This window comes from Coffea arabica, chromosome 4e, assembly GCF_036785885.1.
Source record: "Coffea arabica cultivar ET-39 chromosome 4e, Coffea Arabica ET-39 HiFi, whole genome shotgun sequence".
NCBI lineage: Eukaryota > Viridiplantae > Streptophyta > Magnoliopsida > Gentianales > Rubiaceae > Coffea > Coffea arabica.
Genome location: NC_092317.1, coordinates 45,014,418 through 45,129,141, shown reverse-complemented (window position 1 = coordinate 45,129,141; position 114,724 = coordinate 45,014,418). Strand labels below are relative to the sequence as shown.

At 36.4% G+C, this 114,724-nt stretch overlaps 3 protein-coding genes, 2 long non-coding RNA genes and 1 other non-coding gene across 6 annotated transcripts; 1 reads left to right on the top strand and 5 right to left on the bottom strand.

Moving 5' to 3' along the window:
• Positions 1 to 12,389: 12,389 nt before the first annotated feature.
• On the bottom strand, positions 12,390 to 19,386 carry LOC140005799 (uncharacterized). Its single transcript, XM_072046758.1, has 5 exons — positions 19,239 to 19,386; positions 13,554 to 14,525; positions 13,275 to 13,445; positions 13,118 to 13,172; positions 12,390 to 12,663 (listed from the first exon to the last, which is right to left on the bottom strand). The coding sequence occupies exons 2-4, from the start codon at positions 13,752 to 13,754 to the stop codon at positions 13,146 to 13,148; spliced, it is 399 nt and encodes a 132-aa protein (XP_071902859.1). The 5' UTR covers positions 13,755 to 14,525; positions 19,239 to 19,386; the 3' UTR covers positions 12,390 to 12,663; positions 13,118 to 13,145.
• Positions 19,387 to 46,689: 27,303 nt separating this feature from the next.
• On the bottom strand, positions 46,690 to 46,796 carry LOC113702565 (small nucleolar RNA R71). The gene has a single exon (XR_003451203.1). It is a non-coding gene; the product is annotated as a small nucleolar RNA R71 (small nucleolar RNA).
• A 16,765-nt stretch (positions 46,797 to 63,561) lies between these two features.
• Positions 63,562 to 72,319, top strand: LOC113741056 (uncharacterized). The gene is made up of 5 exons (XM_072046657.1): positions 63,562 to 63,606; positions 63,716 to 63,827; positions 65,684 to 65,752; positions 67,412 to 68,154; positions 68,510 to 72,319. Exons 1-5 carry the CDS (start codon positions 63,562 to 63,564, stop codon positions 72,317 to 72,319), a joined length of 4,779 nt encoding a protein of 1,592 aa, XP_071902758.1.
• A 6,430-nt stretch (positions 72,320 to 78,749) lies between these two features.
• Positions 78,750 to 81,877, bottom strand: LOC113741441 (uncharacterized). The gene is made up of 3 exons (XR_003460624.2): positions 81,671 to 81,877; positions 79,614 to 79,671; positions 78,750 to 79,060 (listed from the first exon to the last, which is right to left on the bottom strand). It is a non-coding gene; the product is annotated as an uncharacterized lncRNA (long non-coding RNA).
• A 4,996-nt stretch (positions 81,878 to 86,873) lies between these two features.
• LOC113741438 (uncharacterized) lies at positions 86,874 to 89,899 on the bottom strand. The gene is made up of 3 exons (XR_003460622.2): positions 89,704 to 89,899; positions 87,647 to 87,704; positions 86,874 to 87,093 (listed from the first exon to the last, which is right to left on the bottom strand). It is a non-coding gene; the product is annotated as an uncharacterized lncRNA (long non-coding RNA).
• A 20,410-nt stretch (positions 89,900 to 110,309) lies between these two features.
• Positions 110,310 to 111,701, bottom strand: LOC113741055 (uncharacterized). Its single transcript, XM_027268542.1, has one exon. The coding sequence runs from the start codon at positions 111,699 to 111,701 to the stop codon at positions 110,310 to 110,312; it is 1,392 nt and encodes a 463-aa protein (XP_027124343.1).
• Positions 111,702 to 114,724: the final 3,023 nt, after the last annotated feature.

The following is a 114,724-nucleotide window of genomic DNA, read 5'->3' as shown; positions in this document are numbered from 1 at the left end:
TTCACGTTGCTTGCTGTAAACCAAAAAAAACCTTCTATAGCCAGCAAAGTAGTATTTATGATTCCAATACAGTGAATTAATGGCGTGCAAATAGTGAAGGACTGAAAGGTTGAAATTAAGAATAAACCATCTAATAGTGACCATGCTCAACACAAAAGCAAGATAAAAAAAAATTAAAAAAAGGACTACATTTTTAACTTACAAAGTTTGTTATTCCATGAACTGGTTTCAAAGTGACTGCATCTTCAATCATTTGCACCTTAACATGAACAAAGTAAATCAATAACATAAAAGAATAAAAAAAATTAATAACATAACCAAAAGTAAAATAAAAAGAAGATGACTTAAGAAAATAGGATCTAAATGCAAAGTAATCCTAACATCTTTTTGTTATTTTAGCTGCAAAAAATTCTCTTTACCTTTTCAAGGAATATAAAGAAACTGGAAAGACCAACATATTACCACACAAAACTTTTAATTGCCCATAAACATTGAAATCATTTTCACGAAAGGTAAAGTCTAAATAAGCAAGAAACATGTAGTAAACCACTTAAATGGCAGTAGATGGTAAGAAATTTCTCTGCAATAACAGGCTAATACTCAATCTGCCATATTTACTCTATATTCACTTTATATTCTCAAAATGTTATCCCTAGTAGATGAACTCAAACCAATCTTCTAGGAACAAAATAAACAAAAATTTAACCAAAAAATGGTATTCTTGTAAACCTAAAATAAAAGGTACTCATTTAAAAGAAGAAGGGCAGGCAAGATTCATGCATATACAAATATATAGGGAACATGTACTTAAAACGAGAATCTCAACTAATGGCTCCTTGATCAGTTTCAGTGTTTTATCAGCAACTAAGAAAACACAAAAGCCTTTTTTTCTTTTGATTAAAAGAATCCATATACACTCTCCGGAAGATGAGAACCAAAACTTCACAAGGGAAAAAAAAGAAAAATAATTTTATCAAAAATAAAGACACGAAAAAAATAACTAAAGTTTTCAACAGTCATTGACATGAAATTTGATCTCCACAAATGGAGACTTTGGGTTGGTTACCATATGGATCGTCTTTTTGTGAGTCAATAATTGAACGCACCCCTACACATAACAAACCAAAAAAAAAAAAAAAAAAGAAGCCATCAGATGAGCCATGAAAACTCAATTTTTCAGAGTTTCTCGACAACCTTTTCCTTCAGTTTCTCTACCAAGTAATTTTTTCATCTATAACAAATATCATACAAGTTTGTATAGGGGGCTCTAGAGACCCAAAAGAAAGAAATAAGTAACATAGAAACTACTTAAAAAAGAGTACAAAAGTTAAAAAATGAAAAAAAATAGAGAAAACTTGAGATGAAGAAGGACGAACCCCAAAGAAGCAAAATTGCACGCAATGTTTCTCGGTGATGATCTTCTCTTGGCTGCATCTGTCTTGTGAGAAAGCATAGATAAAGAAATAAGGAACAATATAGGCGAAATTTAGATATTAACCAGGTGAAAATTTTTGGGGAATAAAACCAATAAATATAGAAAGGAAATAAAGATTAAGAGGCAACAAAGAACCTGATAGTCTGGAGATAGATTCTGCAAATTTCCTTGCTTCTGGAGCTGAAGACGATCAAGCAGAGAGAGAAGATCTGGAGCAACCCTATTATCCTACAAAGAAAAAGAAACCACAACAAGCCACAATGTTAAGACAACTAAACCGGAGAACAAAAAGGAAAAAAAGGCTAGAGAAGTTTAGGCAGTGGAGGAAAGAACAAACCCTTTAAGCAAAAATATCGAACCCTTTTGGAGAAAATATGAAGAAAGAGGAAGAGAGGATGAGGGCTTTCTGAATAAAGAAGCAGAGGATGGGTGAGAGATAGAGAGAGGGGAAAGGACGGTTCTGTGAAGCATTGAACCCAACGCAAGTCTCATCAACTCTGAGTCTCTGACAGTATGTCAATCTACCCACATGGGTAATGGGTTTCGTCACCTAAAAAATAATCAAATCTGTGGTTAAATAAAATAAAAAAAAAAGTTCCCCGCAGAGAGCACGTGGTTAAGCTGGAGGGTTATTAATTCACATGAGCAACTGCACCAAGAAAGAAATTTGCAAATTCACACAAGCAAGACAATCCCTTCAATTAACAACGGGAATTCACATGAGCAAACGACCATCAATTGGCCAATGACAGCGCACCACGTCAGCAATCGGAACCCAATTGAAAACTCTCCCATTCCCCGATAGACTAGATATGTTAATGAAATGAAATTGGTAGTAATAGCTTTCCATGTGATGTCGCACTTGATGTTTGGAACCCCAGGCGGAAGCCCTATTTGGAGCTTTGTTTCAACTTTATGTCGCGTTGAGTGTGACTTTGAAAGTCCATATATGTTGTCCAATTCAGCTCAGTCATATATTAGCTTATTTTAGTGCTACTCATGGTCGAACTGTGCAAAATTGACAATAGCTATGACGTGAAAAGATCATTTACCTGAATAAACCCCATCCGCCAGTTCAACTGGTCTGAATGCGCCTTTTTTAATGTAAAGGGAAAAAAAATAAAAAAGCTTCTTGTGGTAAATTTAATATACAAAAAAGCTTTCTATGATTTTAAAATGGACTAAACGATACCTCACATGTTGAACTAAATTGTAAAGGTGACAAAGTTTGTTAAAATTAATGGAAATGACTTATTGGTGCTTAAAAATAATTTTTTATATCTAATTTTTAACGAATATACCTGTTTCACTCCTTAGTCCCTAATTCTCTCTCTTTAGAGAATGAAACAAATGATTTTGTTGAACTGTCTTTTATTTAGTTGTATTAGGATATTTTTATCATTTCATCCGTTCTTGTAAAATTTAATGAATTTCATCGCATTTATAATTTAGTTTAAAGTATGAGGCGTTGTGTGATACGTTTTAAAATCATGGAAGACTTTTTGTATATTAGATTTATCGCAGGAATTTTTTTTTTTTTTTGTTTTTTACCCTGGCATAAACTAGTTCCATGCCCGCGAGCAATTGCCTGAGGACGCCCTGTTCGAGTCTTTTATTCGACTGCCAATGTCAAAAGTATAATGTAAGAGATGACAACTGATGTGTAGAGCACTGAAATATTGCCTCTGAAGCTTCATCCTTTACTTCTGTTGCATGGAAAGCATTACTACCCACAGACTTGCCTCAATCATAATGTTTCATTTGTTCTATCGACGGTTGGACCAAAAAGAAACTCCGCGAGTCCATTGTCCAATTCAAATTTCACCAAAAGAATAAACCTCACCTACTTTTTTTTTTTTTCCAATTTGACCAATTGATCCATTTTTTGCTTCAGTTTGTTGGGGGTTTTTTTTTTTTTTTTTTTTTAAAGTTTCTTCATGTCAATTCTGTCGATTAGACAAGGGAGGTTGGGTAATGTGGCATGCATGATGGTGTAGATCCAATTAGTCCACCTAATGGATAGTGCAAGACAATGCGACTGATGATACCACAATCAAAACCGGCCTCAATGATCTAATGAATTCTCCGTGTCAAGTGAAGCGAACTTTATGAGTACTGCGATACATGGGGTTGCTTTTCGGCTGGCTTTAGGATTGAAGAGGGCAGCAGAGAATGTGCTAATATTGAACGAGAAGATGATGACTTTGATGATGATGATGAATAAATAAATAAATAAATAAAAGATGATGGTAGATGCTAAAACAATGATGATGCAGGATAAACCAAGGTTACGTGGTTCTAGTGGGTCTGGGGATATGGAGTGAATATAAAGTTTTAAGAGCAATTTTGGAATCAAAATCATATACCAATTATTTGGTCAGTAAACTATGCCAATTGAATAAATCAAGGACTTCATGACCACATCTGCGAGGCCTCGAAATTAGTATACCTAATAATAAACGGAATCAAGAAAAGGTTAATTTACTAGTTTTCATGATTAGTTTCTTTCTTTAAATATCATTGTTTAAAATAAATTATTTTAATAATAATAATAATAACAACAATAATAATATATTGATCGTGTTGATACGAAATTGTGAAGTGAAAATTGCACCTCATTTGAAAAGCTACAAAAACTGTTCGTCGTCATTCTTTCTTATAGAAATAAATGTAAACTTTAGCAGCGAAAATTGAGGCATGTTGGGAAACTTTTTGCCCGTTTAGCACGTATATATATATATATATATATATATATATATATATATATATATATATATATATATAACTGAGTGTTTAATTTTATGAAGGTATGAAAACTATATATGACTAGAGCATTGGACACCATTAACACATTAAGTAGTTAGGTGTCAAAGAAGAGACACATGAGAAAAGTAAGAAACAAAAGAAACATAATGAACTCGGTTTGCTATTTTCTTGGACAAATTTACATTTAATAGACAAAATAATTGTTATGGTATCTGAGATGCAGAAAAATAGCCATGAAGTTGCCCACAAATTATCTCAACAGTCAACACCACCATAGCATGAACATAGGAAAATAAGAGAGAAATAGGAAGGTGGAGATTAGAGGAGTTATTATAGTATGAGAGAGTATATGTGGGTGGGTGTATGAGGGAGAGAGGCTAAAAAAGAAAAAAAAATGGAAGAGATCACGGGCCTTTGTAGGGGTTGGCGGTGGTTATGGAGGAAACAAGCAGTAGCAGTAGTAGTACTAGTTTGAGACGTGACGTTGAAGAAGAAGAAAAGGAAAAAAAAAAAAAAAGAGTTATAAATTGCCGCTCAATTTTTGTGAAATTATGAACTTGCCCCAAAAGTTGCTTAAACTATAATGTAAAGTGGGTATGTTTCCATGATCAATTTTCCCTACTTTAAATTTCATCCTTACTTAACTAGCTTGGTCTTAAGCTCTAAACTTAGTGCTTTATTTGATACTAATTATTTGGTATATGATAATGACAAATGCTAATTGGTTAAGAAATTTTGACAAAAAAATGTATATGTTACTATATTTCCTTTCATAGAATTCAGCATTAAGAAATTATTTGACATACCTAGAAACTAGAAGTTGATTCCTATGACTCTTAGTATTTGATGTGGAGTTTAATAACCCATTATCATATAATGTTGTAAAAATGACTAATTGCTATGCAAAATTTGAATTTGAAATTCAAATTTTGCACACATGTCATGAATTCAACGATGATAGTGTATACACCGTCAGTGTAAGAAAGATTTACTCTTTCTTTTATGAAAGTATAACTTATAAGTTATAAAGAATTAAATAAAATCATATGCATTATTTGTTCATTGCATGTTGTACTTGAGAAATTGAATTGTATTACATTGTGAACCCAAGAAAATAATTTTTTCCCTTTGGGGAGGTCGTGAACCCGATTTTATTGGGGAGGTTTTGGACCTAAGTCGTGTTGCTTAGTGATAGTTGGGAAAGTATTGGGTTGACAATTATATTCAGACCAGTCTGACGCACCCCTTTGTCAAGTTAAGGAGATTTAGGGTCTGTTTGATAACATAAAAAAAGTGCTGAATCTGAACTTTTTCAGACATTCAGATGTTTTGAGTGTTTGATAAATGAAAATTCATTTGCTGAACTTGTTATGTAGTGCTAAACTTGTGTGTATTTTTTTCAGCACAAGAAACCTAACTGAATGCTTAATTCTAATAAAAATTAATAGAATTACTTCAACGACCTTATCTTATCTACCAAATCTATCATTGTTTATTAATTATGTTCAAAATTCTTATATAATTAAACTATCTAATATTATCTATCTAATGATTTTCTATTTCTATTTTCTGCCTTTTGAATGACTTTCACTTCTTCTCGGTTCTCCTCATATAATATAATTCATCTTTTATATTAATTTGATTTAAAAATAAATATTATCATTTTCATACCTTACATTTAGTTAATTAAATTATAGGTTCTATTTCTTTTTTGGATGAAAAGATATAAGGGCAAAATTATCAAATTTAACTTATTAAGCATTCAATTATAAATGTTTATCAAACAGTACAAATAGGTTTAACATTAAAAATTAGACATTCATATAATTCTTTTCAGTGCTTAAAATTCAGCAAATTAATTGTTTCAGTATTCAAATTTCAAAATTCAGATTCAGTTTTATCAAACGGAACCTCAATCTTGTTCGAAAGTGAATAATTTGGCGATATACCAAATAACTTGCTTTCTGTGCCTTATTAGTAATCGGTGTGATGAAGTAATTTCAGAGTCATGCATGCAATGAAATCAAGGGATATAAGGATGGTTTTGATTATTCGGTAACATTTATCCCTTATGTTTGATCTTGATAAATGTTATGTGAATATTGCTAGATTTTGTTATTTCCGTAGATGATTGATACTTGTGGCTTATTTCATGTAAAAATAATTTTTTAATGTTTCAAATTTAGAATATATTAGTCATAATTAAAAATTTTGAAAGCTTATCAAACATAAATTAAGTAAATACATAAATAAAATGGTTTCTTACCGAGCTTAAAAGCTCATTATATGATTTCAAAAATTTTTCAATTGCATAGGAAGCTTGACTGGAGGATGAGATAGAAGTCTGTGAAGCTCGCTTGGTGGCTATTAACTGTTGCTATTTATATTTTGATAATAACTACCAGATTTTTATTTAGTGGATAAACTTTTGAGAATGGCTGTACTATCATGGTTTGTTATAAAACAATAATGAATTTATCTTTTAAAGTCAATCAACTTTTAAAGTTTAATATGCACTTGAATTATTTATGTTATAATAAATGACATCTTTATCGTATTGATTGTTTATATATTTATATTTATATAATAGAGCCCTTAGAGTAACCCTAATCAATGAAATTATAAGAATTATGATGATGAAATTCATGCAATCATAGATAAGGATTATTTTTAAACTTCTCTAGTCTAAATATTAATAAGATAAGGCATAGTTAAGCTTTTTCTCAGATAACTTTTTGCTTGCGCAGGAGTTGCTATCTAGTATGGGTAGAACCTCTAAAAATGCTGATGTTGCTCTTAAGCTAGATATGTCAAAGGCTTACGATCGTGTCTCTTGGGTATTTTTGACTATGGTCTTGCGTAGATTTGGGTTTGGGGAGCAATGGATTGACAGGGTTTGGAGATTGGTGTCGAATAGCTGGTTTCCAGTTTTGGTTAATGGAGCGAGTGTGGGGTTTTTTAAATCTACGCGAGGGATTCGGCAAGGCGATCCATTGTCCCCAGGTCTATTTATCATTGGTGCGGAGGTGATGTCTCGCTCTCTAAATAAGCTTTTGGAGAATCGGGAGTTCAAGTGCTTTTCAGTTCCTAGAGGATGCCCTAAGATCACTCATCTTAGTTATGCTGACGATGTCCTGGTTTTTTCTAGTGCTTGTTCCTCTTCTTTGAGGTGTGTCATGCAGACGATTGGCGGGTATGAGGCAATATCGGGGCAGAAGATTAATGTTCAGAAGTGTGGTTTCTTGGCTCATGATAAGTTGCCTAACTATTGTATGGCGAGGGTTCGGCGGGCAACGGGTTTTGGCCTCAAATCTTTTCCTGTGCGATACTTGGGTTGCCCGCTTTTCACAGGGCGTCGAAAGAGTGTGTATTTCATGGAGATGGTGCAGTCAGTCATTAATAAAATTTCTTCATGGAGATCCAGATTTCTATCCAGTGGGGGGCGTCTCATACTCATAAGGCATGTTCTCTCTGCGATTCCGACTCACTTGCTTGCGGCAGCTTGTCCCCCAAGAGGAGTCCTTGCCTTGGCTGAACGGGCCATGGCCAATTTTCTTTGGGGGGAGCGGGAGGGTGGTTTCCGGCATCACTGGATCAAATGGGATGATGTGTGTGCCGGCTTGTCTCAGGGGGGAATAGATATTCGTTCGTTACTGGAGGTCCAGTCAGCATTCTCAATCAAACTGTGGTGGCGGTTCCGTACAAGTGATTGTTTATGGTCGACATTTATGCAGGCAAAATACTGTCGGCGGAGTCATCCATGCATGGTGGGGGCGGTGCAGGGTAGCTCATATGTGTGGCGCCGCATGCTTCAAGTGCGTGAGGTGGCGGAGCAAAATCTTTGGTGGCTGGTCCGGTTTGGTCAGTGTAACTTTTGGTTTGATAATTGGCTGGATCTGGACCTCTTTGTCAGCGACTACAAAGTGTCTCTGATCATCCAGTAGGTGATTTCGTGTTGAATGGACGATGGAATCAACAGTTGTTGCGGCGCTGGGTTCCGGATGATATAGTGTCAGAAATTGTTACCAAATCTCCCCCAGTGGGGGTCGCGGATGATTGTGCGGTGTGGGCGTTGACGGAGTCAGGGGATTTCTCGATTGCTTCTTCCTATGTGCTCCTGGGCAGGCAGAGTCCTTCCTCATTCATGTTTAGCAGGGTATGGCATTCTTTGATACCAATAAAGGTATCTTTTTTCATGGTGCGGTTGTTGCGGGATCGATTGCCTTTGGCGTCTGCGCTAGGACGATTGCATGTGTATGGTCCTTCCAAGTGTTTTTGTTGTTCGGCCCCGCAATCCGAATCTTTGGACCATATATTTGGGGAAGGTGATGTAGCTCAGTTTTTGTGGACATTCTTTGGGAACGGTGCGGGGGTGACGTACCGAGGGAGTGACATGGATCTTGTGGGGCTTTTTTGCGGGAAGTATGCAGGGGAGGCTATGGGACATGGATCTTGGATGGCATTTTATTCCAATATTTATGGATGGAGGCCTCGTTATTGCCATAGTCTGGTTCATTGGGTGCTTCCAACCCAGGGGGCTTTCAAGCTAAATACGGATGGATGCTCGTTGAGCAACCCGGGCGCTAGTGGTGGGGGTGGTGTGCTCCGGGATTCATCTGGTGTAGTGGTGTTTGGGTTTTCGACTCCGCTTGCGGAGCTGACTTGCCTTCAAGCGGAGATTAGGTCCTTGTTGGTTGGAGTGCAGCAATGTCTCCTTAGGGGATTCTTGCGGATTCAGGTGGAGGTGGATTCTCTTGTGTTAGTCAACATACTGCTCAAGAAATCAAGGTGTCCGTGGGTAATTCAGCCGGAGATAGCTGCTTTAGAGGCGATTCAGGGTGTGGAATGGTCTGTGGGGCATTGTTATCGTGTGGCGAATCAGTGGCGGATGCGTTGGCCAAGGTGGGGGCACGGTCAGAGGATTTTGTCCTGTATTCTTCACAGCAAGACTTTCCCAGAATGGCAAGGGGGGCCTTGGGCTTAGATAGATCTCAGACTCCCGCTATTCATGTTAGAGTGGCTCGCAAGTGAACTCGTTGTAATTTTTGATGGTTTTTATAATAAATAAAATAAATGTGTGTTGAGACCAAAAAAAAAATGGTAGTACCTTTAGACTTAGTGCCCTCTTTTTTAGAGGCAATCGTGACCCGCATGATTAATATTTTAATTAATTGATTAACATTTTATTGAAAAAAAAAAAGATAAGGCATAGTTAACACGGTCAAACTAGCATATATTATATCACTTCTATATAAGAAGCAATAGATGTCATCTACTATAGTCTATGATATAATTAAATTAGTATATGGGTGTTTGATAAGATGATCAAATTTACTAAATCTACATAGAGACATCCTTTGACTGCCAAAGAATTAATGTCTAAGTGACTTTGTATAATTAAGTGATGCTTAAATTTAAGGTTATCATAATAATATGGATAGTTATATTTTATTTGCTGTATGATTGTTGCAGTAGCATGGAATGATAACATCATTAGCATATGGATATACTTGAAGTAAGGAAAGATGGTGAAAAATCTATAAGGATTTACCACCTCCTATGAAAGATGAATTATCTCATGTTTGACCACTAGAAGTATAACTTGGAATTCTTAGTATTAAGTGGAAGAGTCCTAGAAAGTATATCTAAGTACTTCTTTATTGGAGTTATATTTTGGTATAACAAATTAGCATTAATCACACAATGAAATAGTCACAACTTATTCCAAAATTAATGTGAGATAAGTGTGATAAAATGATATTAATTACATGGTAAATGCTCACTAAAAGATGAAATCATCTACTTGATTTTTCTTAAGTGGGTGGTCATGATGCATTGTTAGATACCAATTTTAATCTATAAGAATGAGTTGATTCATTAGTGGAATAAATAATAAATTAAAAGGAGTTTTAATTCATCTAATTCTTATTTATTAAGAATTATAACTCATGCTTATTGTTAACATGTATGAGAATCTTATGAGTCACATACATTAAGAATTTTTTTAGTTGGATAAAAAGAATTTTAAGTTTGAAAGATAAGTTTTTATAACTTAAAGTTTAATTAGTGAGTGACTTATGGTGCAAATAAGTTTAAGTCTTGCAAATATAAGAGTTATATTAGAATAAGGAAATTAAATCCTAAAAACTAGTTTTAGGTTTCCATAAGGATATAGACAACTTATTTGTCTATAAATACTCATTAAATTTTTATTAGTAAGACTAATTGACACATAAATTAATTTGTGAGATTTTTGTAAAAAATCTCGAGAGAAAAATATCCAAAAATTCGTCCAAGAAAATAAGGAAGAAATCACATCTCTTATTTCTTTCAGGGTTTTTGTTATACAATTTGTGTAAAGTGTTTTGGCAATAACTAGCGCTAATATAATTTAAAGTAATTTAACGTAGGAGGTTCTAATTAAGGAGGTTCGTGAGGATCAACGTTATAGACCAGAAATGAGTGCGGCTATTTGGATCTCTTAGCCATCATCTATATCAAATCTCCACCGATTTATATAGTATTAATCAAACAACGATCTGCTAAAGCAATCAAAAGTTCTAAATTTTCTATTGTGCATGTTCCTATGATTCCTTACACTTAGTTCTATAATTTTGCATTCATTAACTAACATTCTCAATTAACAATTTTAGTCTTCTTCTTAGAATGAGAAACGCAATGATTAGATTTTCCTTCTACATCATGTTCACATACAATGATTTAGAAAACCTTGTAAGACTTTCATCGACAAAAATTTGCTTAATAAAATGATAAAATATATATAACTAATACTGTTTATATTTGGCAGCTGCTACCGGGAAATGTGCAGTTGCAGCAAAACAATCTGGAGATGTCTACTTGAGGTGGAGAAGAGACAGTAATCCTTTCCCGCTGCCCATCATGATTTTCTCTCGTTACCTCTCCCAAAGCTACCACCGCCATGTCCTCCTCATTCAAGTCTCGTCGGAACTACCGCCTTCCTCCTCTTCTTTCCCCTCTCTTTTGGCTTTATTTCTCCCGGTTTGGTCTGATTCTACAACAACTGCGCTCACCTCAATCCTCCCTTGAATCCCTCTCTCACACTCACAGGGCGCAGTGTGCAATACGTGCCTACATCATATACTGTCAGCATTAAATTATAAGATGTTTTTTAATTTTGGGTTTGTTTATCTACTTTGATGCATGGAAAATGAAGCTTTATTGCTGAAATTTTTCTCTGCTGAATTTTGTGTTTTGGACGGTGTGGCTTATGAGTTCAATAAAGCCAGAAGGTTGAAGCTTGTATTTGAATTAGCATAGGCCATACTACGTACGTCTATAGTACTAATAAGATCCTATTTGATAATCAAATTCAACACTTAAATTTATGGGTCAAGATCCTAATATATTCAAATATGTTTGATAACCAAAAAATAGAATATCTTAGTTAATTAAATGGGTCCAAATTTGTAGACAAAATGTACTTCAAAAAATAATGGATAACCTATTCATATAATGCAAAATGTGTTCAAATGTTAAGATTTCAATATTTACATTTCAATAATTTAATGGATTCATGATAAGTTATTCACACAATAACTTAATGGATTCACAATAAACTATTTATTTATCATTTAATGCTGAATGTGCTCAAATATTAGAATTTCAATATTTACAATTTAATAACTTAATGAATTTAAATTTTAGTTTTATCAAGTGCACCCTAAATATGCTTGTCTAGATTTCACCAGAAAAGCTACTGAGGACTTTGTCAAACGCTGAACCAACCATCAATAAATACAACAACCATTCAACCATTCTAACAAAAGCTGAGAAGAGTAGATTTCGTAAAAATGGTGAACATCATTCTTGTAAGGGAAAAAATCCAATGTTGTAGAAAAATTTCAAAAACTGTTCACATTACCACGTGACTGATTTACTTAGGGAAAAAATTCTTATAGCAGTACATGTAAACTTGCCCTTTTTACAGACAGGTTATGAATGAGCTGTTTGATAATCTAATCAACATCAACTGTTTGACGGATCTTTTCACACATTTTGCCTGCTGCTGTATTGTTTTGCTGCTTTGGTTCTTATGATATTGGGCTATCATATCAGCATTATAGACTATAGACTGACAATTATTACGCAAAATTTTTACAAGTTTACTTAGTAAGTGTTTTATCAAGTGTTTGTCCTAAGGTCCAGATACCAGCTTTTGGGTTTTCCGTAGTGATAAATATATACCCATAAGTACCAACCAAACATCAAACTGTTTACACAAATTGGGAAGAAATTTGGGCAACCTCATGCCAAGCGTGAGGCCCCAATTAACTAGTAACACTAATAGTTTCAAAGTGAGCCAGCAGTAGAACCAATTGAAGCGTCCAAAGGAAGAGATATATGACAGAAAACGCAATTAAAGCACCAAATTGCTGCCATCTTTCTACACAAGACATTGGCGGATGCATGCTCGAAAGTACCTGGAAGCAAATAATTGTTAAGAAAAGAAGGTAAACCCTTGAACAAATCCAAAAAACTGAGTTAATCCAGCCAGTCAAAGGGAGAAGTTAATCATGCATTAAGGGCTCCTGATCTCAGCCTGAAACTAATAATAAAGCGTGCTTCCCCTTTTTGCTTCCCGTTGTAAGGTTAAGAGTCTCCTTAAATCCAAAAAAAAAAAAAAAAAAAATTGTGCCCAAGACTTCTAGCTAATATTTTCTCGATGGCTGTTAAATTATACATTGAGTTCGATTAAGCTTGATCACCAAGATCATTCCAGATCTTGATCACCAGTTTTGATGCATTTATTCTCTATGAATTTTAGGTTAATTCCATAAAAAAGAAACCAAGTAAGTTGCTACCAATTTAGTAGCAATAATTCACAGGGGTGAAAATCCAAGACAAAATAAAATAGTAGCAATATAAAGCAATCACCTTAAGGTAGGAAGCGCCACAAGCAGAGCTATTTTTTGCACCACCACTGCACTGTCTGGTAACGCACAAAGACAAACACCATCATGCCATGAACTCATTTAGACAGTTTGATTAATTCCATTAAAGAAAAAAACATAAACAAGGTGTGTAAATATACCAAGAAAACAGCAAAAGTGCTGGCCATGATGACGGGGAAGCCAGGAGCTTGGGGTTCTAGAGCTTCGTTCAGCGACTCAATATCTTGCTTAGTCTTGTCAATTAGATGGCATATCTCCCCCAGGTGGTCCACAACTTTCTTCTTACTGCTAATATTAACCGTGTCTTTTTTCTGCCAATAGCACAGGCATATGGGAAACAACAATAAAGAGTTGCTATGGTGAAGGAGACAAGTAACAATTTATGGAGACAAGTAACAATTTATGGAGACAAAACTAACCGTTGCAGCTCTAGGAGGAGTAGGCGGAGGGGGACAAGTCTCCACAGCAGAGGTGTCGCAGGGACTTGACATCCGCACCATCACCGTGGGGGATCGATGAGGCAAATAGATACAAGAAACATGGTGGACGGACTTCTTCCTCCTCCCGGTCACGGTCAGAGATGGTGGAGAAGCGGGACGGAGATCCAACAGGGTCGACATAAAGGAAGAAGTTTTCTTTTGTTCTCAGACTCTAGGTTTTGTGTGGGAAAAACGAGGGTTTCGATGTCGACCTGGAAAACTCATAGCACTATAAATTTCCGAAGAGTGCTGGTTTGATTTCTTTTGCTGTTCTAATTAGGAGTGTTTTCCACTTCTACTTGCAGCTTAGTTGTCCTTATTTTCATTTTTCTTTTCTAAAAAAACATTAAGAGGATACGTATTACTAAGAGTTTTTTTTTTTTTTTTGTATTACTAAAAGCTTGTTCACTCATTTTCGTTTTAATTTAGAGTACTTATTACACATTATTTTCTTCTATTCTTCACATTCCAACCCAAAATCTAAATGAAATACTATGATGTAATGAGTTTATCTCTATTAAGACAAAAGAAAAAAAAACTTTCCCCTTTAATATATCTTTTTGTCTCTTAAGTTTTTTTCCTCAAGTTTCTTTTAGAATATGGGGAAATTCTATCATATTAGTAACGGAAGTTTTATTACTTTTAAATGGGGTATACATTTGGCATATTTCATAAAGAGGAATATTGAGACTGTATTATTCCATCATGGGTTCATCATCTTTGATGTTTCTTTTCTTGCCAAAATCTAATTTCCCAAATTTCTTCCTTTCTTTGTCTCTTCATTCTTCAATTTCTTTTCTTTTTCCATGATGAAATATAGGAACGATGTGACACTATTTCCACTACCATTTTTCATCAACGTCATTCCAGCTAGTTTGGATCTGTCAGAATTTCTCCAGCTGATTTGATAACCTGAATTTAGATTTGAAACTCAAATTTTACATATATATCATATATCCAACTATGATCGTGTATACATTGTCAATATATAACAAATCTACTCTTTAATAAAAGTGTTACATTTGTCTAAGAAAAACAACAATCTAAAAAAGTGACATGTTATGGTAATAAAAAAATCTTGTTCCCAATTTATTTGACTAATATGTAAAAAAATGAACCCAAAAGGCTGACATCGACAAAACTTTGCATTAATTATCATAAAATGTGTTTTGTGATTTAAATGAAAATCATTTTTACCAACTCCACCTCCCTTGTTTTCCCAACTAGTCCTACCTTCATGAGGACACATAATTTTATCTAGCATAAAACCTTTCAAAATGGTTTGTTTTTTATTCTTATTAATAAACGTGAACAATCAATACAATGGTTTTATAATTTTTGATCTATTATTTCGGAAATTGAAAAGAACTAACCGACTCGATGGTCACAGTTGCTTTTAATATTAGGAAGACTTATGATGTTAATGTAGCAGCAATGGCGAGTCTGTGTTGGAGGGTTAAGAGGAACCGTGAACAACCTTGGGCCAAAATGCTAACTCATAAATATGTGGATAAAGAAGCTTCTTTTAGTAAATAGAAACTTAATTTTGAACAAAGGCCATGGTTCTATTAACAAACAGTGCCTTAAGATGGGAGTGGATCTTTTTAATAGAGGTATTGGATGGGTTATTAGAAATGGGAATTATGTAATAGTTTGGTTTGAGGATTGGACTGGTCTTGGACCTTTGAGTTCTCTTATCAGTGGACCATTACAGCCTGGGGAAGAAAATTTGGTAGTTGCTAACTTATTTGGGAAGGTGTGTTGGCACACAAAAATCTGTGTACACAGCGGAAGTAATTTCGACACATAAAAATATGTGGGAAGATAATGAGAACAAATACTCAATAATTCAATTAAGTCAAAACTCAACAATAATAAATATCGAGTCGTAACTTTTCGCTCATGACAACTCACAAATCTCAACTATGAGATTTTCTCTCAAACCTACTCTCAAACTCAACTCAACTCTTCAATTAATAATTTGTTAGACTGGTAGTATTTATAGATTCTAAAGCTTCCTAAAACAAATATAATTATAAACCAAAACTTACTTGAAAACTAATTAAGCTTTCCTAATCTAATGTGGACACTAAACAAATAAGATACCAAAACGAATTAGGAAACTAATACTAGAATAGCTTGGCTTAATTTCCCTCATTGCCTCCCTTAAACCAAACTCTTGATGTTGTTATCTCCAATGCTATCATTAGCTTGAATCTCCATGAAAAATTCAGTCACAGTATAAATGACATGGAACTCTAACTTGCAATTGACCTTCAATTTCATCTTCGCGCGTGGTAGTTGACGAATTTATACTTCTCAAACAACTTCTTGGCTTGATCACTCTTGTCAAAAAATTCAAACATATTCACCCATACTCCATTAGATACTCCATCATTCAGTTCATCCATATCACTAATAAAATCTCCCAAAATCACAAAATTATAGTTACCACTACCAATATTTTTAACATCACCATATTTTTGTGTTGATTGATTCACGTTGACAACTGCATCAATCTAAACAGTGTTACAATCTTCAACTAATTTGTCCACTCCACAATTGATTCCAACCAATTTCATCACTTGATTTTTCTCTTCAAAAAATTCATCAACGTCGATAAAGTCAACAATTTCTCTATCATCATGATCTTCAATCACATCTTTAATTTGATCAATGATTTCACTTTCTGTCTCAACCACTTGCGAAATTTCTTCTTCAATCACAATTCCTTCATCTTCCTGTGTATACCTCATCAAAAACTTATTTTTCTTCTTCCTCGTCACAAATTTCTTCTCCACCATGACCATAGGAATTTATTAAAAATTTCCAAACCTCCTTTGCTGTCTTTACATGTATGAGATAGTAGAGTGTCTTACAATTCAATTGTCTATTCCTCTCTAATTGTTTAATTGCGTCGATTGATAATTCTATACCTGTTAGAGGTTCCGTGAACCCCTTTTGGATAATATTCCAAACTCCAATATCTTTGAAAAAATCCTTCATCATCGACCTCCAAGTCTCAAAATTACTTTTACCATCAAAGATAAAAGCAAGACAATGGTGTAAATAATGCGGATCCATACTTTAATTTCACGAACAAGCTCCAAGCCCCAATTTTGCGGACATGCCTCGGGATCAAAATCTAGAGCTCTGAAACCACTTGTTAGCACACAAAAAATCCTCGCGCACAGCGAAAGCAATTTTGACACATATAAAAATATGTGGGAAGAAGAGGAGAACAAATACTCAATAATTCAATTAACTCAAAACTCAACAATAACAAATATCGAGTTGTAGCTTTTCGCTCACGACAACTCACAAATCTCAACTATGAGATTTTCTCTCAAACCTACTCTCAAACTCAACTCAACTCTTCAATTAATAACTTGCTAGACTAGTAGTATTTATAGACTTTAAAGCTTCCTAAAACAAATATAATTATAAACCAAAACTTACTTGAAAAGTAACTTAAGATTTCCTAATCTAATGTGGAAACTAAACAAATAAGATACCAAAATGAATTAGGAAACTAATACTAGAATAGCTTGGTTTAATTTCCTTCAAGGTGAATCTTGGAATCCCCAATACATTTCCTTTCGGTTCCCTAACCTTGTTGTTGAGACAATTAAAGCTATTCCAAGACAACATTTTATGTGTTGGAATGAAACTTTTAATTGGAAAGCAGACCCTATGGGAGAATTTTCCTTGAAGTCTAGTGTGAATCTGTTGGGGAAGGACAGCAAAATAGCTGTGAGGAATAGACCCTACGGGTCTGGAGAGTTGCTGCTAACAATAGAGTGTTGCATTTTCTATGGATTGCTTGCCAGGACAAACTTCCCACAAAAAACAACCTCTTGGTCAGGAAAATTGTAAAAGAGGAAAGCTATAGTTTCTGTGATTGGTTGAAGGAGGACTCTCTTCATGTTTTATGGGATTGTCCCCGTGCTAGACATCTTTGGCAAGGGCTATCCTTACCTTAGTTTCTACATCCCCAACCAGGACAGTCCACTAACACTTGGCTTAAGACTGCTTGTCTCAACTCTTCTGAGTGTCAATTCTAAAAAATCCCCTGGGGTCTTTAATTGCCTTTGGTTGCTGGATCCATTGGAACCAAAGAAATAGAAGCTTGTTTGAATCTCAGCTTCACAGAAGCAATTTAATTCAAGCTTCTATAGCTACTGCTGCTGAATTCCTTAAAGTGGGACCAACAAATAGAGAATTTGTTTCTGTTAAACATCAAATTCAGGTGAGCTAGACTTCCCGACCCCCAAATGTTTTCAAACTCAATACGGATGGGGCCTCTCTTGCCAAAGCAGGGAAAGTTGGGGCTGGAGGCCTTATTAGAAATCACCTAAGAGAATGGACTGGTGGCTTTTGCAGAAACATTGGCTAGGCTACAAATACTGTAGCTGAACTGTGGGCATTAAAGGATGGATTGCAGTTAGCTAAGCAACTTAGTATTTCTAAACTCATTGTAGAGTTGGATGCAAAAGTTCTGGTGGATTTGTTGAATTCTAAGGTTGATCTAATGCATTCTACTGCTCCAATTGTTTGTGATTGTAGGTCTATTATGCAGACATTCCAGGTAATTACCTTTAAGCACGTCTATAGGGAGGCAAACCAGTGTGCGGACTTTTGGACCAAAATGGATGTAGAGGAAAAAATTGACTTTATTTTATTTGATTGTTATCCCTTGGCAATTTCAAAATTGTTAGAACTTGACTGCAGAGGCTTTGCCCTACCTCGATTTGTAAACTTTTGTTAACTTATTATTATTAATGATGACTTTTCTTAACCAAAAAAAAAAGAGGCTACTTAAGCCTCATTAGGACAGCAACGGGCATAGAGAGGCAGGCAATCTCGGTCAAACTTTCCAAAAAATTCCTTATAGTGTATTAGCTTTGAATTAAACATCTATCACTTTGTGCCCCCTCTTCCCGAGAAAAAACAGTTTATCGGTAGTTAATTTTGTATCCTTTAACTTTCTCCTTGAAAAAATCAACTCCAGTTTCCTTATAATATACAATTATTTTAACTCTATATCATATCCAAGTTACTACTCTCACATTTATTGCACCTCTCGTTATAACACTTTCCCAAATTAACTAAACTAATACCAAAGACTCTTTTTAGCGAGTGCCTCAATAGACACTGTAGTTTTAAATATAACCTTAGAAAATACTCTTCATGTAAATTTCCTAAAAACAAACTCTTAGTTTCGTATATTAGCTAAATTTAGAATAACATCATACAAATGAGTACATTTTATATACACTAATAGTATATATACTATCACCGTTGAATTCATGATATATGTGCAAAAGTTGAATTTTAAATTTAAATTTTGCATATTTGTCATTCATCCAATACTAACAGTATACAGTCAGTGTAGGAAAGAATAATCCTATAACAAATGATGAATTAAAGGCAATTCAAAAATTGCTAGAACTCTATTTATATGGACCTAAATTTAAAAAAACAGAAAGATAGAAGTATTACTCAAACGCCATGATTCTTAATGAAAAAGACAAACGGCAGAAGATTACATTAATCCTGTGCATCTAATCTAACTGCAATTTATGTTTGTCCAATGCTGAAATGATAAAGTTTAGGGTGTTTAACCTGATTTTTTTGGGGGTTCCAGGAAGCCCAAGAAGAAGAAAGACCGGGATGGTAGAGCAAGGAAGAAGAATTGCGTTCCATTAGTGGCATTTGAAGGGAGGAGGAAACAGCTGTAGAAGGAAAGGAGGTGAGAGAGAACCCATGAATGATGAATTGGGTTTAACACATGGCCCTCCACGTGGTGCTTTGCTAGATTAGGTGTAGGCTAGTATCTGCAGGCCAAATGACAAAAACGTCCATCATTCCATCCAAAATCACTGCTGACCACTACTAAAATACCAATATAACTGGTTATTTTATTTTCCCAAACAATTCCAGCTTTAATAAACATGGAAATTTCCCTTCCACAGCCACTTCAGCATGCCTTTTTTCTTTTTTAATTTTTTTCCAATAGGGAAGGTGGGATTTAAAAAGTGGGTTTAAATCCAAGAGCTCTACGTCTTCAGGTTCAACTTTAGCCCATAAATCAATGCTTCCACAGCCACCTCAATATGCTTGTCCAAGTGTAAATCATAAATATTTATTATTTTTGTACCACTTTTCATCTATTTATAAGTTGAGGAAAAAGTACCCCTGCTGTTAGCACATAAAAATCAACAAATTAAGATGAAAAAGCTTGAGCTTTGGACCACATTGAGTTCAGATGGGTATAACATGTGCATGTGTCTGTGTATGTTTGCGCGCGCGTGCGAGTGTAAGTGTGCGTAACACAAGGACAAGCAGGATAGATGCCATTGGTTGTGGAATTTAAATTATTGGAGCTTAGATAGGTACTACATGAGGAGGTGGTGGAAAAGTAGTAGTGACAGGTTGAAGAGAAATTCCAGCAAATACTCAAGACTAGTCTGATTAATATCAGTCTACACATGAAACTTGAAATGAAAATCTCCTTATCTATTTCCAATATCGCCACAAGAGCTATAAAAAAACTAAAAGGCCTTATTGAAACATTCACAATAGGGCAGCAGAAGAATCTCAAATGCATTACATGGGGAACTGCATTCCCAAATATGATGCAATTCACGTACAACATGAGAATAGTTAGCTCAGAATATGAAATTGCTTCAATTTTGACATTTAGCAAAAACATGGATTGTAGGTAGAACTTTTACCTTACTTGTGTCAATTAGGAAACACAATAAGTATGGAATAGGGGCGGGAACGGTCATCAGATTGACCGTTCCCGAGCGGTCTCCTCACAAGCAAAAATTAAAGGCGAGAAATGAACCACGTCAAAAGCCTTCAGCAAACCCCCAAAACGACATTGTTTTATTAAGTGAGAAGGAAAAAAATAGAAGAAGTGTTGACCGTAACGGACCCGTTACGGAACGTCAGTACTATTAGTAAGCAAAGTCCCACCCAAAATGAAAGGTTGAAAATGAAGAGCCACACTTAGACTCCCTCCCAAATGAAGCAGTTGCTAAAATTCACAACTGTCAAAAAATAGGCTTGTGAGGAAAGGAGAAAATAATAGAGAAAAATAAGAGATTGGCAACATACGTGCGACATTGCGAAAAACTATGGAATTGCGGCATTATTGAAGGAAAATCACAGCAAGGAGAAGCAAGAAGTGGTGGCAGAAGGACAAATTTTTTGTGATTATGGTTTATTAAAAGAAGAAGAAAAATGAACCCAAATTACAAAGTGGAAGCTCGTGAGATCTGGAGTAGTGAACGACCACAAATCAGTCGGGTAAAACATGAAGAACCCTAGGATGATATAGTAATGTGTGTAATTTGACAAAAAAGTGGAAGGATGATGTGAAACCCCGATCTAGACAACCAAAACACCATGGCTTAGGCAGCGGAAATTTGACCCAACTAATCCCTAGAAGTCACGAACAATTTTGATATTATCTCAACCCGTAACTATTCGAATTAACGAACCAAATTGGAGGTAGTAGAACGCCACAATCAAGGAGATACTCGATTGATAAGTTCGGGTGAATAACTTAAGAAGATTCTCAAGTATTCAAAGGCAACTCTCTTGTCAAAGAAAAAGTGAAAACTCACTAATTGTATTTAATAGTCAAAAACTGATCCCAAAATAAAGAGGAAGTGGGGCTATTTATAGCCCTTACAAGCATTAACCCTAATCCAAAAGTTGACCAAACTACCCTACATACTTAAGAAAGATTTTGGGCCTTACTTACTAACAAATGGGCCGCAATTAAACTATCTTAATTACCTAGACTTTTTAAAACGAGAAATAACCAAAATCAACGAGGAAAATCAAATAATCCTACTAAACTCAAGCATTCGTGCAATCAACTAGTCTTCACTTGAATCTTCCAATTCCCCATGTGCTTGAATGGGCCTTGGTCTTTATATTCTCATCATTCCCCTACTCTTAAAAGCAATTTGCCCACAAATTGAAGCACGAATGGTGACAAGACGAGTTACATGCCTTCGACTCAATCTTGTTATGATGGCTACAGATGGCATCCAATGCAAAGCCCATGTGCTAAGTTGGAAAATAACCCTCGTCGAACCTTGAATCTCACAAACCATCTTCAATGTATGCTCAACTTTATTGTTTGTGGTCATGAGGTAAGGGTCCTCAAAGTGGTATGAAGTGTATCCCGTGAAATCGAACTCCGGCTTGAACACACTTGCAAGGCACCAAGGCGGATTTGGTGATGTTGGAGCTGCATGTGGACTAAGAGCAAGACGAAAATCATAATGGTCATTGAGGTACTTGTTCTTTAAACGAAACCTTGGTACACAACCATCCCTAAAATATGGAGTGTTCCCTTCAAGATGAGCTCGAATCAACTCCCCTTTGGTGTGGACTGATTTGAGTTGACATTGTTCCATGAATGGATACCAAGGGAGTTTAACTCTTGGAGTACCAACTCCATGGAGGCTTGCAACGTCTACAATTGATTTTGGAATGGAACACACCAAGATCAGCTCAACTTGCCTTTGCTTGATCTGTATAAAAGAAGAAACACTAAACAAAGCAAAGGTAAGTTTGTTAAGAAAATAATAGGCCTTCACCGGGTTGCTCAAGATCAGCCCACTTTCTCTTCTTTCTTCCTTTTTACCACCCATCTCATTAGATTTTTCCATCTCTTTTTCTAGTTCAACAGCTGACCCTTTTATCTCATTACTTTCAACTTCCTCGGGTTTTACCTCTGCAGGCACAATTCCCTCATCTAGCTTTTTCTCCATTCTATAACGCTCAAACTCACTTTTCATGCATGCTAGATCAATACAAAGTTGGTCATAAGTAAGTGATACAAGTGCAAGACGACGACTATTAAATAAGAAGGAATACTTATTAGTATGTCCATCAATTTTAACTTCTCGCCTCGACATCCATGCTTTGCCCAACAACACATGTGTCACTTGAATTGGGACTACATCACACAACACCTCATCCACATATTTGCCGATTTGAATAGGTACAAGTGTGTGCTTAGTAACCCAAACATCCCCATGAGTGCTCGTCAACTTGTACGGTTGAAGATGATCAATGGTTGGAAGATTTAATTTCTCAACCATGATAGCACTTGCAAGATTGACTTCACAACTACCATCAATGGCCAAGCTACAAATTTTATCTTTGACACCGCAACGAGTATAAAACCAACCAAGCAACTGAGATTTGACGAAATCCAATTGCTCATCTACACCACGTAATGCTACTTCTTTGATTCCCTTAGGATCAGGAAGACAATGTTGTGAGCTAGCTTTTATGCGTCTTATACTCGCCATGACGTATGAGGGAACCTGCAAAAAGTTAGCAACGAAACCGAAGATATTGCCTTTCACGCTCCCTTACGTGTATCCACTCGCACTCGTGTATATGGATGTCACTCTAATGGACTTACCAAATACCTTTACCTGTTAGGTTAGGTAGTTGAGAAATGCTGCTCAAGTCCAACAACCGTTACCAACCTTTCCACAAGTGTAATCACAAGAATGTAGGAGAAAATGTAGGAAAGTGTTCCTAGAATCTAGGAAGAGAATATAGGAGAGTTTCCTAAAGTGGATGAGAGAATATAGGAAAGGTCCTAAACATGGATGAGAGAATTTTTGGAGAGTTTCCTAAAAAATGGATGAGAGAGTTTAGGAAAATTTCCTAAAAATGGATGAGAGAATATAGGAAAATTTCCAAAAAAATGGATGAGAGAGTTTAGGAAAGTTTCCTAAAAATGGATGAGAGAATATAGGAAAGTTTCCAAAAAATGGATGAGAGAGTTTAGGAAAGTTTCATAAAAAGGTAGGAGAGAGAGTGTCCAAGTGAGTACAAAGAGTTATCCAAGTGCTTTACTTAGTTTCCTAATTGATTTTGGAAACAAGTTAGTTTTTGGAAACCTTTTGAAAATCCTCTTCCTCTTGAACAACTTTTGGTAACCTTCTTGAAACAACCTTTGGTAATCTTCTTGAAACAATTTTTGGTAACTTCCAAATTCTACTCCAAGAAAGATTGCACAAATCAGATTTGGTTCTCTATTCAAAACAATTCGGTTGCCCCTTTCTTTCCTTTCCTTTTTTTTTTTCTCTTGCCAACCAATTCCTCTTTTCTTTATTCTTTTTTTTTTTGTCTTTTTTTTTTACTACAACTATCAACCACGACACAAAACAAGGAAGTCCACAAATAATAACAACCAAGAACTCCAAGATCTTTCAAGAACGTTCAAGGAAGTTGTCAGGAACTTCAGAAATTTCAAGATTGTGGTCAAGAATTCAAGAAACTCAAGATTATTGTAAGTTCTCTTCAAGATTCACAAAATTCCAACAAGTTTTGCCAAAATTCAGATTTGAAAATCAAGTAAACAAGTTGGATAACACAAACAACAAGGCTGGACAGATTTGTATTCGGATGAACAGTAACTATGAACAGTGTCTATGAACAGTAACGATGAACAGTGTTGGATGAACAGTACGATGAGCAGTAAATTTTTTTTTTTGTTCTAAACAAACGAACAGATTGGGATAAACATATATGACTCGAAATAAACGAAAAATAAAAAAAAGATATAACCTGGTGGTTGTCAACTAGCTCTGGTACCAACTGATGTGAAACCCCGATCTAGACAACCAAAACACCATGGCTTAGGCAGCGGAAATTTGACCCAACTAATCCCTAGAAGTCACGAACAATTTTGATATTATCTCAACCCGAAACTACTCGAATTAATGAACCAAATTGGAGGTAGTAGAACGCCACAATTAAGGAGAAACTCGATTGATAATTTCGGGTGAATAACTTAAGAAGATTCTCAAGTATTCAAAGGCAACTCTCTTGTCAAAGAGAAAGTGAAAACTCACTAATTGTATTTAATAGTCAAAAACTGATCCCAAAACAAAGAGGAAGTGGGGCTATTTATAGCCCTTACAAGCATTAACTCTAATCCAAAAGTTGACCAAACTACCCTACATATTTAAGAAAGATTTTGGGCCTTAGTTACTAACAAATGGGCCGCAATTAAACTATCTTAATTACCTAGACTTTTTAAAACGAGAAATAACAAAAATCAACGAGGAAAATCAAATAATCCTACTAAACTCAAGCATTCGTGCAATCAACTAGTTTTCACTTGAATCTTCCAATTCCCCATGTGCTTGAATGGGTCTTGGTCTTTATATTCTCATCATTCCCCTCCTCTTAAAAGCAATTTGCCCACAAATTGAAGCACGAATGGTGACAAGACGAGTTACATGCCTTCGACTCAATCTTGTTATGATGGCTACAGATGGCATCCAATGCAAAGCCCATGTGCTAAGTTGGAAAATAACCCTCGTCGAACCTTGAATCTCACAAATCATCTTCAATGTATGCTCAACTTTATTGTTTGTGGTCATGAGGTAAGGGTCCTCAAAGTGGTATGAAGTGTATCCCGTGAAATCGAACTCCAGCTTGAACACACTTGCAAGGCACCAAGGCGGATTTGGTGATGTTGGAGCTGCATGTGGACTAAGAGCAAGACGAAAATCATAATGGTCATTGAGGTACTTGTTCTTTAAACGAACCCTTGGTACACAACCATCCCTAAAATATGGAGTGTTCCCTTCAAGATGAGCTCGAATCAACTCCCCTTTGGTGTGGACTGATTTGAGTTGACATTGTTCCATGAATGGATACCAAGGGAGTTTAACTCTTGGAGTACCAACTCCATGGAGGCTTGCAACGTCTACAATTGATTTTGGAATGGAACACACCAAGATCAGCTCAACTTGCCTTTGCTTGATCTGTATAAAAGAAGAAACACTAAACAAAGCAAAGGTAAGTTTGTTAAGAAAATAATAGGCCTTCACCGGGTTGCTCAAGATCAGCCCACTTTCTCTTCTTTCTTCCTTTTTACCACCCATCTCATTAGATTTTTCCATCTCTTTTTCTAGTTCAACAGCTGACCCTTTTATCTCATTACTTTCAACTTCCTCGGGTTTTACCTCTGCAGGCACAATTCCCTCATCTAGCTTTTTCTCCATTCTATAACGCTCAAACTCACTTTTCATGCATGCTAGATCAATACAAAGTTGGTCATAAGTAAGTGATACAAGTGCAAGACGACGACTATTAAATAAGAAGGAATACTTATTAGTATGTCCATCAATTTTAACTTCTCGCCTCGACATCCATGCTTTGCCCAACAACACATGTGTCACTTGAATTGGGACTACATCACACAACACCTCATCCACATATTTGCCGATTTGAATAGGTACAAGTGTGTGCTTAGTAACCCAAACATCCCCATGAGTGCTCGTCAACTTGTACGGTTGAAGATGATCAATGGTTGGAAGATTTAATTTCTCAACCATGATAGCACTTGTAAGATTGACTTCACAACTACCATCAATGGCCAAGCTACAAATTTTATCTTTGACACCGCAACGAGTATAAAACCAACCAAGCAACTGAGATTTGACGAAATCCAATTGCTCATCTACACCACGTAATGCCACTTCTTTGACTCCCTTAGGATCAGGAAGACAATGTTGTGATCTAGCTTTTATGCGTCTTATACTCGCCATGACGTATGAGGGAACCTGCAAAAAGTTAGCAACGAAACCGAAGATATTGCCTTTCACGCTCCCTTACGTGTATCCACTCGCACTCGTGTATATGGATGTCACTCTAATGGACTTACCAAATACCTTTACCTGTTAGGTTAGGTAGTTGAGAAATGCTGCTCAAGTCCAACAACCGTTACCAACCTTTCCACAAGTGTAATCACAAGAATGTAGGAGAAAATGTAGGAAAGTGTTCCTAGAATCTAGGAAGAGAATATAGGAGAGTTTCCTAAAGTGGATGAGAGAATATAGGAAAGGTCCTAAACATGGATGAGAGAATTTTAGGAGAGTTTTCTAAAAAATGGATAAGAGAGTTTAGGAAAATTTCCAAAAAATGGATGAGAGAATATAGGAAAATTTCCAAAAAAATGGATGAGAGAGTTTAGGAAAGTTTCCTAAAAATGGATGAGAGAATATAGGAAAGTTTCTAAAAAATGGATGAGAGAGTTTAGGAAAGTTTCCTAAAAAGGTAGGAGAGAGTGTGTCCAAGTGAGTACAAAGAGTTATCCAAGTGCTTTACTTAGTTTCCTAATTGATTTTGGAAACAAGTTAGTTTTTGGAAACCTTTTGAAAATCCTCTTCCTCTTGAACAACTTTTGGTAACCTTCTTGAAACAACTTTTGATAACCTTCTTGAAACAACCTTTGGTAATCTCCTTGAAACAACTTTTGGTAACTTCCAAATTCTACTCCAAGAAAGATTGCACAAATCAGATTTGGTTCTCTATTCAAAACAATTCGGTTGCCCCTTTCTTTCCTTTCCTTTTTTTTTCTCTTGCCAACCAATTCCTCTTTTCTTTCTTCTTTTTTTTTTGTCTTTTTTTTTTGACTACAACTATCAACCACGACACAAAATAAGAAAGTCCACAAATAATAACAACCAAGAACTCCAAGATCTTTCAAGAACGTTCAAGGAAGTTGTCAGGAACTTCAGAAATTTCAAGATTGTGGTCAAGAATTCAAGAAACTCAAGATTATTGTAAGTTCTCTTCAAGATTCACAAAATTCCAACAAGTTTTGCCAAAATTCAGATTTGAAAATCAAGTAAATAAGTTGGATAACACAAACAACAAGGCTGGTCAGATTTGAATTCGGATGAACAGTAACTATGAACAGTGTCTATGAACAGTAACGATGAACAGTGTTGGGTGAACAGTAACGAAGAACAGTAATTTTTTTTTTTGTTGTTCTAAACAAACGAACAGATTGGGATAAACATATATGACTCGAAATAAACGAAAAATAAAAAAAAAGATATAACCTGGTGGTTGTCAACTAGCTCTGGTACCAACTGATGTGAAACCCCGATCTAGACAACCAAACCACCATGGCTTAGGCAGCGGAAATTTGACCCAACTAATCCCTAGAAGTCACGAACAATTTTGATATTATCTCAACCCGTAACTACTCGAATTAACGAACCAAATTGGAGGTAGTAGAACGCCACAATCAAGGAGATACTTGATTGATAAGTTCGGGTGAATAACTTGAGAAGATTCTCAAGTATTCAAAGGCAACTCTCTTGTCAAAGAGAAAGTGAAAACTCACTAATTGTATTTAATAGTCAAAAACTGATCCCAAAACAAAGAGGAAGTGGGGCTATTTATAGCCCTTACAAGCATTAACCCTAATCCAAAAGTTGACCAAACTACCCTACATACTTAAGAAAGATTTTGGGCCTTAGTTACTAACAAATGGGCCGCAATTAAACTATCTTAATTACCTAGACTTTTTAAAACGAGAAATAACCAAAATCAACGAGAAAAATCAAATAATCCTACTAAACTCAAGCATTCGTGCAATCAACTAGTTTTCACTTGAATCTTCCAATTCCCCATGTGCTTGAATGGGCCTTGGTTTTTATATTCTCATCAAAGGACTTTACTTGTGAATGTTTTTTGTGTACACTATGATGATTGCATAGAGGGATGTCACATGAGCACGATTTTGTGTATAGTAATTGATAAGTGCAGCGTGATAGGAGTATTATGTGTTAGTCTTTGAGCGTCGAAACAGGAGAGTGGGAATGAAGGGGAAAATCTTGCGGCACAACTGCTTGAGAAAATGTGTGCATGAGTTTGGGAGTTCGTAGGTGTAAAAAATGGGTGTAGATTATAATTACTATGTGCTAAGTAGATAGTACAACGTGTTGAGTATATCATACACTGCGAAACCAAATAGTCAAAAGATAATTCAGTGAAGGATGGCTCATACAGTATGTTGGCTTAAAATTATGTTATGTAGAAAAAATGTGACATTGAGAAAAAATGTTACGGTGTGTTAAAGTGTAAATCATTATCATAACAAAGTCAAAACATGGTGTATGTAGTACATAGTATAAGGAAAATGACTAAAAAATAACAAAGGCTAGAGGCGAAGAACATATTATATGGTATTGTGAAAGTATTACCTCCCTATATGTGACTTGGAGCCCATTTGAAAAATAAAGCCATAAAAGATGAAATGGATTGCATGGAATTTGATGATAGGAGAGTTGGCAGTAATATAAATACGTTAGACAAAATAACAGACTGTTGTATGTGTCATACTCAGCGTACAAAAAATGTTACAAGCTTTGTTAGTTTATGGGCCACGAAATAATGTTGGATAGGTCTTACATGCAGTGGATGAATAGGTACAGAACAGAATAGAATAGAAATGTTAGTCTGAAATTGGTATGTTGTATTTGGAACTTCAGTGGGGAATGTCTAGTATATGAGTTCATGTGCATGAACACAATATTGGATAAGTCTTACATATTGTGGATTAACAGGCACAAAGAAGAAATGTTAGTGTAAAATTGGTATGTCGTATTTGGATCTTCATTAGTGTATATCTATTGTATTAGTTCATGTGCATGAACACAATGTTGGATAAGTCTTACATGTTGTTGGATAAGTCTTGCATGTTGTGGATAAGTCTTGCATGTTGTGGATTAATAGGTACAAGACAGAAACAGAATAGAAATGTTAGTTTGAAATTGGAATGTCGTATTTGCGACTGCATTGATGTATGCGTATTGTATTAGTTCGTGTGCATGAACACAATATTGGATAAGTCTTACATGTTATGGATTAACAAGCACAAAGAAGAAACAGAGTAGAAATGTTAGTGTGTAATTGGTATGTCATATTTGAGATTTCGTTGGTGTATGTTTATTGTATTCGTTGTTATGCATAAACACAATATTGGATAACTGTTACATGTTGTGGATTAACAGGAATAGGATAGAAATAGAATAGAAATGTGTCTTTGAAATTGGGATGTTGTATTTGGGTCTTTATTGGTGTATGTTTATTGTATTAGTTCGTGTGCATGAACACAGTATTGGATAAGTGTTACATGTTGTAGATTAACAGGTACAGAGAAGAAACAGAATAGAAGTGTTAGTGTGCAATTGGTATATCGTATTCGGACTTCATTGGTGCATATTTATTGTTTTCGTTGTTCTGCATAAACACAATGTTGGATAACTGTTACATGTTATGGATTAACAGGTATACCACAGAAACAGAATAGAAATGTTATTGTACTCAGATTGGTAGGTCATATTTACAACTGCATTGGTGTATGTTTATCGTATTATTTGCATAAAGATGTCATTTATTGTAGCAAAGTTAATAGGTTTGTGAAATGAAGGCAATTGAAAAAAGTTAGAGTAAAAAGTTGCCCACTTGCTTGTTGAAGGATAGAACAAAATATCGGTACCTTCTCGTAGTTAGTTGTTGTAGAGAATGTGTTATGTAGATTTGGTGGTAGTATATCATGCGTAGCTGTACTTCATACTGTATTTCATTGTTAAAATCTTAGGAATTGAAAAGCAGAAAATTTGTAATAAATTTTTGTGACTAATTGTTGTAAATGGCATGAAAAAGATCAAGAAGATCACCTAAGAAAACGAGCAAAAAAGAAGAAGAAAGGGGAATACGCTGTGAAAGGGAAGGGCAGGCACCATCAAATGCATCGAACAAGTAAGTGGGCAGCATCTATCTCTAAATATGGGCAGTAGGAGGTGACATGCATAAATTTGATTACAATATGAATGAGCAGAGGTAGGATGGTACGGATAAGAATCGAATGACGGAACAAGAGTTTAGGCGAAAATGAAGAAATAGAGGCAGCGAGAACAAGTGAAGTCAGACAACCAGTTCCACCGTTGAATCCGTGGATGAAGTTTGGGTAATATTGATGTTCATAAAAAATAATAATCATGAGTAGAATGCATTGTTAATTGGTTAATATTTAATGTATATAGGAAGCAGTATCAAAACACCGTTCCAGCGAAAGGCATTAAGATAATAGAGGTATGCATGGAAAGCTAAATAAATCATTAATCAACAAAAAATGGCCTGGTAAATGTAAAAAACACAATTAGAACATGCTGAGTTGCATATAACATTATTCACGATTATATGCATCCAATACAGTATAATAAAATGACCAAAGCAGCATATGATAAACTGAGCGAGGAAAATGTACAGAAGCGAAAAGAGAACTATCGGAAAGAGAAAGAGAAGGACAATACAGAACTGGTGCCGCTTGGAAAGGCTATTCCGCCAAAACAGCGGATTAAGATAAACACAAAGTATGGCTGGATGAAATGGGTAGTTTTGTGATAATTTGTGGAAGGCTAACTAGTTTTTTTGTTGAATTTGATTATAGAATCAGAAGTACACCATTCGTTGTTCACTAAATCAGATGTTTTGGTTAGGATCAAACATCGATGAAACAAAAGAACAGCAGATCAGAGATATGGGATTTGGAGGGCTGTTGGAAATAAAGTGTCGGTCCATTCCGAGTGGCATAGGAACCTGGCTGATCGACAATTTTAATCCGACAATAAGCAGCTTTCAGCTACATAGAGACGGTCTGCTACCCTTAACAGCAAAAGATATCAGTTTAATCCTTGGAATCCCGAATGATGGCCCCCGTACCGATTGAAGATACTGATAGCAGTGAAGGTGGAGATTCTGGGCCAAGTCAACGAACATACAAATGGAAAGAGCTGTAAAAGGAATTAGTATCCATGAACGGTGGGAACGAGTTTAAGCGACTATTTGTTGCATTTGCTTGTGGATGTCTATTGGCTCCAACTATTAGGGTTGAGTATAAAATCCGGCTATGGGGTTGCACGAAGGTAGTTAATGAGGTGGCTTCATTAAACTGGGTAGAGTACGTTAGAAATGTACTATGTAGGTATTAAAAGTTCAGAAGAAAAGAGGAAAGTAGCACCAATATGTTGGGGGCTGCCTCTTTGTCCTACTGGTAAATTTAGTTACGTTATATAAAAAGTTATTAAATGATCTAACTAGTTGGTGATGCAACGAAAACAAATTCCAACTAGCCGGATGATAAATTTTTTTATGCATAGTACTTGAAATGATAAGTGAGTGTGAAGGATGGGAAAGAGTTTGTTCGAACAAATCCGACATTAGAAATGTAAAAAAAATTTACTGTCGTAATACATATTTTTGCAGCTGATATAATTCATGAGTCACTTTCCAATTTAATTGCAGGTGCATTAACTTGATCGGATGACAATACTAAAGTATAAAGTGGCTCGAGCTATACCAAGAACAAAGGCATGGACAGATGCTTTAATTTCAGAGTGGGATGCATTAGAAATCGATAATCTCGGAGGTTATGGAAAAGGAAAACTGGTGAGAGCGATGGTTTTGTTGATGAATTGTAACTTACTAATTTGTATATATAGACAACACATACCATGTACTTGTGAAATGATTGTTTGATTTTGTTTTCGTAGATTGGCCCGCATGAATAGGAAGATGCTGAATCTAGTGCACAGATAAGTGAACTACCCCCTAAGCTAGTTGGAATAATGATGGACAGCGGGCATCATGATATTGCTGTAAGATGCCTAACTTTGAAAATTGATGCAAATTATGTCCTATTCTTGCGTAATTAAAAGTTATACATTGTTGATGATGTAAATAACCATATGTAAGCAGCCAAACCTAGCCTCATTTAGGAAAGTTATTTTGTGAAATAAAATCATTACCGTAGTCTGCGCATAAACCTTACAAAACATTTGCATTTGCTATGCATGACATTGAAACTCAAATAAGTGAACAATAAATGGAGTATGAGACAAGGAAGTGCACAGACATGTGTGTTAAGTTTCTGATGACCAGAGTTGGCAAGATTTTTCATACGCCGAGCACAGAGAATACTACTGCTCAACAAACAAGTATACAATTGAAACATAGTGAAACCACGTGACGAATATTAGTTGCTAAAAATGTAAAGGTAACTCTATACTTCATTCGATTCGAATGGAAAAATACACCTTAAGGCATTTTCACGTATATGATGTACATAATTTAGTGATGCAAAAAATTTCACTAATTCATTGTGTAAAAGGCAGATTTAGTGAGGAGAGCCATGCAAAAGTGCAAACAGCAGAAGTGCATACTATAAATTGATAAGTTTTGAATTAAATCGAAACGGGCTATTCTGTGACGACCCCACCGTACCCAAAGGCGTACCAAAGGGTTTAACGGATCGCCTACCTAACTTGCGCCAGGACTCGATATTCTAAAACGAGAAAATAGATTTCACGCTACAAGAAAAGTTCTATATACACTATTACATCTTCAAAAATTGTATAAACTATTACATCAAGTCATACATACCATTAGTACCAGAAAGTAAACCCTAAAAAATCTACTAACTATAACCACTACAACAAATGTATACATCTTATTAGTCAACTTATAACAAGTATTAGGGCAAAATCAACTATTTTATAAACCAAAAGTCTATACACCTTCCCGAACTTTCCCCGCGTCAGCCCCTGCTAAGGAAAACAAATGGAATGGGGTAAGCTATATACTTAGTGAATAATCGGGGGTAAAAACGTGAAATCACATCCAAATAAACATGTAAATCAGGATATTTGACATCAATAATAGAAAAATAACATCATAATGGTAGGATACGGGTGGCTTCAAAACCAGTTTAATTCCCCGAGTTTGACCACCTGTTGACACTCCGTCAACCAAAATACTCATAGTCCGTAGACTCCACTTCACTTTCCCCGTTCACCTTATCAACCCCCCACTTGCCAGTCAATAGCACATAGCAGTTCGAGCAAAACAAAATCACTTAGTTTTAATCAAAACTTTAACAAAGAACGAAATCCCAAGGTTAGCATGGAACTAACTTTGACCAAACCCCGACTGGCTCGAATAGTTCATCTACTCTTGGAATCGGGTTAGAACCAAATCCTGAGATATCCAGTCTCTCAATAGAGGATATCTCTCAACAAAGTACTCGTGTCATTTAATTACCCCAACAGCACACAGTACAAGGGGTTCAACTCAAGTCATGTAATCACCCCAACAGCACACAGTAAAAGGGATACTCAACACAAGACATGTATTCTCACATATTAAATCAAGAACAACGAATGAGTTTAGGACGAGTGAGATAAAGTACACCCTCGTCTAAGTACACGTTTAACATATACAAAGTACTTTGACAATTTCTCACATAAACAAATCCAATTACTCACTCAAAATAGTTAGCACGTAAATCAAGGCACTTTATACGGGTCCACTGACTCCGTCTGGTTCGTCACTGCCTGTGACAGAAGATTATACTCAAATACCAATCAATCAACCATCACAAATGGAAATAAGGGCTAAAACGGCCAAAACGGCAGAAACGGCAAAGAAATGCATGTGCACGTGCGCGGAAATGAAAATGGTATAAAAATGGGTTACACGGTTTTGATCATAACCAGAGCTGTGGTTATCGGATCAAGGTGTTTTAGGTAGCGTCTCGAAACTAAGACAAAGGGTTACAACTTTCATGAAGACAACCCAATTCAGTTTTCAGTGGATCTAGGTCGAATTTGCAGATTACAGAACCAGAACTCCAAAGGCTGGTTTATACCTCTAGTGAAAATTTGGGCGGCATGCCTCTTGTGTTTACCTATTTTTCAGCCATTTATGGCTTCATTATTTTCCTCAAATCAACTCCAATGTCACACATAGACAATGTTACTACAATAGCCCTTCAACTAGGCTCAAAATAATCCAATTACAACACAAGTCTTAATAAGGCAACCGGAAATCAAGTTTAAAGGCAAATAGCTAAATGGCAGATTTGACGTCTCTTGGCGTTTCGGTCACAACTAAATCTACGCCTATCAGTTTGGGGTGACCTTTATACCATTTTGAAGCTAAGACAGAGAACTACAAGTCTTATGAAGACATCAACATCCAATTCATGCATTTTCAATATCAAAATGTGACATCTCAGAGGAAAACATAAAACTGTCCGCAAAGCAGTACATTTGGTAGTTAAGGGTATTTTGGTTCATTTCACATGATACAGTACTTAGATTGAGTTGAAATTTTACATGTAACTATATAACACTATTTCCTACAACTTTCATGTTTTGACCTAAGCCTGATTCATCTCCTAACATGGACAAATGAAGCTAATCAGAGCAGGACAGATCGGATTCATAGTTCTGGAATTGATGATTCAATGTTTGAAATTCACATTTATGTCTTAAATCACTACAGTAAGTCCCTATCAAAGCTTATCAACATCATATGCTTTAGAAACAATACTAAACACAACTGAACAACTCAACCCTAGTTCAACAATCCACCATATCAATAAAAACTAACCAATTAACCGTTATAAGGCAAGATTAAAAGTTTCTAACTAAACTTTAACAAGATTAAATGCAAGAAAAGGATAGAAAACCACAATACCTCACCAAGGCTGCTTGCAAGAGAGAATCACAACCTTTCCCTCCAAAACTTTGCCACACAAATCTTTCTAGGTTCCTAAGTAAGTGTTTAATCGGTTTGATTTTTGGATTTTTACTCAAACTAAGCTAAAACTCAAGATTGAAATTGAATGGCTTTCTTCCCTCTTTTCTCTCTCAACTCACGGCTAGCCAAGGAGAAAATGAAGAAGAAATGAAGCTCAAGGAAGGATAAGAAGGTTGGAATTAGTTTGGTCAAACAACCCTTGGATGATTGCCAAGTGTCACCTCAAGATCAAATTTCAAATTTTCTTCTTTACCTTTGTTTTTTTTTGTCAAATATTTCGGCTGCATTGAGAAGATATTTAAGGCTGATTTTTTTCAATTAATAACAAGAAAATTAAGGTAATAAAGTAGTGTTCAAGTGGTGCACTCAATCGATAACGAACGGTATACATCGATTCGGGCCGTTTTTCGTTATTTCGCACGTACTAGGGTTTTAACTTATGATCCACTCACTTATTATTATCACTTCTAATCACACACTTTTTCTTATATAAAACTCACTCTTAACCACCAAATCTAGTACATACACCTCACCAAGTGATCACACGGCCAAAATACGCAAAAATCCTAATTTATCCGAACTAGGAACCTAAAGGAAAAATCCTTGATTCTATGGTTGATTGTAACTACTAAGAGAGTGAATGAGTAGTAAAGCTATTCTAAAGGAATAAATGCCAAATATGAATTTTAAGAAAAATAAAAAGGATTTTACCACTCCATAGATCATCAACTTAATGTAATCCAACAATCCCTCGAGCTTAATTACACCTCACGAGTGGATTGTCATACATAGACTCAATTAAACAACAATTTGGTTGTCACAAATATAACTAGGGTTTTTAATTAAAATTTAGGGTTTCTAATCTTTTAAAACAAAACAAGATTTTAAATCAAAACCAAAGAAATAAACCTTAGTATCTTTTCTAAAAACAATCTCCTAAAATTCGGTGTATCACATATTCATTATGGTTTGTTAATATAAAAGTAGGCTGAACTTTCAGAGGTGAATAGTATGAACGTGAGTTGCCAAAGAAGGATATTAAACATTGCAGAAATGCTGTGTTCTCATCCTAGGGCCAAATCAGCAACAACAGAAGTCGTAGCAAAGGAGAAGCAAAAACATGGGTTGTGTGATTCAGATCAAATACATCATGATATGGAAAATGAGGACCATTCCGAATACGAATCGATAGGAGACAGAAAATCTGACGAAGATGAAGAAGACGGTGATAGTGAAAAAAAACAAGATGTTGACGATAATGATGATCACATTGAGACCCCTAGCAGATCAATAGATGCGGCTGATATAGCAAACCGATATTCGATGGGGCAGGAGACAATTGATAAAGAGCAAACTGGGAGAACAACTGATAACCAGGGGGCAGAAAATATAGGCAACACAAGTGATGGGAAGGACGTATCCGACAGGGTGTACACGTCAATAGATACCCCAACAATCGCGCAACGCGATTCAGGAGCCGTGATAGCCCATGGGGATCAAATGATAAGCACAGCAGGCTGCATTGGGAATGAAGCCACGCAACATATGCAGTATTTGAGTTCATCAAGTCCCATTGGAATTGAGCATCGTTTGGATGGGCCACACACAACGAGAAGGGCAAGGTCTTGTAGCCGCAAAAGGAAAGGTTAGTGAACTTGGTGGCTATCATCTATTTGATGTACAAGTGTCAGTAAATAGAGTAGTTATGTTATGTCGAGTGTAAAGCTTGATACTATTGAGGCTGCAGTGTGCTCAATATATTTGAGTATTGCATATTAATTCAAAAACTACGGTCGACAAGAATTCTCGACCGCAATAACATAAATGTATTTTACTAGTCAACACTTCATCGCAGGGAACGAATGCATAGTTGGTTGATCAGTTAAATGTTGTTGCCATGCTCTTACCTTGTTACCTTTTTGTATAACACACATACATAATCATTAATGTGAAAATCTGAAATACATACTGAATTATAATTTGTGATCTGTTCATCTCTGCAGCAATTGTTGATGATGAGAATGAGCACAGGCCTACTCGGGCAACCAAGAAAAGCAGCATGTTGCGATCAGCGGAGTATCTTCTGCCTTCACACGTGACAATCAGCAAATACGACAAAAGGATTGCTGCATTTGCGTGGGAGACAGAAAAGAATCCCAAGTAAGGTTCCTACCTATTTATAATACGATTATGAGGCTATGGTACAATCGGTTAAGGATTTATTTACGCCTCTATTTGTTGGCTAAAAATGAATGTAACTTTATGACAACGCATTTACATTTTTCTAGTAAGTAGCTGTTAACAGCTTCCAATTCTAAATGCCAAATTTGTCTCGCGTAATGGCAGGGAGACACTTATTCAAATGTTCCAACTTTATCTCACACGAGATGACCTCAAGACTCTTAGTAATGGCATGCATGTCTCGACTCGGGTTAGTTAAATTTTTCAGCCCAATAATTAATACATTATGTTAGATCCCAAGTAAGGTCAAGTTTTATTGTCTTTGCAATGTTAGTAACTAGACCAATCATGTTACTATGCTGTGAATACGCAGGTCATGGACATGTTTGCCCGGCATATAAACTGGGGTGGGGAGACTAGCACAACCAGTAGAGTTAAACGCTATATTATCAAGTCTATAGCAGTTGTAAGTATTAAAATTGTTGTTAGATAATGGCTAATATTCAATAAAATATTGTGGAAGCTTGGCATAACTGCATGTACCAATCTGTTACCAATGCATTTATATTCTAAACATCTACATCCCCTTGTACTGATTGTTAACAGGATGGCATTTTGAATCTTCGAAAATTCGAATCACAGTCTGATGACATTCTAACTGCTAAGCTTATAAAGTTGTTCAAGATTCTCGACCCTGATAAGGGGGCTGATCCATGTAAGTGCCAGTTGGTATGCTCATATCCTTATTGTATGTGGTTTGATGAATTTATATATATTGGCAAGTTCTTAGTCAACTAATCTATTATGCTAGTGCTCACGAAAATGATTTGTTATGCGCCAGATTCTTGCTCCTGTGTGCGTAGACAGGTACTAGTTTGTGTACTCCTTCCATGTCTCACATCGCGTAGTCCATCTGCTAGACCCTGACCCAGAAAAAGCAAAGAGCAAAGATATTAGTGTTCAGAAGCGCTTGGTATAATTGTTTGTGGGATTTGTTCATTAATTTTTATCATATGCTGTTGTAACCCGTGTTTCATGAAGCAACATGCCCTCAGACTGATAATGGCAACTAAATTTGGGATGCAAATTGACTTTGCAACTTTCAAATTTGAACTTGCTGATGTCCCTCATCAGTCATCCGATAGCATGTAAAATTTATTTTCTTTCATGACGACCTCGATACCTTATCACTGCAATGTCGACTACTATCACTTTAGTACCAGTCCATATTACTGAGTCAAATTATGTTGATTTGAACATGTTCGATAGTGGAGTTTCACGATGACCTTTCTTGAACACTGGAATGGAAGACTAGCTGTGCGCATTACCAAGGTTGGTCATATTTTATAAATATCTGTTTGTATACTCGTGGAAATAAAACGGTTAATAAATACTTTTATCGTGGTGCTGATGACCAGAGGTGAAATTTTGCAGGAAAATGTTGCTAAGTATCGAGTGATGTACATTGCGCAGCTTTGTAGTTCGGAGCATAATACAAAGTTTCGGAACACGATTGCCGCCTTGCTTGGGAGTAAACAATAAATAATAGTTAGATCATCTCCAAGGATGTAAATTGTTGATACTGATATGCATAATAGGGAAGGATTTTTTTGAAACAGTAGTTTTTTTGATATGGCCATATTTGCGACTAAATTTGCGTATATTTGTATCATACTAGTTATTTATCTCTTGTGGCGATAAAATGTGATTTTAAGTCATGTTTTGAGTTCTTACTATAGTTGTCAGTAATAACCTTAGCCGAACATGTATATTTATTTAAATTTGACGTAACTCTATGCCAACTACTTGTAATACCGGTACTATGAAGAGTCTAGACAATGAAAACCAAGGGCACCATTGATCGAACGATATTTAACCGTTTTGAACGCTGTAACATTTTATTAAAATAATGTGTAATTGTACGTAAATTACTTGAAAAACCTACCAACACAGAGGCATTAATCACATGTACTTTTATGAGGCATAGTGTTACACATCAAATTGTCTAGATGTTTGGTGAATGTTTCAAATTGGTGGTAACTCCGCTCAAAATTTATCTTTAGCTTTTCATCACCTACTCTTTTAATATATTACATAGGAGTCTTTACATAATATTTGCTTCTAAATATTACTTTTAGTTCTAATTCATACCCTCTTTTTGTTGACATTGGACCAAATCTGGACCTCTAATCGACAGAAACAAATACCAGTAGGGTGCTTTTTCGAACAAATTGAATCGGGCACGATTTATTGTCAGTAACTACTTGACGATTGATGCATCACTTCTTTAAACCATGAAGTGTTTTGCCAGGTCAAGTACTTGTGTAGACAACAAATATTAAATACTAAAGCAGATCCACCTTCAATTTTTTTTTTATAAAAGCTAGAGTAACCCTAAACCAAAGCACATGACCGTAACTGTTGTTAAGTTCCTTTCACAATAACAACTGCAATTTTCCGTAATTGGTTAGTAACTCCACGTAACACTATTTGAATGTCTGGTACTGCCGCTTTCATGCTTTGTACGTAAAGACTTAAGCAAGTTTCACTCCATGGTTGCTAGTTTATATCTGAGAGGAGCCACATATTAACTGCCACCTATGTGAACCATCCCGATCAACACATAAATTTTGCTTCATCCTCTTACCCCATATCCTCTTACCATATGCCCCAAAGTAGTTTTACATCATTCAGATGTCTTCATCTAGCAATCTTGGTGATGGATCTAGTGAGTTAAGGTACCAATATCACTACTGTCATTGTAGAAAAAGGGCTAGCCTGAAGATCGTAAAGTCACAGAAACCAACAAAAGGGTTGTTGTACTTCATCTGTGAAGGAAAAGCTTGTACTTTTTTCGTTTGGTGTCATCCAATAGGGAGGAATCATGAGCAAGTTCAAACTAACTATTGCCCTCCCTCACCTAATCAACAAGCAATAAGCAAAGAAAGCTCCTTCGACAGTCCCGGAACAATGCTCCATGAATCAAACTCTTTCCCGCATCCTGTTCACCGCATGGAACAAGACATTCGACAAATGTAAACCTTCATGATAATATCGGTAGTGGCCGCCCTTCTGTTGCTACTAATAGCAATTTTTCGCTGACACCACTTTTTTTTTCGACTCATATGATGTGGACTTCGCCTGTAGTTTGTCATAGATGTATCCTCATACGCAAAGTATCTGACATCCTTGTACTATTGACTTTTCATTTGCCAGTTGATCGGCAAGATAGAGTAAACGGTTGATGTAGTTTTTTAGTTGAATGAAGCTGGTGGAGTCACATTGCATATTTGATTTGAAGTATTATGCTGCTCTTACATCTGAAATCACATGTGTTGTTGAGTTGTTCTTATCGTTAATGACTCCAAAAGCCTGCCACTATTAATTATATAATGATGCACGAATGGTTACCCTAATATACAAACTTCTACGAATAATATTCGATTTTATCTCATACTATTATTGACTCAAGGGTGAAATGTACTTGTGTGCCAAGAATCAAACGCAGCAACACTCTTTTTTTTGCTATATATTTTGTACTTGTATACTAGTTTCGGTTGTGGGTAGAATATAGTCCATAAAATTTTCGCTATGATTCACAAACTGTTTATAAATAGTTACAATTCGTACATTGTTACTTACAGTTTTGTTCGTTCTTAGTTACAACATTCATAAAATTAAAGATCGAACACAACCCTCACAAATATTACTAGAGCATTGGACCAGAAGGAGTTATGAATGGTTCAGAGAGGTCCATAAATTTGGGTCATACACTGACCAAGGGCAGAGTGTTACACATTTGACTTTGGGCCAAGAAACTGTTGGAGAAGGTATTGTGCAAATCGTGTAGAGTGTTTGTTGTGTATGCACATAGTGAAACATAACTTCAACGATGTGTAACTCTGTACGCACGTGACCCTAAATGTTGGTACAGGTCCTTTCATGATAAAAGCTACAAAATTTATTTTATTGTCTGTAACTGATTAGCAACATGACGTAACATTTATCAAGGGTGTCGGTATTAAAAGTTTCACGCTTTTGTACGTAAGGCTTCTGAATTGACATAGTTCAGGAGCTACAAGTGACTCTACAATGTCTGGTACTGCCGTGAAGGAATTGTTGGCCTGGTATACATTGGCCCCTAATATTTTAGCACATTAGAAGGTACTACGGACTATAAAAATCGAGCAATATGTACAAAGTAGGTGCAATTATTAAAGTCTTCTATGCGAATGAATGTAAACGTTCTTAGTCCATACTGTCTAATACTTAAATTTGTTTGCAGATGTTGTATGTGTGCAACTAGTTACCAAAATTCAATTTATACCTAAACTCAATATTAGTGTTGATCTCGTATTATCACAGGGTCAAGGTTGATAATGCACCTTTGTAACAAAAACAATAACACCGCAAAAGTCAATTTTTGTACTATATAATATATAGAGCAAAGACACTATTATTGCTCATGAGGAGGATATACGCCAAAACGAACTCCCTACAATTTCATAAATTGTTCATATCTAATTACAATTCATACGTTCTTAGTTACAACTTTGCACGTTCTTAGCTACAACGTTCAAAATTTGAACTCCAATACAACGCTTACACTCAATGGACAACAGCATGAAATGATACAGCTAAATTGTTAAACTTGCCAACAGAAACCATTTACTATGCATGGTAGGAACATCCAATACAAATCAATTTTATAGTTTTGTCATAAACATTCATATATTTATATACATACATACATAAATATTCTACCCACCATCTGCCCATAAATCTATACCTCTTTGTTATCTCCTCCCCAAATCATTTTGGCAATATATCCTTTATTTCATTTGTCCAAAAAGCAGTAGGAGTTACCATAGTCATGCACCCCACTCTCAAAGGCTCTCATACAAGCTCACCATCAAAGGTTCGGCAAAAAAGACGCAAAGAATTGTCGGGTCCAAGAAATGGCCTAAGGAGGTATGAAACACCAGACGGGAGGATTTTATATGGTGTCAAACGTGCTTTCAAGAACGCTCCACTTAACACCAATAACTCTTTGGGACTAGCTGGTCACATTTTCAAAGATAGGGTTACCGATCACCTACCCTCTGGTTATTCCGTTCTGGATCATGAACCCATATGAGAGCCTACTCGCGAGCGAAGAATGGAATTAGAGATATTTTGTCGCTGGCATAGCCTCCGCGTCCCGAAAACACGCTCGACGGAGCTTGTTATAAGACCAGAAATGAATGATGCAAGCGTATTACATAGGCTAGAGCGGAAAGTTATGCAGATGGAGCGTAGACTTCACATGTTTCACAAGGTTGAGGCCGCAAAAAGACATGCTATTGCAAAAGAATTTGATGTCCAACATATTTTAGCAAATCCCATGCTTATATCCAACCCTGACCTATCTGATTTTACTGAATCAAGCGACGATGACTTTCAAAAGTACATACCCGATTGTCTAATGCATGATGGCGTTCCCAGGTATTGTATGGGATACGAATGAATAAAAGGGATGTAATCGGATGTTTGAAGGTACCAATAAAAGTTTAATCATTATAATCTCTACTTTAATAATTTGCCTCCTATTTGGATATTAATGATGCCTGTTAAAGATCCATCACTAGTTGTAATATACACCTAATTTGTTGTAACTCATTCTGTACTTTTCGTTATCAATATTTGTTGCATTATAAAACCAACATTACAAATTAGTTGTCCCCTTGTACTATCATTTTCTTCCCCGAAACTATTAGCACATGTGGTCATGTGGTTACTTGATCATAATGGAAGATCACTAAACTTGGAATACTTATTGACGTGCCTGTAATATATCATGTCATTTTGTGCTATAAGTTCGTCAAGAAGATGTAACCCATCTATACTCAATGATAAATTTTTTGGGTGAGGATATCAAAATAATAGATCGAATTTAGCATCGTAACAAAATATTACTAGAGCATTGGAGCAAAAGGACGTACGAATAGCTCACAGAGGTAGTAAATTTGGGTCATAAACCATCCAAGGGCATACAGTGTGACACATCTGACTTTGGGCCAAGAAACTGCTGCAGAAGCTTTTATGCAAAATGTGCAGAGTGTTACTGTGTATGGACATAGTGAAACATCCCCTTGAACGATATGTAACTCTGTATGCACGTGACCCTAAATGTTGGTGTATAGGTCATTTCATGATAAAAGCTGCAAATTTTGTTTTATTGTCTGTAACTAAATAGAAACACGACGTAACACTTATCAACAGTGTCGGTACTAAAAATTTCATTCTGTGTACGTAAGGATTCTGAATTGACATAGTTCAGTGGCTGCATGTGACTCTACAATGTCTGGTACTGTCGTGAAAAAATTATTGGCCTATTATGCGTTGGCACCTGATATTTTAGCACATTAGAAGGTCCTGCAGACTATAAAAGGGCGCGGTTGCAGTTGTATATCCCTTAACAACAAAAGTTTTTCGCCCCCTTTCATTGTTGTTAACACTTTCCATTTTATTCTACTTCACACTTCCCATTTCATTCTACTGAATGATGGTAATGGACTCGTGTATGAAATTTATCTTTAGTAATTTTCAACTCCCCTCCAACTTCAACTGCAGTCTCATCAATAGAGTGTTTACACAGAAATCAAGGTCTTGAGAGCCAAATAGCAACCAATGGGTTGCATGATGTTCGAGAAGATTTCGCTAATTTAATGAGATGTTCGAGAAGGTCTCGCTACATCAAATATTTTGGGGCTCGAAATGATCATCTCTATATTCTCGTTAGACACTTAATTAACTGTCTAAGAAATTCAATGTGTCGGGGGGAGAAATTATTGTTTGGGCCAAGTGCAATGGCACAAACAAGAGAATGGCAAAGGTTCATCGTATTTTAACTAGTTGTTATATCACTAGTTGTAACATATTGTAATATCACTAGCTGTAGTATCACTAGTTGTAATATCACTAGTTTTAAGAAGAGAAGACGAAAAGCTGCCTAACAATATCACTAGTTGTAACATACACCTAACAGGTTGTAACTCATTCTGTACTCTTTGTTATGACTATTTGTTGCAGCATTGATAAGTGAATATTTAACGTACATTTTGTATGAATTTGGCATGAATTTTTGGTATGTTTTGAGAAGATTAAAGCCATATTTAAACTCTTTTGGTGATAATTGCTTAAATATTGTTTAAGAGTTAAGAAATTGATAAATGAGTGATTAATGCGTAATTTTGTGAAATTGTGAAGGTAATTGATGTATGAAATTCATGCACAAGTTGAAAGAAATGTCAGGGTCATCCAGAGGACAAAGTACACAAGAAAGTGGGAGCAAAAATGTAGAAAAAGGGAAGAAGTGAAAAACTGGAAAAATGTTCAACACGGATCCGAGCTCGGATCCGTGTGTACAAGAGGGATCCGACCCCTCGTCTGTACTTCTGGCGGAGTATATCCGAGGTCAGGACGATCCGACCTCGGATCCATCATGGGAAGGCCTCGGATCCTATAATCCGAGCTCGGATCCATTATCACTCCTCGGATCCGAGGCTCGGATCTGTCTCTCTCCTCAGCAAGTGGCACAGCCGTTTTTCTTTACCTTTCTCACAACTTTTACAGCTATTTTGAGGGACAGAAATCGGTGGCACATGCTTCTGCAATAAAAGAGAAGACCAAATGAGTGTGGACAAAAGGAACATCATATCTTTGACTTCTTTTTACAAAATCTAAGTGGAGGAAATTATGAAGTGAGAGGAATGGAATTTCTACCACCTTTTATGCAGAAACACAAGGGAGAAGCAAGGATAACCATACGTAGCTAGTTTTCCTTCTTGCAACAAGTTTTCTCTCTAGTTAGGAGTACTTGGAGAAGCATTTTTTGGAGAGTTTTCACTTGTAATCATATTGTGCAAGAACATAGCAGGAATTGGAGAGCTTCACCTTCAATTGGCTAAGCTTTCTTTTATCTTTCTTATACTTGTACTTTATGATGTTTTGTATTAATAAACTTGTGAATTTGATTGTTAAATCATTCATGAGTAGCTAAACTCCTTCATCTAGGGAGTAGATGAAACTTATGGCTAAATAATACTAATTGAATGTGATTTACACTTGTTATATCTTGAGTTAACTTGTCTACTTGTGTAGCTGTGATTTCTTGTTATTGTTTGATCACCAATAACTTGTTTACAGTTGTTATTGTTCAATGAGAATTGGTAATAACAATGGAAACACATGAGTAGAGCTTGAGTTGTATGTTCATGAAAATAGAAATACACTTAAGTGGATTACTTAGTATTTCATGAACTAAAACAGAGTTGTAGTAGTATTTCACCATGGAAATAGGGAAATCTATATTGCTCTAAGCCATTTCATCATGGAAATGAGACTTGGTAATCTTGGAAATAAATCTCTGGTTAAGCAAGAATAATAGCAATAAGTAAATCCATTTATTTGTGTAGTTTATGCCATAAGTGGAATCTACATCCCTAGAATCTTCATTAAGTGAAATTTCTCTATTTGCATTCAGCATTTGTTAAACTAGATTTGTACATCAGATTTGTAGATTACAGCATTAGATTTTCTCTGCTCAAAATTAATGGTAAGTCTAAATAATAGAGAGAACAGGGGCTTAGTAATTGTTTAAATTGCTCCTCGTGGGATCGACCCGATACACATCTTGTACTAAAATTTCGACCTGTATACTTGCAGTCCAACGGGTGTAAAATCGGAATTAAACTTGCATTGATACAATAAGAACCCGTCAAGTTTTTGGCGCCGTTGCCGGGGAGCGGCAATATTAGGGCCTAGTCATCTCTATTAATTTAGACATTTTCATTTGTTTTTATCCAAGTTGTTGAATTAAAACTACAAAAATTTCTCTTATTTTTATTTGTAGTGCATGCACCGATCAAATAGAGAAGTTGCACATTTTGATCCTGAAATTGAAAGAACATTGCGGAGACAAAGGAGGAATACACTGCATCAAGAGGAACAAGAGGTTTGGCAGCCAATAGAAGATATCTTGATAGAATTACCATTTGAAGAAGAAATGGCGGAAAATGACCTAAATAGGCGAGTTCTGCGAGATTTTACTATACCGGGAACACAAGGTTCACAAACGAGCATAGCAAGGCCTGCGGTAAATGCTAACAACTTTGAGATTAAACCTTCACTTATCCAAATGGTTCAACAATCTCAATTTGGAGGTAATGCAGTAGAAGATCCTAATACACACTTAGCTACATTCTTGGAAATTTGTGATACAATTAAAATGAATGGAGTTAGTGATGATGCTATAAGGCTAAGATTGTTCCCATTTTCATTGAGAGATAAGGCCAAACTTTGGCTACACTCTCATGCTCCCAATACTTTCACTGGATGGGATGAATTATCAAGAGCATTCTTAAATAAGTACTTTCCACCAGGTAAGACTGCTAAGCTTAGAATGGATATCACTAGTTTTAGCCAATTAGAAGGTGAATCATTATATGAGGCATGGGAAAGGTTTAGAGATCTGCTTCGGAAATGTCCACATCATGGACTGCCGGAGTGGTTAATCATACAAACCTTCTATAATGGTTTAGTTTTTTCTACTAAAACTATGATCGATGCAGCTGCAGGTGGAGCTTTAATGGGTAAAACACCCCAAGAAGCTCATAATTTGATAGAAGAAATGGCAGCAAATAACTACCAATGGGCCAATGAGAGAGGTAATGCAAGACGTCACGCAGGTATGATAGAAATGGACACTCTTAATATGCTGAGTGCTCAAATGAATAATGTGATGAAATTGCTAAGTAGACAAGGTCCAAGCTCATCTAATGCACATGTAGCATGCTGTTCTGTATGTGGAGGTGAACATGATACTAATGAGTGTGTTGATTCTGAACAGGTACAATTCGTCAATAATTACAATCGTAATGCTCAAAATAACCCCTACTCGAATACTTACAATCCGGGGTGGAGAAATCATCCAAACTTTGGATGGAAGGATCAAGGAAATCAACCAAGGCCAACCAATCCACCGGGATTTCAATCAAGGCAACAACAAGCTGAAACTAAATCTGGTTGGGAGATGGCAGTGGAAAAGCTTGCAAAAGTTACCTCGGACAGATTTGAGCGAGTAGAAGGAAGGTTGGACCAACTCACTACAATGTACAGGAATGTAGAGGTCCAAATTGGTCAAATTGCTAGTTCTTTGAATAATCGAAATCAAGGAGAATTACCTAGCAAAACAGAGGTCAATCCTAAGGAGCATGTGAAAGCCATTACTCTTCGTAGTGGTAGACAATTAGAAGATCCTCCAGTGAAGGAAGTTGAGAAGGATGAGAATGAAAAACAAGAAGAAAAGCAGTGGAACCAAGAGGCGATTGTGGAGGAAAATAGTCGGGAGAATCCAAGAGAAAAGCAACCATCATCTTCCACTACCATTCCAATACCCCCTGCGGTTCCATTCCCACAAAGATTAAAGCAAAATAAGTTTGATAAAGATTTTGAAAAATTTGTTAAACTTTTCAAACAATTGCACATTAACATTCCTTTTGCCGATGCTATTTTGCAGATTCCGTCTTATGCGAAATTTCTCAAGGAAATCATGACTAGAAAAAGAAAGTTGGAAGACTGCGAAACAATAGCATTAACGGAGGAATGTAGTGCAATTATTCAAAATAAGCTACCACCGAAGTTGAAGGATCCAGGGAGTTTTTCTATACCTTGCACCATAGGTAACGTTGATTTTTCTAAAGCATTGTGTGATCTTGGTGCTAGTGTATCATTAATACCTTTAACGGTGGCTAGACAATTGGGTTTGCATGAGCTTAAACGCACAAATATTACTTTGCAACTAGCGGATCGGTCTATTAGATATCCAGTGGGAGTGTTGGAGAATGTATTGATAAAAGTTCAAAAATTTATCATTCCAGTGGATTTTGTGGTATTAGATATGGAAGAAGATATATCTATGCCAATTATTCTAGGTAGACCATTTCTAGCTACTGCAGGTACTATTATTGATGTAAAAAATGGCAAGCTTAAGTTTCAAGTAGGTGAAGAAGAAGTAGAATTTAATTTGAATGAAATGGAAAAATACCCTTCTTTTACCGATCATGCTTATTCTATTGGCACAATTGATAAACTAACCCAAGAGATGAGTCAAGTCAACCTTGACTTAGATCCTCTTGAGCATTGTTTAATGAGTTTAGGTAAGCAAGAAGATGTTTGTGAAGAAATTGAAGAATTGGCCAAGTACTTGGATTTTCAAGCACCTTATAAAAGGGGTAATTTGTATGAAAGTCTTGGCCAAGGAAAAGGGTTTTCACAACCTTCAGAAATTGAACCTCCAAGGTTAGAGCTCAAGCCACTTCCGACTCATCTAAGGTATGAATTTCTTGGAGAAAATAAAACTTTACCTGTAATTGTTAGTGCTGACCTTGATGATGAACAGTGTGCAAAGTTGCTAAGAGTTCTAAGAAGGTGTAAGAAGGCAATTGGATGGACAATTTCAGACATTAAAGGTATAAGTCCTTCTATATGCATGCATCGAATTTTATTGGAGGACAATTGCAAACCAGTGGTGGAAACACAAAGAAGACTCAATCCAAACATGAAAGAGGTGGTAAGAAATGAAATTCTTAAATGGCTTGACGCAGGTATAGTTTTTCCTATCTCCGATAGTGTTTGGATTAGTCCAATTCATGTGGTACCAAAGAAGGGTGGAATGACTACAATCGTGGGTAAAAATGATGAATTAATTCCATCTAGACTTGTGGTAGGGTGGAGAGTGTGTATTGATTATCGTAAGTTAAATACGGTAACAAGAAAAGATCATTTTCCCCTACCATTTCTTGATCAATTATTGGAGCGAATAGCTGGATATGAATTTTACTGTTTTCTTGATGGTTTTTCAGGATATAATCAAATAGCTATAGCTCCAGAGGATCAAGAAAAGACCACATTTACATGTCCTTATGGCACTTTTGCCTTTAGAAGAATGCCATTTGGTTTATGCAATGCTCCTGCAACTTTTCAACGATGCATGATGGCTATTTTTTCTGATTATATTGAGAAAATTATGGAGATATTTATGGATGATTTTTCTGTGTATGGTTCATCTTTTGATCAGTGTCTTCATAATTTGGAATTAATTTTGCAGAGATGCGAGGAAACAAATCTTGTACTGAATTGGGAGAAATGTCATTTTATGGTAAAAGAAGGAATTGTCTTAGGACACAAGATTTCCTCCAAGGGAATTGAGGTGGATCAAGCCAAAATAGAAGTCATCGAAAAATTGCCACCCCCAAGCAATGTCAAGGGGATAAGGAGTTTTTTAGGACATGCTGGCTTTTATAGACGTTTTATTAAAGATTTTTCTAAAATAGTAAAGCCATTATGTGATTTATTATGTAAAGATTCTCCTTTTCAATTTGATGACAATTGTTTGGTTGCATTTGAAAGGTTGAAGAAGGAATTGATTTCTGCCCCAATTATAACTTCACCAGATTGGTCAATACCATTTGAATTGATGTGTGATGCAAGTGATTATGCAGTTGGAGCAGTTTTGGGACAAAAGAAAGAAGGACGATTGCACGTCATTTACTATGCTAGCAAGTTGCTAAATGAGGCTCAACTCAATTATGCAACGACAGAAAAAGAGCTATTGGCAGTGATATTTGCTTTGGACAAATTTAGATCCTATTTAGTAGGATCTAAAGTCATTATATATACGGACCATTCAGCTCTTAAATATTTGCTGCATAAGAAGGATGCAAAACCTAGACTAATTCGGTGGATTCTTTTATTGCAGGAATTTGATGTGGAGATAAAAGACAAAAAGGGATCGGAGAATCTAGTTGCAGATCATTTATCACGTTTGGAATATATCCCAATCAAAGATCAGGTTCCAATTCAAGAGAATTTTCCGGATGAGTTTGTCCTAGCACTTAGAAATTCTCCATGGTATGCAGATTTTGCTAACTACTTGGTCAGTGGAGAGATTCAAAAGGGATTTAATTATCATCAAAAGAAGAAATTCTTACATGACGTAAAAAGTTACTTTTGGGAGGAACCATTGCTATACAGACATTGTGCCGATGGTATGATACGTAGATGTATTCCTGAAGATGAGGTACATAATGTTTTATATCATTGTCATAACCTTGAAACAGGTGGTCATTTCAGTACTTCAAAGACTGTGGCAAAGGTATGGCAATCAGGATTTTATTGGCCAACTATGTACCAAGATGCTAGGGAATATGTTAAAAATTGTGATGCATGCCAAAGAACTGGAAATATATCTCGAAAGAATGAAATGCCCCTGACTACGTTCTTGGAAGTTGAGTTATTTGATGTATGGGGTATTGATTTTATGGGACCATTTCCTAGTTCTTTTAATAATAAGTACATCTTAGTAGCAGTGGATTATGTTTCTAAATGGGTTGAAGCAATCGCTTCACCTACTAATGACTCTAAAATTGTACTTAGATTCCTTAAAAAGAATATTTTCAGTAGATTTGGTATACCCAAGGCCATAGTAAGTGATGAAGGGAAACATTTTTGTAACAGACAATTGGATTCCTTATTGTTTAAATATGGTTGTAGGCACAAGACATCACTTCCATATCATCCTCAAGCCAATGGACAAGCAGAGCTAGCTAATAGAGAGATAAAGCTCATTTTGGAGAAAACTGTGAATAAATCACGCAAGAATTGGGCTACAAAGCTAGATGATACACTATGGGCTTACCGAACGGCATTTAAGACACCCCTAGGGATGTCACCGTATCGTTTAGTCTATGGGAAAGCTTGTCACCTACCTGTGGAGATTGAGCACAAAGCTTATTGGGCAATTAAATCTATTAACATGGATTGTAATTTTGCAGGAGAAAAGCGATTACTTGAGCTAAGTGAATTGGAGGAACACCGACTACATGCATATGAAAATGCCAAAATTTATAAAGAAAAGATCAAATATTGGCATGACAAGCATATTATTCCTAAAAAATTTCTGGTAGGGCAAAAGGTACTCTTGTTCAATTCACGCCTGAGGTTATTTCCAGGAAAATTGAAGTCAAGGTGGTCGGGACCATTTGAAGTAACTCAAGTATTTCCTTATGGAGCAGTGGAAATAAAAGGAGAAAATGGTTCTCCATTTAAAGTAAATGGGCAAAGATTGAAGCCCTATTTGGCCGGAGAAAAGGTTCCTAAAGGAGTAAATTACTCCTTAGGAAATGCAATGGAGAATTAAAGAAGTTATAGGAAAGTCGAGCCAACGACTATAAACAAAAGCGCTTGTTGGGAGGCAACCTAATAATAATAATTAATATTAGGATAACTTGGGAGTCATGTGTAGTTAACTTGAGTGTTAACAAATGTTATGAATTGGATTGATGATATTCTCAAGTGTTTGAATGTTTATTTTTGCAAATAGATATAATTTAAAATTGTTTGCACTTAATATGCATGAAATAATTTCTTTACTGCTAATATCCTTTCTAAGTGTAGGAATTGGATTTGAGAAGTGTTAGGAAGCTTATTTGTTTAAATTTGGGGACATTTTGGCAGGGAGTTTAGCCCTTTTTCAAAGGGAAACTCTGCCGAAATTTTCTTAAATTCCTATTTTAATATGAATGAGCGAGTTTCTATCTTTTCTAATACATACTCATCTTGTTTATAGGTGCTATGGCTCGTACAAGGAGGGCTCGTATTCGTACTCCTACACCATCGTCAAGTGAAGAACATACACCTTCTGTGCATGAGGAGTCGCCTGAGGAAGAATCTCCTTCGCCTGAGTCACCACCTCGATCTCGCCGGAAGACTGCATCCACTAGCCGTGATGAGCCACCGCCAGATTACGATACCACACGATTCACATCGCTCGAAAACCAAGAGTGGTATGAAGCCGGCCTAGCCAAGGAGATCATCATTGAGAAACACTTGGCTCCAGAGGTGGATGCGCACTACCATATTTCGACAGCATTCAAGCGACTTGGATGGGAGAACATCCTTCAATTGCCCAAGTACTACTACCCCAACTTGGTCCGGGAGTTCTACGCCAATGTGGAGAACAAGCAGAGCCACAGTGGCAACCTCATCGTCTCGTGGGTTCGAGGCAGGAAAGTGGTTCTCAATCGAGAGGCACTGCGACGTTTCGTTCAACTCATAGACGAAGGCGAAAATGTCAAACTGACTAAGGAATTCAAGGCTCGAGACCCTTGGCAAGTGGGAGAAGCCGTGGAGCGTCTAAAGGGTCAGTACCGTGAGCGAGGAACTTCGAAAAAACTCACGGTATATGCCGACTCCTTTGAGCATCGATACCACCTGATCTTCTATCTTTTTGCATTTAATGTGGTGCCGAAAAAGAGTGGTAAACGGGAGATCCGAAATAGCGATCTCTATTTTCTGGATAAGATGATACATGGATTGGGTAGGCAGTTGACTGGCATTCCTCTACCCAGCATTATCATCAGCTATATGCGGACCACAGCTCGCATGAGGGCCGGCGAGACTTGCTTCGGATTCCCTCGACTGCTATCCCTCGTGTTTGAGAAGCTCAAGGTTCCTCGTGGAACCGAGAGAGCGGTGGTAACTAGGTCTGTCGAGGAGGTAAATGCTTCTATACTCAACGCTTTGGGTATTTCTACTGATTTTGGAGCTGCTTTGGTCCGGGACACAGGAGAAGCATCGACTTCCACTCAGCCTCCGCCTCACACTGAACCACAAGCGGCAACCCAAGAGACGGAGGCACAGCAGACTCTTCCTCCTCCGATTCCGCGACCACCTCCTCAACCGCGCTCCAAGTGGCAAGAGCTTCTCAATGCTATTTGTTGTATGGAGACGCGAGTCGTCGAGCGCATTGACCAGACGGAGCGGATGATGACTGAGCGCCTCGACCGACATGATCGCCGCCTTCGTGCGATCGAGGATCATTTTCATATCCGACGGTCTCCTACTCCGACACCTCATCAGGAGGAGGGCCATATTGGTACTTCACAGGGTTATCATGGAGCCGAGGAGGCAGTAGACCCTCGTTCCGAGCAACCATGATACTTTTTAGCGGATTAGATCTTTTATTTCTTTATTTTTCTTTTCTTTTGTTAAAACAAACTTTGTGATTTCAGTTTTCTTTTATTTGAATCATCTTGTGCTACTTATGGTGTTTGGTACCCTTGTTGTCTCAATTTGGGCAGAATTTGGATGATCGTGATGATTAAGGGTTTCAAATTGCATCACCACCTATTTGAGGGAAGTTTCAGTTCTTTTACCTTCCTCTACAATGAGGACATTGTAGATTTTAAGTGTGGGGGAGGGATCACTTTATCGTATGGGTGATTGTGTCTTGAAATGCAACTTTATCGTATGGGTGATTGTGTCTTGAAATGCATGACTTTAGTTGTTTAGAGCTTAAAAATGTTGGAATTATATTTGGAGATATTGTCATGAGGATAATTTTTTGTGAAAATGAGGTTGTTGGCAGGGAGTTTCATCCATTTTTATGGGGAAATTCTGTCAAAATTTTTCTAAAATATCTTCCATTTGGATAACAAGCTATGTGTATTTTGGAAAAGTTTAATTCTTATTTGGCTTGAAATGAATTATTATGCAAGTAATATTTTTACATTTTAGAAAGTATATATTTGCTTAAATAAGAAAGGTTATGCTTAGAGTTTTGCAAGATTAATGATATTTATCATTTTTACTTAATTTTATAAGTAAGTGATTGATATAGTAAAAGAAAGGCCAAATTCTTCCTTTAATTATACTTAGAGAAAAAAAGAAATTGAATTTGATTGTTAAAAAAAAAAAAAAAAAAAAAAAAAAAGAGAAAAATATTATTAGTAATTTTCTACTCCAATGATTCACATACTGAGTAACCGGGGGTTGGCATTTACAAATGTCGACATTCGCGTAAAAAAGTATTGGAATTAAGAGTATGATTGGCAATTTAAATGAGTGAAATGTTGAGTAACCGGGAATTTTCACCTAAAAGTGTTGATTTTCGCGTAAAAAGACGTTTTCACTATTTAAATAAAATGAATTGTGAATAAATCCCTCTAAATTGTTAAGTTTTGGGATGAGGAAGGCCATAAAATTGACTATGTGATTTACTTATTTGTGGAATTAGGATAGAATGAGAGAATTGATTTGAATTTGTCAAAATTTAGGCATAATTATTTTTATTTAATTGAATATTATGAGTATTTAGTGTAATCTGAGAAATGGCATAATAATTGGTTTCTAGGTTTTTGAGGAATTAAATTTGACAAGAGTACGCATACTGTTTTCTCTATTGAATATTTGAAGTAAGTTTTGTGTAAAATTGCTTGAGGACAAGCAATGATTCAAGTATGGGGGAATTTGATAAGTGAATATTTAACGTACATTTTGTATGAATTTGGCATGAATTTTTGGTATGTTTTGAGAAGATTAAAGCCATATTTAAACTCTTTTGGTGATAATTGCTTAAATATTGTTTAAGAGTTAAGAAATTGATAAATGAGTGATTAATGCGTAATTTTGTGAAATTGTGAAGGTAATTGATGTATGAAATTCATGCACAAGTTGAAAGAAATGTCAGGGTCATCCAGAGGACAAAGTACACAAGAAAGTGGGAGCAAAAATGTAGAAAAAGGGAAGAAGTGAAAAACTGGAAAAATGTTCAACACGGATCCGAGCTCGGATCCGTGTGTACAAGAGGGATCCGACCCCTCGTCTGTACTTCTGGCGGAGTATATCCGAGGTCAGGACGATCCGACCTCGGATCCATCATGGGAAGGCCTCGGATCCTATAATCCGAGCTCGGATCCATTATCACTCCTCGGATCCGAGGCTCGGATCTGTCTCTCTCCTCAGCAAGTGGCACAGCCGTTTTTCTTTACCTTTCTCACAACTTTTACAGCTATTTTGAGGGACAGAAATCGGTGGCACATGCTTCTGCAATAAAAGAGAAGACCAAATGAGTGTGGACAAAAGGAACATCATATCTTTGACTTCTTTTTACAAAATCTAAGTGGAGGAAATTATGAAGTGAGAGGAATGGAATTTCTACCACCTTTTATGCAGAAACACAAGGGAGAAGCAAGGATAACCATACGTAGCTAGTTTTCCTTCTTGCAACAAGTTTTCTCTCTAGTTAGGAGTACTTGGAGAAGCATTTTTTGGAGAGTTTTCACTTGTAATCATATTGTGCAAGAACATAGCAGGAATTGGAGAGCTTCACCTTCAATTGGCTAAGCTTTCTTTTATCTTTCTTATACTTGTACTTTATGATGTTTTGTATTAATAAACTTGTGAATTTGATTGTTAAATCATTCATGAGTAGCTAAACTCCTTCATCTAGGGAGTAGATGAAACTTATGGCTAAATAATACTAATTGAATGTGATTTACACTTGTTATATCTTGAGTTAACTTGTCTACTTGTGTAGCTGTGATTTCTTGTTATTGTTTGATCACCAATAACTTGTTTACAGTTGTTATTGTTCAATGAGAATTGGTAATAACAATGGAAACACATGAGTAGAGCTTGAGTTGTATGTTCATGAAAATAGAAATACACTTAAGTGGATTACTTAGTATTTCATGAACTAAAACAGAGTTGTAGTAGTATTTCACCATGGAAATAGGGAAATCTATATTGCTCTAAGCCATTTCATCATGGAAATGAGACTTGGTAATCTTGGAAATAAATCTCTGGTTAAGCAAGAATAATAGCAATAAGTAAATCCATTTATTTGTGTAGTTTATGCCATAAGTGGAATCTACATCCCTAGAATCTTCATTAAGTGAAATTTCTCTATTTGCATTCAGCATTTGTTAAACTAGATTTGTACATCAGATTTGTAGATTACAGCATTAGATTTTCTCTGCTCAAAATTAATGGTAAGTCTAAATAATAGAGAGAACAGGGGCTTAGTAATTGTTTAAATTGCTCCTCGTGGGATCGACCCGATACACATCTTGTACTAAAATTTCGACCTGTATACTTGCAGTCCAACGGGTGTAAAATCGGAATTAAACTTGCATTGATACAATAAGAACCCGTCAAGCATAAAACTTACATTTAACATTACAAATTAGTTGTCCACTTGTACTATCATTTCCATCTGCGAAACGAAATTACCAACATGTGGCCGTATGGTTAAAAGACACCATAATTCAATTGTACTAAACTTGTAATACCTATTGAAGTGCCTCTATTTGCCAATTGTAATACCTATCGTTAATACAATTGTAACCCACTTGTCTAAATTTGAACAGAGTGAAACATCGAAGGTACCTGTACAAGCACATGAATAAGTTGTAACAGCTTATTAATATTTTTGTAACGTACATATACGGCATTCCCAAGCAAGACGACATGGAAGTCCAATAACAAATGTTCATCCAAAAACACCTCAAATCTCGTTCAAGACAACTAATACGACATAATTGACCCAACTTTTAGAGTTACAGTCAACAAGCACTAATATATTTGAAGATTGTAGATTAAAACAATCTGACAATACGAAACCGATTGAAACTGAGTAATATCTTCAACAGAGAAGTACTAACATCACTAAATGAGATTAACTGAATTGTTTACGGATAATCGGTATTCAATTGTTTGGTCAACCACTTATTGTGTCGTTAAAATATTATAAGTACACATCATTCATCAACCTGCATTTGAGAGGATGCGACGTCAACAGTTAGTTGCAATCCATGGGTGTTATTTCTTTCTTGAAATGCGTAACAATGGCAAATCAGCTAATACAGTTAATGAAACATATGGTTAATGATATATGATGTCCAAGTATCCAATTCAAAAATAACACATAAATATGTGATGTAGTGATAAAAGTTTGTCACCTGGGGTAATGTTGAAAATACATGATATGCATCAATATCATAGTGTGTTAAAATTTCGCACGCTCATTATATAATATAACTATTTAACTGTCAACAAATCATTAGCAGTGCTTATATTGCTCAATTACAAAACTAAATTGGACTAGACACTATAAAAGAACGATATATCAGACAATTAAGATATCTCTAAAGGAGTTATGTTTGAAAAAAATAGAAAAATTGGGGTGCATCCATTCTTTAGGGACAATTCCAGGAGGCCCTTCATTAGTCAAACGGTGGACCTTCGGATAATACAAAACAATATGTTATTAAAGCGATCATACATTAACTACATAATATGCATGCTTTAAGAGCGTTCAAGTGCCCACCATTACAATTAAAGAAAAGTAGTTGTACGATACGAATAACAAAGTCTTTATTTTTTCTACTAAATGTAAGCATACCATTTCACTTTTCTCGATTTCGAGAGCAACAGCGTTTGGAGGGCCGTTAACTGATTGGCTCATTGAATGAGTTTACGAGATTTGAAGGGCCAAATAATTTGTATAAGATAGACAAAATAAATATATCAGGAAGGATGATACCCGTAACAAAAATATCACACAATGTAACATCAATGTAACTAATTATGCTGTTAGAAACATCTAAATAAAAGCTAAAATCATGCCCATTTTATACTAATCGAAACTGAGTCAGTTGATGAACGGCATCCAATAAACATGTGTTCATCAAATGAAACCGATGTCGGCTCCGATTCTGAGACCTGTATTATTGACACGACAATAATGTTATTTCATAGTGAATGGTACCTAAACTTTAGTTAGCATGACAACGATAACATTGTTTTAGCATAAATGTTTACCATCATAAAAATTTGATCCTTACCGTAATATGTGTAGTTCTTGACAATCTAGATTTTCTTTTTACTCTGTCAAATTTATCGACCCAACTTCGCATCACTCTACTTCTCTTCTCACCGGCTCGTTTTTTAATGTCTTTTGTGACTACTGCCTCTCCCATTTCATTTACAATTTCAATTTTATCATGTTCCTCCACATTCAGATTTTTATGATTTTTCAAAGGTTACTCTTCGTTTTCTGAGAGGAGAAGCTCAACTTTCTTTGCCAAATCGGATATGACGGTAATTACTACTTTGCTGGTGTCCTCCGACATTGCTGATCAAGTTGCGACCTTAATCATGATTGGAGCGAGTTCCCGATAACGAGTTGAAATGATTACTTTTGGATCAGCCACAATTTCCCGTCCTCGCCGATCAAAATAGTCTCCAATCCGAACTCTTTTTGTCCATCTCCTCTTAACGTGTTTAGGAGGAATTGTCTTTATGCCCACGGTATCAAACACCTTCAACGCGTGCCCACACAAAATTACTTCATTCTTGTATTTTTTTGCAACTACAGCATACACTTAGATCATTCCAATTGAATACCACTATTCTTTCAGGTCCTCCATCATACCTCATTACTACAAACTCCACAAACATCCTTGCATCTTGCTGTCTCAATATAACCATAGCTGTTTATTCGCCATATTCATTTTGGAATGCAACAAATATAGTTGGTGAAAACGTCTCTGCTACATGCACAAGCATAGGTGTTTGCCTTAACCCTACCATGGGGAGCTTTTGCCTCATTTCATATTCTGCGATGAGTTCATTATATCTCTTTTCATCAATCACCCGATTGAAATGTCTAAAGAACTGCACAAGATCGTGATCTAGTTTCAAATGATTTTTAATTGCTGCATTTAGCTTTTCGCTAAATTGGGTGTTTCGCATTCCCGCGGTCCATCTTTCTTTCATCATGTACCTTACTTATTTATCACGAATTCGATACAGTCCGGAAAGCCATTCATTATTTTCAAGATTGTATTTCTTCACCATCGCCTCCCATACCCTATTGAATTGTTTCACTTCTTCAATCTCATACATGCAGGCACCAAACATGTATAGAAGGTCACTATTTTCCTTGTAGTGATTGCCAAGATGTTTCATAAAATTACACCTTATGTGAAACATACATAAATCGTGAAACGTTTGGGGCATGGCAAGTAAAAGAGCGGCTACCATGGCGTGATCTTGGTCGGTTAGTATGGTACTTGGACGCTTTCCACACATTGCTTCTAGAAATGTACCAAACACCCATTTGAAAGAATCTATCGTCTCATCATACATAAGAGCAGCACCGAATATCAAAATTTACCTATGTTGGTAAAAACCCACAAATACTTTAAGTGGCCGGTATTCTTTATTTGTTTTGTAGTTTGTGTCGAATGTGACTACGTCTCTAAAAAAGTTGTAGTCAATTAACATTCCTGCATTAGCCCAAAAGATATTCGTTATGTGTTCTTTACAGTCCAACTGTATGTTACATACTTTTCCATATTTTAAACTCCTTTCTCGTCTCATTCGAAGATATCGTTTAAGATCATTCCGAGTATATCCCACATTACCCACTCCATCTGCCTCCTTTCCCATCAGCTCATGACTCTGTTTCAATGAAAGCACAGCATCCTCGCTTATTTCAGTTTGGAATTCTTGAGTCTCACTCACTTTTCTTTATGATGGCATCATGTGCGAACATTGAGCAATGTGCAACTCATGGTTTTACTGTGAGACAAGGTCATGGATATGGTGCTTCATTGTCCCTCTAAGCAACACGATAACCATTTTAGCTCCATGATAACCTTGTTTTCGTCGGCACTTGTGTCCTCTTTGGCATCACATCACCTTCGTACTTGTGCTTCACACCTTTCTTGCAGCAATTATATCTCCCAGACGTGGTCACGCCATTTTTGTCTTTATTTAGATAGTTTTTATATACACTAAAACCCATTTCAAAGGCATATTTATTGTAAAACTTGTATACATCCTTTTCATTGTTGAACTCCATTCCTAACTCAGGGGTTCCATCTTCTGCCAATTTGTTGCAATTCATTACTTCTGCTCCTACCAATTATGCATTAAATACCCTAATTTGTAACATTTCATGAATAGTATGTACATAAACGACAGCATAAATGTATATTACCATTCACAATATGTTATGAATCACACATTACTCGTATACAAAATCTTATTGTTGCGCTTATCAATATGATTAATGATTCACATCACTTTACTTTTACTCTAAGACAACGGCATTATCTATGTACAAATACAACTCCATGTACACTAAGTTATATGGATTGTAATGTGTTGATCACACGATGTAAGTCTGTTTTAACTGTATGTACATCCACTCTGGTGATTATATTTACGTTCTAGGTTCCTTAGCTCACTGGACCTTATGTCATTCGTTAATGACAACCGCCTAAGCCAACTCCGCATTTTCTACTATTTCTACATTTTGAGGGCCAAACAAACATTTTCTACTCATTGTAATATATTTCTTATATCATGTAATTTATTTATAACACCAAGTACACCCATTTATTATTCACATCTATTTGCCTCTTTTCCTCTGCTTCACCTCATTCAACTTTACACCTCCATTTTATACACACTGCATGGTCAGGAAAGGGGCAAACTAAGATTGCGTGATGAGCATGGACCAACTACTAGATGCACAATGATTCATACCAATTGTAATGTGGTGGCTATAACCTGTAACTTATAGACAACAGGATTTACATTCATTCACTTGTTAAATGTGACTTTGTTTCTCTCATCTTTCTCTAATTTCGCTCGACGCTTTACTTCAATACATACCCCTAGGTCTTCGGATAACTACTATCCTATTATAGTCCATCATTAAAAAGCTGAATGCTCAACACACACACATACGGTACAACTTCACTATTCTTCACAACCAATATTATGTTTTTAGTGACTCTAATTTCATCATTCATTTAACCGATGTGCATTGGGTGACAAATGATTGGTCACCGTTGCTGATATGGTTCAATCACGTTACCTTGGTCTGCTAATACGCTTTATGTTTCACCGAACTCGGAGAGCGCAGTTGCTTCTGCTATTAAGTTGCACGACTGAACCAAGTTCATCAGATTCCTCTGTTTGCTTCTACCTTGCCACCTGCCTTGCACACATTCAAAATGGATACAACACTCTCATACCCAGTTTCAAAATGTATACAACACTCTCACTGCACTATTTGCTTCTTTTTTTGGAACGCCATCTTTTTTTACCTCTACTTAAGGCTTCCTGATGTGGGTCATTTCTCGCCTCACGTTTGTGCTTGTGAGGAGACCGTTCAGGAGCGCGGTCTGATGACCGCTCCTGCCCCTAATCCCAATAAGACCGCTCCTGCCCCTAATCCCAATAAGTACAGGCTATCTTTGTAAGTTCAGATCCATCTGAGTAATAGCTGCAACAAATCTGTTTGGATCCTTCAATTTTTCAAAAATTAGTTTTTCAAATATTATAAAATTTTTTTAAAAATACTCTCAAAGATACTCTAAAAAGTAGGATAAATTTTTTTAGTGTTTAAAAACTAATCCTAAAATATATTTTAAAAACTCTACTACTCTTAAATAGTCCAAAATATTTTCTAAAAATATTCCAAAATATATTTTAAAAACTTTGTTACAATAAAAATTTTCAAAAACACTCCAAAAAATAACTAATTCAAATGGTAAATAAAAGTTGTACTCACTTACCAAAAGATATTGTATCTCAAGCTTTTCCAAGGGTTTTGGCATTAGATCTTAAAAGTTTAAGCAAATGGAATAGGCATCCGCCATCGGTGCCTATAGAATTACATCAGTAATATTTCAATTCTGATCATAGAAAATAATAGATTGCTTGCAAATGCATCTAAAGATCAGAAATAAAAAATTTAGAGGTAGTCACATAACAGATCAAGATATTACAAATGGATGTAACTAAATTGGAAGCAAGTATAAGAAGATCAAAGACAATTCAACATGAGTTAAGAAAATATTAGAGCTAGGAATACACATGATAAGGAAAAGATATTTTTCTAAAATTCTCAAGCTAAAATGTTGACATAAATGGTCAGAAGCATTCATGGAAAGGCAAGAGAGGAGGTGAAGTATAATATGATAAGAGAGAAGAGCGTACCCACTTATTGCACGACATAAATAACAAAATCCATTCGTCAACATTGTTCAGGATTCCTCGTAGCAGAGGGAAAGGTAGACAACAAAAAGTAAGGGGTGGTGGGTTAGAGCATTAGCAAGTAAACTTCAAAACAAAGACCAGTAGTCAGAACAGACAAGTTAGAACGTTAGCAATCAGAACAGCAGCAACAAATAAAAGGCCAATAAAAGTATAATTGTCCATTATGCATACAGATCATTGTCTCTATCAATAAGGATACACTTATTCTCTTGCAATCACGTACAGATACAACTATACAAATTAAACAAAAAGAACAATCAAGGTATGACTATTAGCTATAACAAAGCTTTTTTCCTAAAACTTTTTCAGCCATTTAACATGTTCATGACTACTGGTCTCCCATGCATTCCTCTTTATAATAATTCGACTCCAATTCAGTAAACCTAAGCCTTTCCTTTTCTTCTTCCTGCTCGTATCTTGAACAAGAGTAGTTCACCAAAGCAGTGACAAATGCAGACAACCGAATCACATATTCCAAATCAAATAATCGGCACTTATATTTTTACTGCTTTATACGAAATTCATCTTGGAATAACAAACTTATTACCGTTGTATCAAGAATAAATTCCAAAGCGATTGGAAGTTTGTTCAAAATTAATTTGAGTAAGCCCTTCCCAACCTCAGTGCCACTACCAACCACAATGTTACCGCCAACCTCACTACCAACACGTTTAGTGTTACCGCCAACCTTGCCACCAACAAGCTTAGTGTTACCGCCAACCATTACCCACATCCCTAAAACTTTTTGTCCCAGCCTTTACAAAACAAACAAAACTAATTAATTTGAATTTAATAAATTTTCTACACTACAATAATCTTAGATACCAACCAAAAGAACATTGAGTCCAAGCAGGATAACTAGCACCCCACCATTGAATGAGTGAAAGCCTTATCCTTAAGTTTAGAATGTCTGATCTTTGCTAAGATATAATCATGTTCAAGCTTCTTCCACTTCAAATCTCTTCTCATCCCCTTGTTGCCCACAATGCCCAGAGCTATACAGTCAAAAACGAAAACAAAAACGAAATTAAGCTATTGATTTCCAAAATAGGTAGTGCACAAAATATTACAAAAAAGTTAAATTTTAACTAACTAACCACAAATTGGTTCTAAAGTGGAACACATGCCAATAGTTGATTGACAAGAAGACCTCAGAAATCCTACAAACAAAATATCAACAACAAAAGCCAAATAAAATTTGATTGCAAAGCATTTGGCTCTCAATATAGTAGAGCACAAAAAAAAACCGACCAAGATTGATACCAGAGTCCATCCTCTTGGGGAAGAGGTGATTAGATGAAAGACCCTTGCATATGGACCCCCAGAAAATGAAGGCGATTGTAGAATGGACGGCACCGACATCGCCCACGGAACTACGGTCGTTTCTTGGGTTAGTTAATTATTATCGACGGTTCATTGCGGGACATTTGGCCATCGCTGCTTTGTTAACCGACTTGCTCTGCAAGGGCAAGACGTGAACGTGGACGATAGATTGTCAGGCAGTGTTTGAGGCACTAAAGGATGCGGTGACGAAAGAGCCGGGCTTGCCACTGGACGATTTTGCTAAGCCATTTGAGGTGTACGTCAATGCATCCGACATAGTTGTTGGAGGTGTTTTAATGCAAGACGACCATCCGATTGCTTTGGCCAATATGGCCATTGTACAAATTACATTTTGATCAATAAAAGATGAGTGTTTGCTAAAAAAAAACAATTCTTTCTTTCACATTAATTTTTTCTCCATTTGGTTGCAATGGGATTGTTTGAAATTTTTCTCCAATTGGCTATAATAGAGTTGTTTCTTCTCTATGACTTCATTTCCTCTTGATCTTTTTGTTCAATTTGTGATTTAAGAAGAGAGTAATGGTGGCTAAAATTTTCTTAGTTTGTTTAAAGAAAAGGAGAAAGTGAATTAAAATATGATCTTATATTTTTTTCTTACTAATGAGCATGTTCTGGTCAAGTGATGATGTTCCATTCAAATTGCTTGATAACCCATCATTGTCCTCAATTAGTCAAATTTATGAAAATATGAGGATGAAACGTGTTTGCATTAAACTCTAGGGACAAAATTGTTCGAAATTATAAAATTAAGAGGATGAAATGTGTTTTGACTAAAATTTTAGGGACAAAATTGTCCCACATACTAAACAATGGGGATGAAAAGTGTATTTTTCCCTTTTCAAAAATTTGGTGGAGTCAAAGAATGGAGGCTTGAGAGGAAACTAAGGGGAGGAAAGAATATGAGACTAGGGCTTATATATCTATATATATATATATATATATATATATATTAGTATCTTTTCAGCAAGGGAAGATAGCAGAGTGGGATTTGAACTTAGAACTGTTGATTCTTGGAGCTCAATTTTAATCACTAGATCAAGGCATTCTTGGCAAGAATAGCGCTAATATCTTTCGGAAAGAAATTTAAGTAATTTGCTTCTAACAGGCTTGTTATATTTACTGAGAGAATAAACCTAAGTGCAATAAAAAAATTAGTATTTTTTTCCTTATATCTTGCTTTATAACCCTTGAACTTCATTATCAAATAGCAAGTTACAGGTGATATTCATTGGGTCAAGAGCATCCCCTCCAGTAAAAGCTTCCACAACCGGTTGATCAAAATGAGGATCCCAAATTGCATGAGCAATAGATCTTACATGTAAAGGAACTTGTACCCATGGCTCAAGATTTCTTTATCAAGTTACATGAAATAAATTTTCTGAAGTCCATAGAAAAATTATTGCTAATTGACCAAAGTGAGAAGCAAAAATATTCTAATAAAAACATTCTTCAGTAATCATGATGACTCTCGAAGTCATATGCGGTAGCAATACCAAACCAAATAAGACAAGTAGTGGGGTCCTGAGCTAAGCTTTGGCTAAAGTTTGGAAATCTTAATGCCATAATGCCTTCCAAATCCCCCTAGCCATTATCCTACTAAAATAATTCTTGCTAAGAAGACTGCCCATTTTGTGGCAATTCCAACCTGAAGATAATGGGTTACTCCTATAGCACATCCTTGTACAATGCTCAAGGCTCTCAGCTGAGATTTGGAGTTCATTTATCAACAGATTTTTTCTTCCATTTGAACTCGTTTCAATAATTTTTTTTAGATGCTTTAATAGGTGCAATTGCTATAGCTCATCAATAATCAATAATAAAAAATTCAAGTATGAAATATTTGTTAAATGTGATTCAATCAAATCGATTGCATTGTTGTTTAGATTGAAATTATAATTTTAAAATTACATTCACTAGATAGAGTTAAAAAGAATGCATTGGCTTGAATGTGAAGACCTCTTCTTCAATATCTTGCACCAAATCTCCCTTTTTTGAACAATTTTAAACTCCATAATAGATTTTGAATTTTCTACCCATTATTATTGTTGTAGAACTTCTTGCGTACAATCAGAATTGCAGACATCCTTTAACACCATTCTTTTTTGTGTCCCCTCTTCTTGCAGTCTTCAAGGAGGCTAATGCAAGTCCTGCACACCATAACGCTCACCATGTAGCAGTTAGATGGTTTACTTGTAAGGAATCATAGAGACATGCATAGTGGAAATTTTAAAAATTTTGATTCCTTTAATGGATTGACCATTGATTAAATTCATCTGACAGAGAATTGTTTAAGAAGATTGACACAACCCATGAAGATCTTCTTGAAATCGGCGGAGACCTGACACAAATGGTAAAATGGTCCACATAGCCGCACAAGTATCCAATCTCTAAGGTGATCCACACGAACCTTATTAACTAGAACCTCCACGGTCAAATTAGTTTAAACTAGATTAGTGCTACCTATTGCCAAGACATGCCCCACACTTTGGTTGAAAAAATTCCTAATTTTCACCATGAAAAACTTGCTCGAATAAGAGAAATAAGAGATGTGATTTTTTCCTTATTTTCTTGGATGAATTTTGGGTTTTTTTCTCTCATGATTTTTCCCAAAAATCTCACAAGACAATTTGTATGTCGATTAGTCTTGCTAGCAAAAGTTTAGTGAGTATAGACAAATACGTTTTCCATATTCTTATGATTCAGAAACTAGTTTTCGATAAGATTCAACTTCTTTATTCTAATACAAGACTTGTATTTGGAAGACTTAAACTTATTTGACTATTAAGTCTCTCAAATTTAAATTGCCTCACAAACTAAACTATAAGTTATAAAACTTATCTTTCAAATCCACACTTAAAATTTCATTTAATCCAACAAAAGAAGTTTTTAATTGTGTGACCTATTAGATTCTCATATACGTTTGCAATAAGTATGAGCTATAATTCTTAATAAATAAGAATTAGATACATTAAAACTCCTTTTAATTTATCATTGGTTCCTCTAATCAATCAACTCATACTTATAGATCAAGATTCACATCTAACAATGCATCATGACCACTCAAATAATGAAAAAAGTCAAGTGGATGACTGCACCTTTCAATGAATGTTTACCACACTTATTTCACATTAATCTTGGAATAAGTTATGTCTATTCCATTATGTAAATAATGTTCATTTCTTGTACCAAAATATAACTCCAATGAAGACGTACTTAGAAACACTTTCTAAGAATCTTCCACTTAGTGCTAAGAATTACGAGTTATACTTCTACAAGTGGTCAGACATGAGATAACTTCTCTTTCATACGAGGTGGTAAATCCTTATAGGTTAGTCACTACTTTTCGATACTTCAAGTATATACCCATTTGTTAATGATTTGAGCATTCTTTGTTACGAGAGCAATCATATAACAAACAAAGTATAGCCGTCTGTACTCAAGATACTATGATAACCTTAAATCTAAGGATCATTTACACAAATGTCTCTTAGAGATTAATCCTTTGGCAATTAAAGAAATAACTCTATGCGAATCAATCTAGTGAACTTGATCATTCTATGAAGTACTCATATGCTTAGTTTAGGTGTCTCACGTACTATAATAGATGAGGTCTACTGATTTTCATATAGAAGGGGCATAGTATATGCTAGTGTAACTATATTAACAATGCCCTTTTTTGTTAATATTTTGACTAGAGATACTTAAGAATAAACCTTATCTACAATCGAATGAATCTCACCATCATAACTCTTATGATTTCATCGATTATATTTACTCTAAGGGATTTATTATACTTATATAAATACATGCAGTCAATATGATAAAGATGTCATTTATTATAACATAAATAGTTCAAGTTTATATTAAAGCCCGAGTTGCGAGGAGCATCTGGTCACATTGTTTCCGCCAAGGTCACGATGTGGAGACTTGTCATGTTTTAAAGCCCGAGTTGCGAGGAGCATCTGGTCACCATACCAAGACTACTGGAACAACACAACTACGGTTGGCAGAGACGTCGAATACAGACATGCCTGATGGCCCTTTGGAGGGTAATGGAGAAAGGCCATCGGTATTGATACAAGATGCGGCAGTAATTGATGGGGCAAAGGGAGAAGTTAATGAGACTGTGACTGGCAAAGCGCTAGTTGCTCACGATCAGTTAATAGGTGGTACGCCTCACGAAGCTGAGCAAGGTGACCAGGTGCAGCAGTCCTGTGCTACTATACCAGCGCAGCAGGAGAGGAAAATGGAGGAGGATTATGGGACGGTGGCGGTAGAAGGTATCGAGGTGGTGCTGCCACATGACAAAGGAGAGGAACGTTCTGAAGATGTGGGGAGTGGGTTGCCCGCGAGGGTGGTCGTACGTTCTGCTGAGGGGCAAGTTGAAGACATACAAGATACTCAACGAAGGGTCGGTACCCTCTCCCCTAGGGGCAAGGATCTTATCCGACAAGAAGAGTCATCACTAGAGACCGGGCATATAGACACGGGGGGTACCCTGGAACTAGAAGAAGTTGTTCGTAAGGAGCGAATGGATGCAAGGTCGCGTGGTCTCCGGGTTGGTCTCCCGTCAGATAGAACACTACGCTCCATGGTTAGTTCTTCAACAAATTCTTTTTCTGTCCTTTCTGATGATTAAGTTACTTTTTTGGAATATAAGAGGGGTAGCTCGTGCTCCTAATTTAAGGCGGTTAAGGAAACTTATTAAATTGTATGATCTTCAATTGGTGGTTGTTGTTGAACCTAAGTTGAGGGTGGAGTCAATTACTGATATTAGAATTAAATTGGGGATGGATTGTTGCATGTTCAATCATTGGGGTTCTGTTTGGATTTTCTACCGGTCATTGTTTACGTGTCAGATTACAGGGGAGTCTCCCCAACATATAACTATTAGAGTACAATCTCATCTTTTCCAAGACTCCATTATTTTGTCTTGTATACACGCGAAGTGTACGCAGCAGGACAGAGAGGATTTGTGGAATGCACTTTTGCAGGATAAACCCGCCTTCAATCCTTGGTTTTTGGTGGGGGATTTCAATGTGGTCACAAATACAGAGGAGAAGAGGGGTGGATTGCCATTTAGACCGTCGGAGGGATCAGACTTTCTGAATTTTATGGCGCTAGCTGGTGTCAGTGATGCGGGATTCTCTGGGTCAAGGTTTACATGGTGTAATAATCGTTCGGGAACGGCGCGGATCTGGAAGCGTCTGGATCGCTTACTTCTGTGTGGGAGTGCAATGGAGCTACCGTACCAATTCATGGTGCAACATTTAGGCCGTGACCCGTCGGATCATGCTCCCTTGTTGCTATCGGTGGATACGAGGCTAGACAATAAACCCAAGCCGTTTCGTTTCTTAAACATCTGGACCACTCATCCTGATTTTCTGGGGGTTATCAAGGACTGTTGGGTTCATCCAGTCAATGGCTCTCCTTTGCAAGTATTGGCATCGAAGTTGAGGAATGTTAAAAATGCCCTCAAGCAGTGGTCTAGGACGACATTCGGGGATATTTTTGAAGGGGTACGTAGTGCAGAGCGTGTGGTAACCGAGTCTGAGACAGCATACGACCTCGATCCTACTGAGCAGCGACGGAGCGAGTTACATCATGCTCGGGCTCGATTGCGCCGAGCGCTTGTAGTTGAGGAGGGTTTTTGGAGACAAAAGGCGCGGGTTAAGTGGCTTTCGGACGGAGATAGGAACACCAAATATTTCCACTCCTTGGTTACGGAAAGGAGACGTAGGGCAGTAATTCATCGAGTCAGGGGTACTGCTGGAGAGTGGATCGAGGGGGAATGCCAAATTGGGGAGGCAGCGGTGGGTTTCTTTAAGGATCTTTTCACGGCAGAGGGGGATCTTCCCTCCCTTACCGGTCTGGAGATCATACCTAAACTGATAACAGACCAGGAAAACTCACGGTTAACGGACATTCCATCTCTTACAGAAGTTAAAGACATAGTCTTTGCTATGGATGGAGAGAGCGCAGCCGGCCCGGACGGGTTTACAGGGAAATTCTTTACCTTTGCTTGGGAGGTAGTGGCATCGGATTTATACCGGGCGGTTGTCAGCTTTTTCTGCGGTGCTGAACTACCTAGGAGTATCACGGCTACCTCAATTGTGTTGCTGCCAAAAGTGGAGAACCCCCAAGATTTTAAGCATTTTCGTCCAATCAGTCTGTGCAACTTTACTAACAAAATCATCTCCAAGCTGTTATCGGCAAGGTTGGCGATGATATTAACCCGGATTATATCTCCACAGCAAAGCGGGTTTGTCCAAGGGAGGCAGATTACAGATAATTTCTTGTTAGCTCAGGAGTTAGTAGCCGATATCGGGAAATCAAATCGGGGTGGCAATGTGGTCATCAAGTTAGACATGATGAAGGCTTATGATAAAGTCTCATGGCCCTTTCTCCTACAGGTGCTACGATATTTCGGATTCAGTGAGACCTGGATAGACATGATTTGGCGCTTAATATCGAATGTGTGGTTCTCGGTACTTGTTAATGGTGGTTCAAACGGCTTTTTCAGATCTTCACGGGGTTTACGGCAAGGGGATCCAATTTCACCAGCCTTATTCGTTATCGGAGCTGAGGTGCTGTCTAGAACCCTCAACACGCTACCCACACAAAGAGGATTTACTCCATTCAAAGTTCCTCCTCATTGTTCTATAATTACGCATTTGGCATTCGCCGATGACGTGATTATCTTTTCCAGTGGGGCCAAGTCATCCCTACGTCTGATTAAACGGGTTTTGGATGATTATAATGAGGCATCAGGTCAGCGAATCAACCCTCAGAAGAGTTGTTTCCTTACTCATCCACGGGCACCATCTCAGAGGGCAGCGGTTGTTAACCAGATACTAGGGTATAATAAACGCGACTTTCCAATACGGTACCTTGGTTGTCCCTTGTATACCGGAAGGAGCAAGAAGGTTTACTATACGGATATATACAATGCGGTGGCGAATCGGATTTTGAGTTGGAAAAACCAGATATTATCGCTAGGAGGCAGGGTGGTGTTGATTCAGAGCGTGTTATCCTCTATGCCAATTCACTTGCTGGCAGCCGCGTCCCCTCCAAAAGGGATGTTGATGGTCATAGAGAAATTGTTCGCCAAGTTCTTGTGGGGATCTTCGAATTTCGGGGATAAATTCCATTGGATACGTTGGGCAGATTTGTGTCGGCCGAAGGATGAAGGGGGTGTAGGCCTGCGGGGTTTGAAACAGGTCTACGACTCATTTTCCATTAAACTCTGGTGGAAATTTCGACAACAACAATCATTATGGGCAAAGTTTATGTCCCAGAAGTATTGTGCAGGTCATCACCCTTGTCTTGCTGATATTGGGCATCCGGGATCCCAAGTTTGGCAGAGGATGGTTACAATGCAGCGTTTTGGGGAGGATAATATTAGCTGGGTAGTTCGGGAGGGGGCTTTGGACTTTTGGCATGATAATTGGATGGGGTCAGGTGCGCTTTGTGACAAGGTTGAGGTCTTCCATGATCATTCGGTGGTTGATTTTGTAGATCGGCGGGCTTGGAATGTGGACATGCTCCATCAATTCTTGGATGGAGAATTGGTTACGCAGGTTTTGGAGATTGACCCTCCTACCGATAGGGGAAATGATACAATGGTATGGGCATTGACGAACTCGGGTGTTTTTTCCACTGCATCGGCTTACTCATTGATCCGTCAATCCAATGACAATTCTTGGCTTTTTGGTCGTATATGGCAGCAGGGTCTTCCAGTCAAGGTTTCTTTCTTTATGCTGCGACTACTACAGGGGAGGCTCCCTCTTATGGATCGCCTAAAGAGGTTTGGGGTTTGTGGCCCATCTAGATGCTTGTGTTGTCAGAATCCCCAGGAGGAGGATTTGAATCATGTGTTTTGCTCAGGAGAAGGGGCACGATTGGTCTGGCGACACTTCGAGAGTACTGCTGGTGAGTTTAGTGGGGTGCATACGGTGCGTCATATGGTGTGGTCTTGTTGGTTAAGGAGGGGGACTAATGATCGTGTAAAGTTTTTGCATAATATACTTCCTTCGGTGGTATGCTGGGTTTTATGGAAGGCTAGGAATGAAGGGGTGTTTGAAGGTCGGAAGATGAGGATCAGGCCTACGGTGAATCGGATTGTTCAGTTTCTGCATGATTTCCTTCAGTCACGGTTCCCGGGGGTGCAGCCTTCTGCCCCTACATGGGAAGGGTTGCTTCTCGAATTAGGTAGTCATCAAAGGCGGATGGTTATTAGGCCAGTTTACTGGGTAACTCCACGTAGAGGCTATAAGTTGAATTCAGATGGATGTTCTCGGGGGAACCCAGGAAGGAGTGGGGGGGGTGGGCTTGTGCGGGATAGTCGAGGAAATTTTGTATTCGGCTACGCGGAGCCCTTCGGGGTGATAACCAGCATGCAGGCGGAACTTCGAGCGTTGCTATGGGGCGTTAGACATTGTGTGATTCGAGGGTGCTTGGAGTTACACTTAGAGGCGGATTCTCTCACCCTGGTTCACATTGTTCAAGGGACTAGTGCTTGTCCTTGGCGTTTACAGAGAGATCTGGATGAGTTGATGATGTTCAAGCAATATTTCACATCGATCACACACTGCTACAGGGAAGCAAACGCACCTGCAGATCATTTGGCAAATTTTGGTGCTGATTCTAGTGCAGGTCATGTGTTTAATACATTCTCAGAATTGCCGCAATTGGTTAGGGGGGCTATTAGATTAGATCGATTAGGATTTCCTACGTTTCGTACACGGTGTCTGGCATGAATTGGAATAAGAAGCAGAAAAGGCCAATGAAGGTGAAAATGGCGGTTAGAAGGACATCAAGGGAGGAAGATTGACTGCTAAAATCTTCAAAGATCATCCTTCAGATTCACTGGAAGACATCCTGATATGGAAAAATGAAGATTTAATCTTAATTTCAGTTTTTAAATGCTTAAACTTTCACTAGCTTGTAAATTTATTGTCAAATTGTGGTTTGATGGCAGGGAGTTTCGTCCTTTTTTAAGGGGAAACTCTGCCGAAATTTTTATAAAATAATAAAATAAAAAAAAAAAAAAATTGTAGAAACTTTAGTTGTATTTTGCTTAAAACCCTTTCAACACATAACGTCAATATTATAAGTAAATGCGTAATTTCTTGCAAATAATCTTTGTAAAATTGTTCACAAGTACATTCTCGAATTTAATTGTAAGATTTAATTGTAGAAACTTTAGTTGTTCACAAATAAGTAAGATTTAATTGTAGAAACTTTAGTTGTATTTTGCTTAAAACCCTTTCAACACATAACGTCAATATTATAAGTAAATGTGTAATTTCTTGCAAATAATCTTTGTAAAATTGTTCACAAGTACATTCTCGAATTTTCAACCTTAACTCTTTATGGACCAAAGGAGACAATTACCCTAGTACATTGAAAGGATTATTCTATAATCTATACAATATAGATAAAACCCCTTGTTAGATCATTTCATGCTAAATGTTTTTAGCATCTTATCTATGTACTTTGAAAGGTTTAGCAATCATAATCTATCACCATAGATCTTTATTCCAAAAGAGAAGATTGCTTTAACATGGAGAAAATCTTGGATAGCTATGCCTATAATTTTGAAGCATGTGTATACATTTTCCATATATCATATGTCAACTACAAATATAACTAGAAAAATATAATAGCTCTCACTAAATCACACACTAATACAAGGACCATCCATATTTTTCATAAAATCAAAGTCTTTGATTATCTCATAAAAAACGATTAAACTTTTAGAAACTTGCTTTATTGGCATATAAGATGTAGAAACCTTTAAACTATGTCACATACACAACCATTTATTGTCTCCATTTAAGGAAAGTAGTTTTTGCATCTATTCACCATGCTAAAACTCACAGTTAAAGCAAATAAGTAAATTTAAATGAATTTAAACTTATTAACTAAAGAGAAGGTTTCTTTAAAGATATTTACTTATCTTTAATGGTAACCTTTCTACCAATCAAGCTATAGAGTTAACATTTTACCTTCCATATTGTTCTTTACTTTAAAGACTCTCTTGCACCTAATTGGTCTTCTATACCCTTAGATGGATTAACTAAGGTCAGTATCTTTTATCAAATATAGAATCCATTTTAGATAAGTTTTATCCATGCATTTGTTCAACTTACTTTGGTAGTACTTAAAACTCTTTCAAATTTTAAGTTCTATCTTACTCCCACTACTTTATCTTGAATGAACCATTTATCTAAAAAATAATAGTTTTAGACAAAAAAACTTTTACTCTTGGAGAAGATAATAGTATTCTTGGAGAAAATAAGGAAACTCCAACTGATAAGTTAGAAGAAATCAAACTAATGAAACAATGAGAGCCATTTTTCTCTTCTTCTTTGTGGTCGATTCTTCTTTTGCTTTATTTCTCAAGAACACTCTACAAAAGATTTTGATCGGATCTCAACTCCAACTTGTCTGGTTATAGATGCCCACTCCATAAGTAGGGTCGCCCAATTTTTAACAAAATTTTAAATTTTTAACACTCCACATCTCATATGGTATACATTAAACAAATATATACATGGACCAAGATTCAGTGTATAGGAGGCAATTATCTAGGATAAACCCCAAGACTATTTTGATAAATTTGCATGGTGCATCTTATCTCATAAGATATAATTTGTTATCTAAATTATTCAATAATAATCAAGATATATTGGAGAAATCATTTTACTTCAGAATCTGATTCTCTTTTAGATAGCTTTGAAACCTTTGGACCAAGTATACTCCACCTTGATCAAATCAGGTGTTCTAATATTTCCACCAATTTATTTTTCTACTTTGTACTTAAACTTTCTAACTTCTCAAAATTTTGGATTTGTACTTCAAAAAAAATATATATATATATATATCCATTTTGAGTAGTTATTAGTAAAAGTAGCAAAGTATAAGAAATCATCATCTCTAACATGAATTGTTAATATCTTACATACATCATAATGTATGAATTTTAATAATTCTTTAAACCTTTTTCATATAAATGCCCGATTTAGTCTTATACCAATGAATAAGATTCACATGTCTCAAATGATTCATAATCAATTGACTCAACTTATCATATAATTTGAAAGTGTATTTCTTATTCATAAAACTAAATTCATAAATACCAAAGATAAGATGGTTTTAAGTCATCTAACATTATACTGAGAAATGGACCTTTTGGAAATTAATAACACTTATTAAGTTCTAAAATAAGTCCACTAGATTAAGAAAGATAATTTATTACTATACTTTAATGAAGTAACTTTTACTCATAAAAGTAGATACTTATTATCCTTCTTTTCAATTTACTTCTTTTAAGACATAATACATCGAATATGCGGTATCTCATATCAAAGAACTTAACTTAGAAGTAAATATACTTGTTAATCTCAATTATAAACTTTAACTTAAAATGAAACTTTCAAAAAGTTACATTTTATTTAAGTTAAGACCATGCAATGAAAGTTTACACCATAAGGCTTATTCTTTAAAATCTTTTAACTTATCAACTCTTTATAATTGATTCACCTTATCAACTCTTGATAAGTGATATCCTTTTAGTCAACACTTGACTTATAATCCATAATAAAACTTGACTGAGCTAATTTTTTAATATAGTGAATCACTCTCTAATAAATCAATATTTATTTATAGCAAATTTATCATCTAGTAATGGAATTATTTTTCAAAGATTGCATATATTTTAAATCTTGATTATCCATCATTCAACTCTTGAAATGTCTAATTATGTTGAAAGAAAATGAAACCTTTATAATACAGGAGATTTAGGAAGCATTTATGATACACTATCATCATCCCTTTTATGCTTACTATAAGCATTTACTATTAATTGCATTCCATTTTTCATAGTTGAAAATATTAAGGTTTTAAAAGATATAGTTAAATTTACTTGAGAATTTTTCTCAATTTTCTTGCCAATTCAAGAAATTGGAAATATTAAATATATTGAGAATAATATGCAATTACTCATAATTTCTACAATAGGTAGTAAAGATAAAAAAGAATTTCTCTTTATTTAAAAACAAAACCATGTCAAAATGACATAAAATAAGTTTGGTTTTGCTCTCACTATATTATTCAAATCTATAACCCTCTAGTATAGATTCAGGAATTTCAAAAATTCCTAATAGGTTAGAATCCCATTTCGTTATTTTGATGTTGAGTGTGCTCAATAAACCAAAATAATTTCAACAGATAGGTACTTATTACCAATTACAACTCTTGTAACTTCTAAATATTTGAGTTATCAACTCTTGATAAATCATATCATCTATGTTACCCAACCTTTGCCTCTAAAACTTTATGACTTTGAGTGTACTCAACAAGTCACAAGTTTTAGTTAAGTCATACCTATTATTCTGAAATATCATCTCATAGTTAAAACTCCTCGTGGTAGAGCAATCTTGAGTGTACTCAACAAGTTAACTCGAACATGATTTCATTTTAACTATAATAATGGAAAGCAACTTAAGTCTTGACTTAATATTTAAGTTGAGGGATTTTAGACATAATATATCTAACGATTTATCTACATAAATAAATAAACCTATAATTAAACATGGATGATTATGGACTTTATTCCTAGACTAGTTTTCTTGAGGCAAAAAGAAATTAGATGGTCAAACTAAGGGGCACATGACATTTCCATGTCCTGTACGCCTTTTGTATGTCCGCCATAGTGGAATTGGTGCCATCTCCATCTCCTTTGTACAGTATAAATGTAAATCTAATCTAAAACATTTTAGATCCTCACCTTCTCCCTATCCCTAATATAGTACATTACATGATGTTGAGAGAAATCTTGAGCTACATTCAAGGGTAATGAGATGAGAAGAGCATTTACATTGAGAGTAGTTAGAGAAGGTAGGACACGCAAGCCTAGGCCTATTTCAAAAATACCAATATCAAACCATACATATATTCAACCATTCACAATTATATTGGTCTAAATCCATAACCATTCATCATGCATTCACATAATAAAATATTAAATGAAAGCACAATAAAGTATTTATTTAATTCTAATTATGAATCATTACATGCTCAAACTTTAAACCATTTAAAGTTTCAATTCTTGAAGTTTATTTTATTTTATTTTAAAATTATGGAAAACACTTTCAAATCTCATTAGAACAATTTCCAATGTTTTAAAATCATGAACGCAAGTTCCATAATTCGATTACAAGCTCAAGGCAAAATTAGGATTTTCTAGTCCAACTAGAATTTCTTAGTTCACTTAGATTTGTAAATTTTCCTTTAAACCATTTTAGAATTTCAAATGCTAACTTTAGGGAACTTTTCTAATTTAATCTCATTAAATTAGAAAGTTTCTAAAAGTATTTGAATACTTACCAAATTTAATCTTATAAAATTTGGAAGTTTTTAAAATTGGTTAACTTTCTCAATTTTAGCCTCACTAAGATTTAGTAAGTTTTCAAAACTTAATTCAACAACTTCTTGTTCAATTTGAATTTCTAAAATTTTCAGAAAAGTACAATATTTCTAATCATATTAGAAATATAGGAACTTTCCATGTTATTTTAGAAACCTATACAAAAAAGAAAATCAATGACTTAACTTGAAGTTAGATTATAAACATTGAAAAAATTTCAAGAATGATTTTAGGAAAAGTTTTCAATCGACTTTGTTCATATTAAAAAACTTATTCCAACTTCAAGAATAGCATATAATTGTGATCTCATCAACTATCCATGACAATTAAATAAATTAGTCACATGGGTTAGTCAAAGTTGGCTTTGATACCACCGTAAGGAATCATAGGGACATGCACAGTGAAAATTTTTTTATTTCTTTGATAGGTCAACTTTTGATTCAATCAATGTAACATAGAGTCGTTCAAGAAGATTATCTCAATCTATGGAAATCTTCTTGAACCGGTGGAGATGTGATGTAGAGGGATAAAGTGATTCACTTAGCCACATAGACGTTCAGGCTCTAACGGTGATCCACATGAACTTTCTTAGCTACAACCTCCTAGGTCGAATGAGGTTAAACTAGTTAGTGCTAGCTATTGCCAAAACACTTTTCACAAATTAGTTGAGAAAAATCCTAGTTTTTCACCATGAAAAACCTGCTCCAATAAGAAAAATAAGAGATGTGAATTTTTTCTTATTTTCTTGGACGAATTTTGGGTAATTTTTCTTGCAAAATTTTTCTCAAAAATCTCACAAGACAATTTGTGTATCGTTTAGTCTTGCTAGCAAAAGTTTAGTGAGTATTTATAGAAAATAAGTTGTCCATATCCTTATGGAAACTTGAAACCAATTTCCAATAGGATTCAAATTTCTTATCTTATACAATACTTATATTTGGAAGATTTAATTTATTTGTAATATAAGTCCCTCAAGTTTAATTTGTCTGACAAATTAAATTATCAGTTATAAAAAATTATCTATCAAGACCTTACTTGAAACTAAAGAAGTTTTTAATGTGAGTGATCTATTAGGTTCTCATATGAGTTGACCATAAGTATGAATTATAATTCTTAATAAATAAGAATTAGATAAATTAAAACTTCTTTTAATTTATCATTGATTCTATTAATCAATCAACTCATACTTATAGATCAAGATTGGCATCTAGCAATACATCATGACCACTCAAGTAATAAGAAAAGTCAAGATGACTTCACCTTTCAGCAAAATTTATTGTGTAATTAATATCCTTTTACCACACTTATCTCATATTAATCTTGGAATAAGTTGTGCCTATTCCATAATATGATTAATGCTCATTTCTTGTATAAAAAAAGAACTCTAATGAAGAAATACTTAGAACACTTTCTAAGACTCCTCCACTTAGCACTAATAATTCCAACTTATACTTCTACAAGCAGCTAGATGTGAGATAACTCCTTTTTCATAAGAGGTGGTAAATCCTTATAGGTTATTCACCATCTTTCTATAATTCAAGTATATGCCCATAAACTAATGATGTGAGCATTTCCTATAATGGGAACAATCATATAGCAAACAAAGTATAACTGTTAGTACTCAAGATATTATGATAATCTTAAATCTAAAGATTGTGGCGGCCCCACTTCTCCCTAAGGCGAACCAAAGGGTTGGCGGGTCGCCTGCCTAACTCTCGCTAGGACTCACGCACTCTAGTAACTAATTTCACCAAATATAAATCGAAAATAAACCTTACTTCTCGAGCAAGTCACGTACTTAAATAATTCATACAATTCAACTTATACATCCCAAAACACAATTCCAAGTACCAACGAAAACGTCGAGCTTAGTATACTTAAATTCAACTTAATTTACAATTTAAAGTTCCTAATCCATGGCACAGAAGCACCACAGGATTCACATTTTCCCAAAAACACAAAAATCATCCAAAAGATACTAACGTTTCCAAAAGTACAATTACAAAAGTGGGCATTCAAAATATAACATTTCTGTTCTAGTTCTCCAAGACTTCATGCATTTCAGAACCTGTCAAGGAAAACAATTTGGAAGGGATGAGCCAATAGCTCAGTGGTGCCTCGAAACATGCAATTCACATAAGGCAATTTAACAAGTACAAATAGACAAGTAAGCACTTAACAATTTAAGAAAGCGAAATAACATGACAAGAAAATGATACGGGGCTCTCAGGAGCCAAAGTCCACGCACTTGATCAGAAAATTTATAGTAGTTGACACTCCGTCAACTTTCACTACCTAAACTCCATGTAGACATTTTCCCTAATCTACACATCTCCTAGCAACGTCTTCCCCCTTATTTTCGGGCCCGACTCCAACACGAATATTGCAAGCACTTTTACCAAGACGGCAGAGAGGTACCTCCCACTCTAATAGAGCGTGGTACGTGCATCAGTTTGGTTTATTTAGTCGACGAGACCACGCTCCAATCGACATTGCAACACTTGTACTTGTGATATTTCACGCAATCACATAGCATATAACATTTCATGATATCTCTAGCAAGTACTTTTAACAAGTAGTTCAACTAGCAGTTAAACACGATTCATGCAAGAGACACTCACCTCAAGTGAAGTGTCTAGAATTCCAAACTTTGATCGAGATTGTGCTCTTCACCAACTCCTAAAATCATACAAATAATTCACATAAATTTTCACATTTGAGTTGGCGAATTTAACTCGAGTCAACTAACATTTAATTTCACTCAAAAATCCCAAACTATTATTAATCGTTTTCTCAAAGTGAAATCCACAAATCGAGTGAAATTAAATTTTGAGGTTTCTTTAAAACCCAAAAACTTGCTAAATTCGTCAAATATTCCAACATCCAAGTTCTAGAATCATACAAGCCATTTAACACCAATTTGGTGTCACAAGTTGAGAAAAATCACATTTAAACCATTTAGAGGAATTTTCCCCTCAAATTTTTCCCAAACATATCTTGGGAAATTCCTTTAAGAGGCAATCATATAAACCAAGTAAAACTAGTCGTTAGAATTTCTATAAAATAGAAACTCCTTAAGTTTGCCAAATTCCACGACCAACTTAGTCCAATGATTTTCATGAAGGCAAAAACTTGAGTTTTTAGGAAAATTTCCAGATTTGACAAATTCCTCAAAATAGGGCATTTGGTCTAATAAAATTCAAGGTTATCAACTCAAAGTGGACCTAGTAACAACGGTTAATGCTAGAAAACATTTTCGGGACAACTTTGGTCCACATTTACCCACAATGAAATCCAAACATCAAACCATTTCTAATTTCAAACAAAAATTCTGTTTTGGTATCTTCTTGAAGAATAAGATTTTGGTCCACTTTTTGGACGTAACCTCTACTAGATTTTTGTCCCAATTTGAGCTATACAAACCCCTTAATTAATACACAAATCATTTGAGCTCAAGTTATTGTGAAAACAGTTCACAATTATCATTCAAAGCTGGAAAAATTTCAGGTGCATTCGGTAGCAAGTAGTCCATTTCCCCTTCAATTTATCCAAAATTTTTCAACTACCCAAAAGCTACATTTTCACCCCAAACAATACTACCCATATAGGTTAACATGTATACAGCCCAAGTAGTTCAAAAATTTGGCAAAATTGACCCCCAAAATTCGACTAAAATCTGGAAAATTTCCAGAATTTTTTGGACAGCATATACCTTCCTTTTCCTTCAATTCCTCAACATCATTTCAACTACGAAAGTGGTGCATTTTCCCTCAAATGACCATAGACATTCAGCTTAACATTTACACAATCCATGAAGCTCAATTTCTTGTCAAGAATCAGATCTAAAACTCGAACACAAACTGGGAAAATTTGGACAGTTTGGTTCAACAGCAGAGCAGTTTTCGTATTTTGGTCACATCTCATTCAATTCAACTTAGATTTGAGCATGGTTTGTAGCGTTGGAAATTACACTCATAGGGATACAATTTTTCAGAAGAAATCGTTTTAAAATTCTACTCATAACTAGCTCGAAATCTGGCAACAAAACGCAGGTCATATCCTGGCTTCCAGTGAACCAGTGGAGCAGGACAGGTGACTTTAAAAGACTGCCACGGTTCACTCAGGTGGAACCAGGACGTGAATTTTATACCGTTGGAAATCTGGAAGAGTCTAGTTTCTAATGGCACTAACGGCACTCAATTTCGATGTCGGAGGACAGAGTTATGATCGAAACAAAATGGCTGCCTGAGCCATACGGGAAAAATTTCCAGATTTTGCTGGTTTTGGAATTCATCACCTTTGGTCAACCAAACCTCAATATCTTTTAATGAAACATTACACACAACTCCAACAACACATAAACAGCAAATACAAGCTGTTAAAACCTCAGAATTTCGCATGAAAAAGGTCGGTCTTGGCAGGGGCAGAATCGGAACTTTTTGCTTCAAGAGCTCAATGAAGTTTCTAGCAATAATGCACCTTTAATCTACTTCCTTAAGCACTAATTCAACAATAAAACCATCATCAAACATCATCACAGCCATCAACTCAAAGTGGGAGTTCATAGAGCCCACATTTAACAATTTCCAACAATAATAAGCTACCCATAAGCATAATCAAGCTCTTAAGTGTGAGTTGGCCTTCATTGAACAAGAATTGAAGAGTGGATCATGGTTACCTTACTTGTGTGCTAAAAGGTCAGATTTTGGTGTCCCAAAAGCCCCAAGAAAATCCGTGAATGTGCAGCTCCTTCTTTGTCCAAGTGATTGTCCAAGTTGTCTTGAGCTTGTGTGGTGAATTTGGTGTGAATTGGAGCAAGAAAATGGTGGAGGAAAAATTGTGAAATTTGGAGTGTGAGAGAGAGTAGAGACCGGCGGTTATGGTGAGGGGAAAGGGAGGGAAAAATCTGAAATGGAGAGCTTCCTTGAGAAGCTTGAGTGTGGTACAACTTTTGTGCTCCCAAGTCAACCGTGAACAGTGTATCGCGCGCGCGTTTCGCGCCCGTTTCCTCTGAGGTTTGTTTTAACTGTGCACTAAACCTCTAATGCACATATATTCATGTAATTATCATTCACTCTTAATGACCTCAAAATAAGGTTCTAAAGTCCTTCAAATAAATCGCGCGCGTAAAACGCGTATTTCCCACTTATGCGCGATAAGGTGAAATTTTTGAGAAATTCTTATAACGATGGCATTTCTAACTAATACATGGATATTTAGGCATAAAAATACCTATTTTAAGACTAGGGTATAAATCTCCCATTATTCGGGCTCATGAACTCTCAAGTCAGTTACTATTCCTGAGCCTACGGGCACTATTCACACTTAACAACTTTCAAGACTTGAATTGCGAACTAATTGCCTTAAAATTACTCATGAGCTATAATGCTATAGAATTGGGTCCAATAGGGCTAGAAAATAATATTCGAAATAATTGAACAATTAACTAATTAAATAACCTCAGAATGGGAATTTAAAAGAAATAAATTGCGAGTCCTCACATTCCTCATCTAACATTTCTCCAACTTAATTATACCTTTTTATAGCCTCTACATATACTACATTTCAACTTAGGACTAATTCGCGCGTCGGTGCGCGAAAATTCAACTTAGGGCTTTGCCGAACGCGAACCGTCAATTAAATCTTAAAAATTCAAATAAATTGAAATGTAACATTTGAATGATTGAAAACAATATTATTTAAATATAAATACATATTATTGGATAATTTTAATATTTTCAATAATATTTTGATTTAATTTTCCAGAGGATAATGAAATTTTTGAGGTCCTCACATCTTTCCCCCCTTAAAAGAATTTTGTCCTCAAAATTCTCACCTTATCTTGTGGTTAACTCTGGATACTTCTTCTTCAAGTCTTCTCCTACTCCCCAAGTTGTCTCCTCGATGTCGTGATTTCTCCACAAAACCTTAACTAAAGCAATCTTCTTATTCCTCAATTCTTTAATTTCACAATCCAAAACCTTAATCGAATGCTTTCATATTATAGGGATTCGTCCACTTCAATCTCATCTAAATAAATCACATGACTTGGATCGAGATGATATTTCTTAAGCATAGATATATGGAAGATGTTATGGACCTTGTCCATACTTGAAGGTAAATCCGACTTAATAAGCCACTTTTCCAACTCGTTTTAGAACCTCAATCTACGGTATAATGGTTGGATCTGGAATCTTTTCTCTCCTTTATCTCTTCTGGTTAAAGCATACGACTAAATTCTGGGTGATATTCTTAGCGGAGACACAAGGATAACGTTAAGACTCCTAGCCCTACTTAAAGGCAAGCTCAATTGGTAAACTACTTCACTAATTGGTTTAAGAATCTTAAAGGATCCTCAAGTCAAATTTTTTTTTTTTTAACCTAAGCCAAAATACGTCTTATAACGGAACTGACATTATTGTGCAATCCAAGTACTTGAAATACACCAGAGTTCATCTTAGGCTTCCCAAGCCCATGATTCCATGTACTAAAATTCCATCATAAATTCCAAACCAAAGTAGAGTGGTATATTTCCAATGAAATGATAAGACTTACTAACCCTCTGGACTCAAAATGGTCAAAGAAATCATTCATTAGCACTCGATTTTCTGAAGAAGCAACTTTGTACAGGCCTTGTTTCTTTGTCTCTAAAAACGGCTAATGAGAATTTCGTCCCAAACACATCAGTCACGATTCGAGAAAGATAATTGAGGCTTCCGTGCATAACGGATATTTTCATGGGAACAATATACTTTAAATTTTCCAAACAGAGTTAAAGGTACAGACTTTTCTTCATGACCCAAAAATCCATGTTTTTACCAAAATCATTAATTCAAACTTCCTTTTTCCCCTAGTAATTTAAGAAGAGTAATTCTGCAATTTGAGACTGAGCTAGTAAAAGTAGATTTATATACATATATATGGAGGGGAGACGTACACAAGAAAGAGGTTTTAACAATAATCCTTCCTCAAATTCTTATTAACTATAAATCTCATTTGGTTGAGGAAAAGCCTTCTTACATTATTATCATAATTAAATTGACCTTTGACACTAAATACACTTGTAAGAAAATGTGGTCCAAATTTACAATTGACCAATCGAGTTTACAAATTTCCAATAAAACTGTTTTGTACTAAATACGTCAAAAGGAAGGGAAAGTTTTTCTTTCTCTTTAGTTCGAAGGTGAGTCGAGAAGAAAAAAAAAATTAAACGTGCAGTTATCGAAATTTAGGTTTTAGTCCTAAAGCGTCAACATTTGTAAATGGACTCAACATTTAGCAGATGTTTAATGTTGGTCATGTAAATATTTGGTCAAAAGGATGCACTTAAACCCCACAAAATTTTGCTTTTGAAATTAACGGTGTTATTAGGAATATATCTACTTGTGGAAAAAGGGACAACAAGTATTTGGAATTATACGTAGTGTTGGTGGAGTACAAGTAAAAAGAAAAAAAAAAAAAGGTTTCCATTTAATTCAAACGATTAGGTAATGGGTCCAGGTCGGACCAAAGGAATTAGATGTAAAACTTAGAAGTTTGAATATCCATAATAGATTAAAACCTGTCCACGGGACCGATCACAAAATATATACGAAGCATTGCTTAAGTTTTCCCCAGGGACGAGTCGTACTAAGCACTTAACTCGACCAATTCACCTTAACACCAGATACTAAATCTAAGAGTCATAGATTAAGTACCAAAGTTCCTACAAGAATACCAAAGTGTACAGGAAGTTCAAATGAGATATCAAGGATCCTTCACAACCCTCTCTACTTTGTGTGGGCAGCTAGACACCAAATGCTTAGAACTTCTACAACTAAAGCACTTATAGTTCTTTTTCCAACAGTTGTCGGCAGAGTGGTTTGGTTTCTTACAATAATCACAAAGGGAAACTGGTACTAGATCCCCGTCACTTCCCTTGCGCTTCCTTTTTGAACCATTGGAGCTTCCTTCACCCCCTTTTCCTTGGTTGTTAACCACTCCTTGAGACGCAATCGGGATAGGAGGACACACTTCCTCGGACTTGTCATATATTAACTCTAACGCCTCATAGTATTTCTTCTGTATGTCCACGTACTTTTTCTCCAATTCAAGCTTCTTCACGAACTCTTGTTTCCATCGTCCTTCCCAGTATTCCGTTAGTTTCGTCTGAAATTCCACTTTCTCTTGAAGAGCCTCTATTTCTCTAAGCATCTCTCCCAAACTTGCCATGTCCTCGTTTTACTGACCTCCGAAAGTTGACCTTAGCTACTCTTTACTCGGATAGACAAGAAATCTAAGCACAGGTAGGGCGACATAGAAAGGTGCTAGAACACTACTCCTACTCTGGTATTTACCCTTAATTGTCATTACTATCATTTACACTCGGATTAAAACGCTAACGCGTATGCTTTTTCTAAGATCCCATGTTCGTATCTAATTCCCACTTGTACATCCGTCTCCAAAACGTGATAGGGGAAAAATCCTGCTCCTCACATTCCAATAGATCTCTCAGCAATCTTCAATTAGAGGAATTATCCTAATCTCTCCAAAACCCTGCCTTCCCGACTACAGTCAGAAATTACTCTCTTAGGGCCTTGTAGTAGCAATACAACTCTCAATCTCTAGTTATTGACAACCTTATACTTCCATCCCAACACTGACCAGCAACCCAAAAGCGTCACTCCTAGTTAACTTAGAGGACCACGTCCCACTCTTTTCTTAATTCGCGTTTACGTATTAATCACCATTAGGAGAGGGTCATAGCCAAATACTCTTTTTAAGAAAAACTCCTACTAGGGTCATTTGAAATTAAAGTCCATATCCCTCTATCATAACTTAAACTCTATTCTCACCTAGCTCCTATCATGTCCTACCAGGATTTGAGCAACTTCCTCCAATTGGGCAATAGAAAGCCACTAATCTCTCTTCCTACCATCTTTAATTCCTATAGAGGACCAGAACTTAAAATAGCGTAGGGCGATATATTAATAAAGTAGAAGTTTTGAATGCAGTCAAAGATCATATTTCATAAATTTATAACAAAGGGGGTACACAAGTGCACTACAAAAGGGCATTCCATCTTCAAAAGAGACATACAAAGTCATGTTACACTTACGAATCCAAATAAGCACAGAAAATAGTGAATAAACAAGTAATTATATCATGCATAAGCAAGGACGAGGACCAACTGAGGGTTTGGCTCACAAAAGATCCATAGGTTTCTCAATTAAAGCCTCAAGCTTCGAGTTCAAACTCAAAGAATAGATACACTAACTAACTTAGGAGTCAAATAGGAACCAAGTCAATTCACACTGGGACTGGCCATTTCCAAGTGCAAATCGACTCAATCCCCATTATACCTCGTAGATGGTTCACAGGATTTCTTACTTAAACCGTCAATCTAAGAAGCATTCCCCAATTTCACACCCATATATATATAAAATTAAAACCTTAAAGGATACCTCGAATTCTAGGGTTTATCTTAGTCACACTTGTTCCGATAAATATCGACTAGTATTATTGTTCAAGAATTTCACCTACTACTTTTCAAATCACCTCACCCAATTCTTTTCTTTTCCTATAATAGAGGAAACTCTAGTCCCTAATATTCTATCCAATAATCACTTAACACCACAGTCCGGCATCCTAAGTTTTAAAGCCTAGGATACACTACAGAGATTTGGAGCCTAAAGCTCTGATACCACCTGTGGCGGCCCCACTTCTCCCTAAGGCGAACCAAAGGGTTGGCGGGTCGCCTGCCTAGCTCTCGCTAGGACTCACGCACTCTAGTAACTAATTTCACCAAATATAAATCGAAAATAAACCTTACTTCTCGAGCAAGTCACGTACTTAAATAATTCATACAATTCAACTTATACATCCCAAAACACAATTCCAAGTACCAACGAAAACGTCGAGCTTAGTATACTTAAATTCAACTTAATTTACAATTTAAAGTTCCTAATCCAGGGCACAGAAGCACCACAGGATTCACATTTTCCCAAAAACACAAAAATCATCCAAAAGATACTAACGTTTCCAAAAGTACAATTACAAAAGTGGGCATTCAAAATATAACATTTCTGTTCTAGTTCTCCAAGACTTCATGCATTTCAGAACCTGTCAAGGAAAATAATTTGGAAGGGATGAGCCAATAGCTCAGTGGTGCCTCGAAACATGCAATTCACATAAGGCAATTTAACAAGTACAAATAGACAAGTAAGCACTTAACAATTTAAGAAAGCGAAATAACATGACAAGAAAAGGATACGGGGCTCTCAGGAGCCAAAGTCCACGCACTTGATCAGAAAATTTATAGTAGTTGACACTCCGTCAACTTTCACTACCTAAACTCCATGTAGACATTTTCCCTAATCTACACATCTCCTAGCAACGTCTTCCCCCTTATTTTCGGGCCCGACTCCAACACGAATATTGCAAGCACTTTTACCAAGACGGCAGAGAGGTACCTCCCACTCTAATAGAGCGTGGTACGTGCATCAGTTTGGTTTATTTAGTCGACGAGACCACGCTCCAATCGACATTGCAACACTTGTACTTGTGGCATTTCACGCAATCACATAGCATATAACATTTCATGATATCTCTAGCAAGTACTTTTAACAAGTAGTTCAACTAGCAGTTAAACACGATTCATGCAAGAGACACTCACCTCAAGTGAAGTGTCTAGAATTCCAAACTTTGATCGAGATTGTGCTCTTCACCAACTCCTAAAATCATACAAATAATTCACATAAATTTCCACTTTTGAGTTGGCGAATTTAACTCGAGTCAACTAGCATTTAATTTCACTCAAAAATCCCAAACTAGTATTAATCGTTTTCTCAAAGTGAAATCCACAAATCGAGTGAAATTAAATTTTGAGGTTTCTTTAAAACCCAAAAACTTGCTAAATTCGTCAAATATTCCAACATCCAAGTTCTAGAATCATATAAGCCATTTAACACCAATTTGGTGTCACAAGTTGAGAAAAATCACATTTAAACCATTTAGAGGAATTTTCCCCTCAAATTTTTCCCAAACATATCTTGGGAAATTCCTTTAAGAGGCAATCATATAAACCAAGTAAAACTAGTCGTTAGAATTTCTATAAAATAGAAACTCCTTAAGTTTGCCAAATTCCACGACCAACTTAGTCCAATGATTTTCATGAAGGCAAAAACTTGAGTTTTTAGGAAAATTTCCAGATTTGACAAATTCCTCAAAATAGGGCATTTGGTCTAATAAAATTCAAGGTTATCAACTCAAAGTGGACCTAGTAACAACGGTTAATGCTAGAAAACATTTTCGGGACAACTTTGGTCCACATTTACCCACAATGAAATCCAAACATCAAACCATTTCTAATTTCAAACAAAAATTCTGTTTTGGTATCTTCTTGAAGAATAAGATTTTGGTCCACTTTTTGGACGTAACCTCTACTAGATTTTTGTCCCAAATTGAGCTATACAAACCCCTTAATTAATACACAAATCATTTGAGCTCAAGTTATCGTGAAAACAGTTCACAATTATCATTCAAAGCTGGAAAAATTTCAGGTGCATTCGGTAGCAAGTAGTCCATTTCCCCTTCAATTTATCCAAAATTTTTCAACTACCCAAAAGCTACATTTTCACCCCAAACAATACTACCCATATAGGTTAACATGTATACAGCCCAAGTAGTTCAAAAATTTGGCAAAATTGACCCCCAAAATTCGACTAAAATCTGGAAAATTTCCAGAATTTTTTGGACAGCATATACCTTCCTTTTCCTTCAATTCCTCAACATCATTTCAACTACGAAAGTGGTGCATTTTCCCTCAAATGACCATAGACATTCAGCTTAACATTTACACAATCCATGAAGCTCAATTTCTTGTCAAGAATCAGATCTAAAACTCGAACACAAACTGGGAAAATTTGGACAGTTTGGTTCAACAGCAGAGCAGTTTTCGTATTTTGGTCACATCTCATTCAATTCAACTTAGATTTGAGCATGGTTGGTAGCGTTGGAAATTACACTCATAGGGATACAATTTTTCAGAAGAAATCGTTTTAAAATTCTACTCATAACTAGCTCGAAATCTGGCAACAAAACGCAGGTCATATCCTGGCTTCCAGTGAACCAGTGGAGCAGGACAGGTGACTTTAAAAGACTGCCACGGTTCACTCAGGTGGAACCAGGACGTGAATTTTATACCGTTGGAAAGCTGGAAGAGTCTAGTTTCTAATGGCACTAACGGCACTCAATTTCGATGTCGGAGGGCAGAGTTATGATCGAAACAAAATGGCTGCCTGAGCCATACGGGAAAAATTTCCAGATTTTGCTGGTTTTGGAATTCATCACCTTTGGTCAACCAAACCTCAATATCTTTTAATGAAACATTACACACAACTCCAACAACACATAAACAGCAAATACAAGCTGTTAAAACCTCAGAATTTCGCATGAAAAAGGTCGGTCTTGGCAGGGGCAGAATCGGAACTTTTTGCTTCAAGAGCTCAATGAAGTTTCTAGCAATAATGCACCTTTAATCTACTTCCTTAAGCACTAATTCAACAATAAAACCATCATCAAACATCATCACAGCCATCAACTCAAAGTGGGAGTTCATAGAGCCCACATTTAACAATTTCCAACAATAATAAGCTACCCATAAGCATAATCAAGCTCTTAAGTGTGAGTTGGCCTTCATTGAACAAGAATTGAAGAGTGGATCATGGTTACCTTACTTGTGTGCTAAAAGGTCAGATTTTGGTGTCCCAAAAGCCCCAAGAAAATCCGTGAATGTGCAGCTCCTTCTTTGTCCAAGTTGTCTTGAGCTTGTGTGGTGAATTTGGTGTGAATTGGAGCAAGAAAATGGTGGAGGAAAAATTGTGAAATTTGGAGTGTGAGAGAGAGTAGTGACCGGCGGTTATGGTGAGGGGAAAGGGAGGGAAAAATCTGAAATGGAGAGCTTCCTTGAGAAGCTTGAGTGTGGTACAACTTTTGTGCTCCCAAGTCAACCGTGAACAGTGTATCACGCGCGCGTTTCGCGCCCGTTTCCTCTGAGCTTTGTTTTAACTGTGCACTAAACCTCTAATGCACATATATTCATGTAATTATCATTCACTCTTAATGACCTCAAAATAAGGTTCTAAAGTCCTTCAAATAAATCGCGCGCGTAAAACGCGTATTTCCCACTTATGCGCGATAAGGTGAAATTTTTGAGAAATTCTTATAACGATGGCATTTCTAACTAATACATGGATATTTAGGCATAAAAATACCTATTTTAAGACTAGGGTATAAGTCTCCCATTATTCGGGCTCATGAACTCTCAAGTCAGTTACTATTCCTGAGCCTACGGGCACTATTCACACTTAACAACTTTCAAGACTTGAATTGCGAACTAATTGCCTTAAAATTACTCATGAGCTATAATGTTATAGAATTGGGTCCAATAGGGCTAGAAAATAATATTCGAAATAATTGAACAATTAACTAATTAAATAACCTCAGAATGGGAATTTAAAAGAAATAAATTGCGAGTCCTCGCATTCCTCATCTAACATTTCTCCAACTTAATTATACCTTTTTATAGCCTCTACATATACTACATTTCAACTTAGGACTAATTCGCGCGTCGGTGCGCGAAAATTCAACTTAGGGCTTTGCCGAACGCGAACCGTCAATTAAATCTTAAAAATTCAAATAAATTGAAATGTAACATTTGAATGATTGAAAACAATATTATTTAAATATAAATACATATTATTGGATAATTTTAATATTTTCAATAATATTTTGATTTAATTTTCCAGAGGATAATGAAAATTTTGAGGTCCTCACAAAGATCACTTACACAAACGCCAATTAGAGATTAATCTTTTGGCACTTAAAGGATATCTCTATACGGATCAATCTAGTGAACTTGATCATCTTATCAAGCACCAATATACTATTTTAGATGTCTCGCATATCATAGTAGATGAGGTCTACTACTCCTATAGAAGCGGTATAGTATATATTAGTCTAACTGTATTAACAATGTCCTTTCTTGTTAATACTTTAACTAGAGATATTTAAGAATAAACATTGTTTATAATTGAATGAATCTCACCATCATAACTCTTATGATTTCATCGATTAAGTTTTATCATACTTATGTAAATATATAAGCAATTAATATGATAAAGATGTCATTTATTATAACATAAATAGTTCGAGTTCATATTAAACCCTAGAAGTTGATTGACTTCAAGGCATGTACACTTTCAGTCCAGTCATCTTTATATTGAATTTAAAATGAAACAACTTTTAGAGAAAAAGAAGTTTATGGTTTAATTCATGTTCAACCTCAACATGAAGTGGTATAATCCGAAGAGAAAGAAAAATCCCATGACCTAAAAACTTGGGATGACATTTTAAAACATGATTAACTTTAACCCCCATTGAAGAAAAACAAAATGAAGTGTAAATTGATCATTATAGTTGTGAGTATTCGAATATGAAAAATAGAGAGAAAAAGTATAATTATAGTATCCTTAACAGCCATAATAAGAATAGTTAAGAATAAAAAGTTACACACAATGTTGCTTTTGTACAGATAAAGACAGAGATACATGAATACAAAAATGATGCATCAAACAACAAAAATGCTATAAGGGTGAATAGTTCCTATGGTTAACATGAACGGAGTTTGAAGAAGAACAAGTATATCTTAAAAAAAAAGGCCAAAAGAAAAACTTTAGCTCCATTTGGATGGCTAACTTATTTGAAAATATGCTTTTGCAAAATATAACTATATCAAGAGTATTTAAAAAATTCTAAAAAAAAAAAAACAAAGTCCTACCAAATTTTGAGTTCGTGGCCTCACAAGTTGTATTTTACTCCATTTTGCAGTAAATTGGTAATTTCTTATTTTGTACACCACTTTTCAATTTAGTTATACCATAATTAAACTTTTGTTACACAAATTTCAAATTCAATTACATCAAAGGACATACTTGTAAGAAATAAAACTTGTGAGGGCCTGTTTGCCCAAAAATTTGTTAAAAATATACACTAGAAACAAGTTTGAAAAAAACACAAAGATATACATTGCCACTCTCCTTACCTCTTTGCTTCTTCTTTGCTAGCCTCCTTGTCCATCTAGGAAGAACTCTCACCATCCCTCTTACCCATTGCCATACTCTATTCTCGCAGCTCCTTTCCCCTTACGCTTCCTTGTACTCCGCCCACAACCTCCCTCCTTCCCCTTTCCCAACCATCTTTCCCCACTTGTGTAGCTTCCTTTCCCTTCTCCCTGTCCCTCCTTCCCAACTTCTTACTTCCCTTTTTCCTTCCTCTACTCATCTCTCGTCATATCTTTACTAATAGCCTATTCTCAATTGATTCTAATTTTATAAAATTTGATTTCATAAAATTGATTCTTAAAAATAAGATTTTTAAAAATAACTCAAGTGTTCTCGTGTACTATTAAAAGGGCTATTTTAATAAATCTATAGGTGCCTTAAGAAAAAGTTAAGAAACTAATGTTGATAAAAAGATGACCATGTTACCCTCACATGCCATATAAATGAATTTTTGTGCTAATTAAATAATTTTTTATATAATTAATTACTTTTATTATGAAAATTATATGGTGATGAGAAATACAAGGGAGTAGGGACACAGAGATGAATTTGGTAGTGAGATGAGAATCAAAAGAAAATAGAAAATCATAAAATTTTATACAATCTTTAGGTAGTTTAGTAATTATGTTGAAATTGTGACAGCCCCACCTCCCCCTAAGGCGAACCAGAGGGTTCGGCGGATCGTCTGCCCAACTCTCGCCGGGACTCAGTCAGTCACTACAGTCCTCAAATAAATTACAATATAAACCTCAAATAATACATTAAATTCTCCAATAATTACATGTCATAAGCGAAGCGGAAACAATTCCCCAAACTATACATAAAATGATTCCAAATCCAAACTGTACAAGATATATGCCATCGAGTCACGTGAATAAGTACTACAGGCCTTCCTTCGCCACGAGCCCTATGGAGGGGAATAAAATATTTTTGGGGTGAGCTAGAAGCTCAGTGAGTAACCAATAAAATCAGTAATCAAATATATTTCACAATAATGCATTTCGATGATGTCATGATTCCAAGATCAAATGTACGTATTTTTGCTCTCGTGAGCCAGTGAAATTATTGCACTTAAACACCCAACGCTCAAATAGATCACTTAACGTTAAACAATAAGGGGGAGCACGTTGGTGCTCCAGATCATGTCATGAACAATAAACAGGGTGGAGACGTTGGTGTTCAGCTCAAGACTCCCCAAGAACTCATTGAAGTCAAATCATGTCATGAACCCACATGCAAGCACGCATGATATGCAATCGAGTACATAATGCAAGAAACATTTCACAAGTACTTTGGAAATAGTTTAGGGTCACTTACTTCCACGAACCATCCATCATATATCCTTATCTTGTCCGAATCCAAGCCCTAAATCACAAACTCAAAGCAATCATACACTCTATAAGTTCGAACAGCATTTCCCCATAAATGCTTCATTTCCAACCTACAAGCAACACCAATTCATCTCGAATTAACCACATACACATCATAAACTATCAAATACACCTTTCAGCACAATATCCATAACTGAAGCTACACTTATCGGATTGAAACGAATCTTATGGCGTTTCGAAGCCAAGACATAAACCTACATTTCTTATGAAGACCTACAAAGCCAAATCATTCAATTTCATGGTCAAAAATGGGAAACTCCACGAAAACAGAAATCTGGGCGCGAAACAGGGTTCATGGACAGTCAAGGGTATTTCGGTCATTTTACAGGATACAGTGCTCAGATCGAGATGAAATTTTACAGGCAGCTAGTTAACACCATTTTCTACAACTTTCATGTTTTAATCTAAGCCTGATTCGGCCTCTAACATGCTCAAATAAATCCGGTCAGAACAGGGCAGATTTGAAACCCAAACCTGAAATTTCCGCACAAAGCTGAAATTTTCCGCAACCAACTTCAACTAACATATACAAGCTTCATTTTACACCATTACCAGCCATCATACCATGATTAAACCATGATCATCATACAAAACAGAAAAATAACAATAATAAATCCAAATCCATCAAACCTTCACTTCCAACCATAAACAAACCATATGTCATCATATTAAACCACTAAAGCCACCAATTGAGCATTATCAAAGCTAAAGGGAAAGATTCTTAACAACTCACCTTGTAACCTCAAGACAACAAGCAACTTAGCACCTTTGCTTCTCAAACCACTTCACCACTCACCTTAATCCTACCAAGAGAAAGGTTTTTATGGAGCAAATCAAAGTTTTAACGGTTGGTTTGTGAGATCAAGGCAAGAAATGGAAGAAACAAGTTGAGAGCTTTCTTTTCTTTTCTTGTTGAGAGGGCCGGCCAAAGGAGCTAAAAATGAAGAAATAAATTGGCCAAAATTAGCTTTAAGAAGGTAAAAATATCTTGGTCAAAAGTCCAAGGGTGAATTGAATGGTGACACTTGTCACCTTTTAGCTTAAAACTTATCTCTTTGTCTCTCTAACACTAATCCATATAGGTAACTTCTAATTATCTCTTAGTACCTTGTAAAATAATATCACTTAATACAAAACTCCAACAAGTTATCAAAAATATATTGCATTTACCGCACTAGCGGGTCCCACGTTCATAATACACTTCAAACTCAACGTGGACTAACTTGTATCAAGGAAATGATTTGAAAACCATATTCCCTTATAAGAATGTATAGGAAATTAATATATTGAAGAAAGACATAAAATTATAGACAAGGAAACAAAATAATGTCTAGAAAATATATAAAAATTTTCGGGTTCTCACACTCATTCTTTCGGGGCGTCACAGAAATTTAAAAGATAATTTTGCCTGTATGAAAAAGTATGCTAGAATCAGAATCCAAAAGCACCTCAACACTTACTTCTGATTTTTAATTTGTTTTGGGTCAAAAAAATCTACAATCAATTTTTTAAATTAGTTGAGAACACGATAAATAGCTTTTTAAAAATTAAAGATTAAAAATAGGTTTCCAATCAGTTGAAAACAAGTCCTAATTCGATTACAAAGTACAAGACTCCAAATCCTATAAGGCATTTAACTCAAGCCCAAACGACTTCTCCAAAGGCTATTCTCAAAAAATAGAAGGAAAATGTAGTAAAGCCCAGTTATTCTAGTTAAGCCCAAAATCCTTATCCAAACCCAACATGGAACGAAGCTTCAACATCGCGCTAGCCTGAGTAAAATGCAGTGGAAAGAGATGTGGTCCCATTTATACCAAATTAGAGAATTCTTTTTTTGGGTTTTATTAATTCAGAAACCTTACCAAAAAAGAATAACTTTTGAGATTGGAGAACTTTTCAAATGGAAAACATTTTATGCACTTTTCATATAAAGTTTAGACGTGTTTTATAGGGCTATAAATCAGGAATGAACTCTAGTGAAGGATTACATGCTATTGGTTCTCAAAGAAAAAGTACTCGTGATGCTCAAAGAAAATCAGCATTATGTTAAAGAAGGTGAAGTATTTGCTATTTCGTATATCTGAGGTAGGGGTCAGTATGGATATTAGATTAGATTGCATTATCAAGTGGCCAGTACCTAACAGTGAAAATTTTAAGAAGTTTGCAGGGATTCGTAGGGTACTATAGGAGTTCTATACAAGTTTAGAGTATGGATATTTTTCTTACTGCTCAATATTGTACAAGATAAATAAATTCCTACATTTTTGTTGACCTCTAACACATTATGTTTTGGATACATTTTTTATGCATTGACAGTATAACGATTTTTTTTTCTTTTTATGCACTGACAATGTAGTGCTTTTTTAACACTAGCAATCATGAATGCATGCTATATGCGCATGATTTGAATTTCAAATTTGAATTCATATTTATGTGACATGAACCAGTGGAAGAAAAATTGTACCGACAGTGTATAAAAAACATACTCGTATATTTTATTAGAGTAATAGAACAGAGAGGTTTATGTACTAAGAGGTAAAATTGCTAAAATCCAAACCAAAAGCCTTGTTGTCTTGTGTGTCTGATTAATTTTCCTAATTCTATCATTCATTATGACAAGGATAGTCTGTAGATACTCATTATGATTCAAATTGAAATTCGTATTTTTAAAATGAAGGTTTGAAACTAATAGTAGCCTGTAATAACTTCCGTTGCCTTTGAACACATAGAACTTGCACAGTCAGCCATCGGTCCTGTCCACGTTGGCTTCAGACCTTTTGAGTTTCAATTTTGTTTTTGCTGAAAATGTCAATTTGGGGCTGATTTTTTTTTTTTCGAAAACTTTTGGTGTAAGATCCAAAAATCTATCAATGTTGAAAATGTTGAAATAGAATGCACCATCACATGTTCCATCATGCAAGAAAGAAACTCAAATACCTTTCAAAATAGGTCCTCGCAGATAACCCACCTTCTCATCATAGTTGTCTTTTTTTTTTTTTTTTGGGAGCAGTTATAGTTGTCAAATTTAAAAATTCGTGCTCTAATTCCAGTTATTCATGTACTCAACTAGGCAAAGCGACAAACGTTCTCTACTGGGCAAGGTGGGCAAAGGGTTAGAAGAAGGTAAGAGCAGAAGGATGAACAGAAAAACAAAATAACACCATATCTTAACTATGCCAAAGCATATTCTGTTCGATTTTGGTTCCATGATTTGGAAGAGGTAATTACAGCAGTTGGCAAAAAACATCCTGATTATATATGTGTGTGTCTATATATATATATATATATATCAAATAAAGCATGTAGCATTAGCAAAACAACGTCATAAACTCTATTAGCTTACTAGTTGAAATCCATCAAGGCTCCACTAGATGTGAGAACCCTGAAAATATATTCAAACATCATTTCGTATTTCACTTGCATTTTTAATTCATTAGTAATTTTAGCATTACTTTCACTTGGTTGCAGATAAGCATTTAAAAACACTTTTCATGTGTGAACTAATATAATTTTTCTAAGTTATGAAATTTCTTGGTTTGCTTAAACATATTATTACATTTGGATTTGGAATAATTTTATCACCTTAACATAAAACATTAGAACGTTTAATCGCCACTACGCTAGATCAACGTTACTTGAGCTGATTAATCTTACTACCTTAGAATAAACTATTTAAAGTCCAATAATTAATTCTACTTAGTGAATAACGTTAAAAATATAAAGCCGACAAATTTTAGATAAGAATAATACAAAGTATACTAATTACGCGTGGGACGTAAATGTTTCGAGAATAGAAGCCTCGCAAGATTAGTACATCATTAGGAATTTAAATTATGTTTGGAACAATTTTTGGAGTTAAATTGCAATTAGGACTCTAAGTGGTCATTAGTAGGACAACGTGAAATGTCCAAATTACCCTCTACAATATCACAAAATTACCATGCAAACCCAAACTAATATCCGGACATCATAATAACCCACCTCCCATTCGGCCAACCCGCAGCTTCACCATTCCTACACTTAATCACTTCCGACACTCAACCACCCTCAAAACCGCAGCACCACTCCACAATTCCATTTCATATCCTCTGCACACCTCCTACCCCAGATAACACTCTACCCTCACTTTGTTATCATCGCCAAAGATAGAGAGGGAGAGGCCGAGCTGCAATATCTTCCATTTCTGTTCGTGAGCTAGAGGAAGGAAAGGGGAGAGCTAGTGGAAGTCGTAGGAGCTGCTGATCATCATCATCTTCGTCAACTTCAGACCAACATCCACCAGCTGCAACCAAAATCTGCTGCGTGCGTGAGAGCCGAGAGGGAGGAAAATTTTTCAAACTTTCTGTCCGAGAACTTAGCTTGCTGTGAGGTGATTTCTGAGCTTCATTTAAACTGATTAGAGATTGATTAAGCTGTGCATTTGACGTTTGAGCAAGGATAAGTTAGAAAATTTTAATGGAATAAAAACTTGGCCACATTCAAGCCACCTGGGATGATCGATCAAACTCTGGAAATTTTTGGGTGAAAGATGTTGTTAATTGAACTCGATTTCGAAACTAAAAATGTTAACCAGTGGCTAAGCTTCTGCATGTTGAACTTGAGCATCTAAATCCACGTATAATCCAAGGAAAATCAGGAAAAACTAAGATCAAAGCTGCTGGAAATCTGGATTATGCGAACTGCCGAGAGTTGATTTTGTAATTTTAATTAATTGGAGTAATCTGAGCATACAGTGGTGACTAACTAACTGAAGCTTGGATGATTATTATGATCAGGGCCATGCATGATAATTTATATGATTGGATGATGAACTAAGGAGCTTAGAAAATTCTGTTTTGGATGAATATGATTCTGCCGAGAGAATGGTTTGGAAATGCAACTGTAATTCTGTTTGTCCGTGACAATTTGAGCATTCAAGTGTAATTAGCCGGGTGAAAGCTTGATGATTAATATGGTTAGAGTCTTGCATGATAGCTTTATACATTCGGATGATGTATTAAGAAGCTTAGGAAAATTCTGTTTTGATGAAGAAAATTTCTGCCGTGACGGGTTAAAGAAATGATTTGCTTAATTTGCCTAATTTTGACAAGCTGTGGCTATAATCCTAACTATCCAAGTGAAGATAAAATGCTTAAGGGCCTGCATGTTGAGTTACACGATTGGACAAGGAAACTAGGAACTTGGAAAATTCTGGTTTTGTGAATTGGAACTCTTGTGAACTGAAAATTTCCGAAATCTTGAATTTGAAATATAATTTTCAATCTGTCTTATGGTGATGATTTGAGTTGATAAAGGCGAATAGCCAGTTAACAACATGTTAATTAAAGCTTGCATGAGGTCAAGTAGCTCGGCTAACCAAGAGAATAAAATGGAAGCAGAAAATTGGTTCATGAATGATCATCCGAGACTAGTTGTTATAATTTCTGGATTTGTGTTAGATGTGTGTAATTGTAGTTTGAATTTGGAAACCTTTACTAGCTAACTACGTGTTTGCATGTCCTAATAGAGTACCAAAAATTCTGTTTTAACCAAAGAAAATTCTGTTTAGAACCATTGTTATTGCTGGAATTTCTTTGTGAAACTAAATTTGGATTTGGATTGAGATTTTAGCTTACTTGCGGTTTAAATTCTTGATTAAATTGTGGTTGGTGGTGATTGATGATGTCAAAGGCTAATGATTGATGAAGCCTTGGCCATTGGAATGATTTTATAAAGTATTACTGGATGATGGAAGTTAATTGCTGGAATGTCTTGGGGCTTTACTTTTATTTTTATTTGCTTATGATGGGTTTGCTGAAACCAAGTGCTAATGATTGATGAAGCCTTGGTTGATCATTTTATTTTATTCAGAAATGCACTTGTTGAAATCTAGGGCTAATGATTGACGAAGCTCTAGTAATTTGCTATGTGAATTTTTGTCATATTTTGATCCATATTATGATTTCAAAACGGAGTCGGAGCTGTGGAAGTCGTTTCGACCTTGCGAACTTGAGTAGCTGCGATCAAAATTTATCAAAAAAATATTTTCCACCTAGTATTATATTATAAAACTCCATATCTAGGGTTTTGCCTAAAACTTTCCAACTCGATAATTTTCTTTAGCTCAATCTAGCCCTGATAACTATAGTAAATAAGTTCTATAACTTTTGGAAACTCCAAGTCTTATTTCAATTCTTTTCCTTTCTATAAGCTTTGCACTTGAATAGTTAACTATAGAAAAAGTTCCAAAATACAAGCTTTACCAACTTTTAGTGAAAAGCTTGAGAGACTTGCTCGGCAAGAAACCCTATTCTAGGAAAAATAGTTTTAAGGATAATTTTTGGAAAAGCCGTAACTTTAGAGAAATGTTCAAAGTAACCTTCTAACTTTGATATTGAGAAGTTTGTCGACTTGTTTCTAGCAAATAATACTAGTTACCCTCTTCTAAGGAAAACTATAAGGAACATTTTTACTACTTTTGTCAAGCTTCAACTTAAATAGATTTTCGAAATTTCTTGAGAAAGTAAACTAGTATTATATTAAATAAATTTCTTATACGAATAAGTTTAAAAATTGATTAGAAAACTTATAGTTTCAAAATCTGGTTTTTAGGATTTTGCGAGGACGCGGAATTCGATTCTCAACTTGATACCTGAACTCCACTCTTGGTGAGTGTCTCTGCTTGTTTTATGCTTATATGGTTAAGCGCTTTATCAACTCGCTATGTGATAATTGTCAAAAATGAAACAAATGGTTTCTGATCCATCGAAGTGTGCAGTGTGTACTTTATCGCACTAGCCGTTCGAGTGGTGACGTGCGTGAAACATTTTCTAATAAACTCGTGAATCTAAATGTAGTTGCGTCGTTGGGTGAATCCCTCGACTCGTGAATCGACTACCATAACTTATGAATCCGTGAATCTAAATGTAGTTGCGTCGTTGGGTGAATCCCTCGACTCGTGAATCGACTACCATAACGTCGGTGGGTGAATCCCTCGACTAATTTTATACGGGTATATCTCGAGTATACTGCGTCGGTAGACGAAGTTCGGGCCCGAAGCAGAGGTATGAACGGTGACGGGTTAGGAATAAAATGAGTGGATCTACATGGATTATAGGTAGTGAGAGTTGACGGAGGGTCAACTACGATAAATGGTGATCAAGCGAGGAAAATGGCTCCTGAGAGCCCCTGTATCCTACCTTGTGCTGTTATACGCTTTCCTAATTGTTAGACTTGTTTAAGTTATTACTCGTTGTTTGATTTACGTGACTGCATGATTTGGGGCACCACTGAGCTTTAGCTCACCCCATGTTTATTTGTTTTCCTTACAGGATGGGAAGTTTGAAAGTATTTGAGCAGCTTATATTTCCTATGGTTGTACTTGAACAGTTAAATGTAATTCTCGGTTTGTAATGAATTCTACGTTAGGTACTGTATCTTTTATTTTGGTTACCACTTGAAGCTGGAAAAAGTGTAATCCCTAATTCTAATATTCGGTTTGTATGTTTGTATCGGTATAGTATGTCCTAAACCTTTGCGAGCGACGTGTGAAATATTTAAGAACCGTCGATTGGCTAAGTTATATGTTGTTATCTTTGAAGTTAATGTGGTGATAGAAATTGATTTGTTTCGGAAGAATCCTTTTTGTAATAGCTTAGGTTAACCGTCGGAGGATTTTGGATTAGATTGCTTGCGTGAGTCCTGGTGAGAGCTGGGCAGACGGCCCGCCAACCCTTTGGTTCGCCTTAGGGGGAAGTGGGGTCGCCACAGGTGGTATCAGAGCCTAGGTTAGAAAAGTTATTTGAGAGATATACTATACGAGCTAGAAATCCTGATCCTTCTAAAAGTAAGAATTGAGACCATTAGATACACCCTAAGGAATGCCGATCTAATTAGCTATTTGAGTTCTAACCTTTAAGTTTTAATTCTTTTGCAGGTATGGAGAATGGTAATGGACACGCTAATGGTAATGGGGCGTCGAATGGACATATAGAGCCTCTTAGGTCCATCTCTTATAGGCCTCGAGGTGGAGGAGCCCATATACGCTACTCACCTGCTGATAGGCACCCTAGATGCCAGTGTAGAGCCATGTACGCGTATCCCAATGAGCTGGTGTTATCCTTAGACGATGAGCGTCGCCAGTTGAGGGACGTTAACTTCACCATGACCCAGGATGTAGAGGAGTTGAGTATCATGGTGGATACCCAGTTCGACCGCATAGCCGATTTGGAGATTAGGCTAACTGCTGAGCATCATTTGCTGGAGGCTGCTCGTTTGGAGATAGAGCGACAGAAGTCTAGGGCGACTCGACTAGCAGAGAGGATGCGTGATAGGAGTGCCGGCATCAGGGCTGTTGCCGCGATGATGATGGATGAGGCCACTAGCTTTATTCAGGGTGGCGAGCAGGCAGGTGTAGAGGAGGATCCAGAGGAGGACCCGGAGGAGGATCCGGAGGAGGACATAGCTCCTGATAGCCCTACTGAGGGTTAGGTTTGGTGTTCAGTCAAGCGCTCTAGGACGTCAGTGATACGGTTAATAGCGGTGGCTACTCCGTCTCCGGCCCCTCCCTCTTGCCCTTGGTCCGGATTGACCTCGGGCTCTCTATCTCTACCCGCTTCCAGGTGTTGTCTAGTGGGTCTCCCGCGGCCCCTTCCTATCACTTGGCGATCCATAGTCTAAATTATGCCTATTATGGAAGGATAAGGCGATTAGGCGAAGTATTATTTATTTATGATTATTATCATTTCCTTAGTAAATAAAATCAATATGGAAATGGAGGAAAAGGTAAGTAAAACACTTAACATATATTTCTAAGTGAAAGTCATACAAATAATAAGTTGGGACATTTCCAAAAGTAAGGCACATGACTAGCAAAAATACATACAAATAGTCCCTTAAACAAAAATTAGGGATATGGTGCCTCCGAAGCAAGTCATCCACCTAGACAAAACTTGATGACCTAGCTAATGTCCCCCTATTCTAACCCTACATATCCAATATGGTCAAATCGATCCAAGCCTAACCCTCAGTAGGGCTATCAGGAGCTATGTCCTCCTCCGGATCCTCCTCCGGGTCCTCCTCCGGGTCCTCCTCTGGATCCTCCTCTACACCTGCCTGCTCGCCACCCTGAATAAAGCTAGTGGCCTCATCCATCATCATCGCGGCATCAGCCCTGATGCCGGCACTCCTATCACGCATCCTCTCGGCTAGTCGAGTCGCCCTAGACTTCTGTCGCTCTATCTCCAAACGAGCAGCCTCCAGCAAATGATGCTCAGCAGTTAGCCTAATCTCCAAATCGGCTATGCGGTCGAACTGGGTATCCACCATGACACTCAACTCCTCTACATCCTGGGTCATGGTGAAGTTAGCGTCCCTCAACTGGCGACGCTCATCGTCTAAGGATAACACCAGCTCATTGGGATACGCGTACATGGCTCTACACTGGCATCTAGGGTGCCTATCAGCAGGTGAGTAGCGTATATGGGCTCCTCCACCTCGAGGCCTATAAGAGATGGACCGAAGAGGCTCTATATGTCCATTCGACGCCCCATTACCATTAGCGTGTCCATTACCATTCTCCATACCTACAAAAGAATTAAAACTTAAAGGTTAGAACTCAAATAGCTAATTAGATCGGCATTCCTTAGGGTGTATCTAATGGTCTCAATTCTTACTTTTAGAAGGATCAGGATTTCTAGCTCGTATAGTATATCTCTCAAATAACTTTTCTAACCTAGGCTCTGATACCACCTGTGGCGACCCCACTTCCCCCTAAGGCGAACCAAAGGGTTGGCGGGCCGTCTGCCCAGCTCTCACCAGGACTCACGCAAGCAATCTAATCCAAAATCCTCCGACGGTTAACCTAAGCTATTACAAAAAGGATTCTTCCGAAACAAATCAATTTCTATCACCACATTAACTTCAAAGATAACAACATATAACTTAGCCAATCGACGGTTCTTAAATATTTCACACGTCGCTCGCAAAGGTTTAGGACATACTATACCGATACAAACATACAAACCGAATATTAGAATTAGGGATTACACTTTTTCCAGCTTCAAGTGGTAACCAAAATAAAAGATACAGTACCTAACGTAGAATTCATTACAAACCGAGAATTACATTTAACTGTTCAAGTACAACCATAGGAAATATAAGCTGCTCAAATACTTTCAAACTTCCCATCCTGTAAGGAAAACAAATAAACATGGGGTGAGCTAAAGCTCAGTGGTGCCCCAAATCATGCAGTCACGTAAATCAAACAACGAGTAATAACTTAAACAAGTCTAACAATTAGGAAAGCGTATAACAGCACAAGGTAGGATACAGGGGCTCTCAGGAGCCATTTTCCTCGCTTGATCACCATTTATCGTAGTTGACCCTCCGTCAACTCTCACTACCTATAATCCATGTAGATCCACTCATTTTAATCCTAACCCGTCACCGTTCATACCTCTGCTTCGGGCCCGAACTTCGTCTACCGACGCAGTATACTCGAGATATACCCGTATAAAATTAGTCGAGGGATTCACCCACCGACGTTATGGTAGTCGATTCACGAGTCGAGGGATTCACCCAACGACGCAACTACATTTAGATTCACGGATTCATAAGTTATGGTAGTCGATTCACGAGTCGAGGGATTCACCCAACGACGCAACTACATTTAGATTCACGAGTTTATTAGAAAATGTTTCACGCACGTCACCACTCGAACGGCTAGTGCGATAAAGTACACACTGCACACTTCGATGGATCAGAAACCATTTGTTTCATTTTTGACAATTATCACATAGCGAGTTGATAAAGCGCTTAACCATATAAGCATAAAACAAGCAGAGACACTCACCAAGAGTGGAGTTCAGGTATCAAGTTGAGAATCGAATTCCGCGTCCTCGCAAAATCCTAAAAACCAGATTTTGAAACTATAAGTTTTCTAATCAATTTTTAAACTTATTCGTATAAGAAATTTATTTAATATAATACTAGTTTACTTTCTCAAGAAATTTCGAAAATCTATTTAAGTTGAAGCTTGACAAAAGTAGTAAAAATGTTCCTTATAGTTTTCCTTAGAAGAGGGTAACTAGTATTATTTGCTAGAAACAAGTCGACAAACTTCTCAATATCAAAGTTAGAAGGTTACTTTGAACATTTCTCTAAAGTTACGGCTTTTCCAAAAATTATCCTTAAAACTATTTTTCCTAGAATAGGGTTTCTTGCCGAGCAAGTCTCTCAAGCTTTTCACTAAAAGTTGGTAAAGCTTGTATTTTGGAACTTTTCCTATAGTTAACTATTCAAGTGCAAAGCTTATAGAAAGGAAAAGAATTGAAATAAGACTTGGAGTTTCCAAAAGTTATAGAACTTATTTACTATAGTTATCAGGGCTAGATTGAGCTAAAGAAAATTATCGAGTTGGAAAGTTTTATGCAAAACCCTAGATATGGAGTTTTATAATATAATACTAGATGGAAAATATTTTTTTGATAAATTTTGATCGCAGCTACTCAAGTTCGCAAGGTCGAAACGACTTCCACAGCTCCGACTCCGTTTTGAAATCATAATATGGATCAAAATATGACAAAAATTCACATAGCAAATTACTAGAGCTTCGTCAATCATTAGCCCTAGATTTCAACAAGTGCATTTCTGAATAAAATAAAATGATCAACCAAGGCTTCATCAATCATTAGCACTTGGTTTCAGCAAACCCATCATAAGCAAATAAAAATAAAAGTAAAGCCCCAAGACATTCCAGCAATTAACTTCCATCATCCAGTAATACTTTATAAAATCATTCCAATGGCCAAGGCTTCATCAATCATTAGCCTTTGACATCATCAATCACCACCAACCACAATTTAATCAAGAATTTAAACCGCAAGTAAGCTAAAATCTCAATCCAAATCCAAATTTAGTTTCACAAAGAAATTCCAGCAATAACAATGGTTCTAAACAGAATTTTCTTTGGTTAAAACAGAATTTTTGGTACTCTATTAGGACATGCAAACACGTAGTTAGCTAGTAAAGGTTTCCAAATTCAAACTACAATTACACACATCTAACACAAATCCAGAAATTATAACAACTAGTCTCGGATGATCATTCATGAACCAATTTTCTGCTTCCATTTTATTCTCTTGGTTAGCCGAGCTACTTGACCTCATGCAAGCTTTAATTAACATGTTGTTAACTGGCTATTCGCCTTTATCAACTCAAATCATCACCATAAGACAGATTGAAAATTATATTTCAAATTCAAGATTTCGGAAATTTTCAGTTCACAAGAGTTCCAATTCACAAAACCAGAATTTTCCAAGTTCCTAGTTTCCTTGTCCAATCGTGTAACTCAACATGCAGGCCCTTAAGCATTTTATCTTCACTTGGATAGTTAGGATTATAGCCACAGCTTGTCAAAATTAGGCAAATTAAGCAAATCATTTCTTTAACCCGTCACGGCAGAAATTTTCTTCATCAAAACAGAATTTTCCTAAGCTTCTTAATACATCATCCGAATGTATAAAGCTATCATGCAAGACTCTAACCATATTAATCATCAAGCTTTCACCCGGCTAATTACACTTGAATGCTCAAATTGTCACGGACAAACAGAATTACAGTTGCATTTCCAAACCATTCTCTCGGCAGAATCATATTCATCCAAAACAGAATTTTCTAAGCTCCTTAGTTCATCATCCAATCATATAAATTATCATGCATGGCCCTGATCATAATAATCATCCAAGCTTCAGTTAGTTAGTCACCACTGTATGCTCAGATTACTCCAATTAATTAAAATTACAAAATCAACTCTCGGCAGTTCGCATAATCCAGATTTCCAGCAGCTTTGATCTTAGTTTTTCCTGATTTTCCTTGGATTATACGTGGATTTAGATGCTCAAGTTCAACATGCAGAAGCTTAGCCACTGGTTAACATTTTTAGTTTCGAAATCGAGTTCAATTAACAACATCTTTCACCCAAAAATTTCCAGAGTTTGATCGATCATCCCAGGTGGCTTGAATGTGGCCAAGTTTTTATTCCATTAAAATTTTCTAACTTATCCTTGCTCAAACGTCAAATGCACAGCTTAATCAATCTCTAATCAGTTTAAATGAAGCTCAGAAATCACCTCACAGCAAGCTAAGTTCTCGGACAGAAAGTTTGAAAAATTTTCCTCCCTCTCGGCTCTCACGCACGCAGCAGATTTTGGTTGCAGCTGGTGGATGTTGGTCTGAAGTTGACGAAGATGATGATGATCAGCAGCTCCTACGACTTCCACTAGCTCTCCCCTTTCCTTCCTCTAGCTCACGAACAGAAATGGAAGATATTGCAGCTCGGCCTCTCCCTCTCTATCTTTGGCGATGATAACAAAGTGAGGGTAGAGTGTTATCTGGGGTAGGAGGTGTGCAGAGGATATGAAATGGAATTGTGGAGTGGTGCTGCGGTTTTGAGGGTGGTTGAGTGTCGGAAGTGATTAAGTGTAGGAATGGTGAAGCTGCGGGTTGGCCGAATGGGAGGTGGGTTATTATGATGTCCGGATATTAGTTTGGGTTTGCATGGTAATTTTGTGATATTGTAGAGGGTAATTTGGACATTTCACGTTGTCCTACTAATGACCACTTAGAGTCCTAATTGCAATTTAACTCCAAAAATTGTTCCAAACATAATTTAAATTCCTAATGATGTACTAATCTTGCGAGGCTTCTATTCTCGAAACATTTACGTCCCACGCGTAATTAGTATACTTTGTATTATTCTTATCTAAAATTTGTCGGCTTTATATTTTTAACGTTATTCACTAAGTAGAATTAATTATTGGACTTTAAATAGTTTATTCTAAGGTAGTAAGATTAATCAGCTCAAGTAACGTTGATCTAGCGTAGTGGCGATTAAACGTTCTAACGTTTTATGTTACGGTGATAAAATTATTCCAAATCCAAATGTAATAATATGTTTAAGCAAACCAAGAAATTTCATAACTTAGAAAAATTATATTAGTTCACACATGAAAAGTGTTTTTAAATGCTTATCTGCAACCAAGTGAAAGTAATGCTAAAATTACTAATGAATTAAAAATGCAAGTGAAATACGAAATGATGTTTGAATATATTTTCAGGGTTCTCACATCCTCCCCTCCTTACAATGAATTTTGTCCTCAAAATTCACTCCTTCCAAAGGAATAAACTAGGGTACTTTTTCTGCATTTCTTCTTCTAACTCCCGAGTTGCTTCCTCGAGTCCATGATTTTTCCATAAAATCTTCACCAGAGAAATTTTCTTATTTCTCAGCTCCTTCATTTCTCTTTCCAGAATCCTGACCGGTCCTTCTTCATACATTAACGTCTCATCCACTTCAATTCCTTCCAGTGGCAGCACGTGACTTGGGTCGGGGTAATATTTTCTAAGCATGGAGACGTGAAATACATCGTGAATCTTAGCCATGCTTGCAGGCAACTTCAATTGGTACGCTACTAACCCAATTCTTTTCAAAATTTCGAAAGGTCCGATATACCTTGACTTCAACTTCTTACCTTTCTTAGACACTACTCCGCCCTTCAAGGGTTTAATTCTGAGGAAAACCTTGTCTCCTACTTCGAATTCCAAATCTCTCCTCCTTGTGTCGGCGTAGCTCTTTTGTCTACTCTGAGCAACTTGAAGCCTTTCTCTAATTAGTTTTACTTTTTCCTGTGCTTCCTCGATCCAAGGTATAGCTGTAGGGTCTACGACTTTCTTTTCTCCAACTTCATCCCAGTGAATCGGAGATCGGCACCTTCTTCCATACAAAGCCTCATATGGTGCCATCTGAATCGAAGCCTGATAGCTGTTGTTATATGCGAATTCCACCAAGGTCATATATTGGCTCCACTTACCTCCAAAATCCAGTATACACGACCTCAGTAAATCCTCCAAAGTTTGAATTGTCCTTTCCGATTGCCCGTCGGTTTGGGGATGATACGTAGTACTAAACTTCAACTTGGTCCCCAAGGAATCCTGAAATTTCTGCCAAAAACGCGAGACGAATCTTGGGTCTCGATCAGACACAATACTCACTGGAATACCATGTAACCTTAGGATCTCTTCTGTGTACAACTTGACCAATTTCTCCAATGAAAAACTCATGCTTACAGGTAAGAAGTGTGCAGACTTAGTGAGTCGATCGACTATTACCCAAATTGCATCAAAACCTTTTTGACTTTTAGGTAGTCCCGTTACAAAATCCATTGTTATGTGTTCCCATTTCCATTCAGGGATTTCTAACGGTTGCAATAAACCAGAGGCTTCTGATGTTCAGCTTTTACTTGTTGGCAGATCAAGCATCTTTGTACAAATGCTGCCACGTCCTTTTTCAAACCTTCCCACCAGTATAATCCCTTTACATCGTGATACATCTTAGACACACCTGGGTGTATAGTATACTTCGACCGATGTGATTCTTCTAGAATTCCTTTTCTTATCTCTTCATCTGCCGGAACCACAATTCGATCTCGAAACCTCAATACCCCTTCAGGTCCTAATTTAAAGTCTAGGGTTTCCCCTTTTTGCACTTTCTCCAAATTCTTCCGAATTATAGGGTCCGTTTTCTGGGCCTCCTTAATACGCTCTAGTAACGGTGACTTCAATGATAAGTTCCCAAATAAAACCTTCAATTTCTCCAAGCGAGGGTTCCAACCACTTATTTCTTCTAACATATCCCACTCTTTTACCATTAACCCTGCTACTTGGGCCTTCCTACTTAGAGCGTCAGCCACCACATTGGCTTTTCCTGGATGGTAATTAATCGAGCAGTCGTAATCTTCCAGAAATTCTACCCATCGCCTTTGTCTCAAATTCAGCTCCTTTTGGGAGAACAAGTACTTGAGGCTCTTATGATCCGTAAAAACCTCAAAAGTCACGCCGTACAAGTAGTGTCTCCATTTCTTCAAGGCAAAAATTACCGCGGCTAGCTCTAGGTCATGAGTTGGGTAGTTTTGTTCGTGGGGTTTCAATCTCCTAGAAGCATAGGCAACTACCTTACCCATTTGCATTAAAACACATCCCAGACCTTCTCTGGAAGCATCAGAATATACAGCATAACCTTCACCTCCATCAGGTAAAACCAAAACGGGAGCGGATGTTAACCGCTTCTTTAGTTCCTGAAAACTTGACTCGCACTTCGGAGTCCAGACAAACTTAGCCCCTTTCTTGGTTAGCTCAGTCATAGGTCCTGCAATTTTTGAGAAATCCTGAATAAATCGCCTATAATAACCTGCTAAGCCCAAGAAACTTCTAACTTCAGTTGGAGTTTCTGGTTGTTTCCAATTCATAACGGCCTCAACTTTTGCCGGATCCACGGCAATTCCATCTTCAGAAACTCTGTGCCCTAGAAAAGATATTTCAGTCAACCAAAACTCACACTTACTGAATTTGGCATACAGCTTATGTTCTCTTAGTATCTGCAAAACCACCTCTAAATGCTTAGCATGCTCCTCTCGAGTCTTAGAGTAAATCAGGATATCATCTATGAAAACCACTACAAACTGGTCCAGATATTTCTTAAAAATTCTCTGCATTAGATCCATGAAAGCAGCTGGTGCGTTGGTTAATCCAAAAGGCATGACTGCAAACTCAAAATGTCCGTATCTTGTACTAAAAGCAGTCTTAGGTATATCTTCCTTCTTGATCTTCAACTGATAGTACCCTTGCCTTAAATCCAGCTTTGAGAAGTGGACCCTTGCAGTTGGTCGAACAAACTATCAATCAACGGTAGAGGGTATTTATTCTTAATTGTAGCCTCATTTAACCCTCGGTAATCGATACACAACCTCAAGCTTCCATCTTTTTTCTTCACGAATAGGACGGGTACTCCCTATGGGGAATCACTCTCCTTCACAAAACCCTTCTCCAACAGGTCCTGTAATTGAATTTTCAATTCTTTTAGCTCGGCAGGAGCCATTCGATATGGGGTCTTAGAAATTGGAGCCGTTCCAGGCATCAAGTCAATCTTAAATTCCACTTCTCTTTCCGGCGGTAGAGTCCTTAGCTCTTCGGGAAAAACATCCGGAAATTCCCGTACTACTGGTACATCCTCCAACTTCAATTGATCACTGGGAGCGTTTATCAAAAAGGCTAGAAAACCTTGCGCTCCTTTAGACAACATTTTCCTTGCTCGAATTCCTGAGATCATAGCAGATGATGCTAACCTACCCTTGACATCTAACCTCAGGGTTGCTTCACCAGGTATACAAAATTCCACCACTTTCGCTCGGCAGTCAAGTTTAGCATGATGATGGCCTAGAAAATCCATTCCTATTATAACATCGTAACCCTGTATATCCAGACTGATCAAATCCACTAGCATTTTACGCTCTCCAATCCAGAATTCACAATTCTTATAAGCCAGACTAGTGATTACATTCTTATTACCCATGGGTGTTCTAACTTCAAGATCGAAAGGTAATTTAACAGGTTGCACATCTATTCCAGACATAAAGGATGGATTAACGAATGAATGGGTTGCACCAGGGTCAATTAACACTTTAGCTAATCGATGAAAAATTGGAAGTGTACCTTCCACCACTTCCGAGGAATCAGGTACAGGTTGGTCACCTATAGCATACACTCTGGCAGGAACTGTCGGCCGGCTCCCTCCAGAGGTGTTTGGTCTAGCATTCGAAGTAGTCCCTTCCTGCATTTTTGGACACCCAGAAATTTGGTGCTCGCTACTTCCGCATTTCAGGCACTTTCCTTGCCTTTTCCAACAGCTATCCATATTATGACCAAGTTTCTTACAATATGCACAAGTCGTTTGGGGAATTATGGCTCGGCCTCCTTGTGAGGTATTCCTAGGTTGTGCTCTTCCAATCGGTCCCCCTCTAGTTCCATTGTTTCTTCCCCCTGCATTCCTTGCCCCGGTTCCCCTTGCTAATGCACCTCGCGGTGCTCCGGGACTAGTCACTCCGCCTGTACCTCGGCCCACTTTAGCCGGTGGAGTATTTCCATACGTCGGCTCTCGACTACTGCTGGGGTTAAATCTTTTTTTAGCCTGAAAAGATTTCACTTGAGCTCTAGCTACTTCAACTCTCTGAGCTCTTTCGACAGCATCTGCGAAAGTATCTATCCTCACGGCGGCTAAACTTTCCTGTAGTTCCACATTCAAACCCTGCACAAACCTCCGAACACGCCTCTGTTCGGTGGCTATCAACTCAGGTGCAAAGCGGGATAACTTTGTGAACTGGATTTCATATTCGGCGACACTCATCGCCCCTTGCTTGCATCGAATGAAATCGTCCTCTCTCTTCTCTTGAATGAGAGGTGGAAGGAATTTGGCATTGAACTCCCTAGTGAAGTTCACCCAAGTTCGTGGTGTATGATTAGTCTCCCAATGAACCCTCATTAGGTTCCACCAGGAGCGAGCAGCTCCCTCGAACTGGAAGGTGGCAAAAGTCACCTTTCGCTCCTCCGTATAGTTTAAGGCGGCGAAGATCTCAGTGATCCTCTCCCACCAGCCTTCAGCCACTTCCGGCTCAGGTCCTCCGTAGAATTTGGGAGGTCCGAACTTCAGGAACCTTTCCAATGCCCGATCATCGGAATCGACTGGGCCTCCCTGATGACGCCCTGGTCCAGCAGCTCGGTGTTCAGTCAAGCGCTCTAGGACGTCAGTGATACGATTAATAGCGGTGGCTACTCCGTCTCCGGCCCCTCCCTCTTGCCCTTGGTCCGGATTGACCTCGGGCTCTCTATCTCTACCCGCTTCCGGGTGTTGTCTAGTGGGTCTCCCGCGGCCCCTTCTTACTTACCTCTCTTGAATTGATACTTCTTGTAATATTTTACCCTTTTAGAGGAAATACAAGAAAGTTAAAAAACTTTTATTCCAATAATATCTTTATGTTATCTTACTTATAAAGTTTACAGCAACAATAAAAAATAATGTTAATCTTTTATACACTGACAGTGTATACACCATCACCATTGGATGTACGATAACTCATCTAAATTTAAAATTCAAATTCAAATTTTGCTTATATGTCATGCATCTAACCATGATAGTATATGCATTGTTAGTATATGTAAGATTTAATTTAAAAAATAAAATAAGGTTAAATTTTTAGAAGGTGTAAATTTCTTGACTTAAAACTATTTATTTTTGTTGATTGAAACAAAAGTAAAATTTACACCTTCAAAAATTCACATATATGAAGAGATTATTTTAAGTTTTTGTACAACTTAAACTACATCACATGTTAAAATATATTTCCTAAAAAAATTTCTTGAGTTCCTTATAACTGTCCACGAAAATTTTCAATGTGCCACTTACTCACCAAAATTCTTCTAAGTGATTAACTTTAACTAGATTCAATTTACCCATGCTCTATATTGTCCCACCACGACCTCAATATAAAAGAACATGGACTATTATTAAATATCAATTTATTTTTCCAATCTACATATTTTGGTTTAAATTTTTGGCTAAATAGTTATTAAAAGCAAGGGTAATATTTTTAACTTGTGACCTTTTAGAGGAATATTTAGTCTTGTCAAGCTAATAGAAGAAGTAAGTGAGATTTTAAAAATCTCAAGGAGCTGAATGATATTATGAGAAACTTCAGGGGAGGATTCTGAAATCATCGCAAACATAAATACTAATACGAAACTACACGAATTGTCATCTCTTGAAAAGTTCAAACTACAGCAGTGACTTGAACTAATCTTTTGAGATACTAATCTTCACAAGGGCTGGGAAAAGAAACTAATGAGCTATCACAAAGTGTCGTGACAGCAAATTTAACAAGAACGTGCATCATATTCCTGTCAATCATGCTCCATACATCGGCATTCTGATTTCTGAGTGTGTATGTATTATATCCAATGTTTTAAAAACCGGACCGTTCATTGAACCGGTGAAGTGAAAGGGTCGAGGTTCAATCGGTCGGACCGGTTCAACCTCGGTTCAATGAATTTTTTTAAAAATTATTTATATAAATATATATATGTACAAAATAAGACATGTAATGGATTAATTTAATACTTTATATGATGAAAGGTTTACTATTTTTTAATAACTTGGATTTTTAAAAATAAATTTTTTAAATTATAAGTTAAAACAAATAAATTTCATCTCAATTTCAATTATATCTAAATCCAACCCAAAAATATCACAATATTTTGAAATTATACAAAATTCCCGTCTATGAGAATTTAGATATTGTGAACTTAAATTTTAATTTACGTTTTAGAGATTGCAATTTAAAAAAGGAAGTTTGGAGTTCGAAGGAAGTCAAGAAAATCGAAAATAGAAATGTAAACTTGATAAGAAACAAAAAATGAGATAAAAGTGAGTGGTTGTAACATTAAATAATTTGGGTTAAAAAAATAATTCTTTTTGAACTTTTTTCAATTTAATGGACAAAAACAAAATTAAAAGATGGAAGAAAACATCAATAAATTAAAAATAAAGAGGTTTGATTAAAAAGGGAGTGACAAAAAAAAGAGGATAGAGAGAGAGAGAGAGAGTTGAAAATTAAAAAGAAAGAGCCATGAGAGGATGAGACTTTGTAAGAAAAATGGAAAAAAGAAATATGAGTGTTTGCTTTATATAAATAAGTTATCAAAAAAAATCAATAGAATGTGATGGTGCAACGGTTAATACATTGGTCTTCTATTACAAAGGTCTTGAGTTCGAATCTTGATAGCTGCATTTTGCAAAAAAAAAAAAAAAAAAGAGGAAAGTTGAAAACCGGTTCAATAGCGGTTCGACCGTGGTTTTTACGGTTCGACCGGTTCTTGACCGGTTTTCTGACAAAGTCAACTATGGCATTGAACCGGACCGGTGCCATGGCCGGTTCGCGGTTCAACCGGTCAAACCGGTCGGTCTGGTCCGGTTTTCAAAACATTGATTATATCTAAGCATCAGCAAATCAGAGATTTGAGAATCAATATCACTATGCTGCTCCAGAAAGTTGCACTCTCTCGCATAAGATAATGTACCTGTAATCAAATTGTGCATGTATTAAGGAATAGTCTTGCTCTCATCCCTTAAAAGCTGAAATGCATCAAGGAAACCCAAAACAGATTAAAACTAATGAGTAAAACAGGTAAAATGAATGAGGAAACTATGAAATTTAACTTAAACTGAATTGAGTCAAAAGATATCAGATTTGGTAATTTGAATACTCAAAATAGTTGTGAAATGATACAAAACATCGGTTTAACATTTTGTTGACACCGATCTGCACATCTCCTCTGACCCGTAGCAGGCTCGGCAGTACCCTAGCTTTCTTCATA

Coding starts and splice junctions, on each gene's coding strand:
- LOC140005799 (XM_072046758.1), bottom strand. CDS start 13,754: ATGTCGACCCTGTTGGATCTCCGTCCCGCTTCTCCACCATCTCTGACC. Junction 13,446..13,553: donor CTCCTCCTAGAGCTGCAACG/GTTAGTTTTGTC, acceptor TGCTATTGGCAG/AAAAAAGACACGGTTAATAT. Junction 13,173..13,274: donor GCACTTTTGCTGTTTTCTTG/GTATATTTACAC, acceptor GTGCGTTACCAG/ACAGTGCAGTGGTGGTGCAA.
- LOC113741056 (XM_072046657.1), top strand. CDS start 63,562: ATGGACGGCACCGACATCGCCCACGGAACTACGGTCGTTTCTTGG. Junction 63,607..63,715: donor GAACTACGGTCGTTTCTTGG/GTTAGTTAATTA, acceptor ATAGATTGTCAG/GCAGTGTTTGAGGCACTAAA. Junction 65,753..67,411: donor AGCAGTTAGATGGTTTACTT/GTAAGGAATCAT, acceptor TAACATAAATAG/TTCAAGTTTATATTAAAGCC.
- LOC113741055 (XM_027268542.1), bottom strand. CDS start 111,701: ATGAGTGTCGCCGAATATGAAATCCAGTTCACAAAGTTATCCCGCTTT.